General features: G+C 53.5%; 6 protein-coding genes and 1 non-coding gene across 20 annotated transcripts; 2 read left to right on the top strand and 5 right to left on the bottom strand.

Annotated features, from left to right (window-relative positions):
• Positions 1–9358: 9358 nt before the first annotated feature.
• Positions 9359–23887, bottom strand: AGTRAP (angiotensin II receptor associated protein). Of its 2 annotated transcripts, none has more exons than XM_059913161.1 (5): positions 23742–23887; positions 16027–16061; positions 13638–13743; positions 12533–12779; positions 9359–11094 (listed from the first exon to the last, which is right to left on the bottom strand). In XM_059913161.1, exons 1-5 carry the CDS (start codon positions 23766–23768, stop codon positions 10991–10993), a joined length of 519 nt encoding a protein of 172 aa, XP_059769144.1. In that variant the 5' UTR covers positions 23769–23887; the 3' UTR covers positions 9359–10990. The 2 variants fall into 2 exon arrangements, with proteins under 2 accessions (XP_059769144.1, XP_059769154.1); XM_059913171.1 differs by having other exon boundaries at positions 12605–12779.
• A 14770-nt stretch (positions 23888–38657) lies between these two features.
• On the bottom strand, positions 38658–50087 carry DRAXIN (dorsal inhibitory axon guidance protein). Its single transcript, XM_059894966.1, has 7 exons — positions 49637–50087; positions 47051–47241; positions 46796–46798; positions 45567–45678; positions 45059–45148; positions 43442–43531; positions 38658–38770 (listed from the first exon to the last, which is right to left on the bottom strand). Exons 1-7 carry the CDS (start codon positions 50085–50087, stop codon positions 38658–38660), a joined length of 1050 nt encoding a protein of 349 aa, XP_059750949.1.
• Positions 50088–66030: 15943 nt separating this feature from the next.
• LOC132354602 (U6 spliceosomal RNA) lies at positions 66031–66134 on the bottom strand. The gene has a single exon (XR_009499344.1). It is a non-coding gene; the product is annotated as a U6 spliceosomal RNA (small nuclear RNA).
• A 3649-nt stretch (positions 66135–69783) lies between these two features.
• MAD2L2 (mitotic arrest deficient 2 like 2) lies at positions 69784–75583 on the top strand. 4 transcript variants are annotated; one of them, XM_059913147.1, is made up of 9 exons: positions 69784–69955; positions 70324–70375; positions 70470–70588; positions 72028–72099; positions 72692–72792; positions 73927–74021; positions 74346–74419; positions 74918–75010; positions 75251–75583. In XM_059913147.1, exons 2-9 carry the CDS (start codon positions 70336–70338, stop codon positions 75290–75292), a joined length of 636 nt encoding a protein of 211 aa, XP_059769130.1. In that variant the 5' UTR covers positions 69784–69955; positions 70324–70335; the 3' UTR covers positions 75293–75583. The 4 variants fall into 4 exon arrangements, with proteins under 4 accessions (XP_059769130.1, XP_059769100.1, XP_059769119.1 ...); XM_059913117.1 differs by having other exon boundaries at positions 69796–69902; XM_059913127.1 differs by having other exon boundaries at positions 69877–69962.
• On the bottom strand, positions 73041–90917 carry FBXO6 (F-box protein 6). Of its 7 annotated transcripts, XM_059913083.1 has the most exons (9): positions 90575–90917; positions 89037–89171; positions 83348–83832; positions 80155–80450; positions 77966–78092; positions 77373–77468; positions 76352–76487; positions 75915–76109; positions 73041–74839 (listed from the first exon to the last, which is right to left on the bottom strand). In XM_059913083.1, exons 3-8 carry the CDS (start codon positions 83512–83514, stop codon positions 75936–75938), a joined length of 996 nt encoding a protein of 331 aa, XP_059769066.1. In that variant the 5' UTR covers positions 83515–83832; positions 89037–89171; positions 90575–90917; the 3' UTR covers positions 73041–74839; positions 75915–75935. The 7 variants fall into 7 exon arrangements, with proteins under 7 accessions (XP_059769066.1, XP_059769027.1, XP_059769056.1 ...); XM_059913044.1 differs by lacking the exon at positions 73041–74839 and having other exon boundaries at positions 75005–76109; positions 90575–90916; XM_059913073.1 differs by lacking the exon at positions 73041–74839 and having other exon boundaries at positions 75005–76109; positions 83348–83805; positions 90575–90916.
• A 1376-nt stretch (positions 90918–92293) lies between these two features.
• Positions 92294–98497, bottom strand: FBXO44 (F-box protein 44). 4 transcript variants are annotated; one of them, XM_059913021.1, is made up of 6 exons: positions 98268–98497; positions 96669–96940; positions 95002–95128; positions 94763–94858; positions 94519–94654; positions 92294–93439 (listed from the first exon to the last, which is right to left on the bottom strand). In XM_059913021.1, exons 2-6 carry the CDS (start codon positions 96931–96933, stop codon positions 93296–93298), a joined length of 768 nt encoding a protein of 255 aa, XP_059769004.1. In that variant the 5' UTR covers positions 96934–96940; positions 98268–98497; the 3' UTR covers positions 92294–93295. The 4 variants fall into 4 exon arrangements, with proteins under 4 accessions (XP_059769004.1, XP_059768985.1, XP_059768995.1 ...); XM_059913002.1 differs by lacking the exon at positions 98268–98497 and adding an exon at positions 98085–98185; XM_059913012.1 differs by lacking the exon at positions 98268–98497 and adding an exon at positions 97888–97971.
• Positions 98273–103984, top strand: FBXO2 (F-box protein 2). The gene is made up of 6 exons (XM_059912987.1): positions 98273–98557; positions 101582–101953; positions 102412–102541; positions 102613–102708; positions 103167–103305; positions 103556–103984. Exons 1-6 carry the CDS (start codon positions 98536–98538, stop codon positions 103688–103690), a joined length of 894 nt encoding a protein of 297 aa, XP_059768970.1. The 5' UTR covers positions 98273–98535; the 3' UTR covers positions 103691–103984.
• Positions 103985–122051: the final 18067 nt, after the last annotated feature.

The following is a 122051-nucleotide window of genomic DNA, read 5'->3' as shown; positions in this document are numbered from 1 at the left end:
CTCAAGCGGGCCTCCAAGGCTGCTGGAGAATCAGACTCTAGTCCCCTCCTCCCCACCCTCTTAGAAGCTATTTCACACTTTCTCTGCTGTCCTCAAGCCTCTGTCGCCTCTTCTCCTCTCACCCCCTGCAGCAGACCTTGTTCCTGCTTCACCCACCAAAGAGGGCCATCAGAAAAGAATAGCCACAAGTGTCCCCGCTCACCAGCTTCATGCCCATAGCCTCTCCCACCCCCTCCTCCATCCTGTGTGGTCCCACCCCCAGCCTGACCCTCCTCTGTGCTCTGGGGGCCATCCCGTCTCCCCTGCCCAAGGCCAGCACCCAGGGCCACCACTGGCCTCCAAGGTCCCATTCTGTGAATCAGCAAAAGCACCCTCGACCTCCACAGCTGACTCAGCCCCCCATGCCCACTGGGGCACAGAGCTGGGGGGCGGGACACAGGCTATGATGTGTCCGTGCCCTGTCCCTGCTCCCAAAGTCACTTCCCCCATCGTCAACACTTCCCCTTGCCTGACGGATTCATTCCCATCAGCACTTCAACAAGTGGTTATTTTTTTCCATCTTTAAAAACAAAAAGCAAGGGCTTCCCTGGTGGCGCAGTGGTTGGGAACCCGCCTGCCAATGCAGAGGACACAGGTTCCCTGTGGAGCAACTAAGCCCATGCACCACAACTACTGAGCCTGCGCTCTGGAGCCCATGAGCCAAGGCTACTGAGCCCGTGTGCCACGACTACTGAAGCCCATGCACCTAGAGCCCGTGCTCCGCAACAAGAGAGGCCACCGCAATGAGAAGACCGCGCACCATGGTGAAGAGTGGCCCCCGCTCGCCGCAACTAGTGAAAGCACAGCAATGAAGACTCAATGCAACCAAAAATAAATAATAAATAAATTAAAAAAAAAAAAGCAAAACACCAAAAAAACCCCACTCCTCTCTTGAGCCTCCAGGAAGGACTCAGGCCATTTCTCCCCTTCTCATCACCCCCAAATCCCAATTCCTCCCCTACCTCCATCTCTGCTGACCTCAGTGCAATTGGGCTCCCTTCACCCCAAAGCGCCTTTCCTCCAGGTGACCTCCGCAGTGCCAAGCCCCTGGCTAGTTCTCAGCCTTCGGCTTGTTGCAGGATCTTAGTTCCCCGACCAGGGATCGAACCCGGGCCCTCGGCAGTGAAAGCGCAGAGTCCTGACCACTGGACCGCTGGGGAAGTCCCAGCCCTCAGTATTCTTGAGGCAGCAGAGGCGGCAGGGCAGTGATCACTCAGCCTCCTCGGAGCCCCTGCCTCCCTGACTCCAGGCTGCCACCTCTCAGTATCCCTCCCTCCCCACTGCCTGCGCGCTCTTTCCAGCCTCTTCTGCTGGTTCCTGTTCTCCGCGCTCATCCCTGGGACCCCCACTTCCCTGATGCTCGCACCCCAGGTGACCTCAGCTTCGGATGGTTCTCACGCAGACTCCCATCCCGCTCTTCTCCCACAAGGGCGGCTCCTTCTGGACATCCTGACTCCTCGCTCCCTCCCATCACGTGCAGTCCACCAGCTAATTCCATCTGTTCCACCTTCCAAAGACACCCAGCATCTGCCCCGGCTCACCACCTCATCCTCACCTCCTTGGGTCAAGCCATCCCCTCCTCTTGCCTCTGAACTGGTCTCCCCTCTTCTGCCCTGTGCCCACATCCGACAGCCTCCTCCCAACAGAGGGCAGAGTGGCCCTGTGAACACTGAGATCAGGCTGTGTCCTGACTCACCTCAAACATCCCCAAAGACTCCCCAACCCACTCAATCCTCAACCAAGGCTTCGAAGCCCTCTCTCAGGGACCTTATTATTATGTACAAAGTGACGTCGGAGCACAGCCTTATCTCTTTGGTTATGCTTGTCTATGGCTGCACACATGTACCCTCTGGCCTTTAAGAAAGTTGGCTGACCCCTGCTCTATGCTATCTGCTCCCCACCCTTACCTTACCCACCCTCCCCCTCTACTCCCTCCCCTCGCCCTCTCTGCTCTGAACACACTAGCTTCCTCACTGTGCTTCCCAAATGCTGTGCATGGTCCCACCTCAGGGCCTTTGCACTTGCTGTCCCCTCCGCCCAGAACCCTCTCTCCATCTCTCCCTCATTCCTTCCAATCCTGCTCAAACTTCACAGGGAGCCCTTCCCTGACCACTCTGCCCACACCCACCCTCACCATGCCCGCCTCTTTTTACCCTGCATGATTTTTCTCCATGACTTATCACCACCTGACAGACTGCAGAAATTAGTGTTTGCTGTTCTCTCTGCAGTGGACTATGTATGAGCCACTGTCTCTTTTCTTCCCTGCTGTATTCACAGCACATAGAATAAAGAGTATGTGGCACACAGTAGGGGCTTACACATTGTGTTAAAGGAGTGACTGGATCGCGCTAAGCATCATGCAGCCTTTAGGAGGCGTCCTGTCATTTAACCTGCACCGCAGCCCTAAGAAGTAGGCTCCTTGTTTTAGAGATGAGTTTAAAGAGACTACCTGCCCAGCCCAAGGCCTTATAGCCGGTTAGCAGTGGCAGAGGGCTACCCCGGGAGCTATCTCCGCAGCGCATGCTCCTAACCAGGACCGCCCCGAACCCCACCTCTTTCCAAAGGAGATTTGAGACAGCTCAATCCGCAGTCTCCCTTCCTACCCCTAATTCCCTTCATCCCACGCCTGGGCTCATCGGCCCATCTATCTGCTCCTCAACTCCCACCCCGTCTGCCCCCCGCCACTCCACCCTCATCCTTGTCCAGTTAAGGTGATGAGTCTCTCTTCTCTTCCCACCAGGACTCAGTTTTCTGCCCTCCTGGACCTGCTCTCCCGCGCCTCTATCTTCCTCTGGTCCACCTTTACCCAGTCGAATTTGAACCTGGAGGGGATCTCAGGCAGGACGGCTAACGATCCAGGCAGGTGGAGGCGGGGGACGGGGGGCGGGGACATCAAAGATGGCGCCTGCCCAGTGCGGGGCTGCCGCATGGAGGGTGCCCCCTGCGCCTCCACGCGAGCTGAGAACTTGGCAGCGGGGGGTCTGTGCGCATGCGCGCTTGGGGATGCGGGTGGCCGGGGTAGGGGGTGACGCTCCCGGTCCTCGGGTTCTGGCCCCACGCGGTGTGCCCGGAGGCAAGGCAGGTGGCCTCGTGCAAACTTCTCCACGTGCAAGACAGAACTCTGCCCGCCTTCGGCCCCCTCCGAAACGGGCTGGACTCCGCCCTACCCCCTCCCCTCCGCGCTGTGTCCTTGGCGCAATCATACTTTTCTCCGGGCATTTTCTACCTGCCAAACCTCTTTGCCCATGCTGTTCCCCACCCAGACCTGCCCTGCTCTTTCCTTTACGTTTTCTCTTTTCTAAACAGGGAGAGCACTGGGCCTGGAGTCAGAAGACCTGTGATCAACATCAGTTCCCTTGCCGTGTGGCCTCGGGCAAGTCCCTAAATTCTCTGAACCACAGGCTCCGCCTCTGTAAAAGGGGAGTGGTGACACCTACTGTACTGTCTCATGGGTTTGATGGGAGAATCAAACGTTTAATAAATAAATGCCAAAGAGCCTTTAAACTCTAAAGCAATTCTTGAAGGAGGGGATGATTATTACTTCCTCTTAAGTCCTCTTTTATGTCTAGTAGTACTTTCTGCCTTAGAGTCCAGTCGATCTGATATTAATTTAGCTCTACCAGCTCTATTTCGGTCATTTGCCTGGCTTAACTTTTTCATTGATTTACTTTCAGCCTTCCTGTGTCTGTATATTTTAGGTGTGTCTCTTAAAACACAAAGTGGCTGGAATTTTTTAAAAAGTCATTTACAAATGTATGATTATGATATATTTATATAACCATCTTATTTTTATGCTTGCTAATGGTCAAACTTCATGTTTTTTTTCTCCTTTCTTGCCTTTTTTTAGAATTGACCAAGGTTTTCTTTTTCATTTTTTCCCCACCATTGTTTTGGAAATTACACATTTTATTTCTCTTCTTTCAGTAGGCATCCAAGACATTTTAATATGTATATTTAATTTAACAAAGTGTAAAGTTAATCCGGTATTTACCTTCCTTCCAGACAAAAATGGACTTTGTAACACTGTGTCTGGTCAGCTCCTCCTGACATAGATTATTATTGTCTTGAACACTAAACCACATGTTTACTATTTCCTTCATGCGTGTCAGATCTTCCTTAAGGAAAAATTTCCTTCTTCCAAAAAAAGGTTCCTATACGTTTCGGTAGGGAAGGTCTGTTGGTGATCATCCCCATTGGCGTTCCTCTGAACATGTATTTCATCCTGAAAGATAACTCATTAGTACACAATTTAGATTGACAGTCATTTTTTTTCACCAAAGATACCATTCCTCTGTCTTCTGACTCCTATTGTTTTGTTGAGACATCAGCTGCCAGTATAATTGAGTGAAGGAAAAAATGTTGCCTGCCATACCAGTAAACAAAGGATGCTGCAGCCATCAAGCCACTACATTACAGCTGCCCCCAAAGGTGCGCCCTGAGGAGGCTCAGGATGAGAAAGCACATGATATTGGCCCCAGATAGCTGAGGTGCATATCAAAGGAATGATCTAAAGGAGCCCAGACTTTTGCATCTTCCCATACATAGAAAAGCGCTAAATTCATTAACCTGAGATGTCTGCTTTTCTTTAATTTTTGGTAATCTTTTGATGTTCCCAGTACCTGGTCTTTGTTGCAAAAACTCCTTTATATCCTGGTTCCCCGCTCACCTCGTCGAAGCAGTCCCTCAGAGCTATCTGAGAGGCTGTGTCCTGAGTTTTAGTTCTCAGTTTTGTCTGTCAAATAAAACATAATTCTCAACTTTTAGGTTGTGCTTTTTTTCAGTTGACAATTTTCATTCCGTTTAGGACAATAACTTTTCGTCTAACTGCTTTTGGGATCTTAGTGTTTGTCTTTGGTGTTCTGCTGTTTTCATTCATCTATTCATTCCATGACTTTTATAAAGCACTTACTGGGTGCCAGCACTGTTCTAGGTGCTGAAGATACATCAGTGAGTGAACAAAGTTCCATTATGATGACTGTAAATGTGGGTTTCCTCTTACGTATTCTGTCTGGAGATTGTTTGACTCCCTGGATCTGGGGCTTGGTGTCTTTCCGTTTTGGAAATTCTCCACCGTTATTTCTTTGGATGTTGCCTCTCTCCCACTCTCTCCCTCAGAAACTCTGACTATATTTATATAGGACCTTCTGACTCTATCCTTTGTTTCTTCTCTTATTTTCTGTCTGTTTTTGCTGAATTCTGAGTAATTCCTTCACATCTATCTTCAAGGCTACCGATTCTCTCCTCTGGTGGATCTCTTCTATGAATTAACCTATCCATTGACTTTCTAACTTCAGTCACTGTGTTTTTCATTTGTAGAAGTTCTATTTATTTCCTTTGAAACTCTACCTGGCATCCCAGCCTCCACACTGTCACACTCTGCCTCTAAAATCAAGAAGATTCCATGTGCCCTGTCCAGGTCTCCTCTTCCGGGGCTGTGTCCCCAGCTGCAGAATAAGGAGGATCTAGGGGACCAGTTTTCATATTGTGCTCCAGGGACCCTACCTTAGAGTGGCGGTGGTGATGGGGTGAGGGTGGTGTGCTCTGTCAGACTAGCTCTGTTTCGTATACTGGGTAAGATGTCTTTTGAACAAAGTGTTTGAAATAAAACAGACTTTTCAAATCGCTGGGCTGGGGAGCTCTAAGCTCCCTTCAAGTTCAAATCTGTGATTCTGAGTTTAGATCTCTGATATAATGTTTTATAATAATCTGTTGACCTCTGTCTCCTGACAATTTTTGCAATCTTTTGAAAACTCGTAGGACGCATTCAATAAAGGTTTATAGAATTAATAATAAACGAATAGATAAATGGATGGTCAGACATGCTACCCCCAAATACGGCACCTTAGCATATTGAATATTTTAAGCTGAAGGAGTTTCTTAAAAATTATTAATTAATTACTTTTGGCTGCCGTGGGTCTTCGCTGCTGCACACACACGCGCTTTCTCTAGTTGTGGCGAGTGGGGGCTACTCTTCATTGCGGTGTGCGGGCTTCTCACTGCGGTGGCTTCTCTTGTTGTGGAGCACAGGCTCTAGGTGTGCGGGCTTCAGTAGTTGTGGCATACAAGCTTAGTTGCTCCGCGGCATGTGGGATCTTCCCGGACCAGGGCTCGAACCCATGTCCCCTGCATTGGCAGGCGGATTCTTAACCACTGCACCACCAGGGAAGTCCCTGAAGGAGTTTTTGAGAAAACAGCAGAAGCAGGAATGTCCCTCTGACCTTCCCCCACCGCCCTGCCCTTCTTCCCTGAAACAGATCATAAAACTCCCATGTGCAAGGAACTCCCCCTGTATCGAGGAAAGAAGACATTCTTATCACCAGAGACAGGGAATTTCTGGCCAAAAAGTCTGTAAAAACAGACCTTGTTAAACCCTTATCTTCCTAGTTACTTCTTTACCATTTACAACCCCAAGCCCAAACACCTTTGTCTTGTCAACTCTTCACAAATTTCTTGTTTTTCTTTGTCTAAAAGCTTCCTGCTCTGGTCACTTCTTTGGGTCTCCATTCTCTTGTATACATAAAAATTCAAAAACTTTGTATGTTTTTCTCCTGTTAATCTCTGTCAGTTTAGGGACTTCCCTGGTGGTCCAGTAGTTAGGACTCTGCACTTTCACTGCCAAGAGCGTGGGTTCGATCCCCGGTCAGGGAACTAAGATCCTGAAAGCGCAGCCAAAAAAAAAAAAAAAAAAAAATCTGTCTGTTTAATTTTCAGACCCAGCCAGGGACCCTAGGAGGGTTGAGAAAAACTTTTTCCTCCCTACGTTGGTCATCCCTCCCTCTGAATAATTAACACAGGCAATGAGATGTACCATTTATCTAACTGAGGCTCAGTGAAGTTAAGAGACCATCCAGTCTCTTACACCGCCAGCCAGAGGCTGCATTTAGGATTAAAATCAAGACTCGCTGGCTCCAGAGCTGGTTTGGAGAGTTGGAATTTCCAGGCTGATTTGGAGACTGTGAGGACATGCCTGGCGGGCCCCTGCTCTGGTCCAGTTTTGGCCAACGGGAAAAGACACTGACCTTCCCGGGGCAATTCCTCTGGCTCCTCCATCTGGAAGGCTCAGTTTTGTGAAGACAAGGGATACAAGATTTGCAGACAAGATAAGTGACTTTAGCCCTGGCCAGCAGGAGACCAGAGACAAGAGGAATCTGCTTCCTGTGGTTGACAGTTTCTAGAATGTGAGAAAACCCTATAGACTAAAATATGGACTCTTTCCAAATCCCTTTAGAAACTGGGCTTTTAAAGAGAACGCGGGGGAATTCCCTGGTGGTCCAGTGGTTACGACTCGGCGCTTTCACTGCTGTGGGCCCTGGTTTGATCCCTGTGGGGAACTAAGATCCTGCAAGCCACACGGTGCGGCCAAAAAAATAAATAAATAAAAAGAACACGGTAATGAGAATGTCTGGCTGGAAAGCCCCGTTACCTCAAGTGCGGCCCACTGGAGACTTGAGTTCCTGGCCTTGCTCATGCTGAAAACTCAGCTTCTGTGCACCGGGGCCAAGTCAAATCTCGGAGACAGTTTTGGGTGAAGTAGAAAAGAATAGCTTTATTGCTCTGCCAGGCAAAGGGGGCCACACGCATCATTGCCCCAAACCTGACCTCCCTGTCTCCTCTTGGCGAGTGGCAGCTCCAGTTGCTCGAGCCCCAAAACTTGCAATCTTCATCTCCTCTTTTTCTCCTACATCCAGTCCGTGAGTGAAGCTTGCTGCTCTGCCTTCAAAACAGATCCAAGAGCTGCCATGTTGGGAGAGGTAATCTCCGTCACGTGGCCTTTCCACCCCGCTTGGCCTGGGACACTTCCTCACCAAGAGACAAAGAGCCCACACAGCCTTGCCGAGCTTGGCGCCTGGTGTGGGAGCATCTTTCCCAGTTTCAGGCCCAGTGTGTGCTCCTTTGTTCTGCTTAAGCCTGTGTGTCATATGGCACCCGGCCAACCCCACTGCTCTATCTGTCCTCTTCGGGGAGGGAATGGGGTCCTTCCACTGCGCCATGAGAGGGCCGAGCACAGGCAAACTGCCCGTCAGCTGCCGGGAGAGACCCGCTGGCCCCCGGAAGGCCGACGCCACTACTGAAGCCGATCTTGCTGTCTCTTCTCAGCCTGAGTCCAGCGCCATCCATCAGTGCTTGAGCGTCTGTTTTCCTTGGCGCCTCCAATACCAAGCTGCCGTGGGCACAAGTGCCTGGAGGACTCCCCTGGATTGATAACCAGTGCCACCTCCACCTCTCCATCTAACACTGTCCTTTTAGAATGTAAGTCAGACCACGTCCGACTCTGCCCAAAGCCCTCCAGCGGCTCCCATCTCACACTCAACCAAAGTCCTTGAAATGACCTTCTGACCCCTCTGGCCCCTGCTGCCTCCCTGACCTCATTCCTTCTTCCCATCCTCGGCTGCAGCCACTCTGGCCTCCTGACCGTGCCCCCAGACTGGGCAGGCACATGCCTGCTCAGGCCTTCCTCCGAGCTGTGCCCTGCCTAAAACCTCCCGAGCAAAACGGAATCTCCCAGGTACTGGGGGCTTTTTCCCCTCACTGGGGTATCCCCAGCATCTAGAACACTGCCCAGCTCCCATCGACTCTTGACTGCTTGTTGAATGAATGTTAGACACTCTCCCTTATGAGACCTGCTGTGTGGAAAGGGGCAACCACCCTGGTGGCCCTCACTGTTCCCACGTGCCTCTGATGGCCTCTCCTCGCAGGACGGCCCTTGGCTTCCTGGGGCCACCTTGCCTGCATGGTCAGGGAGCCAGAGCAGCCTGAAAGTTTAAGTCACTGTCCCCCAACCCTGGAGTAGCTTTGGCAGATGACCAAGAAAGCCCAGCTCCCCTGTTTTGCACCACGTCACACGCTTCCTTTCAGGGTCTGCTCCTGGGGAGCTCCACCTCAGACAGGGGCCTTCCTCTGCCCTCTCCCCAAGGATCCGCTCAACTTGGGGGTCTGGGACTATAAGGAACTGGGGTCTCTGAATATACTCCCCCTCTGCTTGACACAGCCTCTCCTATCTGTACCCCCCACCCCGCCTCTTCCTTCCTTGAGAAATCTGACACGCTCAGGATCCAGATGCAGGAGCGTATACGCTGCAAGCCTCCCATGTGCCAGGAACTGGTATAAGCAAGAGAACTGGAACTTGATGCCAGCCTCCTCTCCCCTACCCAAGGCCACAACCATGCGCCTGACATGGGTCCTTCTAGTTGATGCTTTTACATCTTACCGCATATACGCCACGAACAATACAGGGTATTGCTGAGAGGTTTTAAAATTCACACTAACGCTCTCATATCACATGTGCCATTCTGCAACCAATGTTCGGGGGGAACCAACATTGATAGAAATAGACCTGGTTTATTCATTTGAACTGCTGAACAGTATTCCTTAGAATGAACGGACCACGGCTTATCTGTCCGCCCCCGTCTGACTATGAGGCAGTTCCCGGTTTTCCACAGCTGCAGCCACCCAGCATCCCTTGTTCCCAGAGCACAAGTCCCTTCCCTGGAGGCCCCATGTTCCTTCTTTCAGGGCTCTCGCCTCCTGACAGAGGACTCCTAATGCCTATTCCCGCCGAGAGCAGGACCTGAGTTCACCCCTGTAGCCCCAGGCCCCTGCAGAGCATGTGGCAGGCACTCAGCTTCTTTGGATGGACGGATACAGAAGAATGGGGGGAGGGGGCTGTGCACCAGGCCTTGACCTCTTTGTGCCGGGGACGAGCCAGGATGGCCTGAAAGAGCCCAGGTACCTGGGGTCCAGTGGTCAATGCCATACCAGTGGGAGTGGGGTAGGGCCCTGGCCATGGGATCCTTGGAGCTTCTGGACAGGTGTCCCCATCTGCTCTGAGGCCAAGACACAGGGTCTGCCAGGAGCAGACCGCCCCTGGCCCACTGACCCAACATCATCATGGGCTCCAGGAACAGCCCCGCTGCCAACCTCGCTGTCACGCAGGGAGCCCTCCCGAGGGCCAGGCACCGTACATTTCAGCTGCGTCATCACGCTCTGGGCAGGCATTAGCCCTCCTCCAGCAGACACGGAGGCCTGAGGGCCACACAGTCAGGGGCAGGGCGGGATTCAAACCAATACCTGAGGCATCTGAATTCGGAGAAACGGACACCCATTTGCTGCACTGAACAGTGCCGTCCTCTGCTGGGGCCTCGGCTGGGCCGGAGCCGAGCACAGAGCAGGCCCAGCTGGTCGTGAGCCCCTGCTTCCTCCTGCCACAAGAGAATGGGCACCTAAGGCCTGGTGCCCTGGGGATTCGCCAGAGTCTTCCCAGGAATGGCAAGTCCAGGCTCCAGCCCTGATGGGAGATTAAACGTGGCTCAAAACACACTCAGCTACAGGATTCCCTGAACTTTAATGCCATGGCTCTGAGAAGGGCAGCTGGAGGCCGTGGTGGATCTCTGAGGCTGCAGACACCACCAGCCTCCAGTGCTGGGGTCCTGGGCCCCAAGTGACTAGGCAGTGAGAAGCCGGGGGTCCTCACCCCTGCACTCCTGGGGCTGAGCGTGACCATAAGCGCTCAGAGCTCCTGCGGGAGGGTTTGGCCAACTTCCGGAGAGGCGTGGGGTAGAGGCATCATTGGCTCTTAAGAGGCCTGACCCCGCCAGGCTCAGGCACGGCTCGGCCCGGGGCCTGCACGGAGCAGCTAAGGGTGGAGGTGACAAAAGCGACCACAGTTCCCAGCCTGGCACCAGTGGGACACCTGGAAGGGAGGAGAGGCCTCGAGGAGTTTGGGACAGGTGTGCACAGGGGCTCCTGGCCTCTCAGGGCACTTGATTCAGGGAACCCCTGAGATGGGGAACCGGAGGACACATCCCACATTAGTTCTGAGAAAGGTGGGGGGATGGGAGCGCCCCTAGGATGACATCCAAGGCACCAAGAAGGTGATGCAGCCTCCTCCCACCCCTCCCCGCCGTTCCTCAAACTGGCCCCTAGGCTGGGGCCAGCTGCAGCAGGGCTGGCTTCAGTATCTTTGGGGGACGTGAGCCCTGCTCTCCAGGTCGGCAGGCACTTCTGGAGAGTCAATCGTCTGGTAGGCACTGTGCTCCTGTGAAGGTCCAAGGAAAGCTAGGGGGCGGGGGAGATGGAGGGAAAGAAAAAGTGAAGGGTGAGCACTTAGGACATTCCACAAGGCCAAACCAACATCCCCCTATCCCTCGACCAGAAAGGCCAGAGCTGGGCATCCCAACACCCAGGACAGTGACAGTGGCAGCAGCCCCAGGCACCAAGCCTTTAGCATATATTATTCAATCCTCCTGTAACCCTACAGAGCAGGTTTTTTATTGTCCCCACTTTACAGATGAGGAAACTGAGGGTCAAAGAGATAAACTGACTCGCCTGAGATTATAAAGCTTGAAGCAGAGGACACCAGGATTCAAACCTAAGCAGCACGAGCCCAAAGACGGGGCTCTTAGCCATTAGGCCTCAGTGGTTCTCTGAGCAGCACATGCTCAGGAATCTGGCCAAGGGACGCCCAGCCCTGGGCCCACGGGCTCCCCTCCGGCTCCTCTCCCAGACAGAGCGGACACAGTGTGACTGTGTCCAGAAGGCCCCAGAGCTGGCACAGTGGCAGAGCCCAGAGGGTGCAAGGCAGGCTGTAGGGCTCTCAGTGCCACACCCCTCACTCCCCTCTGCACTCTGCACACCTGTCCTGTGCTCCTGAACAGGCCCCAAGGGCCCTGGGCCTCAGTTTCTTCATCTGTCTAATGGAGGAACGCCACTGGCTCCTCTCCGCCCCCGGGCAGGCCTGGGCAGTGCTGAGGTTGCCCAGGGTGGGCGGCCCCTGGCCATTCCTGCCCTTAGCCCAGCTGCTCTCCCAGCCGGTCAAGGGCCACTCTGGGCCTCTCTTCTCAGAAGTGAAAGGCGGAGGACCACACCTCTCCCCACTTCTCTCAGAGAGAGAGAAAGGAGGTGAGAATGTGCGTCAGAGAGGGCAGGGGAAGGGCCACCACGAGAAGGGGTACAGCTCAGAGAGGCCGTGGGAGCGGGCAGCGGGTCTGGGCTGAGGGAAAGCGCCTGCAGTTCAGGGCTGGCTTTGGCCGGGGCCCCCACGGCCTAGGCCAGCACCACCCCTCCCTTGGCCACCCAGACCCCGTATGTGGCAGGAGAGGGGGGTTCCAGCGATGGGGCTGGAGGGAGCTGAGAGGGGAAGCTGGCCCTGCAGGTGCCTACAAGCCTCGGGCCACAGACTGCCCAGAGCTGCCTGGGGCACTGGATCACACCCCAAGCTGCACCCACGTCTGAGCTGAGAGGGGGACCTGGCACCGTAGCCTGGTGCCAGGGAAAGGTCATACCAGGTGGGGACGGCCGGGAGAACCCCTGGGCCCCTGCAGCAGAGACCAGAAACTTGCACACGGTCCAGCCTAGCTCCCAGAGCCCACGCCAAGCCCCACCCTGCACCTCGAGCCCTTCTCTCAGGGGGCAAGGTTGGCTCCCTGGGGCCGGAGCTAGGGGGTGGACAAGGCGGAGACCGGGGAGAGGTGGGGAGATGGCAGCGTGCCAGCACCTGGGCCAGCGAGAGGGGAGTTGGGGAGCCGGCCGGAGGCGCTGGCCTCGCCAACGTGGAGCAGGAGCTCACCCCCGCGCTCCCGGTACATGTGGTAGACGAAGAAGCAGGAGACCGGCTTGAGGAGCGCGCTGACGATGGCCATGCCAGCGCTGAAGCGCTCTGTGTCCGAGAGGCTGGCCCTTGGGTAGAAGATGCTGATGTGGATGATGTCCAGGAAGATGGTGACCACCAAGCCACCCAGAAACTGCAAGACAGGCCGGGCGCAGGGCCCAGGGGTGACCACGTGTCCTCCGGGTTTACGAGCCCGCTGCCCCCCTGTCCCACCCCCTCACTCTCCCACCATATACACCAGACCGGAAGCTCCATTCGTGCCCTACTCTGTCCTTGGGGTTTGCTGGAGAACAGATCGAGCCAGCAGGCAGGACTCTGTGGATGAGATGCCCGACTGGGGGCTGTGAGGCCGCGAGCAGGGGTGCGGGGCCACAGCACCTTCCCCCACCTCCTCTCATCCTGAGGCCACGACGAGGTACAAGACTTGGGTCCAGAGCCTCTGAGATGGAAGGTCCCTCAGAATTCACTTGCTCCATCTTCACCACCAAAGAAATCCCTTCTCAGCCATCCCAAGAGGCCGGTGCTGGTGCTTACAGCCATCTGGGCCTGAGCGGGTGTCGGGAAGCTCCCCTGTGGGACAGTTCAGCCAGACCGTGTCCACTCCGACCTCACAAGGTGGTGGAGTTCCCTCTTCACAGGCCTCCCGGCCACATCTCTCCCTATTAGGAGGGCCCTAGAGGTGGGTTACTGGCGCGTGCCCCGCTGCCCTCGGGGAAGGGCCAGTCTGGGACACTGGTGGGAGCCCACCCCACGCCCCTCCTGGGGAGAAAATGAGCAGACTCCAGGCTCTCGGAGCCAGGCAGGCAGAGAAGCAGGCCAGACTAGTGAAGGTGCACATGGGCTGCTAGCCTGGGTGGGCTTACTTAGCAGGCTCTAGAAAGTGGGAAATGGGGAAAAAAGAAGGGAGAGGCGATTGGACGAGCGAAGGGGAAGACGGAGCCGGGCCCACGATCACCCTTAAGCCAGTTCTCCCACCACTCCCCCGGCTCACCATACTTATGGCGTCGATGGAGTCCCTCTGCGCGACGGCCCACACGCCCAAGGCCAGGATGGTGAAGTTAGACCACGCGTAGCCGCCCGGGAACACGATGCAGCCCCTGTGGGAGAAGGAGGCACCTGAGTCAAGTCAGGAGGTGGCCGCCCCACAGGTGCCCACCCCTCCCACAGGTCACCTCCTAAGGCTCTCAGGTCTCAGGGCCCCTACAAGCAGAGGCCACATTCTATGGCCTTGTTCCTTCCCACCCCCCGTGCTCCAGAAATGTCAGCACATCCCATCGCTCTGCCTCCCAAACGGATCCAGAATCTGGCCACGTCCCTCCAGGTCCAAACCACCATCCTCTCCTACTAGCCTCTCCCCGCTGGTCTCCGTACTTCCACTCCTGCCCCCTCCTGGCCATTCATAAATAGCAACCAGTTAGGTAAGTCAGGGGACGTCACTCCTCTGCTAAAAGTTCTCCAACAGTTCTCTTGGAATAAAATTCAGACTCTTGACCATGGCCTATGGGGCCCTGTGGGATCTGGTGACACAGCCCAGCCTATACCTCCCATTCATTGCCTTGCTGTCCCCTCTACCCTGAACACTTGGTCCCTTTTTGTCATTTTAGCCTCACCTCAACTGTTAACTCCGAGACTCCTTCTCTGACTGCCCCATTTCAAGTACCACCTCACCACTTTCTAACACAATGCCCACCCTCTTTGATTTTGTAGGGTATTGCTACTAACTGAACTGTTTACTTGTTTGTCAACTCAAAGAAAATAATAGTTAACCCAGAGCCCTTACTAGTATCTGGCACAGTTATAAGTGCTTTAAATTCGCTCATTTATGTGCATTTGTCTTAACAACCCCAGTAAGGAGGCACTATTGCTATCCTCATTTTACAGATGAGGAGACAGAGGCACAGAGAGGTCAAGTAACTTGCTGAAGGTCACACAGCTGCTAAGTGGCAGAGCTGGGATTTAAACCCAGGCAGTCTGGCTCAAGAGGCTGTGCTCTTATCCACCGTATTCACTCAGCTTGGATGGCCCCAGCACGCAGTGGGGTGTTTCATAAATTTAAATGGCATTCCCTGAAGTGTACCATACAGAAAACATGTGCAAAGCACTTAAGTGTAGGGCACAACGAGGCTTACTCAGAATACGTAATCTCATTTTTTGGTTTTGAGAAAGCAGGCCTCACCAACTCAAAATCTTGGGGAGCGTGACTGAGAAATCTGGATTTTGACTCTGCTCCTCGAGGTCATTAACCATGATTATCACTGTTCCCATTATTCACACCCGTTAACGTGTGCACTGCACTTCCACAACTGCAAAACGCACACGTGAGCTCAATGGTCTCCAGTCTTGGTTTGGCAGAGAAATCTCCCCAGAAACTCAACAGCTAAAGCAGACGGTAATGACGAAAATCAATCCTGAGGTCCTCAGGCCTCCCTTGTGCAGGCCTGGGCAGTGTCTGGTGAGCAGAGCATTGCCACGCTTCTCCCTCACAGCTCCTGAGTGGCGTGCTTCCTTGTACCCATTTTACAGATGGAAACCAAGGTCCCGAGAAGTGGAGTCACTTGGTCAAGGTGACCTGGCTGGAATATAGCAGAGCCAGGACCTGAACAGGGTCAGTCTGAATCCTGAGTCTGCCGTCTCTGGGCAGGGGGTGTGAAGTGAGAGTGAAGGTCCACCCCTAAGCAAGTGACCTCACCCCTGTGTCATGCGCCTACTTGCTGAGCCGCTGAGCTAACCCCAGAAGGCGCCCAGCCTGGCAGCTGGCCTCTGGACACCCTCAATAAAGGTTAGCAGTTTTACAGTTTCAGAAGTTACGCTTTCACCTTCCGATGACCTTACAGGACAAGTGGGAGGGTCAGTAATGCTTTCACTTTATAGGTGAGAAAATGACTTAGGGGGTTTAAGTGACTCACCCAAGGTCACAGACACACAGAGCTCTACCTGACATCCACCCCAGCACAGTATAAGAGACCGGCCCCCAGGCTTCAGCACCTCAGACCCCCCAGATGCGAAGGCCTCGGGGAAGAACCAGAGGGGTGACAAGCCCAAGGGACTCGGGCAGTGTCTGGAGGAAGGTTGAGCGGTTGGTACTGCCCTGGGCTGTTGCCTCCCTGAGGATGAGGGCTCGAAGCTCCTAGGGCAGTGATGGCAAAGGCCTCTGGGTACTGCCTGCCCCTCTGACATCCTTGGAACGTGGGGAGCTTGCTGATGACGCTCTTGACAAAGGTGCTATTTAGTCTCGGAACGGGCTGGGAGACGTGGACAAGGTCCGTGAGACGCATGGCTGCAGACCCAGGACACACATGGACAAGACCCCAAGGAGACACGCGGACCCAGATCCTGGGAGACAGGTGGACACAGAACAGGACACGGAGAGAGTCACTCACCAGATTGTCAGCAGCCAGTGAAGCAGGAGGATCGCCTGTGGCACACAAAAAACAGGGAGTGGGTGGAGAAGAGATCTGTGAATGTGACCACCGTGGTGGCAGGGGGCTGGGCAAGAAAGCTTTTGGAGCCAGAAAACACCGGAAGCCCCCGCCTAGCACCTATGAGGGCTTCAGCAATGTCTGTTGAAACGAAATACCACCCACAGTGATAGAAGAGAAGGTAGAGAAGGAGGAAGGGCACAAGCCAGGCGATGCTGCCACGTCACCCCTCCCCACTCCCTCGGGGCAGCTGACACCTACAGCCCTTCCTGCTTCCAAAGGCTGGAGGCTCCTTTGGGGAACCTGGGAATCTGCTCTGGAATCAGAGGAGCCTCAGTGGGAAATGGGGGTTGGGGGGAGCTCAAATGAGGCTGATTTCTTAGGACACTGGGGCTGGGGTGCCGTGTGGGGACGGGGGGATGCCGGGTGCGTCCAGGGAATGGGAGAGCAGCCCGGTGGCAGAAGACCAGAGGGGAGAGGTGGGCCTTGAGGGCCTTGGCAAGGAGCACGGATTTCATCCCAAGTGCACTGAGGGATGTCACCAGAAGCTTTTCTGCAGGAAGGTAACACGCTATGATTTGTTAAGAAAAGAAATCCCCCTGGCTTTTTTCTAGAGTTCTGCGCTATCCCACCCTTTTTATTGCCCCATATGTCCTTCAAAGACAGCCCTCTTTACTGGAACTGGTCTCTACTCCTGGTAATCAAAAGGGCCCTGATTGCAAAGCAAGTAAAGAAGGAAGGAACAGATGCTACGGGGAGGACAGGGCAGCTGCCAGCTAGAGCTTCCAAAGAAGCAGGGAACTCGGAGCCGGTGCTAAAGGGGACGCAGGGACCAGCCAGGCAAAGGAGAGGGAGAGCGGGGTGTTCCAGAGTGGACACCAGAAGCACAGGCAGGGACGCAGGACCCAGAACCCCGAGGAGGGAGAGGGCTGGGCCAGGGGTGGCGCTGAGGCTGCGGGAGGCCAGGAGCCCCAAGTCGGGAGCCTCAGTGGGGCCTGGTGGTCGACGGGGGCCCTTGAGGGGGTTTGCTCCCGGCACGGAGGGGTCAAGTTGGGAGGGGGAAGCCAAGAGCCTGGGGCAGGGACGGCATGCTGGGCCCAGAGAGCAAGGGCGGACGGAAGGACTGCAGTGGTTTCTGGTCTGGTGCAAGGGCGTAAGGAGAGGGAGCCGCCTGCAACAAGGGACTCTGGCTGCATTTCTAGAAGAGTTACTATTTTATGGCACACCTGTGATGTGCCAGGCCCTGGGCCCAGCGCCCCACATGACCTTCTCTGGGCCTCACAACAGCCTCTGGAGCAGATACTAGAATCGTTCCCATTTTACAGTCAAGAAAACTAGGCTCAGAGGTAAATTAAGTTGATCACGATTGCACTGATGGCAAAACTCAAATTAAATTGTAAGTCTGACTCCAGAACCAGGGCTCCTCGCCTTCATGCTGGATGCACGGCCTTCAGCAGAGAGGAGCTATTTGGGCTTGAGACAGACGTAGACGTTTTCCACACGGGGGGCAGGTGACATCCGGGGAAGACGCCCGGGATACCCCACCTTCACCCCCAGTGCTCAGTGAAGTGAACAAAGCTCAGAGTATGGTCCACAGCCCCCAAAGAATCCCTCCTCCGGCTACAGAGGACTAGAACAATTCTGTAAGGACGATTGCACCTGACTTTACACAGGTCTTGAGACTCCGAAAAAGTTGGGTCTACATGACAGAAGGCTAGCTCTGGAAGGAATCTTTGCCATCACCTTCCCTCGTTTATTACCGAGTGCCTCCCACACATCAGGCAGAATTCTGAGATTTTTGTGCATAGGAATGCATTTCATCCTTACAATCCTCTGAGGTACAATTTCCCCCATTTTACAGTTGAGAAAACTGAGGCTCAGAGGTAAGTAACTTGCCCCAGGTTGCACAGCAGAGCCACGTTTCAAACCTGACTTAGCCAGGTGTTGTCCGACCCAGGGCCTGGGCAGATGTGCCCTCCCGTTACAAAGATGGGGAAACTGAGGCAGAGGAGGCCTAGCCTTCTGAGGGTTTCTTTTCCCAGGGGCTGAAGAGGAGGGATCACACAGCGCTAAGTTTCTGAAACATGTACAGTTTAAGCCGGCATCGCTGGCACCTGCTTGGCCTCCACCCCGGGGATTCAAAGGCGAGCTAGGCAGGTGCAGCACTGGGCCGCCCTCCCAGACCTGACACCTGGGGTGGGCGGGACACTGTGCACCAGACAATCACCTTAGGAGTGTGGATTCCCAATGAGACAGCCTGCCGTGAAGGAAGTTACAGCAAAGGAAAAGGAACCTCATTCTGCAGCAAGGGAGAGGTGCTTAGGAGGCTTCTCTGAGGGATGAAGGGGGTGAGCCAGGGTTAACCAGGGGCAGAGGGGAAAGAAGAGCATTTCAAGCAGAAGGGACAGCACCTGCAAAGGCTGTGTGGCAGAAGGGAGCATGGAACATTCTGGAAACGGAAAGGAAGCCAATGTGGCTGGAGTGGAAGAGGAGAGTGGAGAGGAGGGACCGGAAGCTGGGGGAGGGGCAGGGCCAGGCCTGGAGGGTGTGGGGCGAAATTCTGATCTTTATCTTAAGAGCAAAACACTGTCCCCCTCTGTCTAACAGGAAACCCTGCCCACAGAGGGGAAGGACCTGCCAGAGGCCATGACACGTGGCCAGCCACGGTGGTCCTGGTGTCGGGTTTTTAACTAAGACAAGACACCAAGGAAGGAGCCACAGGGGAGGCAGCTCACATCACTACTCCCAAAAATCAACACCAAATCCATCCCTCCCTTGACTTCTATTTCAGAAATGGTCTTCATTTCCAAGTGCTCTGGTTCCCACCTCTAGACTGTGCACACTGCAGGTCTTTAATAAAGGGGTGCTCTTGGCCTGCAGAGCCCAGCTTTATCATGGTAAGAGGAAAGGCTGAGACCCAGGGAAGCCTGTGGGGAAATCATTCTGTTTAACCTGCGGGATGAAGTTTTTCCTGGAGCCAGAAAAGCTTGTAATATGGAGTGAGCACCTGCTAAGGTCCAAAACTAGGCCCTCTCTTTTGGGCAGAACAGAGTATAATCTGGAAAGCCTGCAGATCTTTAGCAGACACACATCCCCTCGGTGTGACATCACTTTTGTTTTCTAAAATATTTAGGAAACGTAGCATTAGTGGATCACTTCTCTTCAGCCCTGGGAAAAGAAACCCACAAAGACTAAGCCTCCTCTGCCTCAGTTTCCCCACCTTTGTAATGGGAGGGCACATCCACCCAGGCCCAGAGGGGTCTAATGTGCAGGAAAGCTCCAACACGAAACCCAGCCAAGATTCTAAAAAAGAGTGGATATGTGTATATGTATAACTGATTCACTTTGCTGTACACCTGAAACTAACACAACACTGTAAATCAACTATATGCCAATAAAAATAAAGAAAAGAAAAAGAAACCCAGCCAAACTGGCTCTGCCCTTCCTGACAGCCCTCATCTCAGCACAAAAGAACTGTCTGCTGGCTCTGGGGGAGGTTTCTGGTAACCAAGGGGATACTGGGGATTCCCAGGTACTGCCACAGAGAATGAGGGAGGGAGGGGCCTGAGAATGTGCCTGGGCAGCCTGACCGTTCCGACTGGGCAAGAGGAAACAGAGACTTGAGCTCCTGGACTCCTCCTATAGACTCGGCCCGGGGGGGGGGGGGGGCTGCCCCGCCCTTTCCCAGCCAGTGTCCGATGTGTCAGAAGACTGGGGGATGGGGAGGGCCAATGGGCCAAGGCAGCAGGGGGTCGTAGGATGCGGGACTGGGGGCAGGAGACCTGGGTTCTGGTCCAGGGGCCACGTCCCCCTGTGTCTGAGCCCCGGGTTCCTACCCTGTGAAATGGAGGCAGCACCCATCACCCACGTGTCCCGTGGGGGTGCCTCAACCGCAGAGACAGGCATCTGACGGTCATTGGATGTACCTGTTTACTAACCGGAAGCGCTGTGTGCAACAGGCATCCAGAAACAGCGTCAACAACATCAACCCCTGCTACTGATGAAGACCTGCCTGTCATGTGTCTACACTACCCTGAACACTCGGCCCATGTCATCCTTGCAACGGTCTGGCGTAGAGTTTTAATCCTGCTTTACTTATGATGAAACTGAGGCTAAGAGAGATTAAGTAAATTGGCCCAAATGGTAATGCTTATAAACAAGAGAGCCCAGATGCAAATCTCAGAATCGGTCTATCTGGTCTGAGTTTTCCTGCTAATAAAAATGTGATGCTACACCACCTCCTGGACCACTAGATCCTCCTCTTATCACCCTAGAAGGTAGGGCCTAATTTTATGCTCTTTTTATGGTGAGGAAACTGATACTCAGAGAGGTTTAGAAATCTGCTCCAGGTCACACAGCTAGTAAGCAGCAAAGTCTGGCTTTGGACAGAAGTCTGTCTGGCCCCAAAGCCTGTGCTCTATCCACTGTGCTACAGGGTCAGGATCTGGAAGAGCAAGGGAAGGGTGGATGGAAATGAGGAGGTTTGACCTTGAGAAGGGAAGGCTAAGCGGGAAACCGAAGGGTCCTGCGGACCAGGAGTTAGACCCTTCGTTTGCCACTAGAGGGCCCACAGGGGTGGGGGTGGGACTTCCCAGATGGGTGGTAGACAGACCTGAGGTCACCATACACTTTTGGGTTTTTTCAGCTTGCAGGATTGAACCTGTGCCCTGGGCAGTGAAAGCGCTGAGTCCTAACCGCTGGACCGCCAGGGAATTCCCAGGAAAAATATATTCTCTATATTAATCTGTATGGAGGGAATTCCCTGGCGGCCCAGTGGTTAGGACTCTGCACTTTCACTGCCGAGGGCGCAGGTTCAATCCCTGGTCAGGGAACTAAGATCCCACAAACCGCACGGCACGGCCAAAAAAACCCAAAACCAAACAAAAACAAAAACACCCAGAATATATTTTCCTGGTCCTGTGCAAACACTCGGTGGTCTGTTGCATGAGGCAGCAAGATCCCCGAGGACCCCTGAGGGCTGAGGCTAGGGGACAGCACTCAGGGCTGCTGGAGAGCAGAGGCAGAGGTGGGCAGTGGTTAATGGTGTGGGCACTGCAGCCAAGTATGTGGATTGGACCCCAGCTCCGTGACTTAGAGCTCTGTGACCCTGGGCCAGTCACCTGAGCTCTCAGAACTGCTGCTTGCTCTTCTGTAAAGTGGGACGATAATGCTTCACGGGGGTGTTGCGTGGCTACAGAGAGGTGGAGGGATGTGCGAAACATTCAGTGCAATGCCTGCCAGGTACTCAGCCCCCGAGACGTGGCCATCCGCATTACTATTATACAGTCAGCTTCCAGAGTTCTTAACCCTCATGCTACACTACCCCCTGCACCCTCCTCCTCATGCTACACCACCCCCTGCACCTTGGGCCTTTCTCCCAAGACATCACGAACCCAAGCCCAGTGCCTCTGAAGCTTGTCACAGTGACATTCCTCCAGCTCAGGACTTGCCTCACGGGTGGGGCTGGGTTAGCGACTGCCCAGAGGGCCTGGGCAGTTGCTTCTGCTCACCTGGCACCACTGCCCACTCCAGCTGGGCTGGGCACAAGCAGGCACTGAGCCAATGCCCAAGGAATGTGTGAAATGAGGGAGGGGGTAGTGCAGGGCCACAGGGGTGCATTTCCCCAGCTCCCAAGGGGCTCTGGTCTCAGAACACCCCACTCAGACGGCGGTGAACAAGGATCAACAGCTCTCTCCACAGGGTGGCCAGGTTTAACAACAAAAACACAGAGCACCCAGTTAGTTTTTAATTTCAGATAATGAATAATTTGCTAGAATGTCCCAAACATTGCCTGGGATATACTTATACTAAAAAATTATTCATTGTTGATCTGAAATTCAAATTCAACTGGATGTCCTGTATGTTACCTAGCAACCTTAGCTGCTCAGGCCCTCCCAGCACTTAGCTGTCTCTGACTGGTATCAGCTAAGACCCTTGGAGATATGATGTTTTATTTCCCAAGTCAAGGGAAGGACCAGACATTTCATTCCGGGCACCCAAAGCCAGCACAGCTCACATCTGGGGTCGTGTGTGGCCTGTCCCACCCATGAAGTTGCTCAAAAAAAAAGCCCCAAACAGACTAAGCCCTCCCCGTGGACAGAAAATGTCAAGGCAGAAGTCAGTCCTAACTAATTGGTGGCCAGGAAAGGACACAGCTTTGAAGTCTGACCCTGATTGGTTCAAATCCTGCCTCTGCCACTAAATCTCTGTGGGACCTCGGCAAGTTACTTACCTGGTCTGAGCTGAAGTTTGCTCATCTGTAAAAATCTCAGAAGGTTGATGTGATTAAATAAATAACCTGGCACACCACAGATGGCCCCAAAATGCGGGCTCTCTCCCCTCTCAATTCCTGCGGCTCTGTCCCTCATTTCATTCCTTCTTAGCAATTATTTTAGGCAAATCTCTAATTAGAGAAAAGGCGGTCAACATTAACCCCACATGGGCTGGAACAGAGTGAGTATTGACACCAACAAACCTCAGTTGCCCTCATGTAAATTTCTTCCCAGCTAAACCTTCAATCCAAGTCCATACCCTTGTTCCAGCCATCTCTCCCCCTAGCCGTTGACTGAAAGTTACGGGGAGGTTTGCTGAAGCAAGTATTAAGGAAAGTATCAAGGGACGTCTTCCCATGTGAAGTCACAGCACAGACGATGTCTAATAATCCAAATATGGATAATGTATCGTTCTGTAGTCATCTATCTCTGAGATTCCTTCAGTACCAGACACCACGGGTGCTAAATTCTTTGTCATGCGTGAGTAAAAGGGCATTCTTGGATACAGTCTCAAAGGAAACTGCACTGAGACCCAAAATGGCAGGTTTGGGCCAAGGTTCATACCTTCCTGACCAAAGCTAAAGGCTTCAGCCTCTCAGTGGCAAACAGAGCCAAGAAGCACTGTGCTGGTGGGGCGGGGAGGAAAAAAAAGAACAGCCGCTGGCATCCTGACAGCTGAGGACACGGCTCAGGAAATGAAGACACCCCAGGAAGCTCCAGTGTTTCCCTAAATGCGCAAAGTTGGCGTTTTCTGCTTTTAAGTAACTTCTATTGGTGTCTGTGTTGCTTACGAAATAAAGACGTTGAATTTATAAACTTGGAAAAACCACTCGTCCGGGATCACAGCTTGATCTGCCAACAAAGGAGGCTACCAGGTTGGTGTTGGGGGTGCAGGTGAAAGGTTTAGCCCCTCTCTCGGTGGAGGGGAGGTGTGCCGCCTCTAAGTCCCCCCTCGGGCTCTCGGTGGGCCCCTCCCCGCCCCCCCCCGCCCCCCCCCCCCCGCGCCTTCCTCTTTCTCCAGGGGAATTCTGCGCGCGCAGGCCAAGGCGAGCCTCTGGGGCCCGGCGCTCCCAGCTGGACCGGTCTGACTCCGGGAAGAGGGGCCCCCGGGGGCCCCTTCCCTCCCTTTCCTCCTCCAGTTTCCTCTCGGTCTTTCCTGCTGGCCTTCGGTATCCCTCTCCTTGCTATGGTCTATCCACCCACCTCCTTCTCACCTGGGCTCTGTACGTTCTCTTTCTCCCTACCACCCCTCTTTCCCCAAACTCTCGGTCCTCTCACCTCTAAATTCCTACTTTAAAAGCGCAAACGCCCAACACGCTCGGAGAGACCCGCCCCGCGCCCGCCCGCCAGCCCGCCAGCCCGCCAGCGGCTGGGCCACCCCCGCCCCGCCCCTCCTATCGCCACCTTCAGGTTCACGGCGGGCAGCTCCATCACGACCAAGCCGGAGGGAATCTGCGCGACAACCGCGGGGGCTCCTGGTCTACGAACTCGGGAAACAAACTTGCCCGGCTCCGCCCCGCCCGCGGCCCTGGCTCCAACCCCCCCGCCGGGGAGGGGGAGAGGGGCACGTGAGTTGGGTCACGTGACTGTTGCCCGGTTGCTAGGCGACGGCGTCCGGCTGCTCACGCCTTAGTCCCGCCACTGCCCAGGTAGTTCCCGGCACGGCTGGAGAACATCCAGATTTGCGTCGCAAAGGGCACAATATATCGCCGAGTTGAAGTACCTGCAGGTGGGCTGATGGGACCACCTGCAGCCAGGAGAGCTTGGGGGAACGTCCAGGTACAAACTGCAGATGCGGCAACAGCTGGTGTCTCATCCCAGAGGGCACCCTCTCTCCTCCCTCCTTTTCCAGTGAAAGTGGAGACAGTTACGGACCTCAGACGATCCTTGTGAGGATAAATGAACTAATTCATGTTGAAGGAAAAATGATTCCGACACTTGCTAAAATGGTAAGGAAAACTTATTCAAGACTATTGGGGCAGGGGTAACACAATAGGGGAGGGAGAGATCAAGCCCAACTCGGAGTACCCCAAGGACAAGTAGGGGTTTATAGGCAAGCAGCAGAGTGAAGGGTCAGTGGATGGCAAAAGTATGACTAAGAGGAAACATCAAGGATAGGGTGATTCTTGCTAGCCTGACCTAACAGGATTCTTGCTATCAAGGGTCAGAGGGATTGTTGCTAAACTGACTTAGCAGGATTCTTGCTGAAACTGGGCTATGCAGGATGCAGAAGGCTGGGCTGAGGCCTAGTCAAGAAGAGGACTCAGAGGAGCCTAACTACAGTTTGGTTAAAGATACAGTCTTTGTCCGGGCTTCCCTGGTGGTCCAGTAGGTAAGACTCTGTGCTCCCGGTGCAGGGGGCTGGGGTTTGATCCCATGTCAGGGAACTAGATCCCGCAGGCATGCCGCAACTAAGAAGTACTCATGCAACTAAGAAGTACTCATGCCGCATCTAAAAAAAGATCCCACGTGCCTCAACTAAGACCCGGTGCAAACAGAATAATAAATAACTAAATAAATATTAAAAAAAAAAAAAGGTAGAGTCTTTGTCAACGTAAAGTGCCCAGAACAAATGCCTGGCACTTAGTAAATGGGCAATATACATAAAACATTGTTATTATCAATACACAAGGGGCCTATGGTTGGAGCCTTCTTGAGTTAACATACTTAAAGCTTCAGAAAAATCCACCTGGAAGACCAGCAGAAAACCTATAGTCACACTTGTCTCCAGAAGGAAGAAGACACGAGAAGATTCTATCAAGACACTGTCTGCCCCCCAGCTGTGAATGGAAGGGATGGAGGAAAGAAAGGGCTCTCCCACCTGGCATCTCTCTTAAAGATGGTTGCCCTCCAGAGAGCCCCTCCATCCTCCTCCCCAACCCATCCTCCACCCATAACCAGAGAACACTTTCATTTGGATAACTCCGGCTTTCATTTGGAGGGTCCCCTTGAGTCTGTCTGAGTGTTTATTCTCATTTCCAGGAGGGGAGAGACCACGTGGAAACTTGAAAAACTGCCTGGGTGGGTCCTGAGATCATATCAAGACACATACTCTCTTCAGATACAAAGAAGGACTTTTCTAGGTGGGTGTGGGAACTTTTGCAGGGCTGCAGGGTCCGCTGGCCTAATTTAATGCCCCTTTTGGAGACACAGCCATCCAGCCGGGGGGCAGAACAGCACAACGTCTGCCAGAGTAACCGAGAGCTGGTAAGCTTTAGAGACCAGACAAATGGCTACACTGGGTAGGATTGTTTGGGATTCAGAGCCCAGGGGACGAGCTGGACCAGAGTAACAAGAGTTTGAGTCCTATCTTTGTCCACTTACTGGTTCAACTTGAGCAAGTCACTTTGCCTCTCTATGCTTCCGTTTTCTGATCTGTAAAATGAGGATAATAATAGTATCTTCCTCAACGGGTTGTTAGGATTTGTTAATACACAAAAAAATGTTTAGAACATTGCCTGGCAGACAGTAAGCACTCAGTCAGGATTTGCTACTATTTTGTTATTCATTATTAGTTAATTATCATTAATTATTGTTACTGGCATAGTATCTAGAAAAGAGGAATTCCTCAATAACTGGTGGGTATTACAACATTATTATCATATTATTTCCTTCTAAGAGATGTTCCCCATCCACCCCAGATCCTAGAGGTGTTTAATCCAAGCCTGCAGGTGTGTAATAAAACCGTGATCACCTTGTAAGGAGAAAATGCAAAACAACTCCTGGGATTAGAGCTGACATTTATTAAGTACTATTTTGTGGCAGACAGTGTGAAAAGTGCTCATAATAAATGTTCACAATAACTGCTGTGGTGTAGGTGCCATTCTCATCCTGATTTACAGTAAGATGACTGAGGCTAAGACGAGTTAAGACACTTGCCCAAAGGCACATCACTAGTTGGTATTAAACTGGGCTGGGGACCAAGGAGGTCTGGTTCCACGACTGTGACATTCAGCCACTCAGCTCCACAGCCCACGTCACAGGAAAATACAGCCCAGGCTGAGATGCAAAGGATGGAACAAGGCAAGGAGGGGAAGACAGATTGGAGCCAGATGAAGCACAAGGCTGGGCCTGTGGAATGTCCCTGCAGCTCACACAGTGACACTGCATTCACCCCGACCAGCTGGGGCCAGAGGCACTAGGGGATGGGGGTGGGGCAGGGTGGGGCGGGGCAGAGTGGGAGCAGACTCAGCAGGGGTGGGGAGGGAGCCCACAGGGACAAAGGAAAGCGAAACTGTTCTTTTTTTAACATCTTTGTTCCAGTATAATTGCTTTACAGTGGTGTGTTAGTTTCTGCTTTATAACAAAGTGAATCAGTTATACATATGTTCCCATATCTCTTCCCTCTTGTGTCTCCCTCCCTCCCACCCTCCCTATCCCACCCCTCTAGGTGGTCACAAAGCACCGAGCTGATCTCCCTGTGCTCTGCGGCTGCTTCCCACTAGCTATCTATTTTACGTTTGGAAGTGTATATATGTCAATGCCACTCTCTCACTTTGTCCCAGCTTACCCTTCCCCCTCCCCATATCCTCAAGTCCATTCTCTAGTAGATCTGTGTCTTTATTCCCATCTTGCCACTAGGTTCTTCATGACCTTTTTTTTTTTTCCTTAGATTCCATATATATGTGTTAGCATATGGTATTTGTTTTCTCTTTCTGACTTACTTCACTCTGTATGACAGACTCTAGGTCCATCCACCTCACTACAAATAACTCAATTTCGTTTCTTTTTATGGCTGAGTAATATTCCATTGTATATATGTGCCACATCTTCTTTATCCATTCATCTGTTGATGGACACTTAGGTTGCTTCCATGTCCTGGCTATTGTAAATAGAGCTGCAATGAACATTTTGGTACATGACTCTTTTTGAATTATGGTTTTCTCAGGGTATATGCCCAGTAGTGGGATTGCTGGGTCGTATGGTAGTTCTATTTTTAGTGCAAAACTGTTCTTAAAGCCAGAGTTCCTGCCATGATCTATCCTGACTGTGGAAAGACAAGGGGACCCCCCACAAGGCACACTCCACAAGGCTTTGGGGTCATATTTTTAGGGAGTACACTTCTGGAAGTCAAATTTAAATTTTTCATGTCTCTCACCAATCCTGTCTGTCTCAGCCGAGTTTTATCTTCGTACCTTCAACAAAGAAAATGACATCACACAACAATGTGAATGTACTTGACATTACTGAACTGTACACTTTAAAATGGTTAGGATGGTAAATTTTATGTTATGTATTTTTTTTTACCGTAATTGCAAACAAAACAAAACCAAAAAACCAAAAAGCTGACATGCAGAATAGATTCGTTCATTTATTCATTCAGTCATTAAGGGAATAGTTATTGAACACCAACTTGGGTGAATATCTAGGAATGGAATGGCTGGACCACACGGCCCGTGTATACTTAAATTTTTAAGAAATCGCCAAACTGTTTTCCAAGACGGTGGTGCCGTCCTATTTTTTCTTCGTAGCACTTATCAATACGTGAAGGTATTGCCCTATCAATTTAATTGTCATCTTGTTTACTGTCTGTCCCCCCATCTAGACTGCAAGCCCTAGGAGGGGCTTGCAACCTTGACACTTGCCTGGTGCATAGCAGGTGCTCAGGGAATACACCAGCTGAACCAGTATGTGTGCACCACTTCCTCCCATCACGGGCACCAGGGAAGACCTGCCACCCAGCTCTCCGCTTGTCCTCAGGGTGCCACTAACAGTCCGGGTTCTGCCCTGGAAGCCACTCAGTCAATGTTGCTGGTTATGCAAATGGCCGATGAAGCAACCACTGCCGTTTCTTCCCCAGAGTTGCTTGTGTCCTTCAGATAAAGATATCATTTGGATCCCTGCCCTGCCTCGCCTCCTCCTAGCAGAGTGATCTTAAAGCTCAGGGTGATGGTGGGGATCGTGTGAGATAGTTTACACAGCACGCCTGGCACAGCTCCTGGCACTTTGTAAATGCTCAGTAAGCAAATAGCTGCCCTGCTGCAATGAAAAAACCACAGCATCTTTCAGCGTCTCTCAGGATCTCCTGACCCCTGATAAATACCTGCTGAATTGAAACAGCAGAGAAAGGCCCCTTGGATGGGGAGAAGACGCCCATAGCCCTTTCCTATGAGCAAAGCCTGGGAGATGGACCTCAGTGTTTCAGCATGCTGCCGCCTTCCCAACCTTGACCCCCCCAGCGCTGCCACTCTGTATCTACGTGACCTTGGGTTAGTTGCTTAATCTCTCTGAATTTTTTTCTGCATCTAGAAAATGGGGACAGTGCTAATCAGTCCCCAGGCAGTGTGAGGCACAAAGGAGGCACTGAATATGAAAAGGCTTTGAAATGATTTCCAGCTGTCCTTTGGTCCGCAATGTACTAGACACCCAACAATTCTGATGTGATCTGGCCACTTCCTTCCCTGAGTGGGTACATCAAACTGGAAGAAACAGAGCAGAGAAAATAACCAAAACACTGTCTGAAAGTCACAGGCACCTGTGAGAGAGCAGGCCCTCCACAGGAAGCTCATCAGAGAAGGGCCTAGAAAGCAGAGCCGTGGACCCTGGGTGCCACCAGGATTCGTGCTGGATCCGGATTCGATCTGGAAACCTTTCCCCCAGTGCTTCTTCTCGGCTTGACCAAAACACGCTGGCTCTGTGTTTCTTGGCCTAAGGTCTGGCAGGGTCGGGGAAAGCCCTGGTGTTGTTGGTCAGGGTTGTTCCTTGTATCTGAGGATGTGATCTTTTCTCTTTCTGAGCAAAGACAGCAGGAAAGGAGGAGCAGAAGTGAAGGAACCGAGCGGAACCCTGTAGGGTTAGAGTCGGGGCATCTCTCTTAGGCTCCCAGATCCGGCGGCCCATTCTCTGGTTGATGCCTAAATTCTGAAAGTATCGAAGATCATTATGACTTGTCAGTAAGATCGTCCGTGTCCACACATCATTCACTCAGAGCCGGGCAAGGGATGTGATCCTAGGGAAACACATGCCCGGGGGCATTAGGGTGGGCGATTCTGCTCCTTCCCTCTTCCTGGGTTTTCTGGAGGAGCTTGGACATGGCTGGGAGGTGTGAGAGCCCCCTCTCCAGAGAGGCATTTGTTTGTGTGACTGGTCAGAGGGGGGGTTGCTGATTCTGAAATATTTGTCCCGATGGCACAGAATTGGAACTTACGGCAGCATCCACCGCTAACTTTTATAGGCCACAGTCAGGCTCCTTAAATACTCCTCCTTGAGCCTTAAAACGCAGCCAGTAATTCCTAATGTTCCTATTGCTTCGCCGCCCTCATCAGGGTCCTATGAAAATCACTGCTGGGTGAGCCCCATCCTGGGACGGCCTCACCGAGCACTTAGTGATATTATCCGGTCCCTCCAGAGGCCGGTGTGCTCAAGTCAGGCGTCAGAGAACCCATCAGAATGCCCTGTGGACCCCTTGGTGAGCGTGGAAAAGGCAGAAAGGAAATTGCCTGTGCCCTGCCGTGTCCCAGGAAACAGTGGTCGTGTTAGACACCAGCCAGAAAGAAAGCGATATAAGTGGATGTTGCCCAGGACAAAGCCAGCCCCCGCCCCCCCGCTGCACTCTAATTCTCTGTCCTGTGGCATTTTCTTCATCCATACTCCTGCAATCCTCTTTATTTTTATTGAAGTATAGTTGATTTACAATGTGTTAATTTCTGCTGTACAGCAAAGTGACTCAATTATATGTTCAATCATATATATATATATATATATATATATATACATTCTTTTTCATATTCTTTTCTATTATGGTTTATCACAGAATATTGAGTATAGTTCCCTGTGCTCTGCAGTAGGAACTTGTTGTTCATCCATCCTGTATATAGTGATTTGCATCTGCGAATCCCAAACTCCCAATCCAGCAGTCCTCTTTATGTCACCATGTGTATGCATGTGTATGTGTGTGTGTGTGTGTGTGTGTGTGTGTGCGCGCAAGCACGAGTGAGCTCACAGGCTGTCACTAAATGTGTGTTGACTGCCTCTCGCCTCCCCCTGCCTGTGCCGGTTCTGTCCCTCTGTCCCGGTTCTGTCCCTCTGTCCCGGTTCTGTCCGGAGTTCAGGCTGCTGCCTCCTCTCCTCTGTCAGGCCTCCCATCTCTCCACGTGGGTAGGTTGGAATTCCAAAGGAGGCATCTGAGGGCTCCGGCCGCGCCTTAATGACCGCTCAGAAACCCAGACAAGGCCAGTTATGGCTGCTGAGGCCTGCGGCCCCCAAGATGCCTGTCTGCAGTGGGGTTTATCTTGGTGTTTGCTTTCACCCACTGCCCGCCGCTGGCTCACTGCCGATGGCCTTCAGTCTCTGCCGCAGGCTCCGTGAGGTCTCAGCCCACTCGCTGGGGGTCAGGAAGGCGCAGGAGGAGAGATAAGAGAAGAATGAGGACACAGTGGTGGGGCTGGGCAGGGTGCCTCCAGGGTTCCACCAGTTGGAAAGCCCCTGGGAGGAATCCTGAACCCTTTCCTCTCTGAGGAGTCCCCCAGGAGGCGGCCTGAAGGTGAGTGCGTGACCTTCGGCTCAGGCAGCCCAGGGCTGGGACCTGCCGGCACAGCTCCTGCCCACCCCCCACAAATGGCCCTGACAGCAGCCTTGATGGTCCTGGGTGAGCTGCACTGTCCTGTGACAGGCGGAGTGGTGTGGTTGGGGGCGGGGGTGAGGATCGGTGACCCACTCCCAGTAGGTGCTCAGTGAACTGGTGGCCTTTGAGAGGAACGTGGGGTTGGTGGACATAATCAGGTTTTAGACTCAGAGAGACTCAGGTAGGGTCCCCGGCACTGCCACTAAGTAACTATGTCACTTTGGACAAGTGGCCTTTGTTTCTTAGTGCCTTAGTTTTCCTCCTCTGCAAAACGGGCTCTAACAATTTCCGGCTACACCAGAGGATGGGTGCCCCATGCAGGGGACTCAGCTCAATAAACAGAGGTCGGGGTTTTGTTTGGATGAATGCATTTCCTCTCTAACCCTGGATTTCACTCTGTGCTGGGCGCTGACACAAGGTCAAGGCTGGGAACACAGCGGGACAGTTCGGGACCACAATGTGCAGAACTGACTAACCTGCCCTGCTGCACTGACCAATCACCAGTGTGGAAGGAGCCCGGGTGTCCTGAGGCTGGTCCAGCGGCACAAACAGGTGGGATTCAGGATAAACCATTGTGAGGGGTGTGATGAAGGGAAGGGGCACCTCTGTTAGCCGCTTGCTTACATGGGTCCACTCACACCACCCTACCCCACCCTGTGCATCCTGACCAGAACTTCACGTCCAGACACTCCTCCGGGCACACCAAAGCACCCATGCCCACATACGTGACAGATGGTGGCCGCTGCTGCCACCTGATGCTAAAGCTGGCAAACAGACTGTGGAAGCCCAGCGCTTCGTGACACACCACAGACGATGCTACCACACACCCAGGTGTTGTGATCCAGATCTGGAGCTGGGGAGCCCAGCTCCAGGAGCCTTCCTGTGATGGTGAGTTTTCTGTGTCAACTTGGCCAGGCTGTCGTACCCAGGGATTTAATCACACACTGATCTAGGTGCTGCTGTGAAGGCATTTTGCAGATGTGGTCAACATCGACAAGCGGTTGACTTCAAGTAAAGGAGATAGACCTGCCAGAATGTGGGTGGGCCTCACCCAATCAGGTGAAGGCCTTCAGAGCAAAAACTGCGGTCTTGGGGAACAAGAAATGTGGCCTCAAGTGTGCAACATCAACCTCTGCCTGAGCTTCTGGCCTGCTGGCTGGCCCTACAGATTTCAGACTTGCTGGCCCCTACAATAGCATGAGCCAATTCCTTAAAATATATCTCAATATAAATACATATATAAAAAGAGATAAATACATAGACACTTAAAGATACATAAGTATATTGGGACTTCCCTGGTGGCACAGTGGTTAAGGATCCACCTGCCAATGCAGGGGACACGGGTTCGAGCCCTGGTCCAGGAAGATCCCACATGCCGCGGAGCAACTAAGTCCGTGCACGACAACTACTGAGCCTGCACTCTAGAGCCCGCAAGCCACAACTACTGAGCCCGCGTGCCACAACTACTGAAGCCCGTGCGCCTAGAGTCCGTGCTCCGCAACAAGAGAAGCCACCGCAATGAGAAGCCCGCGCACCGCAACGAAGAGTAGCTCCCGCTCGCCACAACTAGAGAAAGCCTGCGCGCAGCAACGAAGACCCAGTGCAGCCAAAAATAAATAAATTAAAAAAAAAAAGATACATAAATATAAATATTCTATTGGTTCTGTTTCTCTGGAGAACTCTGAGACACCCCCAATCCAGCCACCTGATCCCCTGAGGGGCAGCACCCATGCTGCCAGGAAAAGCATCGAAGTGACTGTGGCCTCGGGTTCAACAGGTCTTGACCTTTCACTTCAGACTGCTCTCACTCTGATTAGCAGAAATGGGTTTGAGTTCACATCCCATGACAGAAGGGGTTTTTAGAAGCCCAGCATGCTTTCTGCAACCACTGACCCCGGGGTCAGCAGTATAGACTAGGGGTTGGCAAACTACAGACCAATAGCAGATCCAGGCCGCTGCCCTTTGGTGTAAATAAAGTTTTGTTGGAACACAACCGTGCTCATTCATTTGTGCTCATCTATTTCCGTGTGTCTATGGGGGCTTTTGCACTACAACGGCCGAGTTGAGCAATTGGGACAGAGAGGGTGTGACTTGCAATGCCTATATGAAGGGGGACTTTCTGGGCTTGATTCCTGAGACCCTTCCCCACTGGGAGGTTTGCCGGCTCCCTGGGGCCTAAGCAGGGAGGAAAGTGAGTTCTCAGGAAGGTTTGGTGCAGTAGTTCTCAGACCTGGGGGATGAGGGTGGGGTGGTTATCAAACATGCAGATTCCCAAGCCCACCCCTAGAGATTCTGAGTCAGAGGCCCGGGTAGGCTCAGAAACCTGGGTCTGCTCCCCAGAGGATCCTGATGCTGGTACCCCAGGCCCGTGTTATAGGAAACCCTGGATTAGGGAGGTTTCCCTGTCCAGGCTGTAGGAGCCAGTCCCTCAGTGGTGCCTGGGCAGGGAGATCCCCACAGGAACACTAGGCCTTTAAGGGCTTCCCACACCTGTGGTTACCCTGGCCCCCAGGAGAGTCTGGACCCTACCTTGGCTTTAGGATGCAGAGCTGCTGAGAGCCATGACATAGCCTTGCTCTGATCAGATAGGCTTAGGGGGGTCTGGTCTGCAGAGCTGGGTGGTGCTGGCTGGAGCTGCTGGCTGGAGATAAGGGACGTCTTCCCTGGTGCTAAGCCAGGCTGCCCCGTCGCCAGTTCACACGCTTTCTTCCCAAGACGGCATCTGAGGCTGCCCAGGCCTGGCCTCAGGCGGTGGTGCTTTGTTCTTCCGCATTCTGCCCAAGCTGGCCTCTGCTTGTCTCTGCACTCTGCCTGGAGTGAGCCTGCCAGCCTTGTATGCGGCCAGCCTTGTAATCTCTTTGGGACCTTAGCTGCCCCAACTCTAAAATGGGAGATAAAAATATGAAACTCTCACCCAAGAGGTCCGGTTAAAGGACCATGATGCAGTCCAGGTGAGGGCAGAGACCCTGTCTGCCTGTTTACTGCTTAGCCCTGAGCAAATGCTCAATCCAAGGTGCGGAGTGAATGAGTAAGTAGCTGGAGAGATACCGGGTTCAGAGTCCCCTGCAAACACCCTGACAGTGCTCACTGCCTGCACATCTCTGGAGGGGCAGAGAGAGACAACACGGCAGCTTATTGACCATCACCTCTTTATTTACAGCTCAGAAGAGCACATGCAACACGTCATCACAGGACTACAAGGGCGTAGCACCTCCCCCCTCCCCTGCTGCCCCAGCCCCTTAAAGAGGAACGACAGCCCCCGCCCAGGGAAGTTCCCAAGAGTCAGAAAACCCAACGACTGAGGCCCCAGGCCCAGGTGCTTCAATTCATTTCCTCTAAAAATCTTTATTGTGCACAAGCACGGCCTGGAGAACCTGTGGTTCAGCAGGTCCCGGTGGGACCGGGATCCCACATTTCTGCCAAGTTCCCAGGTCTTCGTTCCTTTTCCCACAAGAATGTGGAATGACACTGACATTGACAGTGGGGAATTGTAATAGAGAAGAACCTTTTGTAGCCACTGAAGGGATGTTGCCTATAAGCTCCAATTGTACACAGTGGCCCATCTCTGGGAACCCTGCTTCCCAGATAATGAGCATTAAGCTAACATACCTTTGTTTAGCTCACAAGAAGCACTCTGACCAGGCCCACCTGTGAAGGACTGCAGGGAGGAAGAAATGAACACATCCCTTCTGGGGGCCGATGGGAACCAGGAAGTGTTTGACTTTACTCGCTCCCCTTTTAGTACAAAAGGAGCCTGAATTCTAACTCTGGCAAGATGGTTCTTTGGGGCACGCGCTCACCATCTTCTCGGTTTGCTGGCTTCCCAATTAAAGTCATTAGTCCTTGCCCCAGCAACAGCAATAACAACATAAAAGGACGGAGGGACCAGAGAGCCTCTTGCATCCAGAAGAAGCCGCTTATCCTCCATCAGACCACCCGTCCTGACTCAGGATTCAGAAAATACACTCCCTGCAATGGAAGCCCCTGGTTCTTCAGACTGGCAAATCCTGTCACCCCTCCCCAGCACACACCCTCTTGTCTCCCATAGGAGTGAAGGTCATCTTGAAGGTCAAGGTGCACCTTTCAACCCCATGAAAGCCCCAGTGAGTAGCCTAAATGGTTTGCTCTTCCGGCCCCTTCCCGCTGTCTCTTCCAGCACGTATTTTTTTCCTTGCAGTTCTGTTGTTTTATAAGCATGTTCCTTGCAGGTTGCATATATGTTCGCTGTCTCTCCAGCTGCAAAGTGGATCCCCTTCCAGGGAGCTGATGCCCACCATCTTGACATCAGATTTTATTGGATGTGTTGAATATGGCTTGAAGTAAACATCCACTTGCAGCTTCTCAGTGGTGGAAGGGATCGTGGCTTTGGGAGGTGACTTGTGGCTCCGTGACTCCACAAGGGGCGGGTAAAGCTGTCCCGTTCCCATGTGGTGTGGCTTTCATGTCCTCTGACCCTTCACTCATTCCCAGCAGGCTCAGGAGCCCCTCTTGGCATCGCCGGACAAATCTCAGAAAGGCAGCCCCATGGGAACGGTGGGTATCTCTGGGGAGTGGCTGGAAGACTCCCGCAGGAAGAATGCAGGGGTCACAGGTGACCGTCCCTGCAGCTATTGGTTTCCACTTGGCCTCCTGCTCGGCTCTTCCCGGCCCCGGGGTGGGGTGGGTACTTTTAGAAAATCCTGATCTTGTTATTATTGCAAAGCCACTGACACCTGCAGCTCTGCCTCAGTGGCCAGAATCTGTACATGCTGCCTCGGGCTGAGTCCAGAGCAGTTTTCCAAACCTCTTTGACCCAGAACGCCATCCCCTCTCTCCTAATGGAGCATCCTACGGCCCCCGTGTTCCAGGGGACACGCCTTGGGAAAGGAGCCTAAATGGTGATCTCTGAGTACGTGACGGATTGTTATCTCAAAAAACAGAACACCTACTAAAATCATCCTAAAAATAAATTAGCTAACACTGAGGGCTTATTATGTGCCAGGCACTGTTCTAAGCATGTTACCAGGATTTTGTGTTTACATCTCACACCACCCCTATGAAGGAAGATTTATTATCCCTATTTTACAGATAAAGAAATCAAGGCACAGAGATATTAACTAAGTTTCCTAAGGTCACCGAGGTGGTGAGCGGTGTAGTAGGCCGTTTGTCGGCAGCTGTACCCGCGCAGTCAGCAGGGCGAGGGAAGGGTCTCGGGCCCAGTGTACATCAGAGTCACCTGGACGCTTTGCAAACACACGAAGCCCAGAGACAACCCAGACCAATTAAACCAGCATCTTCGCAGGTGGGCTCGGGCATCGGTACCTTTGAAAGTTCCCCAGACTGTTCTAATGTGCAGCCAAGGTTGAGACCAGCAGATAAGAGCAGGGATCTGCAAACTGTGGCCCGGGGGCCAAATCCAACCCACGGCCTGTTTTTGTGTAGTCTGCAAGTTAAGAGAGGTTTTTACATTTTAAAATGCATTTTAGAAAATCAAAAGAGGAATAATGGGTCTGTGACAAATAAAAATTATATGAAATTCTGTGTCCATAAACCATTTCATTGGAACACAGCCTATAATATTTATCTGGCCCTTTACAGTAACAGTTTGTTGAACCCTGGATTAGAGGAAATTGGCTTATGTCCCAGCAAAAGAAATTTAAGATAGACCAAGGAAGAACTTCCTGGTAGAGAGGTTTGTTAAACACACAGGGGGCTTTGGGATCCCTGACTCTGGAGTTATGAGGATTCCACCCACCCTGTCTTTGCAAATGCAAAATGGAAGTAGCTAGGGCAAAGAGATAGGCCTTGACTTTCTAGCTATGGAACTCCCTTGGTAGTCAGTGGTAGTTCTGTGGGGCCTTTCAGCTTTGTCCTGATCTTCTGTGTTTTCCATCGTTGATGGCCCAGGGCTAGCCTAACCGCTGCCCTCCAGACAAAAGCAATTCTGGGTTCCCTGCCTGCAGCCACCCCTGCTAGGGTTCTATCACGATCTCGAATCTGCCACTCCATGTGAGGCACACAGTGTGGGCCTTGTCTGGTCTCAAACAGACAAAACTGCCAGTGGATTCGATTTCCAAATAGCCGGCTTTGATCTCTTGCAGTCCCCCTTCTCCCCAAGATTCCCATGCCCGTCGAACTTGAATAGGGAGAAAAGAGCCAGTGTATTTGGTTTCTCCTAGATCTGTCTGCTTTCCTTGGTGCCGGACCCTTGACCCCGACTGATTTTCCCAATGGAGTAAACAGCCCTGGCATCCCGTGGGCGTGGTCCCCCCGGCTGGGGTCCAGGCCAGCAAGGACTCTGGATGGAGAAGGCTTGCAACCTTCTTTGCCCTGGACCTGAGGGTTGGCCAGGAGTGAGATGCCAGGTGGGGGGATTTAAGTGGCTCTCCTGAGGTGGCCACTAGAGTCACATCTGCTCAGAGAGGTGTTTGGGGTGGGCATTGTGAGTCTGGCCTGTGGGGGGCTGTTAGGAGACGTGCCCCAACTCCTCAGTGGGCTCTGCTGCAGAAGTGTAGGTGGGGGGGTCCTGGGATGGTCTCTGGGGGGACTGGGAACCACTTAGACGTATGCAAAGTGGGTGCACACGAGCAATGTGTGTATTTTTTGAGTCCATGCTTGCATTAGATTCTCAAAGGACATGAACTACAAAAGCCAAAGAACCCCCCTGGGGTGGCAGCTTTCAGGCAACTCCAAAGTGCATGTCCCAGGACGGGGTGAGCGGGGCCATAGAAATAAGAAACAGCTTTACCGTTTACCCCAAACACTTCATGTCTCAGAATACCAGCTCCCAGAGGGCAGGGGTCAATCTGCCCAAATCTTGCCTTATAAGCAAGCAGGTGCTTAATGCACATTTTCTTTTGTTTTTTAAATGATATACCTTTGTCCAGGGAAAGAAGAGAATAGTCGGTTATTCCAGCCTTCACCACAGTGAAAGGAACTACCAGGGAATACGTCTCTCTCACTGAAAGCCGTGGAGAACCTGAAATGCGGCCTTAGTTGTGGAAGAGCAAAGACATGGGCCTTGGAGCTGGTCGGACCCAGGTTCAGATGCCAGCTTCACCCTGACTCTCCAGGACCTGGTGCTTTCAGTGGGGTCTTGGGTCCAGCAGCATCGGCATGCCCTGAAACTTGTTAGAAATGCAGAATCGACTGAATTGGAATCTGCATTTTAACCAGATCCCTGGGGATTCTTACACAGGTGAAGGTTTGAGGAGCATTGATCTGGGACCCTGGACAAGTCATAAAACCTTGCCTCAGTTTCCTCCCCTGTAAAATGGTGATTATGCCTACTTTAAAGGGCCATGTGATAAATGAGATAATGTATGCCCCTCATTTAGTACAGTGCCTGGTACATAGGAGGTGCTTCGTATTGGTCTCCCGCCCTTGGGTTCCCCTATCTCTCAGGGAGTTTCCATTCTTTTCCAGCTCGAAAACCTCTTCCTTTTTAAACTTGAAACCATTGCAGTGCTGTGGTCGGACGGTAGAGGGCGCTCTCGACATTACCATCGCGGAGAACGCGGACACCGGGATGCGCTGGCGGTGTGGGTCTCCCATTGGCCGGGTGGTGGCCGCAGGTGTGCTGCTGCTCGGCTCCTGGGCGGGGGCAGTTCGCCCAGGGCTCCCCTCCTGGGGCTGAGTGTCCTGGGTCTGATCCTGCAGCCTCAGTCATCTGACTCCCCATTTGCTCTGCCACCGCGAGTTATAAACAAACTGCCCGGCTTCTCCAAACCTCCCGCGCTCAGTCCCCTGGCCGGTGGGGAGGCGCCTCACGCGGCCCGCTAGACGTTGATGAAAGATCCCTGGTCTCCGTTGGCCGTTTCGGGCTCCACGCAGCGCCCCTTTCTCCGGGTGACCCTGCGGTTCCGGTGGAATTTGACGTAGCAGCGCAGTCCTGGGTGAAGAGAGGCAAGGGGGTCAGGGATGCGACCAGCCAGACCCCTCCGCGCCCTCTGGAACCCCCTGAATCCTCTCACCACCACCCCCTTCTTTTTTCTGTCCTACAACCAACCCATCCCCCGCAGAGCAGCCTGAATGGGCTTAAAAAAGCGAATGACAGAGGGAGAAGGGAAGAGTGAACAGATGGAGCACAGGGGATATTTAGGGCCACGAAACTATTCTGTGTGATACTATAATGGTGGGTACATGTCTGCGCATTTGTCAAAACCATAGAATGTGCAACACAAAGAGTGAACCCCTAATGTAAATTATGGACTTTAGTGAATAATCTATCACTATTGGTTCATCAGTTGTAAAAAGTGCACCACACTAAAGTAAGATAATAGGGGAAACTGTGTGTTTGGGGGGGCATATGAGAACTCTGTATTTTTTGCACAATCTTTCTGTAAACCTAAAACTGCTCTTAAAAAATAGTCCATTAGGGGCTTCCCTGGTGGCGCAGTGGTTGAGAATCTGCCTGCCAATGCAGGGGACATGGGTTCGAGCCGTGGTCTGGGAAGATACCTCATGCCGTGGAGCAATTGAGCCCGTGCGCCACAACTACTGAGCCTGCGCGTCTGGAGCCTGTGCTCCCCAACAAGAGAGGCCGCGATAGTGAGAGGCCCGCGCACCGCGATGAAGAGTGGCCCCCGCTTGCCACAACTAGAGAAAGCCCTCGCACAGAAACGAAGACCCAACACAGCCCTAAATAAATAAATAAATAAATAAAATTAAAAAAAAAAGAAGTCCATTAAAAACCTTTTTTTAAAGGGATGCAGATTCTGCCCTCCCCTATAAAACCTCCCATGGCTCCCCATTGTACTCAAAAGGAGATCCAAACTTCCTACCCTGGCTTATAAGACCCTCTGGGACCTGGACCTGCCTCCTGTCTGCTCTCTTCACCTCCCACTCCCCTCCTCACTCTCTAACTCCAGCCACACCCAGTTTTTTGCTTTTCCTCGTACACCCAGCCATTTTTGGCCCCAGGGCCTTTGCACTTGCTGTTCTCACAGCCAGAAATGCCTTCCTGAAGCTCTTGGCATAGCTGGCTCCTTCACAGCCTTCAGGTCTCAAAAGCACCCTCCCTGACCACCCTAATTAAAGTAGTCGTGGCCCTCCTGGCCCACCAGTGGGAGGGGTTCCTGGCTGTGGCTCTATCATAACCACATGTCAGGCATCCTCTGACATACATGGGTAGACATGTTTTTCATTTAAGGCCACAGAAGGCCACATCCTCCTGATTGGGGGTGGGAGGGTTAGGGGAAGAGATTGCTCAGTGTGGCCTGAGCAAATCCCTACGTTTCAGGTTAGGAGTGACCACAGGGAGAGAGGAGGACATCACCTGCTTAAGATCTGCTTATGTCACTGTCAAGAGAATAAAGGAATTACTGTGAAGTTTGTGCTTTGGGGTCTGCAGTTGACACCTGGATCACAGCTTTCAGACCTGTGGCCACGCAAAATACACTTAGGAGGGGGGCAGGGGATTATGAGCAGGAGTGGTTGGTAGCCACAGAAGCCCTTCTGGAACCCTCCAGAATCCAGGCTGGCCTAGACTGCTGGACTTCAGCCCTGGGACCTGAATTCAACATTTTGGGATTTCTCAGAAGTCCTCAGGACTCTCGGTCCTCAGAGGGTTCCTGACAAGCTCTTCCTGGACCATCTTTAATGAGCTGTCATTTCCACTCAATTTTTTTTTTTTCTGGAGCCTGAGTCTCCACGGAGGAAGCAAGAATTTTGGTGGGACCGACCAGGGTGGGAGAGACCACGGGAAACGAGCAGATGGGGCTTCGGCTGCACACATATCTTTTGGATACCTGAAAAGCTACCCCCTCCTACCTGAGGCCCTGGGGAGGAAGGAAGGAAGACTTCCTGGGCAGAGGGGCTGCCCACTGAGCATCTAGCTGGGCACCAGCCGGGCGTGTGAACTCAGTCGGGCCATGTCCCCCTCACCTGGGCAGGCTGGACCTGGAGGCCCTGGCGCTATTCCGGGCTTCCTGGATCAGAGCGCCCTCCGGGCCATTCTGCACCTCAGTCTCCGCCTCTGTGAAATGGGCCCCCAGCCCTGCACACGGGTAATGGAAGGCAGCTCCCCAGCATCTCCACCCCTGCCTGCCTCCATCCCCTCACCTCCCAGCTGGTCCTCTGTGTCTCCACTCCTGCCCCCAAGAGTCCTGCAGCCCGAGTGAGCTGTTACACTCATAAGTCAGACCAGGTCACTCCCCTGCTTAACACCTGCCGACACCTTCCCATTGTAACTCAAAGTCCTGCGTGATCCTCCCCGCCAGCTTCTCCTATTTCCCCTTCTGCCATCTTCCCCGTTGGCTACTGTGTGCCAGGCGCCCTCAAACATGCCAGCCTCATTCCTGCCCGAGGCCCTTGGCTTTGCTCTGCCGCTTGCCCGGGACTCTCTCTCCCTCCCCCCACCCCTCATTTTCAGGTGGCTGGTTCTGCAGTCGGCTCCTGTCCACCCTTTTCTAAAACACCTCCCAGACTCCTCATCAGGCCAGTCTGGATTATTTTCCTTACAGCCCCTATTCCTTTCTACAGACATCTTACCTACTTACTTGCTTATTGTTGCTCATCTCACTAGAATGGAATCCATGGGCGCAGAACTCGCTGGTTCTCTGTGCAGCTGAATCCCCAATGTCCTTATCAGAACCCAACACATAGTAGGCACTCAATAAATATTTCTTGACAGACTGGATGAATGAATAATTGGACCTAAGCAGCTTTATTGCTCTCACAGCAGATAATTTTTGAGGCTAATGTGAGAAAAAATTGGGCATGTATCTCAGAATGGTCAACAGAGGGACTGAGGCCAAATCCCTTCACTCAGGAAATGTGAGCCCTGGATGTGGGATGACACTGAGTAATTATTGTGCATTTTCGGTATTTTGTTTTTAAAAGAGTACTTATCTCTTAGATGTATATACTGAAATATTCACAGATGAAATATCTACACTTCCAAGAGTTGCTTCAAAATCCTATTGCAAAAAAAAAAAAAAAAAAAAAATCCTATTGCAGGGGGCTTCCCTGGTGGCGCAGTGGTTGAGAATCTGCCTGCCAATGCAGGGGACATGGGTTCGAGCCCTGTCCCGGGAAGATCCCACATGCCGCGGAGCAACTAGGCCCATGCGCCACAACTACTGAGCCTGTGCTCTAGAGCCCACAAGCCATAACTACTGAGCCCGTGTGCAACAACTACTGGATCCCGCACGCCTAGTGCCCGTGCTCCACAACAAGAGAAGCCACCGAAACAACAAAGAGTAGCCCCTGCTCGCCGCAACTAGAGAAAGCCCGTGCACAGCAACGAAGACCCAACGCAGCCAAAAATAAATAAATTAAAAAAAAAAAAAAACCCTATTGCAGGGACTTCCCTGGCAGTCCAGTGGTTAAGACGCTGCGCTCCCACTGCAGGGGGCGCAGGTTTGCTCCCTGGTCGGGGTAAGATACCGCATGCTGCGCAGCGTGGCCAAAAAAAAGATTAAAAAAATTCTAGGGCTTCCCTGGTGGCGCAGTGGTTGGGAGTCTGCCTGCCAATGTGGGGGACACGGGTTCGAGCCCTGGTCTGGGAAGATCCCACATGCCGCGGAGCGGCTGGGCCCGTGAGCCATAATTGCTGAGCCTGCGCATCTGGAGCTTGTGCTCCGCAACGGGAGAGGCCGCGATGGTGAGAGGCCCGCGCACCGCGATGAAGAGTGGCCCCCGCTTGCCGCAGCTAGAGAAAGCCCTCGCACAGAAACGAAGACCCAACACAGCCATAAATAAATAAATAAAAATTAAAAAAAAAATAAAAAATATATCTTAAAAAAAAAAAAAAATTCTATTGCAACGGGGGAAGCAGATGGGGGGGAGACAGCACAGATTGGCCATGAGTGAGAATTATTGAAGCTGAGTGACGGGAAATGGGGGTTCATTATACTATCCTGACGACTTTAATATATGTTTGAAATTTTTCAGAATACAAAATTTAAAATGTTCTCCCACTTTTCTAGCTATGTAGGTTTGGGCAAGTGACTTAACCTTTCTGTGTCTCAGTTTGCTCTTGGGTAAAATGGGGAGAACAATAGCTCCCTTCCTGGGATCGTTGGGAGGATTAAGGAGATAATGGGTAAAGGGCTTAGCACAGAGCTGGGTACACTTGGGCCCACCTGGGCAGGAGGGCACATACCGCTCCACGTGCGAGCTCGGAGGAGTTAAGGAGGGAGCCAGCCGGGCAAGTGCATCCTTCCCTGGGACAGTGCTGGGAAATCCACCCCCCACCCCTTGTTATCACACTTGGAATGTCTCCCCTGGGATAGAATTCCGGTGTGAAAGCACCAGGCTTCTCAGGTTTGATCTTATTTTAAAAGATATGCTCCTCTCTCCTCCCCTCTCCCGCCTCCAGATCATGGGAGATCATGCCAGCTTGTATTTCAAGAGGTGAGAAAAGCAAATTTGAGCAACGATGCCAGGAATCGAGACTAAATGAGTTCACAGATTGTGAAGGCACCGAGCAAAGCTGTTCCTGCTCGTGTCTTCAGCTCCCCAGGGATTCTCCCACCCCCTTCTCTGCCCACCCCGGCTTCGAGGAGAAAGGGAGGTGGCGAGGTCTCGGCACCGAGGGAGCCCCCGATGTCGGGCTCACCTTCCACACACATGCAGTCGTCAAAGCATTTGTTGTTCAGGCCTCGGTTGTGGGGCGTGCAGAGATGCTCCCGGAGGTCGCAGCAGGTCCCTGCCCACACAGCAAAAGCACACTCGGTCAGCCACGCCGAGCGGACCCTCCCTGCGCCCTGCACACGCTCCCACTGGACAGGAGATCGATCATCTCCATGGTGGGGCCGTCCCTGGCAGGATGGACCATCTGGCGCGCAAGGCTCCCAGCTGGAACCACCGACGAATGTCATGGCCGAGGCCCCTGGGGGCGGGCGGCAGAGACCCCAGACGCCCCAGATGGGCAATTGATTGATCATGGGAGGAGCGAGGGTGCTGTGGGATCCCCCCCCGGGTGGAACGGCTGGGGGCTGCCAGGTGTGAAGTCATCATGGAGCTGGGAGGGGCCTCAGTGATCACAGAGCCAACGACCTCTTTGGACAGATGGGGAAACAGAAGCCCCCGAGAGGCAGGACCTAGGCACGGCCTCGCCCACCATGGAGCCGAATCTCAGAGCCACTGTTCAGTTGGCCCAAACTTGAGCCTTTTCTTTCTGCTCAGGGTGAAAACAACGGTTTGGAAAGAAAACAGCTTTTCAGAGAGCTGGCGGTCTGGCTTATCTGATGCCAAATGGCTTGTTGGGTTGCTGTTTTGTAGAATATTCTGGTCACTGAATTAACGAGCATCGTGGAGGTATGCAACTCAGATCTCCCTCCGGAAGGCACTTGCCATCCATCGGCCAGGAGAGCAGTTAGCTGCCAGCCTCCAGCTGTTAACACCTGCAGGAGCCTCCTGAGCCAATGTCACACTGTTCCCGAGCAGAACAGCCCAGGCAGTGACTGGCTCAGCGGGGGTGCCAGGACCTGGCTATCTGCCCAGCAGGGGCCTCTTCTAACAGGGAATCTTTGCTCTGGAGCTCCCTGCTGGGCTCGCGGGCGATTGCATCACAGTCTCCTGTCCATTCCTCCTTCCTTCCACTTTTATTGTTCACGGGCCTTACCCTACCCCCGACCCCCAGAAACCTCGTGCCCTTCTAACTCCCCCTCGCTATTGGCTTCCCAGAAGTTCCGACTGACCCAATCAAGGGCCAGCAGTTTAGGCCATCAATCAAAACCCCAGGCTCTGTTTTCAGACTGTCATAATGGGCTCGGCTGCTGAACAGGTCAGGATGTCATCAAAGTATCCCAAGAAGCCCAGCAGTGTCATGATGGGACAAGGACAGAATTAAGCCCAAAAAGACATTAGGAGAGAGAAGTCGAGAGAAGGGTCCTCATGATTTAAGGCAGCGTGGGGCAGCGGTTCAGAACCAGGCAGACTCAGGTTTGAGCCACTTCCTAGCTGTGTGACCTTGGCTGAAACACTTAGCCTCTCTGAGTCTCAATTTCCTTGCCTGAAAATGGGGAATGACAGGGTCTCTTTCTCTGGGTTGCTGTGAGGATTAAATAGAACAAAGTATGACAGCAACTCTCAGTAAAGTGGTAGCCATGGTTGTTATTATTTACCATCCCTAAAGGGTCCTGCTCACGTGTCTGGGAACACCCGCCCCCATCCCCACGGAGGTTCCCCCAGCATCCGGCCTAGTGCCTTGAACACGATGCTGGTTCGGTACCTGGCAGGCAGTCCTGGTGATGGTCGCAGGGCTCCCCTTCAGCCGGTGATGTTTCATTCCCATCACTGGAGAGTTTGCCCCGGTGTTTCTCTGGGGAAAACAGGATCTGTGGTCAGAGGCTGAGGCTCAGCAGGGCGGAGAGATTAAGCACAGGACACCAGGGTGAGAGCGCTCACACCGCCACTCCCACAGTGTGGCTTGGATAAGACACAATACCTCTCTCTGCCTCAGTTTTCTCTTCTCTAAAATGGGATCAACAGCAGAACAGACCTAACTTTTTTTTTTTTTTTAAGGTTAAGTGAGTAGCTACGTGGAAAGCGTTTGCCGTCTGATGAGCACTTGAGAGCAGCAAGTCCATTTCAGGTGTCCGTTCCATTATAGACTCCAGGCCCCCCATCCCACCTTGGACATCTGTAGGTCAGGCTGGAGTCACCGAGGCCCCTACCCCAGTGGATGGTGGGAGAGGGGAGGGAGCCCAGCAAGGGGGTGGCGGGGTGGGTAGACATACCTTTCTTCTTCGTAGACGGCCAGACCTCAGGCTTTAAGTCTTCATAATCGGTCCAGTCAAACAAGGCCATGTCCAGTGTGGGCATCACCTCCCCGTCAGGCCTGGGATGAGCCTGCAGAGGGGGGTGGAGAGGAGGGAGCTTGACGATCCCAACAGGTGAAAGAAGAAACGTGGGGCCCCAGGACCAGAGAGCAAAGGAGGGGCTCCTCAGAGGCCAGCTGCTCCTGTGCTGGACAGCCTGCAATCGCAGCCCGGGGACATCGAGAGGGTCGCCCAGAGCAGCCACCGCCAGTGTGGGACGGTGCCTATAGGCAGCCGATGCAGTCGGGCAAGCGATCCACCAGGCCCTCTGGGGGAGGAGCGGGGAGGCAGCTGTGTCCGCTCAGGAGGAAGCCCAGCTGCTTGTTCCCCTGCCCCTTCTCTCCCCTGCAGACGTCATCAGCTCTCTGTGGCACTGTTGAGGCCACGGCCGTGGCTCAGTTCCACTCACAGCCCTGGCCAGCAGTCTTGGGGCTGGATCTGCACACAGTAGGATGTGGGTTCACAGTAGGATGTGAACCCACCTTCTAGGGCTGGGTTCTCAACAGATGGGCTTCAGGGGCCCTGCGACAGCATGGGTAACCATGGATTCGTCGGAAATGGCCCATAGTCTTATCAGAATCTCAGGGGGGTGCAAGATCCAAAAAAGAGAATAAGAAAGATCTACCGCTAAAAAAAAGGTTTATTCCTTCTACACATATATTTATTTTTGATCATTTTTAATGATTTTATTTTGAAACAAATTTCAAAGCCCCAGAAGAGGTGCAAGGATGCACCTCATGTTAATTGCAACAATAAATACCCTCCATCTAGACTCACCAATGGTTGGCGTATTTGCCACGTTTGCTGGCTTGCTCCCTCTCTGTATACCTTTTGGTTTTTGTTCTTGTTTTTTTTGTCTGTGCCACGCGGCATGTGGGATCTTAGTTCCCCGACCAGGCATCGAACCCGCGCCCTCTGCAGTGGAAGCACGGAGTCTTAACCACTGGACCGCCAGGAAAGTCCCTTCCATATATCCTTTTTAAAGGTCTGAAGCAGATGGGTCAAAGTGTTAACTAAAACTTGTTAATTCTGGATCATGGGGACATGGTTTTAAAGATTATTATTCTCTGTACTTTTCAGTATGTACAAAATTCTTCCCCGAAGGCCTTGCTCTTCTAGGTGCGGAGACCAGTGTGCTGAGCCGGCACTTGCTTCCTTGGCATTCCCTAGAGTGAGCCCCCAGGACCACTGCCTGGACAGTGGCAGCCCTCCCTGGCCAGTGGGCCCACTGGCCCGAGCTGGGCTGGATGGGCGTCAGGAGACCTGGCTTCCATCCAGCCCCGCTGGCCTGGACCAGCTCCTTCCCGCCACTGTGCCTCAGTCTCCCTAAATGTACTAAGAGGGGTTTGCACGACATCATCTCAAGGACCCTTCCATCTCTGAGGCCGACCCGGGCCCCTTACCTGGGGCCACAGGGATGTGACGGGCAGGATCAGGGACTCTTCTGTGGCAGGTGCTGCCTTAAAGGTGGTGAGGTAGAGTATGGTGGGGGCCAGGCTGGTGGAGGATTCCTCCATCGCGGCATCTGGGGCCTGGTCTTCTGAGAGCTCCACCTTCTTCATCAGGGAGCTGGGACCTCTGACCAAGGCTCGGCCTGAGACAAGGAGCAGGAAACACAGCAACTTTATCTGCTTGCCACCCACCACCCCGTATCGGCCCACAGCAAGACCCACATTTCCTGCTGCGAACAGGGGGCGGCAGGAACCATATGACAAGCTATTGGCTCAGCCGACATCGCTGCTGCCCACTCTCCTGCGGGGGTGGAAGCAGGCGTCTGGGGGCAGGACGAGGCAGAAAGTCTTGGATGAATTTGCAGTGTTGCTGGGGAGACGGCCCAGGATTCTTGCTCTAAAGCAATATTCCAGCAAGTTCAAGTCTGGGTTGGTTGGGTGCAGCCAGCAGTGTAAGTGCAATGAATGGAACTTAGTAGGATTAACCATGGAAGGCTTCCTGGAGGAGAGTAAGTTTGAGTAGGGGAGCAACGTGATGAGGCTGAGAGGCATTGCAGGGAGGCAGAGGCCTTTGAGAAGGCTGGGAGGTGAGAGCTCCCTACGTGGTGATAATGACCCTGTTTATTGAGTACATGCTGTGTGCTGGGACCATGTTGTACTCTGGGTCCTGCTTTACAAGCATTATTTCACCTAACCTTTGCAGGAGCTCTGGCAGGGAGGTACTCTTTCAGCCTCATCTACAGGGAAGGAAACTGAAGCACAGAGAAGTTAGGCAACTTGCCTGAGAGCACACAGCTAGTGAGTATCAAAGTCTGAATTCGAACCCAGGTCCATCTGATGCAAAACCAATACTTTTAACCACTGACGCTGCCTTCCAAGATATATGGGCATGGGGTAGGATGAGTGTGAGGGGGGAGAGTGTGCAGGGTTGGGGGGTGGTCGGGAACCAGGGGGCTTCGAGAAAAGCTAGAGGCCCCAGGCTCATCCTTGCCTCTTTTTCTCAGGCAAGATCCGACTTTAAGGTTGGTTGGGTCAGTTGGGGCCTCCCCACCATCCAGAGGTGAACCCCAGAGAGTAGGAAGGGGACTCGGGGGCCACTGAATCTGCTCTATTCATTTTACAGAAGGCAACTGAGGCCCCATCAGCCTGAGACCTTACAGCTGGTCAGCAGGCCTGGGCCTGGACTCCAGACCTCCACTCACCCACTCTCGTGGGAGCGCCCCGCTGGTCCACGGGAGCCGGGGCCGGAGCTGGGCCGGGCTGAGTCCACGCCCCGTGTATGCCTTCTTGCTTGCTGTCAAGGCCGCCACTGCCCCCACCCCACCTGACACGTGATCCCCAGGGGCGGGAGGCTGAGAGTCTAAGCTGGGCCCGCTCCCCCGTGTTCTGTCCACCTGGGGGGGGGAGTCTCAGCGGGCCTGGCAGGGAAGCAAGCCCCAGCTGTTTGCAGGAGAAGGTGGGGCTGAGGCTCCATCCCCCGCCTCCTGCAGAGCCCCCGCCCCCACCCATGCCTGCGGCACTCGGTCAGCCCCTAGAGGCAGTCACGTCACACGTAGAGACTTGGAAGCCGAGGTTGCCTGCCCGGGCTCTGGCCACGGGACACTGGGGAGGAGCCTGCTGGGTGGGGCTGCAGGGACATGTTTATTCCGGGGAGGCTGGGACCAGTGGGTTGTTCGGCTCACAGGGGATTTGGGAACGTGGAGGGAACTTAAAGGAAGGTCAGAAAGACGAGGAAGAAACCCCATCCAACGAACAGAGCAGAGGCAGGAGAAATAAGGACGCGACCGCTCTCCTTGGTCAGCCGTGTCCAGGTCGGAGGACACTGACTCAGCCCTGAGAGAAAGCTGAGAATTAACTAGTAACAACCCTGCCCATCGCCCCTGCCAAGTGCCAGGCGCCATTCTGGGTACTCCAGAGAGAAAGCCGTCTCTGAATCTACCCCGAGGGCAGAAGGGGCCATTACACTCACTTTGCGGAAACTGAGGCACAGAAAGATGACTTGCCAGTAAGTAGTGGAGCCAGAATCAGACCTGGGGCAGATCTGGCTTCAGAGTCTAAGCTCTCGGCCTCTGCTCTGTGCCTCGGAGTTGATGAAGTGATGTGCTTGGAGGGCACCGAACTGTCCCATCTCTACTCAGGACTTACAGTAGGATGGATTTAGGTCAGATACGAGGTAGAACTTCCTGATTTAGGAGGATGATCTATTGATAAGACTGAGCTCCTATGGCCACATGTCCTTCTCTTCCTCCCATGCTCCACGCCCAGGCCTTTCCCAGTGTCCATTTCTTACCAGATCTCTCTGACTTCAGTGAGACCCCTCCCTTCCTCTGGGGTGTCCACTACCTGCCCCCTTAGGGGCCTCTGGATGTCCTCCCAGGGACCTCACACCATTGACACCTCCGCCCCCCCTTTCCCCCCCTCCCCTGCCTCCCTGTCCTGTCCCTGAAGTCCGCTTGGCCATTTGGATCTGATCCCTCTCCCCCACTCCCCCTCCCCCTTTCATTGCAGGGCCCCACCCCCTCGCAGACCTCCAGCTACCTCTGTGCAGCTTCAACCTCTCCTTACGTCTCTTGTGCTCCCTGCCTCGTTTCTTCACCCTCTCTGACCCTGGAGACCGGCTCTGCTTCTCGGGGTAGGGCAGTGTCAGCCCCAGGAGCAGATCCTTGTCCTGCAGCAGGCCTGCAGGACTCTGCCCAGGCAGCAGCTCCTCTGCCCCTGGCAGCCTGGAGGCCTGCCTGGTGGTGGCAACCACAGCCCCATCCTGGGCCCGGCCAGGTGTGCCTGGGCCACGCTCCTTCTTGCCCAGGCCCTGCCGGCGGTGGTGGCTGGTCTGGGGCGTCCACAGTGCTGGGCCCGGGAGGTCGATGTGATTCTCCGGGAGGTTCCGAGCAGAGCTTCCGGGTCCCAAGGAGACTGCCAGGCTCAGCTCCAGGAGCAGGAGGAGGGCAAGGAACAGCATGGGGGCAACGTGGGTGGTGGGCCCAGCCATGGGCTTTTCCCTGCAAGAAAAGTAGGACTCTAAGGGGGCAGCCCTCCTCCCCCTCCACGTCCCCTCTCCCCAGTCCCCTCACTCACACTATTATAGCGTAGTGTTTCTCAACAGGGATGGAGGGGGACTTTGCCCCCTCACCCCTCCAGGAGGCGTTTGGCAACATCTGGAGACATTTTTGGTGGTCAAAATTAGGCAGCACCACTGACTTTACTGGTTGGAGGCCAGGGATGCCGCTAAACACCCTACAATGCACAGGACCCCCCATGACAGGGAATCACCGGCCCACAAAGACCCCAGTGCTGAAGCTGAGAATCCCTGGTTTCAATAGTTTAAGAAGCGCCCAGGTTCCAGATTAGTCTAGATTCCTCTTTCTGTACAAACCTCTGCCTTTGGCTAAGTTCCCTGGAATGAGCTGAGTCCCTCCAAGCTCAGAAATAGGCCGATAGTCCCAGAGACTTGACTCAAAGCCTAAATTCAAACAAATGGAATAATAGCATTTGAGCACGTGCTGTAAGTAAGAATAGTGTTCAGCGTTTGGTGTGAATTTCTATCACTTGGTCCTTTCACCGACTCTCTGAAGTAACGCCTATTATTTTCTGAAGTGGAAATAAAGGCTCAGAGAGGCTGTCACACGGAGTATGTGGCATTTATGCAACTGCTATGCCTGTGCTCTGATCTCCCACGTGCTGTCCCAGGACAGCCCAGGCCTCGCCTTTTCTTTTCCTCCAAGTTCCAGGCAGGTTCTGACATGGCAGGCACTGTCCCTGCTGGGGCTGGGGAGCTTTGGAGGCTGGACTCTGACCCTGCAGGGTGGGGTGAGCTACCTCTGACCTACACTGGGGACAGCCCATCCTTCTGCACCAGAAGTGGGGTCTCCTCAGGGGACCTCACTGCTCCCCCCTCTGTGCCAGAGGGAGAGTCGGAACCCCCGGATGCTCCAGAAGGACTTGGAGCTAAGGCTCAGGAGACTCGTGGCTGGGGGATGATGGGAGTGTCCCACCCCCTGGGGCCCCTCCCCCATAGCCCTCCCCCCTACACCAACCTCACTGCATCCAGCTGAGCTGGGCACCAGGTTAGCCAGGCTGATTGAATTTTTATGGCCTCCCTGGGCCCCCTGCATATTCCATTAGGTTCACAGAGGTGCTTACACAACCGTTTCCTTGTGATTTGTGGCCTTGTAATTGCCCAGGGCTGAGGAAAGCCTGGTGGCCTGGGGATGACTGCTGGCGTCTCTCCCTCCAGCCCCCTCAGTTCCTGCAGCCCCTGCACTGGCCATCCCACCCCAGGTTCACCGTTAGCCAACGCGGAGTGAGGGGCCCTTGAAGTGGTGGGGAGGACAGACTGACCCACTCTGGGAAGAGATATCCTGCTGTTCCTTCATCCCCCAGCTGGCGTGTAGTGGTCCCCTGGGAGGTGAGGGCCTCTACTGCCCTGGGCTCTGCCCCACCGGCCTCAGCCCCAGCCTTCCCATAACGAGGGCCCGGGAGGCCGGTGCTCAGGCCAGGCCTGCACTCCTGAGGCAGCCAGGTGGGAGAAGGAGGAGCCCTTTGAGAGGCCTGTCAGTCAAGCATTGTTCTGCTCCCGGGGACCCCTCCAACCCTATTTCCAGGCCTCAGGCAGATGCCAGGCTGCATTTACCAGACTCCACCCTCCTCTCCCTGTGGCTGAGAAAGGCTGAGTCTGTGTTGGATGCTGACCTGACCCAGCCCCGCCCTTCTGTCTGCGGGGACATCACATCGATAACCTGGGAGAAACCCACAGGGCACCATCAACAGGGAGCCTTTGGGACACTGGCCCGGTGAACAGAATCCCTCCACCTTGAGAGTAGCGAGGAGCAAGGCGGGACACCCAAAAAGTGCAGGCAAGGGACCAGATGAGGCTTGGCAGAGGGGTGAGGGGGGGACAGCCCCGCGGCGTGTATGGGCAGTGTGCTGTCCCTGTGGACACACATGAGGCCGATCAGTGACCCGGAGCCAGCCTCTGAGCTCCGTGACCAGCCTGGGCCCTAGTCCCAGAGGACAGATCCTCCCCTGCAGAGCCAGGAGCTGAAGCCCAGCCCTATCCCAACCCTACACCCTGGTGCATCACGACCCCACCCATACTTGCCATCTCTCCCAATGAAGTCCTCTTACCAAGCCCTTGCCGGTGGCCATGGGTCTGTTCATCATACCCAGGAACCCCAACTTCAGTGCCATCTTGGTTCCCTCCCACCCTTTGCACCCCACGAATCATGTACGCGGCCAGCCTGGGGCAGGGAGGGGGGATTTCAGCGTGCAGGCTGAAGCACCTGAGAGGCCATCCCTCTCCTGGGTGAATATCAGCACCATCCAGCCCCCGGACCCAGCCCATACTGCTGCCAAACTCCTCTGATCCTGACCCTCTCCTGCCCCAAACTGTCCATGGCTCCCTATCCCTTTCCCATTTAACCACAGATTCCTCACTTTGGCACTCAAGATCTTGTATAATGTGGCCCCAACCTAACTTTGCAGCCCTGACTTCTATTTCCTCCCTGTCACAGCCGATAGAGACTATGCCCTGGGCCTCGAGCACCTCCCAGCTTTCCTGTGTCTCTCTTCTCACTGAGGCTGTTCCCTCTGCCCGGAGCAGCCTCTCCTCTTCACCCCCATCTCTCTCTCTGTGGAAATCCTGCCCATCCTCTGGGACTCGTCCCAAATGTCCCTTCTGGCAGAAAACTCCCCCCTCGGGGCTCCCACCCAGCTCTGCCCGGCTCATTTCCTGCTGGGGCAATCAGCCTTGTTTAAAGTCCCTGACTAGGGACTTCCCTGGTGGTCCAGAGGTTAAGACTCCACACTCCCAATGCAGGGGGCCCGGGTTCGATCCCTGGTCGGGGAACTAGATCTCACGTGCCACAACTAAAAGATCCCGAATGCCGCAACTAAAGATCCCGCAAGCCGCAACTAAGACCCGGCGCAGCCAGATAAATAAATAAATATTAAAATAAATAAATAAAATAAAGTCCCTGAGAAGATCTGGGGAAGATCCCTTTCCCCTCTGTTCCTGTCAGATTTACAAGACCCTGCAAATAATAGGCACTGATAACTACGGATCGGAATGGAATCAAACTGACACCTGAGCAGAAGATCGTAAAAAATTCCCAGGGAGGGTGCATGTGTTTGTGTGTGTGTGCGACAGAGAGAGAGAGAGAGAGAGGAGAGAGCTGAGTGAGCGTTGGGGATCCTGGCACCTCTTTGCCCTGAAGACTGCACGGAGCCCTGTCCCCAAGCCCACAGCATTTGTACTTGAATCTTGGCACATTCCAGCAGCCAAGATGCCAGCCTGGCAAAGAGCCACTCAGGGAACGCGGGCTGCTAGAGAAGCCGCACCAAGGATCCACAGCGGTGCGGGCTCCAATCCACTCTGCCGGTCTGCAAGCCAGCTGGAGGCTGCCTCCCAGGGCACCAAGCAGCTGGGAGAAAAGGGGCAGCAGGTGCCCCACGTCGCCCACCCCCGTCAGCCCGGGATGGTTCTGCCCGAGGTTTGCGCATAAAGCCTGCTCCTTTGGGCCTGGGTCGCTTTCCCCCAGGACTGGGGACGCTCAACAGCTTTCAGTCGCCCGGGACAAGGGCAGTCGAGGGACTTGAGAACCATCCAGAACCCAGAGACAGCCGTCTCACAACAGAGATCTACTAGCGACTCCTTAAAAACTAAACTGAACAAGAGCAATCGTCATCCTAGGAGCTGCCACTCCCTGAGCGGCTGGAAAGCCCAGGCTCTTACAAGCTTACTTCATCCGTTTCTTATTGCATCCTCTCAATTGCCCTGCACAGGGCAGGTTGTTCTCCATTATTTTTAAAATGAGGAAACCCAGGCTCTGGGAGGGTAAGCCACAAACACAAGGTGACACCACTGGTGAGTGACAAAGCCCCACCTCAAGGCCTGGGTTCTCTCTGCACCCCGTCGCCCGTCCACTGAGCTTTGTAGGGCGTCTCCTGCCTCCCCTGGGTAATCTCTTGCCATTGCTGTGAGTGCAGCCAGGGCCCCGGAGAGGGGTACCAGGCAGCTGGGAAGAGGAAACTGACAAAGGAGGGGAAAGGGGCTTGTCTCGTGCCCTTATCCTGTCCCCATACTGTGCAGAGTTGAACTGCCAGCGTGGTCTCCATCCAGAAGCCTGCAGGGAGGCGGTGTTACATGCAAATGAAGGCAGTTGATGGAGCCCGGAGCTCGCTTTGATTCCTGAGCCCCCTCCCCCATCCCCATAACAGCCTTGCATTTGGGGGCCGGGCGACTAGGGGAGCTCCTGCCCACCTGCCTGGCAGACAACAGTGAGGCCTGAATTCCTCCTTTACTGATCAGCTCAGCCGATGCCTGATGGGTTGGACGGGAGAAGGGGGCGGGTGGGGGGGGTGGGAGGCGGGAGCAGGGCTGGCTGAAGGGGGTCCGATGGGAATCCCAGGCCAGGAATATCCGTGATGCTCTGATGGAGCCTAGGGATTATGACGCTCAGTCCAGGCTGTGAGCCAGACAACCACCCACCAGGAGAACTTGGCCGTCAACCCCCCTCCCTGACGCTGCGCCTCCTTCTCGCGTGTGAAAGTGACACATTTGAGCCACCATATTTGGTAGAGATGCTTCAGGGGTTCTCTAAGCATGTGATTCTAACCTCACTTTTAAAAAATATTTGTTAAACTATTTTGAAAACTGTAGGTAAAAACAACAGACACTCTCAAATGCGTCCTCTACACACTTTTAGCTCGGGCACAACCCCACAATAACTTGGCCTTCTCCCGGGTCACTGAAGAGTGTTCCAGGGATGCAGGGTGAGCAGTTTAAAAGAACTGTTGCCATTTGCAGCTACTTATTGACATGCTCCAGGATTTCCTGGACACCAACGACCAAAGCCTGTTAGAGGCTAGGTCTCATATCGACAAATGCAACTGACATCCATAGCCTGCTTTTATACCATTGAAGACAGCTTCTTTTTTCTCCTTGATTTACTGTAAAATAGGCAATATTGTACAGTGGGGGCATAACAGTGGTCACACAGCATCTCCATGGAGGAGAGGCTGAAGAGAGTCTGACGGCATGTAGGGCTTGAAACTGTATCTGCACGAAATGGAGAAAATTTTGGTTTGGGGAAGAGATTATTGGTGGTGTTGGTGAGGTGCTACACCGCTCATAAAATGCTGCCTTTATTGATTTTATATGTTGGGATTATGGATAAGATTTCATGGGAAATGATTTGTACTGCGCAAAAAATAATGGGGGGGGGCACGTAGGGGAAGAAGACCACTGGATCACTGGGTTAGATTAGATGGTCTCGAGGGCTCGGTCTGCCAAGGGAGCCTAGGAATTAGTGATCCACAGTGACAAGACTCCTCCATCTGTCTGTCTATCCAACTGACAGCCCCCTGTGGGGAGGGATGGCACATCATATCCTCCAGGTTCTGGAGTGAGCCCCCAGGGACCAGGGACAGGTATTGTGAAGTAGCATGAATTCAGAGGACATATTTGTGAATGTTCAAAGACAAAACGTGGGAATTCCCTGGCGGTCCAGTAGTTAGGACTCTGCACCTTCACTGCCGAGGGCGCAGGTTCAATCCCTTGTCGGGGAACTAAGATTCCGCAAGCAGCTTGGCCAAAAAAAAAAAAAGACAAAACACAACCATGTGTGACGATAACAAGCCCATTCCTGGGCCAGCCCTCCCTCTCATTCGCTTTTGGAGGAGCTCTGCCTTGCTCTGGTCACCTCTCTAACCGTGACTGACCCCCAGCACACAGATGAAACCCTAACCCACCGAGCCGCTGGGATGGGCATCCTGAGACCAGTACAGCGGTCTCTGGGATGACTGGGACACTTCTATCTTTCAAGGACTCTTCAGAAAGGGGTGCACAGTGCTGGGGGTCAGGGATCTGAACAGGAAGGGGCCCTGATTCCTGCCACTCCTCTGGCCACAGCTCAGGTCTTGAAAGGACCCTCCACATGGAAACATCCTAACCCTCTTTAGCTCATAAGAAACTGGAAGGTAGCTGCCTTCTGCTAAACCTGGACCAGAAGGGACCTCTACCCTTGAGAGGCCAAGAAACGTCTCCAAGGGGATCTTGCTCCCTTAAGAGAACCCAGCCTTCCTCTGGGGCAATCTGGGAGCCAGTATTCTTAGCCACAGGTGATGAGCTCTCCTGGCTTAAGGGGGAAGTGGGTCTGGAGTTTTGTGGCCTGCTGGGCATCTCTGGGGACCCTGACACTAAGGGCTGAATTCTGTCCTTCACAGTAGCTGCCTCAGGCCAGACTGGGCTCTGTGTGGGTGCCCCCTTATCACAGAACTCTTGCCACATTCCCTGCCATGTTTCCAATAACACAAACAGCCTTCGGTGCTGCTGTCTGCCCAGGCCCCAGCTTATCACCCAAACACCCTCCACTTTGTGGTCAGAAGAACAAATCGGACACTAGCTTTCCTGCTTAAAACTCTTCAGTGGACATTTCTGCAACACATACAGCAGACAAGAGATTAACTCCTTAATATATAAAGAACTCTCACTCCACTCTCATCCCTGGGAGCCCTGGGGGCAGTGTTTGTATGCCCAGAACCCCAAGTCCGTAGTGCTTAGGACAGATTTTGTGAGATGCAGGAATTATCTCTGATTTTGTTTCCATACTGCCGTGAAGATTTTAGGAATGCTCTAACTTGGAATTATCTGCCTGACTCTTCCCTCTGGCACCTCCTCATGACTTGACTGGACACTTCCTGGAATGGCTGGAATCGGACAATGGAGGTGGCCATCCCCAGGTACCCCCTTCTGCTCTTAGACCAGTGGGGCCACCTGGTAGTCAGCTCCACAAACCTGGAACTCCAGTTGGGGTCTTAGAGCATCTAAGACAGCAGGTTCCTGTCTTCTTTAGGGGGAGTGGATTCCCCCAGGGCTGGAAAATGAGTAGTTGTAATTGTTCAATCAAAATAGTTATGTCCCATATTTCAAAAAGAGTCATGTACCACAATGTTCATTGCAGCTCTGTTTACAATAGCCAGGACATGGAAGCAACCTAAGTGTCCATCGACAGACGAATGGATAAAGAAGATGTGGCACATATATACAATGGAATATTACTCAGCCATAAAAAGAAACGAAATTGAGTTATTTGTAGTGAGGTGGATGGACCTAGAGACTGTCATACAGAGTGAAGTAAGTCAGAAAGAGAAAAACAAATACCGTTATGCTAACACATATATATGGAATCTAAAAAAAAAAAAAAAGGTTCTGAAGAACCTAGGGGCAGGACAGGAATAAAGACGCAGACATAGAGAATGGGCTTGAGGACACGGGGAGGGGGAAGGGTAAGCTGGGACGAAGTGAGAGAGTGGCATGGACATATATACACTACCAAATGTAAAATAGATAGCTAGTGGGAAGCAGCCGCATAGCACAGGGAGATCAGCTCGGTGCTTTGTGACCACCTAGAGGGGTGGGATAGGGAGGGCGGGAGGGAGACACAAGAGGGAGGAGATATGGGGATGTATGCACATGTATAGCTGATTCACTTTGTTATACAGCAGAAACTAACACACCATTGTAAAGCAATTATATTCCAATAAAGATGTTAAAAAAAAACAAAAAAACCAAAACCAGTTATGTCCTCAATGAGAGTGGGGGAGGGGAGGGGGATCCTAAATTCTTGGGCTGTGCTCTTCCCAAGTCAATCTGGGACTAGATTCTGTCTCCCTAGCCCCTCCCACGATCCTCCCACCATCACACCTCATCATGAGTCATGATTTCCCTGTCTGTGAAATGGGATTATTAGCCTGTCATGAGATTTTGACTATTTAGGAAATGAGGACTTCTGTGTGATTGGGGAAGGAGAGGTTTCCAGGTATGGAAGGAACTCAGGCTGTGTAGGTGGGATGGAAGGCAGCAAAGATGAGCTCCCTGGAAGGGGGGAGGGGAGATAAGAGTTGAAACATCTGCCCTGGGGGGTACTCATTGGTGGATTGGCCTTGACAGTCCTGAGCTAGTCCCTACCCATCTCCCCTGCCCCCCTGAGGTTCTATGGCCCCCAAAGTGCCTCCTGTCCAATAGGAAGGGGCCTCTCAGCCCCCCTAGGCCTCAGAACAGCCAGAGCCCCACCTACCCCTCCACATGCCTTTGCGCCAACCTGGCCTCACACAGAGAACTCTGCCTCTTGACCCGTGGAGCACCAGGGTGGAGACTGCCAGGGACAGTGAACCAGACAGTCACCACTTGCTGAGCTCCTCTGGGTGCAGGACCTGGGTGCCATGCAAGGGAAACTGCTCTGGTCTGAAGACCTTGTCCCTGCTTCTGGAGATTGCCAGTCTGATTGGGGACAATAGCCCTGGCCCTGGGGAGCTCCCACTGTAACAGGGAAGATCTAGGTCTTGCCTTGGCGGACTCTTAGACTGATGAGACACGGCTCCTGTCCTCAGGGAGCTCTCAGTCTGAGCAAGAAAAGCAGCCCCTGCCCCAGGAAGCCTCCAGTGTAACAGGGGAGATCCTGTTGCTGCCCTTAGGGATTTCCCAATCTGATAGGGGAGACACAGCTCTGGCCTTGGAAGTTCCCAGAACATGGGGAAAACATACACTTTGCTGGAGGGAGCTTCTATTCTGTGGGCAAAGACACAGTCCTTGCCCTCCAGGTGTCCCCGCTCTGACCCGGCAGGGAGGCCACAGGCCTAATGAAAGATTGAGGCACAGATGTAACTATTACTGATTCAAACACAAAAATGTCAGCCCAAACCCATTAAGCTGAGCCATGGGAGAGCCCCCCTGACCAGAGTGGAAAGAGCTGTGTGACCTTGGGCAAGTCATTTGACCTCTCTGAGCCTCGGTTTCCTCTCCTGTAAAATGCTGGAGGTTGCGAGAATGAGGGGAGGCAAAGGTATACAGAGTGAGTGGTACCCAGTAAGGGTGCAACAAACAGTAGCTGTTGTTATTATGAGGAGGGGAAAGAGTGGGAGTGGGGCTTGGGGGTGGGTTCCTGGAAGTGTTTGTGCATCTGTGCCTGCGTGTGCAGGGGGCAGGCACAGGTGGCCACGTCCTCAGTCCTCGGTGGGGTGATCGATGGCTTCGGTGGGGCAGGTCAGCACAAGCCCAGGCCAGCCTGGAGGGGACCATTGTCTTGGCAAATGAGGTTTGGCTTTCCCGCAGGGGCAGCACCATCTGCTTTTATTATTTGCAACAGCAGCCTCGGGAATTCCCACCCTCCTAAGGCCTCACACCTCGAAAAAACTGATGTAGGGGTGTTGTTTTGGGGGGAGGGAGTGGAGTCCTACCTCCTGCTACATTACAGGTACTCGCCACCCCTCCTCCTCTCCTAAGCCATCCTCCTGGCCCCCTATTCCCCAAATTTCATTATCTTGGTTCCCAGACAATTTGGTTGCACCCATCACTTAATCATCAAGTGACAAAATGCCCACTGTCAGTTCTGGCAGAGGTCAGTGTGGAGTAGAAAGACACCTGGAGTCAGACAAGCCTGGGTGTGAATCCTGGCTCCAGCATTTAATAGCTGTGTGACCCTGGACAAGTCAATTAACCTCTCTGGGCTTCAATCCCACATCTGAAAAATGAATGTTTGTTTGGGTGTCATTTATAGGGCATCAACTACTCTAGGCTTAGAGCTTTATAAGTATTATCTAGTTTATAATTCAGCCCATTGAAGTGGACAATACTTTTCAGGTAATAACAATAGTAACGATGGTTCAACACTGGGACAAAGATTTGAAGGATTTGCTCAAGGTTACACAGTAGAGAGAGTGGTAGGGCTGGGATTTGAACCTGTGGCCACCTGACTCCAAAGGCAGACTCTTTGACCACGCCTCATGCTAACTCAGTAACTAATACTAGTGCTGATACTGTGACTTTCAGGGATGACACACGGTGGGGGCCTGAACCCAGCGCCTGGCACAGAGGGGGCCCCTAAAAACGTGAGGTCTGCAATTACTTTATCCCAGCTGCTCTGGATTCTAGCACTGGTATCCCTACACTCACTCAGGGTTGTGTCCCAGATGGTCAGTGCCAGGCCATGGTGTTGTGGTGTGCGAGGCTGCCAAAGCTGGGAACCGGTGTGAGGGTGGTGGCAGGGCCTCTAATGGCAGGGTCCTTCCTGGGAAAGGCTGTGTCCCATTGGCTACAGTGGCCCACTGAGAGGAAGGGCTGGGGTAGGACAAGCAGAGGGCCTGGACCAGGAAGAGAGGCGGATGGCACCTGAATGGGCCAGTGGAGGGATGTTAGTATGACTCCTCCCCACCCCGGGAGCTCCTGTTCTTCCCAGGCTGTGGAGTCAGGGAGGCCAGGATGCAAAACCCCTGCTCTGCCACATTTCTGGCTGAGGCAAGTGAAGGTCCAGGTCACAGAGCTGCTAAGCTAGTCTGCTGAACTTGGGCAGTCGCTTCCCTGTCTAGCCGATTTCCTCTGTTCGCATCAGGCACAGAAATCATCCTCATCTTTTGGAGGCGTGCAGAGCCCCCAGTACCACAGGGACTTTCCAGGAGGCTTGCTCCCGCTCCACAACCTCACCAGTCTGCCCTAGGGCAAACTCTGCCCCTGGCCTGGCCAGCAGGACCCACTGGAACCCACGGATAACCTGTGGCTTGCAATTTTCAGTTCATTCCTATCTCCTTGGCCAAGGATTCCATATATTAGAACAAATATGGACAGAGCACCTGCTGTGTCTCAGGCACTGGGGCCCCAAGTGGAACAAGACCCAGCCCCGCCCAGGGAAGTGCAGACCGCGGGAGAGACAGGGGGGCAAGGGAGAGCAGGAGGGCTCCCCACAGGAGGGGCCATCTGACCTTGGCCTGCAAAGGGAGACATTTTAGATAGAGGGAAGAGCCCTAGCAAAAGCTCGGAGGCAGTCAGGGCGTGGAGATGATCGGCCCTCCGTCATGGCTGAAACCCAAGATGCCGACGGGGGTGTGATGGGAGGCAGGCAGCATAGTTAATTTAGTGGAAACAGGGAGCTTTTGAGAGATTTAGGGATGCGGAGCGGGGTGAATTGAACGGTGGGAAGAGAGGCAGAGAAAGTGGCAGGAAGGATTGTGAGCAGGAGTCCGGATGGTGTGTGTGTGTGTGTGTGTGTCTGTGGGTGTTTCCAGTCCCATTCTTGCCTCTCTAAAGAGAAAGGCACTAGTTGCTAGCTCTGGCTGTGGCTGAAAAAAAAGCTCAGCTAGGGGAACCCAGAACTTTCCAGCCGGAAGAAGATGTCCCTCTTCCGAAGTTGCCCTCATTATGGCCCTAAGCCCACATCACTGCCGGACTCCTGGGGTGGTGTGTCACCTGTCACGATGACATAGACGATGGTCAGAGGGTTTGGGTGATTACACAACAGGTGCAGGGTCCAAAAGACAATCCCCCCCAGAGGAAAGGAAATGGCTCGTGAGCGAGAGCCATTAGAAAAGAAATGGGTGCAAGACAGAGATTCAGAATTGGGAACGAGTCACATGGATGCCTCCTGATCAATGACCAGCTGTTGGCAACATCGACACAGCCACATTGATCTCATTTTGATAGCAGACACCCTTTTCCTTGTGATGTTTAAGCTCTGATTTTAGGACAAGCAGAGAGGAGGAGGGAGAGAAAGAGAGAAGAGTGCCTGCAACAGTGTGTAGGGGGAGGTGACCATGATACGGGAGGGGCCACAGTCAGGTTTCTCTGCAGTGTCTCTAAGCCTGAATTTTTGATCCATTTCCCCCTTCCTGTGGACCCCCTATTCCCACCCCACCCACGGACTGGGACTGTAGAATCCCTCGTGGCCACCGAGTGTGTGCCTCGCTGGCATCCAATATGTTTTTTTCCCTGCTTTCACATATATCCCCATCGGTAGGTGCTATTATCCCCGTTTTATGAAGGGGACCCTGAGGCTCACAGAAGTGCGTCCCTTTGTCCAAGATCACTCCCTCAGCCTCCGTCTGCCTGGCCCCAGAGGGATGGTACTGAACCAGCACTGGGACACTTCCTGCATGCCACCAGGCTGGGAGGTGGGCAACATGGAAGAGTGCTCCACGCAAGAGAGACCAGACAGAGGCGAGGGCAGAGGGAGCACCCGGTGGAGTAAGGCAAGACTTGGCGGGAAACCCAAGAGGTCTCACGACTCAAACCTTGGCTCCGGGCTCCCGAAGGCGCCTGAGACCCCGGCGCGCGGCTGGAGAAAAGCCAGCAGTGGAGAGGGAGGGAGCCCGAGCCGGGGCCAGAAGAGCGAGGCCAGCGCTGTCGGGGTTGCTAGCGCGAGGAACTGGGCAGTGCTGGCGGGTGGGGGGGGGGGCGGCGCAGCCAGAACCCCCCTCTACCTGCAACACACCTCAGCCCCGTAGGCAGCCTCGAAAGAAGCAGAGGGCACTCCTGCCAGCTCTGTCCGGAGCTTAGGGAATCTTCCAAGCTTCTTCAAACGATGTCAGACTGGGGTCCCCAGCCTGAGAGACCACCCGGAGACTCAGAGACAGAGAGACAAAGAGAGACCGGGTCCCAGAGGGAGAAGGCTAGTGCCGAGGAGGAGAGTGGGCGAGAGCCGCGTCCGGAAGAGGGCGGCAAGGGCGCACGCTAGGCAGTGTCAGAACGTGGAAAAGTGAGTGTCCGGCGGAAGGCGGGCGGCTGAGGGGCCCAGGAGCAGAGCCAGGAGCCGAGGGGAGACGCGGCGAGGAGCGGAGGCGGCGGACCCACTGACCGACGGGTCCGAGGACCGGGAGGGCAGGGAGGAAAGCAGCATCCTCACCTCCAGCCTCAGTCCGCGGCGCGCCCCGCCCCTGAGCGCTCCAGGTAGCCCACCTTTGTCCCGGCGCGCAGCCAGGTGAGGCGGGGGGGCGGAGCCAGGGGCGGGCCAAGGCCAAGCCTTACCTGTCCAACCGGCGGGGCAGGGGCCGAGGGGCGCGGGGCCGAGCGCCTGCGGGAGCCGAGCGCGGCGGAAGGCCGAGCCGCGAAGCCGGGACCGCGCGGAGAGGTGCGCGGGCGGCAGGAGGATGTGCCGAGGCTGAGCTGGGCTGGAGGGAAGGGGGAGGGGGCGGGCGTGAGGGGAGGGGGCGGGAGCACGCGGAGGGGACGGGGGAGGGGCGGCGGCGAGCGGGCTCCACTGCCCCCAGCCGAGGGGCAGCCCCGGGCCGGGGCCCGCGCGCTCGCAGCCGGCGCGCCCTCGCCAGCTGCGCTCGGCGTTCCGGGCCCCCTCCCCAGAGGCCTAGCCGCCGCCGCCGCGAAGGCGCGGGGCAGACAAAGAAGGTAGACAAAGGCGGGCGCAGCCGGGCGGCCGTGCAGGCACCGGGAGAGGCGGGCCCACTCCTCCCGGTGCGGAAGAGCCGCCTCGGCGCGGCCCGGGGCGCGTGGGACGGGCGGGGCGCGGGCAGCGGTGGCGCATCTGGAGCGGCCCGGCAGGGAGCGGGCGACAAAGGGCCGCGGCAGGAGGTCCCTGGCGGACCCCAACAATGGATCGGAGCTGAGCGCTCAGCTGAGGCCGCGTCTGGCAGCGCAGAGGCCGGCGGTTCCCCAAAAGGATTATTCCGCCTAGGCTGTCAAATGGGACGGAAGAAATGCCCTGTGCGAGGGAGGAGGAACGGGCCACCGCGGGGCCTCAGTAGCCTCCGAAAGTGCGCAGAGTGGGGGGCGAGGTTCTGGGAGGGGTCGCTCTTCGACTTGGGGGTCCAGGGGGGTCTTCAAAGCGCTACCAGGTGAGACTTGGGAGCACTGACGGCTGCGCTAGTGTCCCCTCCCCACTCACACACCCTGGGAGGGAAGGGAAAAAGACAATACCCCTACCCAACACACACACACACACACACACACACACACACACACACACGCGGTCCGCCTCTAGCCACGCCCCGTCCAAAGTAGGTCTGATGCTCCCCAACCCGGCCCAGGCAGGACAAAGCCAGCGCTAGGGGTGGCTCATCCATCACCGAGCAGGGTGCCGCGTCCTGCCGACCCTGGGAGTCCCGGAATGCTGTGTTATGGGTCTCGCGGCCCCCATAACTCACCGCGGGGTCAGGGGGGCCGCAGGCGCTGCAAAGATCAAAGAGCGGTGGGGCGGGATCGCGTTCGCGGGAAGCAGCAGTCTTGCCTGGAGCCCAGAGCTGGCCCAGCGGCTTCCATTTCGACTGTTTTCTTCTTTCTCCAGTGTGGCAAATTATGCCTCAGAGTTTTAAGAGCTCCGCTCTGTAGTCAGGTTAGATGCCTGGGCTCCTCTTCTGCTGTCATTCATTCCCCATATGCTTGGGCAAGGGGCCTAACCTCTCTGAGCTCACCGTTATCCGTAACTCTCAGGGTTCAAGGATTAAGTGCAGTGGCCTGTGTAAGGAGATAATGTTCCTAAGGTCCTGACCCCCACAGGATATGCTCTAGAAAAATTATCTGCTATTGTTATTGTAATATTATCAGCCTGATGGGCAGGCACCAGGATGGATTGGGTTGCGAGCAGAGCAGAGACATGATCTGACTTTTAGGTTTTAACAAATTCACTCTGATTCCCAAAGTTGAGAATAGACTGCATTTGGCAAGGACGAAAGCAGGGAGACCAGCTAGGAACAGTGGCAGAGAAGAGGTGACGGTGGCTTAGGCCTGGGAGGGGGACGGTGGGTATGATTCTCTCTGTCAAGGATGAAGCTGTGGCCCAGCATTTACTGAACCAGAAGCAGGTTATTGGATCCTCTGGTTCAAATGCTGTTGCGATGGCTATTCGCCAGTGGGGCGATCTTTTGCCATGCTGGGACTCTGTTCTCTGGGTCCTCCCAGAGCGATGCTGCAGGAAAAGGTGGATGTTAGGAGAGGTCTGGACTCCTATCCCATCTAGGTTATGGTGACTTTGGGTCTCAGTTTCCCCATGTTTGAATGGCCACAGTGGAAACAACTCAAATATCCATCACCTGATGAGTGGATAAACAAAATGTGGTATATTCATACAGCAGAATATTATTTAGCCACAAAAAGAATGAAGTACCAGTACATGCCGCAATTTTGGTGAACCTTGAAAACAGTATGCTACGTGAAACAAACCAGACGTAAAAGGCCACATATTGTATGATTTACATGAAATGTTCAGAATAGGCAAGTCCATAGAGACAGAAAGTAGACTAGTGGTTGGTTGCCAGGGGTGGCAGAAGGCGAGATTGGGGAAGTGGCTGCCAATGTATGCGCGGGTTTTTCTTTCTGGGGTGATGGAAATGTTCTGGAATTAGATAGTGGTGATTGACGCACAACTTTGTGACTCTATTAAAAACCACTGAATTGCATGCTTTCAAAGGATGAACTTTATGGTTTGTGAATTATATCTCAATAAAGCAGTTATTTTTAAAAAGTGGCAGTTGAGTTGGATCAAGGGTTCTTACCCTGTGGTTGAGGATGACTTCAGAGGTCCCGGCAACCCCTAAAACTGTGGAAAACATTTAGTGTCTCTGTGCATTTCTGTGGATAAAAGTTCAAAGTTTAAGAAGAGATGACCTGTAAGGTCCCCCTGACCAACAAGGTGTCAGTGACACTGTGGAGTCAGCAGAACTTCAGGGAGGGAATGGCATGGGGGCTTTGCCCTGGTTGAACTATTGGAAGCTGCCCAGTGTTACTGGCCTAAGGTCAGGGCTCTGACCTGGGTCTGAGATCAGCAGTGGACCCCAGGATCTGGGGCAGCTGGGCAGGTCAGGCCTCACACCAGAAGACTAGATGAGCGGAGAGAGGAGCTATCTTCAGCCGCAGCCACTTGTCTTTAGGCATCTCGGGCCATGAGGATGCATGCCCACCTTAAGGGCATCTTGGGGGCTGCCTGCTGCCTTGGGAAATGGAAATGGCAAGAGGGGCACAGCTACGGATGTTTTGGATGGGGTTTTGAAAGGCATGATGGCTGGTTCAGAGTGTTTGCTCTAGGGGCTTAGATAGTGTGTGTGTCAATCTTTTTTTAGCATTTTTATTGGAGTATAGTTGATTTACAATGTTGTGTTAGTTTCAGGTGTACAGCAAGGTGAATCAATTATACATACACATATATCCACTCTTTTTTTAGAAAAACGTGGAACGCTTCACAAATTTGCGTGTCATCCTTGCACAGGGGCCACACTAATCTCTGTATCATTCCAATTTTTGTATATGTGCTGCCAAAGCTAGCAAGTGTGTGTGTCAATCTTAATATCATTGTCATAACAGCCAGTAATTAGGCATTTATGTGCCAGGCATTGTGCACTTTATATTTTCACAAACATTATCTCACTTACTTCTTACTCAACTCTATGGAATTGGTGCTACCATGATCCCATTTTACAGATGAGGAAACTGAGAATCGGAAAGGGAAGGCCTCACAACTGGTTAAGGGGCAGTGGTGGGGAGAGAAGCAGCAGTCCAGTGGGTGTGAGGGGCACGTAGTGAGCATTCCGCAGCTCTTGCTTCATTTGTGAAAGCAGCTGTTCTTTGCACACCACCACCTAGAGCCCAAGCACTGAAATCAGAGGTCTTTGCTCCTCATCCAGACTAAATTAGGATTCATGTCAGGCAAGTGGCAATGAGTCACTGCCCACCATCATTTCATTCCTTCATTCTTTCATTCGCTCATTGGACACACATTCATTCAGAACCTGGATTTGGCCAGGCACTGGTGAGGTGCTGGACTAAGAGAATGAATGAGGCTGGGCCTCTGCTCAGGGGGCATCCCAGCTGGCTGGGTTCCTGAATATCGTGGTATCAGTGGGATTGTCACCAGGCTATACGTGCTGACTCTGTGGCTCCTCCCACCTCCCTGTGTTTGGTGTCCTGGGAACCTTAGGCAGGGATGGGATGGATAATATGTCCTGTGATCGGGATGGTGAGAATGGGAGGGACTCTGGAAGCATCTTAGGGGTCTGGACACTTCATTGCTTGTTATTACACCCCATTCACTCATTGTGTGCTGTTCAGTGAACCCCAGGAATCTTCCTTCACCCATGCAGTCTTTGCAAAACTTTCTTGCATCTCACCTGCTCTTAGTTTCAATTTAAATGTCTCTAGGGAGTGCTTTGCTCTCCGTTCCCATTGCAGACCCTCAGGAACCTGCTTCAGTTGGCAAATAAGCTCTCTCTCCTCCTAAACATCCATCCTTCCCTCCCAGATGCCCTCCTACACATTGTCGTTATGGTGAAAAATATGCAAATACCTTTGAAAAACAGTCTCCCAGCAAGTGGGTATTCAAAAATGTAATAAATTAACCCCATGATGTAATCTGGGTCCCGTGACCATCCACCATGCTGATGCGATTAAGATATGAAAAACCAGATGCCGAATGGATGGAAGTAACAGCTGACTTTTCACAGAGCTCCCCCATGGCCCCATGCTGATTCGGCCCCCTACCCCTGCCCCATCCCCAGCTTCTTGGCCCCCATGGAACCCGAGGCCATCAGAGGTTTAGGGAACATCTGTCCAGCCTGTTCATTTCACAAATGAGATCGAGGCCTTTTGGGGGCTGAGGTCGATCAGTTTGATCCCTCCTCATCTGTCTCCTAGCCCCCCTTCCTCTGTTTATGACTGGCTCCGAATCCAAAGCCCCAAACTTAGGCATTTTTATCCAGGTTACAGTTGACAGGGTGGGTACCCCAATGTCAAACAAAGCTGTTGGGACCTCAGTGTTCTCACTGGAAAAATGAGAGTTTTGGGGTGTATGTCCACCAAGGTTTCTCTGAAGTTCTTTAGCTCTGTATGGCAGGAGACCTCTGGGTGGCTTGCACTGTATCGTCTCAGGGCGGGGTGGGGGGGGTGTCTGGGGCTTAGGACCCATGAAGGAATGCCTGGCATGAGCCCCCAGGTCACTCACACTGTGCCTCGGAGGCCACCCCACAGGAGTAGCTGGGCTCTGAGTTTCTCCACCCTAGACCCCAATCCTAAGGGACCCTTTACAAGGAATTGCCCCCTTAAGACTGCCACTTTCTGTTACCAGTGAAAATGCTGCTTGAGCGGGCTCCAGGGACGGGCAAAGAGGGACCCTCAAATCTCCCCAGTTTCCAAAGCATCCTCAGTGATTAAATCTCAGGGGGCCAGGGGACACCTGTCTACAAGCAAGTGAGCTGCTCAGCTCTTTCCATATGGAAATGGTCCTCTTCTATATGACATGGGCAGGGTCCCCAGGTCTTGGAAAGGATTGCTGTGCCCACAAGGTGCTGCCAGGTGCATCCATTTCTGAAATAAATCATCCATTCCATTGGGTTAAGCATTGCAATTTTATGAAATGCAGACTTTCCCTGGAAAAGCCCAAACCACTGTGGTTGCAATTCCCACACTTTCTTGGGCATCAGGGCCCCTGGGAGCTTGTTAAAGGGCTAGTGCCCTGCTGTGCACCCCAACTGATCTGGTAGGTCCGGGAAGCCCAGGTTCCAGCTGTTTAATGGGCTCCCTGGGGATCCTGATGCAGATTTCCTAGGACTGCTTTTGAGAAATGCTCTGCTGGCATTCTTGGCTTAATGGGCTAGGTTAGTTATTCTCTCCCCTGCCCCCACCCCATCAGAAGTGTGTAAATGCAGGTTTGAAAGCATCTGGGGTGAAGGGGGTGCAGGTCTCCAATACTAAGCAGTAAACGGTAAACATTCCTAGCTATATCTGTGTACCAGCAGATGGGCATGACTCCTAACAAGCTTTTGTGTCCCTGGAGGTCAGAGACAAGATCCCCGGACTTCTGGCCCTGATTTGTTGCCATAACTCCTCAGCCACTTCTCTGACCTTAGTTTTTCCATCTGTAAAATAAAGGGGCTGAAAATAAGGTGAAGCCCTGGAGTTAGAGTAGAAGTCAGAACTGGGTTTGTATTCCAACTGTGTGATTTTGGCAAATTAGGGAACATCTCTGAGCCTGTTTTACCATCTATAAAGTGGGACTGTAAAATGAAGGCTTAGCTCCTAGGGTTAATGAGAGAATTAAAGAAATCAGTGCTTGAAACATAATAAGTGCTCAATGCATGTTAGTAATTATTTTAATATTAATATTATTATTTCCCAGGGTCCTCTCAGCCCTTCCAGAGTCCATGCCTCTGGGGGACTTCCGAGCTACAAAGTGTAGTGGCAGAAGACAACTATGCCCACCGCCTCCCCCAATAGCTGGGTAACTCGGGCAGGTTACTTCACCCCTCTGAACGTCACTTGGCTCATATGTAAAACGGGGATAATCATGGCAACTGTCGCGTGGAATTGTTTTGAGGATTTAGTGAGCTGATCCACGAACACACTTAGCCCAGTCCCTGGCACATGGCTGGACCTCTATAAATGTCAGCTATTGTTATGATGCACGGCCCGGGGAGTTTTACCTTCTTGGGAGGTAAAGACTGGCTGCATTTAGGCTCCGGGTGGGGGTGGGGACGGGGACGTCCCCGGTGCTCGCCGGCCCTCCCCTGTCCCCGCCCCGGAGCCGGCGGATTCGCTTTCGGTTGGGCAGCTGAGGTTCCGGGGATGGTGACTGCGGAGCTAGCGGTAGATGTCGCTGTCCATAGTGCCCAGCTGTGACCTCCAGCTGGCTCTCACCAGCAACACGTACGCTCCCTCTTCCCGCCCCTCCTAAAGCGAGAGAAATGCACGGTGGGGGGGAAATACGTTGCGATCCGATGTGGAGACCAAAGCTGTCTTTTTTCGCGCCCACCTAAAATTGAAAGGAAGAGGCGTGGTGCAGTATCGGCCCTGGGATCACACCGGCGCCCAGGCAGGGCCCCGCCCCTCCCAAGCCCCGCCCCTCTGGCCGTCTCTCCCTCCTGCACCCGTGGTTGGCTGCGCGGGGGGTGGGCGTGGCTGGAAGTCGGCGCTAGGACCCGCCGGATCGCCGCGGACGTCATGGAGCGGCGCCTGGGCCTCTGGTTGAGCGCGAGGCGCGAGTGATCGGTCGGTGGTTTCCCTCGCGGGGGCCTGGCCCCGAGTCCGGAATCGAGGCCGGAGCCGGTACCGGGGAAGAGGAGAAGGGCGGGATTCCCTCAGGGGAAGAATCCAGGCTGGTAGGAGGTGAAGTCTTATTCCAGCCTAGTTTCGCTTTCCGCATCTCCGGCTTCACGCTACCGGCTGCGCATCCAGCTGTTCCCTCTGCCGCGGTGCCCTTTATGCGGGCACAACTCTGGCCTTATCTACTCCCAGGAGACTGCAGGGCGAGGCGGCCAGTGCACAGAGTCTGATCGCGGCGCAGCTGATGCCTCCGAGCTCTGACGCCAGCGTGGGGGGTCCTTCCCAGATGCTCCGGTTCTGTGTGAAGGGAGGGGCGGTCCTGCCCAGATTCCCCCCAGACGGAGGGGAGGGGCAGTGGAGGTGGGCGGGCCCTGCGGCTGTAGGGGCCTTAGGAACTAGCTCCCGCTCCTGCCCCACCCCCTAGGTATCGGGAAGGATGACCACGCTCACGCGACAGGACCTCAACTTTGGTCAAGGTAGAGAGGCTGGACCTGCGGACCCTGGCGGGGGGCGAGGGAGGGCCTGCGCTGGCGGACTTCCCCGAGCGCACCGGGTTCTGCCCCCTCGCAGTGGTGGCCGACGTGCTCTGCGAGTTCCTGGAGGTGGCGGTGCACCTGATCCTCTACGTGCGTGAGGTTTACCCGGTGGGCATCTTCCAGAAGCGTAAGAAGTACAACGTGCCTGTCCAGGTGAGCCCCACATCCAGACTGGGTGCACTGGGTCACCCGCGTATCACAGAGTGGGTAGAGAGGAGATTTTTAACTTTCTTCCTTCTTCAGGCTCAGCCCTCTCAGTCCCCAGCGGCCTGGCCTTGCCTTCTAGTTCCCGGCAGCTGCTGATAGCCCGACAACCTCCCACCCCTCACCGCAGTGGCGTTTCCTTCTGCCCCCTCTGAACTGGGAGTTCCCCTTGCTAGAAGTTAGGGACCAGGTCCTCCGGTTAGAGCCCCCCAGCCCCCCATCTTTCTATTTTAAAGGTCTCCTGAAGCTGGTGAATAGTTGGTTTGGGGAGGGGATTCCTATAAACCTCAGGCACCTTCCCTCTCCCCTCATTTACCCTAATTGTAACGGGTTGCTTTAGGTTAAAAGGCAGACAAAGCAGTAAATATATGCTACTCTATCCCCAGCCTCTAGAAGTGCCTGTCCCTTAGAAAGCACTCAGTAAATATTAGAATAAATGACCGAATACTGGAAGGTGGTGGAAGCTTAAAGATATACAAGGGGGAAAAAAACCCCAAAAAACTAACAAACAAAAAGATATACAAGGAAAAGGAAAAAAAGAATCAGCACTTACTGAGCACCCACCATGTACTAGGTACTTATCTCACTTAATCCTCACTTTTTAAAAATGAGATCTTCCACAGATGAAGTAACTAAAGCACAGAGAAGTTAAGCCTGAGGCCACACAACTCCTTAGTTCCAGATTTTTTAAAATAAATTTATTTATTTATTTATTTATGGCTGCATTGGGTCTTCGCTGCTGCGCATGGGCTTTCTCTAGTTGCGGCGAGCGGGGGCTGCTCTTCGTTGCGGTGCGCAGGCTTCTCATTGCGGTGGCTTCCCTTGTTATGGAGCACCGGCTCTGAAGGCGCGCGGGATTCAGTAGTTGTGGCTTGCGGGCTCTAGAGCGCAGGCTCAGTAGTTGTGGCGCACGGGCTTAGTTGCTCCGCGGCATGTGGGATCTTCCCAGATCAGGGCTCTCCCCTGCATTGGCAGGCGGATTCTTAACCACTGCGCCACCAGGGAAGTCCGTTCCAGATTCTTAATGCTCGAAAATGGATTAAATTTCTGGATCCCGTCTCTGGAAAAATGCCTGTATGCTCAAACACTCACAATTTAAAGACTTCTCAGACTCTGGAGGAGCTCAGTGACCCCGCATTAGGAACTCCTAATGCTACATTAAATGCTAATGTTGAGACTGAATTCTTAGGATCTTCTAACTTCTCTCCCTCTGTGGATAATTCAGTTCTTAGCCTCGTGATGGGAAGTCTGTCTCTTGGGTGGGGAGCCCTAGGGAACTGCTGCGCCTCTCTCCGAAGGCAGACAGGCCCTTGGGCTGCTGGAGGGGGTCTCCGATGGTTCCCCCATCAGTGCTGCAGCCTCACCAGCCATCATGGGGTTGTGTGCAGATGTCCTGTCACCCGGAGCTGAACCAGTATATCCAGGACACGTTGCACTGCATCAAGCCGCTTCTGGAGAAGGTGAGGGCACCAGGCCCCTAGCCCACCCCACCCCCAGTGCTCCTCCATGCTCCAGGATGGGGTGATGCTGGGACCATGCCGGGTCCCCATGACTCTTAACATCCAGAAGCCTGTTCCCTGCACTCTGGAGACCACCCCTGCCCAGGGACAGGCCCCAGGGCATCTGGGCACGTTCAGGGCGTGCTGGGCCAGGGAGCCCTGGTTAGTGGAGTTGGCTGACTGGGGCCTGCCCAGAGGGTTTTGGGTCCTTCTCACCTGTTCTTTTCTCCCCCTCTGCCCCCAAGTTCTGTCTGAGCTTGGCCCCTCAGGGCTTCCTTATTCTACCTTGTTCTGCTCCCTGTGACACCCTGGTACCCGAGGGGCCCAGGCATCCTCTCCTCTCCGCGGGTACCACTCATGTCTGGGGGTGCCTACTTCAACTTCTCAAACCTCTTTCTGGGCTCTCAGGGACTCTGGGCCTAGAAGCTGAGCAGGGCTGTGAGTGTGCCTTTCCCATTCTTCCCTGGGCAGGGAGCAGGGGGCAGGGGCTGGGGGATGGGGTAAGGGGGAGGCAGGTGTCCAGTTCTGGAATAGGGGGTTCCTGTCCTTGCAGAATGATGTGGAGAAAGTGGTGGTAGTCATCTTGGACAAAGAGCACCGCCCAGTGGAGAAATTCGTCTTTGAAATCACCCAGCCTCCGCTGCTGTCCATCAGGTGCGCTGCCTCGCTCCCCATCCACATGCTTGCTGGTGTGAGGTCCCTAGTAATACCGCCACCCTCACCCCTTTAAGGCAGCCCCTGAATGCCTTGCTAAAGGCCTGAGAGGAGACATGGCAAGGTGTGCTGACCTAACGAGGCCTGTTAGTGTCTGAGTCACAGCCGGCCGCCCAGTGGTCTCTGTGGACATCACACAGGTTACACGGAGACCCTCCAGTATCACACTTGGAAAATCACAGCGTTGGTGAATGGCTAGTCCCAACCTCATTTCATTTTATTTTATTTAAAAAAATTTTTTTAAATTAATTAATTAATTTATTTTTGGCTGTGTTGGGTCTTCGTTTCTGTGCGAGGGCTTTCTCTAGTTGCGGCAAGTGGGGGCCACTCATCATTGCGGTGCGCGGGCCTCTCACTGTCGCGGCCTCTCTTGTCGCGGAGCACAGGCTCCAGACGCGCAGGCTCAGTAACTGTGGCTCACGGGCCTAGTTGCTCCGCGGCATGTGGGATCTTCCCAGACCAGGGCTCAAACCCGTGTCCCCTGCATTGGCAGGCAGATTCTCAACCACTGCGCCACCAGGGAAGCCCCCAACCTCATTTTATAGATGGAGAAACCAGGGTCCCGAGAGATGATCTTGACCTGGTCACCCAGAGCCAGGACACAGACCCAGTTTCCTGACTTCCCAGTCAAGCATCCATCCAGTCCCTAGTCAACTAGAAGTTGACCTTGGATGGGTGTGTTGGGCTGGTCAGCTGCCAGCTTCGTGTGGTGAGGTCAGGGCACTAGAATCTGTCCCCACTTGCTATGTGGCCTCGGGCAAGCCCTGTCCCTTCCCGGCTTGGTGTCCCGGTTCTCAGACTGGGCTGCACATTAGAACCACCTACTGGGGTTCCCTGTGCCCCTTCTCCCCCGCATTCTGACTTTAATTAGCCTGGGATGGGACTCGGCTTTGGTTTTAAACTCCCCAGATGATGTCAACTGTGTAGAGACAGGCAGCCAGGGCCTCAGAAGTCAATACACTCAGAAGCACTAGGGGGACACTGCACCCCCAGGGCTGCTTCCGGGCTTGCTTGCCTGCTGGTGGGAGGGGGACACCCATGTGCTGGGAGACCCTCCTCTTCTCTGCTTCCCAGCTCAGACTCCCTGCTATCTCACGTGGAGCAGCTGCTCCGAGCCTTCATCCTGAAGATCAGTGTATGTGATGCCGTCCTGGACCACAACCCGCCAGGTGTGCTCACTCCCACCCCCTCTTCCCTGGGCTTTTCCATGGCTACCTGTGTTGGTCTGTGTCCTCAGGTCCCTACTTGGCTGCACCAAGCCTCCTCTCTTCCTCCCTGCCTTTTAGAACCCTTCTGAAAGCCCACCTCCTCCAGGAAGCTTCCCTGATGGACTCCACCTGGGCTTTAGTCTCCCTGTTGACTGTGACTTGTCTGAGCACTGGGTTTACACTCTGCTTTGCGGGGCTGCTGAGCCAGCTAGGGAGGTGGGAAGAGGCTGTGCCACGCGGCAGCCATGGGGTGGCCCTGGCTTGACCAAACTCTGGCCTCTTTAGGCTGTACCTTCACAGTCTTAGTGCACACGAGAGAAGCTGCCACTCGCAACATGGAGAAGATCCAGGTCATCAAGGTGAGATGAGACTGGTGTGGGAGGGTGGGCAGGGAGACCGCTGGGAGGCTCTGAAAACCAGAGTTCCATGAGAGCGAGGGCGTTGCCTATGGCAGGGCATTCATTACACGTCTTACGGCAGCGCCTGGCATCGGTAGGCTCTCACTGTGCGCTAGCTCTGTGGCCACCCGCTTGTCATCGCCCCACCTGGGCACCTGGTGCTGAGAGCAGGGAGAGCCACCAGCTCACTGGGGGTTCTCAAGGGAGGGGATCCTTGATCCAGTTTCAGAACTGGTGTTTGGGGCTTGTTAAATCACTGGGGCTCCCGGCCCAGCTCAGATCTACAGACTCAGCCTCTCTCCGGTGGGGGAACCTGGGAATCTGCACGGCCAGCGATTCCCTGGTGATTCTGATGCTCCCCGAAGTCTGAGGATGCCAGCTCTGGAAAGGGAGAGGGTAGCAAAGTGAGGGCTCGCCATGGACCAGCCCCCTGCCACCCTTCCCTTGTCCCCTCCCTAGGACTTCCCCTGGATCCTGGCAGACGAGCAGGACGTCCACATGCACGACCCCCGACTGATACCCCTGAAAACCATGACATCAGACATCTTAAAGGTAAGCTGCTTGGGGCCCGAGTGTGCTTTATTTAGGGTGTGCTGAGGCCTGTCAGGCGGCTTGTGGATCAAGGCTCGGGGGAGATGACCAGGGCGTGCCTGGCTTTAGGCTCCCAACTCCCTCTTTCCCTTAACCCCTGGCTGGGGCCACATAGCCCACCCTTGTCAGAGACCCCATGGGTTCTCCAGAGTAGCTGCCCTGGCTGTCCACCTGACCATGGTGTTCGTTCCTGTCCATTAGATGCAGCTCTACGTGGAAGAGCGAGCTCATAAAAGCAGCTGAGGGTGTGCCTGCCCACCGTGGATGCCACAACTGTCGGACTGTGGGGGCCCAGCCTAGGGCAGTGCTGCAGGGCCCCCCTGATTCCAAGTGCTCTTATTGCCTCTGTGTATGGACCACCCACCCTCCAGCCCGGGGCTGCTCAGGCCTGGTTGCCTTCATGGAGGAAGCCTCCCCAGGAGGGCAGGGAAGGGTGCTGGGACCTCAGTTTCTCAGCCTCCTGGGATTCAGCTGGCCAACGCTGCCTCAAATACCGTGCTGTGAGTTGTTTCAATAAAGAGCCCCCAGGGCTGAGCTGGGCTGTCACTACCTGGAGGGGAGGGAGGCTGCTTCTCTACCAAAGCGCCGAGGACCTTGTACCCCGACCCCTAGACCCGACCCCAGGCTGGTTTTACTGAAAACATTACAACAAAATGTCAGAGCTACGTGACAGTAAGTTCACAGACTGGTGGGTTTGCCCCAGGTTGGAACTGGGGCAGGGGGCCTCCCTGCCCCCTACAGGCTCATGCCTTGCCTGGAGGGGACCTTTGGCACTCGGCTGGCCCAGAGGACGGATGAATGGCTGCCAGGGGACAGACTGTCAGGAGGGCCTGTGGAGGTGGAGGGGGGAGGGCAGGTGGGTCACCTCCTCTGGCCCCTGCATGGTCTAGGGCTGAGCCACGGAGGGGGCCGGGTTCCTGGTCATCCTGTGGCTGACGACGATGCTGCTGTTGGTGACGCGGGGACCATACCAGCCTGCCCAGAACTGGGTGTCCTTGCCCCCGTGCTGGAAGAGGATGTGGCGGACACCTGGAGGGTAATCCGAGAAGGTGTGGGAGACCTGGGGGGGGCGGAGGGGAAAGGAAGTGACCACCAGGACTGAAGAGGGGACGAGACAGGACGACCACTGAGCTGGAGAGGGGACGGCTGGAGTCAGGTCCTGCAGGGGAGAGCCTCCCGGCCAGAAGGCAGGCGCTCCAGACAGAGGACTGGTGCATGCTGGGCCCTGGGGTTGCCCCGCATTTCCTGCCATCCTGGCCTTGGGAGAAGTGGATGGCGAGGGGCAAGCAGGTGAGGCCTCACCTCTGTCCACCTGGCATCGTTCCACTGGTGGACGGTCATGGGCGTGGGCTCGAAGGAGGCCAGGACGAGGTAGTCGGCCGAGGCCAGCTGTACTCGGATGTGGTAGGTGCAGCCACAGTCTGCTCTGGCGGCGAACCTGGGGGAGCGGAGGGCTTGGGACTGTGCACCCCAATACAGAGGTGGCCCTGGAGGCCACCACCTCTGGAGGCGGGCAGGTAGCAGGCTCACACATTGGAGCCCCGAGTTTCATTTCCCTGCTCTGCCCATGAGGCCCAGCTGGCTTCAGTGCTCCCTGTGCCCCACTGTGCCCCTGGGGTAAGCAGTCTATCTGTGCTGGGCCTCAATAATCCCATCTGAGAAAAGGGGCAACCCTTCTGGGTGTTCCAGTGAAGATGTCACCATAAAAAGCAAAAGGCTCTCTACAGAGATAAAGTCCGGGGCTGTCGGATCTGTGACGCCGCCTGTACATTACAATGGAGGTTCGGGAGGGGTGGCCTGTGTGATGGGGGCTGCACAGGGTGCACCCTCTGGTCAGCCCTACTGCAGCCCTGCACACCTCTCAAGCCCCAACCCCCCACCCTCAGAGTAGTGGCCCTGGGGCCTGACTGGCACTAGGGTCCTGCTTCTGCCCTGGGCCAGGCCAGACAAAGTTCTGGGCACAGAGTAGGAGCTTGGGATAGAGTCGTGGGATGAACAGTGAAAGGGGCAGGGGAGGCAGACAGGCGTGTGAGTATCTGCGAGGTCCAGGGAGGCTGGGTCCTGGTGTCTCTCGCTCCAGCGCCTGTTAGTGACAACTCATCTGTAGGCCTCAGTCTCCCCGTCTGTAAACTGGGGTTAACATCTGCTGATGCAGGGTTGGGGCGGGGGGCAGTGTTGAATAAGTGTTGGGCCTGTCGGTAGGGAAGGGGGCAGCCCTTGCCCCAGGACTCCGCTGGGCTCAGTGGGCACTCCCTAGAGGGGTTCTCAGGAAGAGTGGAGGGAGGGATGCAGAGTGTGGGACTCGGGCGTGGGCCCCACTCACCAGTCCTTAACCTCGATGTCCGGCCGGAACTTGTCCAGTAGCTCCTCCCAGTAGCCCTCGGCTTTGAGGTCTATCAGCTGGGACTTGAGACACATCCTGCGGAGCAGAAGGGGAGGCGTGCGTTCCCAGGCGTGGCCCGGACCCGGGGAGGTGGTTCAGGGGCTGCAGGACGGCCACTGCCGGCGCGGACTCTGGCTCCTGCCTCCTTGCAGGCCCGCGGGGAACGTGCAGGGAGTTTGACCCACTCGTGCCTGGGTGGCGTTCATCCCAGTCCCTAGGCCCAGTGTCCCGGGCACCCAAGGAGGGCGCCTCCGTGAACTCAGGCCCCTAGACTGGGGACAACCTGTATCACCCCTGACTTACCCCAACCACCTAACGGGCTCCCAGCCTCCTCAAACTGCTCGCCTCCCCCACTGCCTATTAACCCAGCCACTGAGTTGCCTCCTGCTCCAGGAAGCAGTAGATGCTGAGCTGGCTTTGGAACCCCCTTTCTGGAGCTTCACACACAGGCCCCTCACTTAGGCCTGGGATTTGGCAAAAGGTTGTCCGGTCCCTCTTCCCTCCACACAGCTTCTCAGTTCAGTTCGTCTTACTCATAGGACGTGGCAAAGTACTTCTTGACTTTGGGGTCAGGGAAGTCTGTGCCATGCGCCCCGGGGAGGCTCTCCACCTTCCACTGGTCCCCTCCGTTGGAGTCGATTTTCCAGGATCTCATACCCTCTAGGAAAAACAGAAGCTGCAGTAAGACCCTCTGGGTGAATGTTCAGCCTGGCCCTCTCCACCTGGTCCTGGGAGGGAGCGGGTAAGGCTCAGATCTCAAGGCATGCACCCCACGGCACCTTGGAGCCGCCCTACAAAGCCCCCCTCCCCACGTTCCCACCTGTGCCCACCACACCAATTCTGATCTGGGCCCTCTGCCTCCCCCTTTGTCCCTGAGCGGCTCAACTCCTAACGTGAAGCTGGAAAAAAAGAAAAAAGGAGTATGACCAGAAATTCTAAATGAACCTTTCCTCACTTCCATGTTGCCCAGGGGCTCTGGAAATACCCAAGTTTCAGTTCTCGAACCATTAAATTATGAAGGGCCTGTGTGGGTAAATTCTGTTCTTAATGGCTAATGTGTTTGTCCCAACTCAGACCACTTACTAGACGACTGGCATTCCCCTGACGTCGACGTCCAGGAGGTTAACTATGTAACTGAGATCTGAGGGGGTTTGCTGGTGGGTCGTGGGAGCCTACTGTGCCCACTCGGACCCTCTCTGCCCAGGGCAGGAGGGAGGACTGGGGGGCTGGGCATCCTCTGGGTTGGTGGCGTGTAGTTACCCCGTATCAGTGGAAGGGTCCCCACCAGGTTGCCTTGGCAGGTTTGTAGGCGTAAGGCTGTCCCTCCCATCTCCCCCTTCAGACTGAGCTGAGAGGACCTCAGGGAACAGTGGTTCTCTACCCAGGCTTTCCAGAACAATCATCAGGAGAGCTTTTCCAAATTATTCCTTTGCTCCCTCTACTAGGAGCCCACATCTATTCCCCAGGTGCCCCGGGAGCCCCCCAGTAGAGAACCAGAAGAGAAATTCAGAAATCCAGAGCGGGCCAGTGCCCAGGGCAGGCCCAGGGGGAGAGCTGAGCAAGGCTGGGTGGCCAGCTCTGCAAGGCTGTGTGAGCTGAGCTGGTGGCCCGGCCCGGCTGGGCAGCTTCTGAGCAGAATTTGGGGCAGGCCAGGAGACCAAGTGTCTGGGGCACTGTCTATGGGGCCTCTAAGGGGCCTAAGGGCCTTCAGCAGTCAGGACTGGACCCCAGAAGCTGGGCAGTTCTAGATCTTTGAGCAAGACACTCATCTTGGGGACCTCATGCTCCCCATCTATAAAATGGAGCCAAACCCTTCTTATTTGGCTAACTCTCGGAATCTTCACGAGGATAAAGAGAGGAAGGGATTCTAAGTGAACAAACTATGCCTCTTAATCAACTGCTGCTATACCCAAACAGGAGCCAAACCCTTCTTATTTGGCTAACTAAAAAATGGAGCCAAACCCTTCTTATTTGGCTAACTCTCGGAATCTTCACGAGGATAAAGAGAGGAAGGGATTCTAAGTGAAAAAACTATGCCTCTTAATCAACTGCTGCTATACCCAAACAGGAAGCACGATGCCCGGTACTAAATGAAGATGCTAAATGAAGAAAAAAAAAAAAGACTGGCAAATATATAAGAGAACATAAGCAAAATAGGAGCCTCAAACCATGTGATCGTAGCTACCTCTCAAATTCCTCATTTTCTTCCTCTGTATCATGGGGTGACGGGAGGATAAGGACATTTCTAAGACCTCAGACTAGTGCCTGGCACACAGGAAGCCCTCCCTCAACGTTAGGCAGCAGAGACTGAACTAAAGGGGAGGGGGTCTGCAGTGTGTTTATTCATTCAACAAACGTTTCCTGAGCACATGCTATGTGGACACAGGGTGCAGGGTGGCAAGATCTGTCAGGCCCCAGGAACTTGAAATTTGTGGCAGAGAAAAAAAAAGATTCAGTTATTATAGGTTATGACCAGTGCTATGAAGGAAGGAAATGGGGCGATGTGACAGACGTGGGGAGCACTGTTTTCAGATGGGGGATCAGGGCACATCTCTGAACTGAGACCTGGAGAATGAGGAGAGCGACCAAGGGAGCATGACAGGTGTTGTGGGGGCGGTGGTGGTGATGAGAGAACATTCCAGGTAGTGTGGGAACAGCAAGTACAAAGGCCCTGAGGTTCAGGAAAGGGACTGAACCAGCCCAGCAGCAGGGCCCGGCCCACCTTCGGCACACGGGTTGCGCAGTAGGTTCCTGCGGAGGCTGCACAGAAAGTAGAAGACCTTCCAGTCAGCCACGGACTGGTCCCAGTCCTCAGTGGCGTAGCCCTCATGCAGGCATTTGCGCTTCCAGAGGGACACAAGGTCGATGAGGTCGCGCCAGAGGCTGCAGACAGGGCGGCAGTTCAGCAGCAGCTGGCGGGCGGGCAGGTGCGTGAACACCTCCAGCAGGATGCTCTCGGGCAGCTGGTTGATGCTGACCAGGGCCATGGCCGTGGTGGGGTGAGATGCACGCACAGGCCTGTGGGGAGCAACAGTGGTCATGAGCTCTGACCAAGGAGGTGGACCCCTTAGATCCCCAGGGACCTGGGCCAGGGAACATTGGAGCCCCTTTCCAGTACATGGTAGACCCTCAAAATACAGAGTGGCCACATGTTATGCACATTTGAAAGAGTGCAATAAAAATATTGATAAAGTCTTCAGGGACTAATTTTTTAAGAGGCCCCATCCCCCATTAAAAAATTAATTGCTTAATTTTCAGTTGGTGGGCCTGGAGAACCGTAAGATTTTGCCAAGGCCATTCTGTTGTCTGTAAGCTCTGCAAAGGCTTTCAGTGATGTTATTTTAATACTATGAATTCGTTAGAACATAAAATCTTGGGACTCCCCGGTGGCAAAGTGGTTAAGAATCCGCCTGACAATCCGGGGGACACGGGTTTGATCCCTGGTCCAGGAAGATCCCACGTGCCGTGGGGCAACTAAGCCCGTGCGCCGCAACCACTGAGCCTGCGCGCCACAACTACTGAAGCCTGCACGCCTACAGCCCGATATCCACAACAAGAGAAGCCACCGCAATGAGAAGCCCACACACCACAAGGAAAAGTAGCCCCCGCTCGCTGCAACTAGAGAAAGTCCACACACAGCAACAAAGACCCAATGCAGCCAAAAATAAAAATATAATAATAAAAAAAGGTGTGAGGGAAAGAATATGTATATAAAAAAAAAAAAGAACGTAAAATCTTTATTACTTCCACAGACTAGCTCACAACTTAAGTGATGGGCTGAGAAACAAACTTTCTCTCCCCAAATTGCCCACTTTAGCTGTGATAAAACATCCCAATGAGGAGGCTCCCCCCCCCCCAACAGTTCTGGGTTGGGCATCAGGCCACTCTGAAATGCCCAGAAACGGAAAAGCACGTTGAAGGTGAAGAAGCAAGATTGCTTGGGTTTGAATCCTGGCCTGGAGTGACTAGCTGGGAAGGTAGTCCCCCCCAAAAAAGGTGGTAACTGTCCCGACCTCAGAAGGGCTGGGAGGACCGAGTTAGTACAAGTAAAGCATTTAGCACGGGGCTGGCTGAGAAGTGCTCCACGGCGTCATTAACCACACTCTTGGCCTTAGAGCAAAACGACTCTCCAGTAGTTGCAGAGGTACCGGCCCCCAAGAACACATTCCTCCCTCTACATCCGAATTGCACAGGGTTTTGGGAAAATTACAGTGCCACCACCTTGGCCTGAATCTTGCCTGGGGGGGATCCTGGTTAACCAGCTAAGGGGATTCTCTCAGGTGGGTGGGAGTGGGCCTGTAGCCACTGTCACTCAAGATGGCTGGAGTAGATGGGCCTTATCTGCTTATGGGTGGGGAAGGGAATATTCTCCTGGGACATGTAGGGACACTGGGGAGACTTTTCATTTTTCATTGCGACTTGGCCAAAGAAGCAGTTGTTAACTTAAAACGATAAAACAGCCAGATATTTTACCAGCAAAACAGATTTATTTGGGAGCAGCAAAGAATTGCAATTTGGGACATGCAACTGGTGAACCACTTGCAAGTCCCGTTAAGCAAAGCAGAGGGAATTCTTTTATAGAAGAGACGGGGAAGTTGGGAGGGACTGTTATAAACAAAAAGTCTCTGGAGGAAACTGGGAGTTCCAAATATAGTGACTTTTCAATGGCTGAGTTGTGACAGTCTACCATTAGCTAAGCTGTTGCCAGGAAAGGAGAAAATCTTTCTTCCTCCTGCTGGCACTAGTAGTGTTACTTCCTGCCAGAAGATCTGTGTTGATTCTTCCTGTATTGGCTGTCAAGTACTCCCCCTTCTGGCCTCCCAACTCCATTTTAGTGAGGTTTCCCTTCATTAATTTTTACATTTCCCCCTTTTGATCAAGATCTTTTTCCAAAAGCATCACTGATAAAGAGTCAGGGTTTTTGTCTGTTTTTTTTTTAATTAATTAATTAATTTATTTATTTTTGGCTGTGTTGGGTCTTCGTTTCTGTGCAAGGGTTTTCTCTAGTTGCGGTAAGCGGGGGCCACTCTTCATCGCGGTGCGCGGACCTCTCACTATTGCAGCCTCTCTTGTTGCGGAGCACAGGCTCCAGACGCGCAGGCTCAGTAGTTGTGGCTCACGGGCCTAGGTGCTCCATGGCATGTGGGATCTTCCCAGACCAGGGCTCGAACCCGTGTCCCCTGCATTGGCAGGCAGATTCTCAACCACTGCGCCACCAGGGAAGCCCCTGTCTGTTTTTTTAATCAGCATTCAGTGGCCTTTTGTCCCTTGATGCCAGGAAGGATCTTTTCTGGGTGTCCTGTCCCATGTCAGAGGGAAAGTGCACAGATTGGAAACCTACTGTGGTCACATTTGAGTAACAAGGAGGGGTAGGAGGGAGATCTCTCAGGAATTTCCCATCCAAAAGTCTGTATCTTAGAATAGTGAATACAGCAAGGGCACACTCAAAACTGAAGGAATTAAACAAGAATTTTGTAAAGAAGATGTGGTACATATATACAATGGAATATTACTCAGCCATAAAAAGGAACGAAATTGGGTCATTTGTAGAGACGTGGATGGACCTAGAGACTCATACACAGTGAAGTAAGTCAGAAAGAGACAAACAAATATCGTATATTAACACACATATGTGGAATCTAGAAAAATAGTACAGATGAACCGGTTTGCAAGGCAGAGATAGTGACACAGATGTAGAGAACAAACGTATGGACACCAAGGGGGGAAAGCAGGGGGTGGTGGTTGTGGTGGTGGGATGAATTGGGAGATTGGGATTGACATATATAAACTAGTATGTATAAAATAGATAACTAATAAGAACCTCCGTATAAAAAAAAATGAAATTAAAAAAAAAAAAGAATTTTGGAATGACACAGTGTAGGAATAAACATGAAGTAATTAAACAGTATTGTTACCTCAAAAGAAACTGTTTGGAATCAGATGTTTTATCAATGATACAGACTGTAGGCTGAAAATTCAAGAAACTGAATTTGGATAAGAATCCAGAGTCAGTTTTATAGTCCAGATGAAAGAAAGACACTTCTGTGAATTCTAAATCTTCTAACAGGCCTTGTCTAGACATCTTGGGCAAGCTGTCTCATCAGATGTCATCTGCTTCAAATCCAGGAAATCTTTACCTTCAGGTCACCAGATGGTGTGCAGGTCCAGTTAGGGTCTGGTGCTTTCTTAGATGTGTCACATGAATCCAAGAGTCTGTTCTCTGAAGTTTGGAGGCACAAGGGTAGGTTAGCAGTACCTGATGGGGCCTTTCCAGTGAGGTTGAAGAGAGTCCTTCTCGAGGTTTCTTTTCCAGTACATGAAATCTCCAGGTTGAAAGGTGTGATGCTTAAGGTCTTCATCTCCCAAGAGCGCACTATGAAGAAGATTGCTCTACCAAGCACTGTTATTTTTAATAGAAGCAATTAGGCCTTTACAATATTGAAATATATCTCCTTTCATCATCTGTGGGTCAAAAGTGGGTAGGGCAAGGAACATTGGGTGTCCTGTGACTACCTCAAAGGGTGAGAGTTTGAGTTCTGAAAGGGGTGCATCTGAGATTTAGAAGAACCAATGGCAATGCTTTTTGGGGGGAGGGTCTCTATGAATTTTGCCCACTAGGTCTTAATAGTGCCATTAGTACGTTCCACTAACTCTGAGGATTGAGGATAGTAAGTACAGTGAAAATGTTGTAAAACCAGTTAAAGAGCACAAACTCGTCGAAGCACCTGACCAGTAAAATGGGTTCCTTGATCACTGTGAAGTTCAAGAGGGGTTCCCCAGGTAGGGATAATCTTTTCTATCAAAATTGTAGCCACAGAAGAAGCAGTGGCCTGTCTGCAAGGGAGGGCTTCAATCCAATGAGAAAACATACAGACCATGTAATAAAATATATTTATATCGATGAGATGGGGACAGCTATGTGAAATCCATCTACCAAACTTTTTTTTTAATTGGAATATAGTTGATTTACAATGTTGTGTTAGTATCAGGTGTGCAGCAAAGTGAATCAATTATACATATATGTATATCCACTCTTTTTTAGATTCTTTCCCATACAGGTCATTACAGAGTATTGAGTGGAGTTCCCTGTGCTATACAATAGGTCCTTATTAGTTATCTATTTTATACAGAGTAGTGTGTATATGTCAATCACAATCTACTGATTTATCCCCCCCCCCCCCTTTCCCCTCTATATCTACCAAACTTTGAATGGCCCATTAGGCAATTCAAAGTGTCTGGGAGGAGTGCAAACAGGTTTCCCTGGATTGTATTTTGGACAGGTGGGACAAGAAGGTAGGTACTTTTTGTGGCCTTATTAGTATTTCCCCACCAACATTCATTCATGAATGCTATCATTTTGTCACTGGACCAAGAGTTCAATGCACGTACAGCGGTGAGGTGTGGGAATCAGAATTTCTGGTAGGACCAGTTTGTTATTTGGCCCAAACCAGAGTTTTCTCTTTCTACTGAACCAGCAGTTCCTAGACCCCCAGTACTGTTTTTCCTTTTCTGGGGCATTGGGCATTTCTAGATTGTTATCTTGGGGGGCATCCTTTTGGATCATACCGGAGGTTTGGTCATGGGTTCCTTCGAGAGCAGCATTTTGGGCAGAAATATCAGCAAGTTGGTTTCTTTCATCCTATAGGGACTCAAGCTTGGAATGCCCAGGGATCTTAATAATAGTCAAGGCAGCTGGCAAGAGTATAGCGTCTAATTGATTTTGGATATAAGAGCCATTTTTAATCTTTTCTCCATTAGAGGTAGGGAAACCTTGTTTCCATGTTATTCCAAAGTCATGGGTTGCTCCAAAGGAATACTGACTATCAGTATAAATGTTTGTAGTTTTGCCCTTAGCTAAAGTACAAACCTCAGTGAGGGCATATAATTCAGCCTGTTGCGTAATTAAGCCATAGGTAAAGGCGTTGCTTCAACAATATCAAAAGGAGTTGCAATGGCATACTCAGCACAATATTTACCACTTTCTCCCTTTAAATAAGAACCATCAGTAAACCATGAAAAATCTGCATTGGTTAGAGGAGTCTCCTCTAAATTATTACACGGAGTCAAAGGGTGACCAGTAAGGGTCAGGCAGTGGTGAGGGGTTTCGTCAGTGAAGGAGGGGAGAAAAGTAGCAGGGTTGAGGTTAGTACAATGTGAAAGAGCTATGTGAGGAACAGTTAGCAAAAGGATTTCATAAGAGGTGAGGCAACTGACTGAAAAATGTTGAGTGGATGAGAATTTAGGAGGGCTTCCACTGCATGGGATACAAAGATGGTTAAAGGGGATCCCATGATTGTCTCTTTGGTGGCCTTAACCAGAAGGGCAGTAGCAGGAATGGCTTTGAAGCAAGGGGGATATACCTGTGCCACAGGGTCCAGCTGTTGGCTACAATGCCCTACAGGTCGTTGATGGTCCCCCTGTTTTTGGGCTCCGAGGACATTCCGTGCCTTCTCACATACAAAGAGGGAAAAGGGAAGCTGGTAATTAGGATGCCCAAGGGCAGGTAGTCTCATTAAGCTTTTCTTTAAGTCTTCAAAAGCTGTGTCATCTTGATCTCCCCAATTAATGGGGTCAGATTTGCTGGTTTTCAATAAGGCATGTAGGGGCTGAGCCAGAAGAGAGAAAATTGGGATCCAATTTCAACAGTAGCCAGATAGCCCAAGAAAACCTTAGGAGCTTAGTTTTTGATTCTGGGCAGTTCAGGATGTCATGGAGTCTATCTAGATCCAGTAGTCCCTGTTCTGAAATCATGTGCTCTAAATACTGAACCTGAGTTTGAGCAAAGTGCCATTTTTCTTTGGAGACTTTATGTCCCTTTAAGGCCAGAAATTTTCGCGGGTGGATGCTGTCTTCCTGTGAGGAGGTTTGAGAAGGACAGCATAGGCGCAAATCATCTATATAATGTAACAAAGTAGAACCTGCAGAAAACTTTACTTCATCCAGATCAGCTTTCAAGATTTGTGAAAAGTAAGAAGGACTTTCTGTGAAACCCTGGGTCACTACTATATGAGTCTATCGTCGTCCGTCCCAGGTGAAGGCAAAAAGATATTGGCTAGCCTTATCAACTAGAATAAGTTGAAAAATACACTGCATAGATCAGTCACAGTGAAAAACTTGCTTCAAGTGGGAATGGATGTCAGTAGCATGCAGTGGTTAGGAACAACTGCGTGTTGAGAAATAACAATGTTTATTGCTCAGCGGTCCTGGATAAACCTCCATCCTCAGCCCTTGGGTTTTCTCACAGGTATAACAGGTGTATTACAGGGACTAATGCAAGGGATAATGAGGCCCTGAGCCTTGAAATCTTCCATCATGGGTTTTCTATATGAAGGGCTTCTTTACTTATAGGGTATTGATTACTTCTGAAGAGAGTTTAGAGGGATCGATTTGAATCTTAATGGGAGGTACACTGTGAATTTTGCCAATATCAGTTGGAGATTTTTGCCTGTAAGGAGGTTGGTAGCTGATTCAATAGGGACAAATGATCAGTGTTTCAAGAATCAGCCCCAGCAGTGCCGGAAACAGAACAAATAAAAGATGTCAAAGGGTCTTTTAATTTACCTGGTTGGCTATTGTGATGGCTACTGTCAAATTCTAGAATTATTTCCCCCTTTTGGGAGAAAGAAATTGGGCATAATACTCTTCCAAGAAGTCTAGGCCTAATAAATGAATGGAGGCAGAGGAGCTAAGGAGAGAAAGTGTGTATCTCTCAAAGGGCCTAAACAAAAGGGAGAAGGTTCAGAGACAGGAACCTGCTGAGGATTATTAGAAATCCCCACTCTCGGAACTGTATTAGGGGTCTGCAGTGGGGCTGAGCACCGAGAGTGCGGCTCTGCTGTCAGTAAGGGCAGAGAGAGAGATTCCTTCCCAATCTGGAGAGTTGTTTCTTCGAGCTGATTAACAGGGAGGATTGGGAAGAGCCCCTGTAGTTCCTCAGAGCCCCGTCATTGGGCATTAGGAGGACACTGGAAAGGCTGAGAGGGCTGAAAACTCCTGAAATGCTTAAATTTGTAACAGTCTTTTTTCTGATGCTCTGGCTTTTTGCAATAGCAGAAATTAGAAGGTTTTTGGTTTTGTTTAGGGACCTTCATTTGCTGGAGTTGAAGATTAAGAATTTTAGTGGTCTTTCTTTTTGGTGACTCACCTAGGGTGCAAGTGAGCTGATTTGCCAAATGAATCTAGAGTGGACACAGTTTCCCATTCCATCCTGGTTCTTTTAAATAAAAGAAAAAGATTCCGGTTCAGCCCATTAATAAACATGGAGGTGACAGTTACCCTAGTGGACTCAACATCTGAAGGAAGACCAGAGCTTTCTTTAAAAATAACCTGAAGTCGATTAGAATAGCCATGAACAGGTTCATCAGATTTTTGTATGCAAGGCTGACCTTTGTTCTGATCAACAGGCTTAGGAAAGGCTACTGTAATTGCTCAGTGGAGGTTTTCAATGAGTGTTCTAGCCTCTTGCCAAACGTTAGAGCATTGCTCTTCTAAATCCACTCCAGAATGTTCCCATGGGCTAGTTTCATCCAGTGTTTGCTTGACTCTCACCAACAAGCACGTGGACTAACTGATATAAATCTGAGAAACCAGACTGGTAGGTTTGAACAAATATTAAAATCTTCAGCAAACCTATGGGGGTCCTCAGTTACTTTAGGAAACTCTTGAACTATGGCTCACAATTTGGCTTAGTCCAGGGAACATAATAAGTAATTTGGGGTTTATTTCAATCCTCAGAAGACTAAGTTTAAGGAGCAGGTTCTGATAGGTTCAGAGGAGGGAGCAGGGAGAGTCAGCAGAGCTGTAGGGAAAAAGGTAAGTTCAGCGAGAGAATTAGACTGGAGAGGTGCAGAAGGAAAGGAAGATGGTGACTGGGATGGGCTTGAGCACAAGACGACTGCCAGCATCCAGAGACAGAGAAGACGGGGTAGGGGAAAAAGAGACCTCAGAAGCCATTTTGTCTTTCTTTAATATTTTATTTGCCTCAGTTACTTTAAAAATTGTATATTGCAAAGCGGCAATTTTAGACTCCTGATACGTTTTGGAAGCCTTAAAATACCAATCAAAATTGGTGTCCAATTCAGTTTTGACAACTGCAGATCTATGGCTAACACAATTTTAAGAAAGGAAGTTTGGGGAGTTCAGAAGTTCCCCATGCTGGTCACTGATGTTCTAAATTACGTGTTTCAGTTGGTCCATTTAGTTAAAAATGTATATAAGGAGAGACAGCAGTTTTTAAACATAAAATTGTCCAGGGTCCCTGAAAAAGGGGGGGGGGGCACCCTCAAAACATTTAGATAACTTGGATCCCATTTTTCAGGGTTTTTTCTCTAGAGCAAAAGAATCATTCTTAAACAGCCCACAAGCCAAATACCAGCACAGTTTCAATAGGAACAGCCTGGTTCCAAAAGTAGTCGGACTGAAAGCTAGCACAGTTCCAGCTGGAACAGCGTGATTACAAGAGTGAGGCCAAAGTGCCAACCAAGTACTCACAGACAAACAAGGCCTTAACAAAAAAGGACGAAGCCTTCAAAGAGATCCCAAATAAAACCTGGAGAGCTTCAAAACGCAAAAAGAGCGCAGCTCAGATCCAGGAGAAAAACTTACCCTCAAACTGCAAAGTTGCTGAGAAAGCAGTTGAGTTCTGTGGGATCTGTGGGTACCAGCACCTGTTTGCTCACCAGCCTCGGAGTTGTTGGGGGTCTTCTCTGGATCTCAGTGAAACCTCCGTGTAATGTTAACCTAAAACAATAAAAAAGCCGCTTAGTTTACTAGCAAAACAGGTTTATTTGGGAGCAGCAAATAACTCCAAGGCAGAATATGCAACTATGGCGAACCACTTTCAAGTCCTGTTAAGCAAAGGAGAAGAGACTCTTTTACAGAGGAGAAGGGCAAGTTGGGTGGGGCTGTTATAAACAAAAAGCCCATTGGAAGACACGGGGAGTTGGAAGTATAACGGCTGTTCATTGGTTGAGTTGTGACAGTCTCTCATTGGCTGAGCTGTTGCCAGGCAAGGAGAAAATCATTTTTTCCTCCTGCTGGCAGTAGTAGTCTCACTTCCTGCCAGGTATGCCAAGTATGCCTCTTGATGTTGGGACTGTACTGACTGTCAAGTGTTCCTCTTCCTCATTTCCTGACTCCATGTTAGTGGGTTTCCCCTTTTTAATTTTCACACAGCTCACAGTCTTCTCAAAGCTTTCATCCCTTTAAAAAAATGAGGGTGGACACACACTCTGGCACCTGCCCAGGGAGAAGTATTTTTCCATTATCAGAGAACAACAAAAAAAAAAAAAACCAGATAAATAAGATACTGGTAGCTTGTGCAAAATGCTATGATGGAAAAATACTCCATGCGGCCAGGTCTTCCCATTTTTCAGGAGGAATTTTAAACATTTTTTAAAAACATGAAATCTGTCAAATTTTAAATGTTGGCAACTTCTAAAAGCATTGTCTAGGCCAAATAAAAGTCCCTGGGCTCCAAGTTAGAGGCGTCTTAGGTACAAACACCTCCTCGGCCTATCGTCCAAAGTCTGGTCTTTCGCTCTGGTCGCATGTCATCACTGGACTCCATCCCCAAAGCCTGAATGCTGAAGGGTGGAGGGGGTGAAGGTCATCCTGGGGCATTTGGGGGTGGAAACGTCCACATTAGCCCTAAGAAGCCACCTCGCATCGATTGGGCTTCCCACGTACCAGGCCCAGAGCCACGCGCTGGCCTTTTCTCCATAGACCCTCCCTACAACCACTCGAGACACTGTTACTAAGCCCATTTCCGAAAACGGATACTGCGGCTTGGGGAAGTTAGGCCCCCGTCCCAGGCCCTGCGGGCGTGACGGTGCCCAGAGTTCCTAGACTGTCCCCTGGCCGGGGCGCTGCACACGAGGTTAAGCCGGAGTGGCCGCGGACGCCGGGGACACTCCGGGACGGCCAAGCCGGGAAGCGAAGCAGTCCGCGCCGAGCTATCAGACCCTAGAGACTGGCCCCGCCCCGCGCCCCGCCCCGCCCGGAAGCGGCTCCCCCCGGCGCCCCTCCCGCGGCTGCCGGCTTCCCGGCCGGCCGAAGACAGCGTTCTCGGGCTCGGTTAACATCCCGACGACCCCCCCAGCGCCAAACATCCAAGCCCCCTCCCGCACCTGTCGCCCCCCTACCCGTCCCTTGCCTGGGCCGAGATCTGGGCGCGGGGCGGAGCGCTCGGCGCGACCTGAGCTCGGTGTCAGCCTGGAGCTTACGGCCTCGGCGGCGCCGTCAGCTCTCGCCCCGCCCGGCGCCTGCGTCACGCGCCGCGCTCTGGCCGCCTCCCTCGCGGCCCCAGCCTGCTGCTCCAGCGACTTCGCCCCGCCCCACGCCGGGGCCACTTTCCCAGACGCGAGCAAAGAAATCTGGTGTCCTCAGGCTCGGGGCGGCGTCAGGGGGGCTCCAGACCTCGTTTCCTGAACCTCAGTCTTTCCTTCCAGGCGGTGGGCGGCTCAGCAGTGGGAACCCAATTTCTCTCTGCTGCCACCTCCCTCCGGTAGGCCGGAGCCTCCTTCTGACCTAGCCCTTCCCCTCTGGGGGCCACTCCTTAGACCTCTATTCCGGTTCCCTGGACGCAGGGAGGGAGGTGGGCCCGCTTCCTGCCCTGGACCGGTGGGCCCCCGCCTGGAGGGTGACTGCTGAAACTCTGGCCTTGAGCCTGGTTCGTACCGTCCCTAGGACTTACTCAGAGGTAAAAACCGCTCTGCGTTTTTGCTGGGATTAAGTTCATTAATTCCTTTCTTCATTTCACAAATAATTATCAAGCACCTACTTCAGGCAACCACAAAGGATCGTGCAAGGTGTGCACTGCCCAAGGGTGCCTGATCCAGGCCGGGTTGTTAACTCAGGGCTGCATATTCTCCGAGGAAGAGTGTCTTTTGCTAACTTGCCATACAGTTAGTGGGTGGTGGTCCTGAGACAGGCTGGGACCTGGGACCCTTTGCTGCAGTGCTTGCACCTGGACAAACAATCTCTTTGAGCTGACAAGCTATAAAGAAACTGTAAGGGACTAAAAATAACTGTGTGCATGTGCAGTTGGGGCAAACTATGGACAACAAGATACAAAAAGACCAAAAACCCAACTGCCACTTCTGAAGAGCCCAAAAACAGAGCATGGGGAGCAAAAGCAGGGTACTGCGCATGCCCCCTGCACACACCACCACCAAAGGGGTGGGCAGACCACCTAAGCCACCCTTCCTGCCTGGCCCCTGGACACACCCCTACCCTCACCCCATAAAAGGAACCAACTCCCCCAGAGTGAGCGAGGGATCCAGCAAGGGAAACTGTTGCTTGATTTCACTCCCTCCTGCTGTAGCAGGGGTCCCAGGAAAGCCTTATCTGAAACTCTTGTCTGGCCTCATCAATTTCTATTGATTAAGGAGGCCAAGAACCCTGGTCGGTAACAGTCCTTGCCCTGGTTGAGGCCCTAATCTAGCTCACTGATGAGTCAGATAATGCAATTTAACAGTACTTATTGAGCACCTACTGTGTGCCAGGCACCATTATAAATTCTTTGGCTTTGTCTATTGTCAGTAAAGCTCTGGGCAGTGAAAAAAACAACAGTAAGTAGTGCCTGGGATGGCAAGAGTTGCCCAAGATATCTGCACACTCCACCCCCAGCCTGCGGCCAGGTCTCCAGAGGAAGCTGGCAGTTCTGGAGGGCTGCTGGGTGCGAGATGTCTGCAGCTTGTCCAGGGGTCTGTCCCAGGACCCTCATTCTTCGAAGTCTGGCTCCTGAAATGTTAACCCCTCTCTGTACCTTGGACAGAGCCATATAAGTTGCAGCTTCTACAGGCAAGGGGCAAGACCTCCCATGAAGTTTGCCTTTTCCCCCAGAAAGCACAGGGCACACGTTGGGCTGGGAAAACCTTTTATTTGGCCACATGCAGCAGGGGTAGGAGAACTGCTCTCTTTCCAGCAGGAAGCAGAGGCAGGAATGTGGTCCGACAGGGTGGGGAGGTCCTGGGAATGGCAGTTCCGAGGGTAGGGTGGGCGCTTGGAATGCTCTCCAAGCCACAGAGTGCCTGGCCTAGGCATGGAGGTGGACAGGTGGTCCTTGAAACCCCCCCCATCCCACTCATCCAGGGCTCACACATCCCAGCTCTCAGGGCCCAGTCCTGCCCCCCACCTGCCCTGGGTTGCCGTGTGCAGGATTCCAGGGGGGTCTTTGGGAGAGCCCTGCCCTCACTTAATACACATGTGGCTTCTGGGGCTTCACTGACAAGTGAACAGAGTCCAGACTTGGCCGGGACCCCACGCCACCCTGGGCCTGCCTATCTCAGACCAGGCCTGAGCCTCTGGACCAAAGCCACCTCGCTAAGCAGGCGGACAGAGTGAGAAAGCCTGGGAGTGGCAGAGAATGGGGCAGAGGATGGGCCGGCAGAGCCGTCCTTCCACTCCCACACCTGTCTGAGCTACATCATCGCCCAGCATCTGTATTATGCAGGGCAGCCACAGGCTTGCCAGATGTCCTGACTGTCCCAGGTCTGAGGGCCCTCAAAGAAGACAGTGAGAAATGACCCAACAAGGGAAGGTAGACACATAGATCTAGGTCACCAACAGAGCTTGGAGACCCTCCCTCAGAGGCATCTGGGGGAGGAGCCTGGGGGAACACCATGCACCCCCCCAACCTCAGGGGCCCCATCATTCAGGTTGAGACCCCCGGGCGGAGAGCTAGCTACCCATAACATATGAAGGCTGTACAAATGAAGAGGCTCCATGAAGAGGCAACTGGGGGGCGCAAGGATGAACTAGGAAGTCTGGGAGAGCCTGGCCTCTACCTTCCCTTCCCAAGCCCAGCCCATCTCTGCCAGCAGGTTATCAGTTGGGATTAGGTGGCTGGGGGCTCGGGGGCGTCATGGCAGTGGGGGCCCGATGGTGATGCTGCTGTTGGTGACCCTCGGGCCGTACCAGCCGGCCCAGTAGTGAGTGTCCACGCCGCCGTGCTGAAACCAGATGTAGCGGACGCCGGGTGGATAGTTGGAGAACGTGTGGGAGACCTGGGGGGCAGGGGCAGGTGGAGGGAAGGAGAGCGGTCAGGGGAGTTGACCCTGAGGGGGGTACTGCCTGAGGGGGTGAGGGGGCCAGGATGGGCTGAGGTCTCAGTGCTCGACCCAGAGTCAGCAGAACGGAATTCTAGTCCTCACTCTGATGTGAGGCAGACCACCTCCCCTGTCTATGCCTCCTCAGTTTCCTCATCTGTAAAATGGAGCAAAATCCTGCTGGGTCCACTCCATGGGATTATCTAAGTGCAGCTCAAATGAACTGAAGGAAATTTTGCAAGCTGCCAAAGGATGTCCAATACTGTCATCACTGAGCATGTGTGGCTATTTAAGTTAAAATTAATTAAAGTTGAATAAAATTAAAAATTCAGTTCCTAGTCGTACTATGAACTGGCTCTTAAGTTTTCAGTTGTCACATGTGGCTCTTGGCTACCAAACCGGACAGGGCAGACAGCCATTTCTTTCTTTCTCTCTGTCTCTCGCTTTTTTTTTTTTTTTTTTTTTGGCTGTGCTACACTGCTTGCGGGATCTTAGTTCTCTGACCAGGGACTGAACCTGGGGCCATGGCAGTGAAAGCGCCGAGTCCAGACCAGGGAAGTCCTAGACAGACCATTTCTATCACTGCAGAAAGTTCTACTGGAGAGCACTGGTCTAGATCAGGAGTTGGCAAACTATGGTCTAGGGGCCCACTGCCAGTTTTTGTAAATAAAGTTTTATTGGAACACAGTCATGCCCATTTGCTAAAGCTGCTTTCACAACACAATGGCAGAGTTGATGAGCTGAGTAGTTGTGATACAGTAAAACCTGCAAAGCTTAAACTATTTGTATCTGGCCTTTTAAGAAAAAGTTCACTGAACCCTAACCTAGATAATAGTAATAACTGATATTAGTAATTAATAATAGTCAATCTTTTCGAACATGGCTTTACCAGCATCATCTCACTGATAATCTTTCAGAGCTCAGAGCAGCCAAAGCCCAGGTAAGAAGCAGCAGAACTGGGATCTCAACTTGGGCCTGTCTGACTGCAGTCTCAGCCTTGGACAATGTGCCCCCTGTCCCCTTCCCGGCTCACACACCTCCCTCCACTTGGCATCGCTCTTCTGCTGGACGGTTGCTGCGTCTGGCTGGAAGGTCCCCAGAGGTGCATGTGCTGACGACAGGAGCTGAACACACAGCTGGTACTTGGACCCGCAGTCTGGCCTGGCTGCGAACCTGCAGGCAGAGGAAGGGCCCATCAGGGCCTTGGAGATGGGGGGCAGGGTGGGGGTGGGGCACCTGAGTGGCAGGGCCCCCCCCCAAACCCTCGCCCCAAGCACTCACCAGTCCTTCACCTCGATGTCTGGCCGCGTGGTGTCCATCAGCTCCTCCCAATACCCTTCAGCCTTGAGGTCCACCACCTGGGACTTGAGACAGGTGCTGGGGGTGGGTGGAGGGGTGGGAGGGGCTGGGGCTCGCCACTAGGGCACTGGGGGGCTAGCACTGCCCCCTCCCAGAGCAGGAGAGACCCCAAGGTGCAGTGACTTGGGCTTCCCCCCACCCCGAGACCCCTTGGATCTTACTAATAAGAAGTCACGAAGTATTTCTTGACCTGGTCATTGGGGAATTCCTTCCTCTGGTCTCCAGAGAGATCCTCCACCTTCCACTCATCGCCTCCATTCACGTCCAGGCTCCAGAACTCAAACCCCTCTGGTGGGAAAGCAGAGTTCATATCAAAGGGAAGCCCCTCAGTGGCCACCTCCCAAGTGCCCCTTGCTCCTGGCACCTCTCCCTGGATTTCAGCAGCTGCCCTCAAGCCCCGTGCTGGGGAACCCTGCACATCAACAGCGCCTGCCTTGTATTAGGTGCTGCCTGTGTGCCAGGCACCATGGTAACTGATTTCTACTGGGAACCCTGATGATGGGAACAACCAGACTACTTCTGTGATGGAATGCTCCGGCGCTAGTCAGACAGATCTGGGTCTAGTCCCAGCTCTACCAATACTGGGCTCTGTGACCTTAGGCAAGCTGCTTTCTCTCTCTGAGCCTTGGTTTTGTCCTCTGTAAACTGGGGTCAAGAACAGGGGCTAGCAAACTTTTTCCGTAAAGAGTCAGAATACTTTAGGTTTTGTGGGCTACATATTGACTCTATCACATAGTGTCTTTTTTGTTTGTTTGTTTGTTTGTTTTTTAAAGTATCCGCAACATTTTTTTAAGTACATATTTTTTTAAAAATTAATTAATTTATTTATTTATTTTTGGCTGTGTTGGGTCTTCGCTTCTGTGTGAGGGCTTTCTCTAGTTGTGGCAAGTGGGGGCCACTCTTCATCGCGGTGCGCGGGCCTCTCACTATCGCGGCCTCGCTTGTTGCGGAGCACAGGCTCCAGACGCGCAGGCTCAGTAGTTGTGGCTCACGGGCCCAGTTGCTCTGCGGCATGTGGGATCTTCCCAGACCAGGGCTCGAACCTGTGTCCCCTGCATTGGCAGGTGGATTCTCAACCACTGCGCCACCAGGGAAGCCCCTTTTGTTTGTTTTTTAAGTAACCCTTTAAAACCATGAAAACTATTCTTAGCTCCTAGGCCAGATTTGGCTTATGGACCATAGTTTGTCAACATGCTAGTCAAGAACATGGCTGTTGGGGAGTCAAGTAAGGCAGGCATCTGAAAGCTCTGGACAGCTTGGGATTGTTTTACTATCATTTTGCTCCAGAATTTGGCCACATAATGGAGATTGAGGTTCTCAACCCATCAAAGTGTCTACTTAATCATTTACAACACAGCAAGGGAAAAGAGGGGGCTCTGGAAGACCGCAGAAGTCTTGTTTTACCTTTTGTTGGAATGTGCTGGGAAGAAGACTGGATCTCTCATTCTCTCATAAGCAAAGCCCCCTTTGTCTTCTGGGCAGTCCTAGTAGGCCTAGTCCTGGAGTCTGGGAGCCAGGACAAGCAAATATGACTCTGACTTCCTGGTCTTGTGTCTTGGGCACAATTCATTCCAACTGGCCAACATTCCCTCTCCTAGGAAAGGTCACTGGGGAAATAACCTTCAGAGTGGAATAATGCCACTCTTGGCCTCAGTTTGCCCATCTGAAAAATGGGTGCCTAACAGTACCTATCTCTTAGGATTATTGTGAGAAAGGAATTAAACCCCCAAAGTGCCTGGCTGGCTCATAGTAAGTGCCTAATGAATGTTAGCTGGTATCACGACAGTGTGTGTGTTTGGGGGCACGTCATACCCAGTCTGCACCCCACCTTCGGCGCACGGGTTATGCAGGAGGTTCTTGTGGAGGCTGCGGAGGAAGTAGAAGACCTTCCAGTCAGCCACGGGCTGGTCCCAGTCTTCGGTAATGAAGCCCTCACGCAGGCATTTGCGCTTCCAGAGGGTCACGAGGTCGATGAGGTCTCGCCAGAGGCTGCAGACCAGGCGGCAACGCAGCAGCAGCTGGCGGGCGGGCACGTGCGTGAACAACTCCAGCAGGATGTTCTCGGGCAGCTCGTTGATGTTCCCCACCGCCATGGCTCTCCTGTCGTTGTTGAAAAGCTACACTACAGACCTGATCCTCTCCCCAGGACCCAGTATTCGCAGCACCCTGTGGTGGTGGAGGTTCCCTCCCAGCACTGCCATTGACTATCTCAGGAAAGTCACTGGGCCTCTCTGAGCCTCAGTTTCCTCCTCTGTAAAATGGGGCCAGGAACAGTACTTACCTCCTAGAGGGGGTACAAGGAGCTTGGGACACAGCAGAAGCTCAGTAAAAGGTGAGCTCTGATTTTTTTACCGGCACCTCACAATAGCCTCTAAGGGAGGCTAAGGAGGCAGAAGAGGTAGCAGGATCTGCCCAAGGTCACACAGACAGGAGCAGCAGGGAAAGGAGCCTGAGCCTTCTCTGAATCTAGAGCCAGCTTTTTTCAATAGGCCGGACGGTCTTTAGCATGGAAATAACAATTCGCAGCCCCGCAGCCTGTCTGGTACCTTCCGCATTCTCTCTCCCATCCTCAAAACGGAGGAGCGGAGATATGGGGGGTAGGGATAATTATCATTGTCTCCGACCGAGGTCCAAAGGGCTCTAGCCACTTTTTCGAGACCACGGAGGAAATGCTCTGGCTGGCTAGGACTGGAGAAGGGGTGGGCGATGGGGAGCGGGCTTTCCTAGACCCCCACCCCCATCTCCGTGGCTGGGCTCCAGCCCCGGGTGTCCCCGCGCGCCTTCGACTTCCCATCCCTCCTCGTGGCTTTCAAATGTTTCCCAAAGTCTAGGCTTGGACCCCTGCGCATCGATGGCGACCCTAGCTCGGGTTCCTGCTCGCGCCGCCTCTCGAGGCCGCGCCGCGCAACCCCGCCGCCTGGGCCTTGTCCGCGCAGGGCCTCCCTCGGCGCACTGCTGCTGGGCCCGGAACCGCCGAGCCCGCCCGCCCGGCCCCCGCACCCCGCGTCCCTGCCCCGGCGCTCCCCGCGCCCACTCCCGCCGGTCACCTGCCCTCTGCCACCGCTGTGCGATCCCGCTCCGCAGCAGGGGCTGAGCCAGCCTCTGCCTGCGGTCGCCTGTGGATGCGGCCCCGCCCCAGCCCGCCGAGCCCCGCCCCGGCCCCGCCTCCACGGCCCGCTCCGGTCCCCGGCCCGCGGGGAGCACCCGGCTTGGGGTGCGCCCCCCACGGATGTAGGAAAATTACCTGGGGCGGGGCGGTGTCGTGCCGGGAGGAGCCTCTGCCCACACCCTCCGCATGACCCAGACTCTCCCAGCCTCCTCGCCGCCTCCTCCCAGCAGCCACCCCAGGAGGGTGCTGGGAGACGACCCGAATCGGACTCCCACCCGCCCCCATTAAAAAAAAAAAAAAAAAGAAACGACTCCCGACCTTTCTTGGCCTCCTGGGTCCGCCAAGGAACCGGGAGCCTCAGGCCTCGGGCCGATCGCTCCGGACTGTGGGGCGTCCCGGCGCGGGGCCAAAGGCGGGGCGGGGGCGGAGGCAGGGGCCTTTAAGAGGCGCGGCCGGCCGGGACCCGACCCAGACGTGAGCAGCGCCTGGACTCGCCGCCGCCGCCGCCGCCGCTGCCGCCGCCGCGGGACTCGGACAGCCCGCAGCGCTCCGGGTCCTCCTCCTCTCGCGACCGCGCTCTGCAGCGATGGACGGAGACGGTGACCCAGGTAGCCGCCGCCGCCGGATCCACTCGCTCAGCCCTGGAGGGGTGACCGGGGCAGGCGGGCGAGTGCTACGGAGAGGGGGCATCAGAGAGCGAGGGGGCCCCCGAGACACAGAGCGACACACTTTCACCCAAGCAAAGCCCTTGAGACAGTCTCAAAGGAGCACAGTCCTCTGTCTGGTGTCTTGATCTGCCGGAGGCCTTGAGAGATGACAGGCAGAGAGGGAGGACTCCTGGGTCCCGCTTACCCGGGAAGTAGCCTATGAGTAATACCACGTTCCCGCCCCCTGAGGGTCTATTGGACCCGGGTCTGGGACCTATCAGGGATGGAAGAGGCCACAAGCCTTTTTATTCCATCAGCTTCTTCCATTTGCCAACTCTGGGCCGTGAGATGCCTGAATCCCCATGAATTTCTTGGGGTTACTGGCCTCTCCCCACCCCATCCCAGCCTTCCTCCTGGGATCCCTTGTCTGGAGGGGCTGTCCTTCATTTGGGTGGCTGGATGCCCAGTGGGGACCAGGCTGGTGGTGAGGGAGAGGTGGGACATCAGCTCTAGCCGATGCTCAGGGCCCTTTGAGACTGCCCAGTCATCTTGTCTGGCACCAAAGATCCCCCCCTCCCCATCTCTAGAACTCCCCGCTGGGCCTGTAGGGGTTGCCTGCTGAGTCAGGGTGGGAACAAGACCTCCCCCCCACCCCTTCCTCGCCAGGCCCATCTGAGAGTGGCCATTGCTTGGGGAGACAATGGGAAACAGATTGATGCTCACTCAGGTAGCCAAGCTCCCCACCCCTCCCTCCAGCCCTGAAAATCCTAGCTGCTTCCGCTCTTGCTCCCAATGCATGGCCCCCTTGCCACACCCTGTATAGGGCCCCAGAATGGGTTCCTGCTTCTTCCCAGGGCCCAGCTATTCCCTGGACTCAGGGGCCCAATCCAGGTGAGTGAATAAGCCTCGGAGGCAGCTTCCAGGGGCCAGATAACTTTCCGAAGGCAACAATGTGGGGAGTTGTGTGTGCTCAAGAGGGGGTGGGGGGGCCTGTAATCAGATCTGGGGCCTTGAGTGCCAGGCCTGGGGCCAGGAGAGGGGACTGGGCGAGGTGCACCTTTCGGGGGAGCATCAGGTGTCCACCAGGGCCAGGACAGGGCAGGGCAGGGGGAGGGGTGGAGAGGTGAGGGCACTGGGCCCAGCTCCCCAGAGAGCTGTGGGCAGCAAGACGGGCAGGTGACATGGCTTCAGGGCAGGCATTTTCCTCTCCGCCATCCCACAGTTCTGCGGTGTGACTTGGGAGAAGTCAGTGAGCCTCTCTGGGCCTCAGTTTCCTCCTTGCCAAAAAGGAAGTGTGAAGCCCCACATCATAAAGATGTGGCAAAAAAGAAAGAAAGAAAAAAAAAAGCTAACAATGAAGGGAACTGTGCTGAATAATAAGATTCACTAAATAAGATTTACTGAGGACTCACTGTGTGCTCTGGGCTCCGAAGACGTAAACCCTAATTCGGTTCTCAGGGGGCTAAGAGTGTGGGCGGTGGGGAAACGCTGCATATGAGGAGGTGAAGGGCTGGCCGCCCAGGTCCTGGCAACACCCAGCCTTGGGTCTAGGCCCTGCCCGTTCCTCCCCTGGTGCCTGGCCTCTTTCCACCACCACCTTGGCTTTCCAGGGCCCAGCACTTAGGACTCCCCTGCCCCCCCTGTCCTAGGTCTGAGAGCAGTGGCCTCCCCCATCACCCAGAGTGGCTCCATCACCTCCCCACTGTCTCTCCCTCCTCCAGAGACACTGGGCACTCAGTATCCACTTTTTCAAGGCTTCGATGGCCCAGCTGAGGCCAGCCAGGATCCAGGAGACAGTCCAGCCCACAGCTCCGGTATCAGTCCCTCTCCTCATAATTTGGAATGCCCTTGCCCCCTCCTCAGAGGAGCTGAACATCAGGACTGTCTGATTGGCCTGGGATTACCCCCATTTTATAGATGAGGAAGCTGAGGGCCAGGAATAGGAAAAGGAGTGAAGAAACCTTCCCTCCCAAGCACTTACTACATCTCCCTATTTGATACACATGTTCTCTTTTAACGAGCTTCCCTCCCCCATCCCCAAGCCCCTGTTCTCCCTTCCCTTCAGGCCTCAGATCCCCGTATCCCCTGCCTGAATACCAGCAGTGTGACCTTTGGCAGGTCACTCCCCGTCTCTGAACCTGAGCATTTTCACCTGTGAAATCAAAATCATAACCCTCAACTCAACGAATCATTTCCTCAAGGCTGTGGTGGTTGAAGGTGGCTCTGGAGCCAGACTGCCTGGGTTCAAATCCAGGCTCCAGCCACTCATTTGCTGCGTGATCCTGGGTGGTTTTACCTCTCTGTCCCTCAGTTTCCTCATCGACGGAACAGGGATGGTAATAGGGACAACCTAGAGGAGGTGCTGTGAGGATTTAAAGAGTAAAAATTAAAATGCTCAGAATGGTGCCTAACACTCGCTAAGTGCCCAGGAAACATTAGCCGCTGACAGGAATGCCAGGCACGGGGGATGAAGCAGCGAGTTTCCCAGACCCGGTTCCTGCCCTCATTCCCTCAGTCTAGTCCCCGGGAAAGGTGTTTATAAACCAACCATCAAACCCTCGGACGAAAGCTAGGAAGGACGGGACTCCCAGCGGTGCGGTGAGAGGATGCTGTAATAGGGGAAGTTGGGGAGGGCTCCCCTGAGGAGGTGACCGGAGCGGGGATCTTAGAGGGCCGTTGAGAGGGCTAAGGGGCTTCACTGTGTCAGGAATATCATCAGTTACTGCTGTCGGCTCAGGTATGGGGTTTACCGGCACTGCAGGGGAAACTGAGGCCTCTGAGGCCACTCTTCAGACTTGGAGCTGATCTGTGGCCCCGGGCTCCCGGGCCACCTCCACAGGGTCCCAGGCTCTGGTCACGCAAACTCCGGCCCCCGCTGAGGACTGTCCGAGCGTGGGTGGGGGCGGATGCCGTTCACATCGCGGTCGTGGGGCGCGGCGGGGGGCAGTCTGCGGGGAGTCTCAGCCGCACCCCGCCCACCCGCAGAGAGCGTGGGCCAGCCGGAGGAGGCCAGCCCGGAGGACCAGCAGGAGGAGGCTGGCGCGGAGGAGGCGAGCGGCGGGGAGGAGCGGCCCGAGGACGAGGGGGAGGAGGAGGCAGCGTACCTGGACGAGCTGCCCGAGCCGCTGCTGCTTCGTGTGCTGGCCGAGCTGCCCGCCGCCCAGCTGGTGCAGGCCTGCCGCCTGGTGTGCCTGCGCTGGAAGGAGCTGGTCGACGGCTCTCCCCTGTGGCTGCTCAAGTGCCAGCAAGAGGGTCTGGTACCCGAGGGCGGCCCCGAGGATGAGCGCGACCACTGGCAGCAGTTCTACTTCCTGAGCAAGAGGCGGCGCAACCTGCTGCACAACCCGTGCGGGGAAGGTGAGGGGTCGCGCCCTGTCACCCCGGCCTGGGGAGCTCAGCTTCCCCTTCCGTACAATGGGCAGTAACAAGGCCAGCCTGCTTTGAGGGGTGGATGAGATAAGGCGCTTGGCGCAGCGCCCAGCACAGAGTAGCCCCAGTACAGACTGTAGTATTATCCTCCTGTCCTGCTCCGGGGCGGGGGAAGTCGGGGAGGCGGGCGGGAGTTGTCTCTCTCCCAGATCCTTCCACCCCCAGGGAGCTGGGGCAAGACAGGCCCCGCGGAGGACCCTCCTGCGAGGGAGAGAGAATCTGGGGACAAACAGGAAGTGCTCACCATTCACCCCCACCATCATCTGCCCACCGCGACACCATTCAAGGACCACGTTCATCCTCTCCCCACGATAGGGGCAATAGCTAGCCCTGCCACACCCTCGCAGGGACTGGGTGACCAGCGTGGGGCTGTGCTGTTCCTACAGAGGACTTGGAGGGCTGGTGCGACGTGGAGCACGGTGGGGACGGCTGGAGGGTGGAGGAGCTGCCCGGAGACTGCGGGGTGGAATTCATCCACAATGAGAGTGTCAAGAAGTACTTCGCCTCCTCCTTCGAGTAAGGAGAAGGGGGATGGATGAGAAGGGGGGGAGGGGACCTCCACTCAGTCCTAACCCCCAGTCTCCCAGGTGGTGTCGCAAAGCGCAGGTCATTGACCTGCAGGCTGAGGGCTACTGGGAGGAGCTGCTGGACACCACTCAGCCGGCCATCATGGTGAAGGACTGGTGAGCGGCCGTGGGGGAAGGGGAGCGGGGTTGAGGGGCGACCTGGAACCGGCTACTCTGCTTCAGAGACCGCTGCCTCCCTACGCTAGAGGTTGCAGTCACGTGACCATGGGTTTTCAGGAGAAGGTGGAAATCCATCTCCCCTCCTGAGTTTTAAATGTTGGCAAGTTTTTTTGTTTTTGTTTTTGTTTTTTAATATCCATCTGCTGTCCCAACAAAAAGTGTCCCTGTGGGTTGGCGTTGGTCCCAACACTGGGTCTGGCCCACCAGGGCTTTAGTCCTCGGGTTTGGGCAAGTCACTTGGGCAAGTCACTTTCTCTCTCCGGCCTCGGTTTCCTTATCTGTAAAATGGGAACATTGGTATTACCGGTCAGCAGGGTTAACTCCTGTAGAGGGTTGGGCCCAGAGTACCCGCTCAGCAGGGCTGAAGCCTCCCCCCCGGCGCTCCCTCGGGGCAGGTACTCGGGCCGCAGAGACGCCGGCTGCCTGTACGAGCTCACGGTGAAGCTGCTGTCGGAGCACGAGGACGTGCTGGCCGAGTTCAACAGCGGGCAGGTGGCAGTGCCACAAGACAGCGACGACGGTGGCTGGATTGAGGTGAGTTTGGAGGCCCGGCGGCGGGGGGGCGGGGCCTGGGCGCGACGGGCGGGGCTCGTGAAAAACCCGCCCACGGCCCGTGTGGGCGGGGCAGGGCCGGACTGGCCGAGAGGCTTGGAGGAGGGACGCTGCGCTGAGAAATCCAGGGGGCTAGACGAGGGTCAGAGCGCCGGGGTGGGGTGGCTGGGGGAGGCCTCGGGGCTCCGAGCCTGACCCTCCCTCCCCCTTCGCCCTGACTCCCCACCCTCAGATCTCGCACACCTTCACCGACTATGGGCCGGGCGTCCGCTTCGTCCGCTTCGAGCACGGCGGACAGGACTGCGTCTACTGGAAGGGCTGGTTCGGGGCCCGGGTGACCAACAGCAGCGTGTGGGTGGAGCCCTGAGTGACCCATCCTCCAGCCTCCCCCGGCTACCTTGGAGGGGCAGAGGCGCGGGGGTAGATAGGGCTTAGTCGGTAGCATCCTGACCTTCCGCACCCGGCACACTCCTCTCCCGTCCCATGCTCGAAGACCAGCCCCCTCAGAGGGAAAGATGGGTTTTGTTGGTATATATTTGCATCTAGAAAATAAGATGGGTGAGGGCGTGGGCCTGCACTGGGCCCGCCGCTGAATCCCCTGCACCTAACACTGTGCCTGCCACGAAAATGGGCGCTCAATAAATATTATTTGTCGGAGGAAGGAATGAATGAACACAGGGATGAATGAACTCCCCTCCCTTTGCTTAGTCTCTGTCTCTTGAGGGCCCCTGGCCCAGCCTGGAAAAATACTTGGTGGGGTTCCAGCTGCTCTGGTTTCCAGGGGCCCTTGGGCGGGTGCAGAGCCAGCCAGGCCTGGTCCCGCCAGACAAAGGCTGGGATTGTGAGGCCAGGGAACGGGGAGCTGGGCCTGGCGCCTGACTGACACCCAAGCTGCCCAGAAGCCAGAACCGGGTGTGTGTGTGGGGCCCCCCTCCCGGCCTCTCTTGATCCCTCTCCCCGTTGTTTTTTTTTTTTTTTTTTTCCTGAAGACAGGGTGGTGGGTGGTGGCAGCATCTCATCTAGGGTACCAATTCTCCTGGGCCCAGGGATGGATGCCAGTGGCTTGAGGTGGAGGATGGGGGGGGGGTGACAGGCTGGGGGACACAGAAAGGATCAGCTTGGTGTCCCTCTTCAGTTCATGCCCACTTCATGCTGTCCTTGGCTTGGTATTGGATCGGACAAGAGTCATTAGCATCTGGTCTCATTGGTCGTTTTCCAGGCCCTGCTCAGAGGCTGGCCCCTGGTACTGGTTTGAGGGGAGGGGTGGAGGGAAGGCTGTGGTGCCAGGCTCTGGACCAGGAACTCCCTTTCTGGCCTCCCCAGCAGCTCTCAAACCCAGCCCCCTCCCCAGGACTCTCAGCTGCTGGTCTCGGGGGTGGGTGAGGGTCTGAAACATCTCTCCTCTCCTAAAGGATGACCAATAAAATCTCCATGCCCCTCCAGCTTTCCTTTGATTCTGAGCCCTGATGCCACCTGCTGGTCAGGTGGGCTTGCAGAGTTTAAGCTGGAACCTGCCTGCATTTGTTCATTGGTTCATTCATTCACTCATGATTCCTGAAGCCCCAACCAGGGGCCAGGCCCAGCACGGGGTCCTAAAGTTGCAGGGGTGAGTTAGACACTCCTTGTCCCAGGAAGAGTCACCAGCTTGGCCACATCGAGGATGGGGCATCCGGGGAAGGGATATATCCGGAGTCATGGCGGCCTCCAGTCTAATGGTGGAGGCAGAGTCCCTGCTCCGGGAGCATCCGCAGTCAGACAAGGGAAGACAAATCCCGGAGAACTCCCAGTCCGATGGGGGAGGCACAGCCCCTTGTTCCATGAGCACCTTTGGTCCTTTCTAGGGGTTTTCACAGTCCAGTGGGAGAGGCTTTCTCCACACCCACCCGAGTTGCCAATCAGACGGGAGAAGTGATGCTTTGCCCTGGGAGCCCAGTTTGATGAGGAGCCATGAAGCAAGCGGGTCACCCCCATGAGCTCCCAGGTTTACGTAAAGGAGTAATAGGCAAAGCAATGCTTTAGGGTGAGGAGGGATTAGGCTGAGCATGTTGGGAAACAGATGGGGGTGAGTCAGGAGAGGACCAGAGCCCACGCTTGGGCTGAAGGAGGAGGCTGGATGGAGAGGTGCAGTGGATGTGAGAGGCCGGGAGTCTGGGTCCAGGTGTCCAAAGGACTGGATGTCAGGGCGGGAATATGGGGGGCATGAAAGGTGCTGTAGGTGGGGGGAGCTCTCCCCAGGAGGCATTCAGGAAAGAGGCCCATAAGGAGTCTGGGGCTCTGGGCTGGAGATAGAGGAGTTGCAGTGTCTGTGGCTGGCAGCCAAAGCCAAGGGCACTGGTGAGAGCTGGGACCAAGTGTGGAGTGAGTCACGAGAAGGCCCAGGGAAACCTCAGCTCCTGGGGCCACGATGGGGGAGACACAGCAGCCAGGGAGGTGGGGGTCAAGTGAATAGGAGGATGCAAGCCCAGCAAGGCCACCTCCAGCCAACTGCCTGCTCTCAGAGGAAAGAGCCAGAAGGCCAGAGGCCAGATTCTCTCCCGAGGGCATGGGGCCCACAGAGGAGACCTGAGGGGCTTGGATAATGGGGTGGTGCCGTCTGTCCCTGCGTGTCTGTCACTGGAGGGACAGCTGGATACACTGGCGGTGTTTAGCTTGGGAAGACGAGACAGCTTCTTGTGGGTCATCCGAAGGCTGACGTTGGGGGAAGGGGGGGCCCGCAAGGCTCACTGTGCACCGGGTACGTCCTGTCACACCACCCCTGTAACCCAGTTGGATATAGGGAAGGGGGCAAGGGTATCGCTACCCCCTTCTACACGTGAGGAGACTGAGGACGAGAGACTTTCCTGGCATGTGACACCCAGAGTAACTGGAGAAGCACAAGTTCTGATCCAGGTGCATCTGGCTCCAACGAGCATGCTCCGAACCCTTCAGTTGTACTGTCCCTAGTCTAGAGGGCAGAGCCAGGCAGGCATGGAAACTTGACAGTTTATAGGAGGCAGCTCTCAGCTTCCCTCGAGGAAAAACCTACACGCTGTCCAGCAGGGGGCGCCTCAGGGCCCTGAGGAGTGTGGAAGCCAGAGATGGCAGAGAGGTTGGCCACACGGCTCAAAGGCACCAGAAAGTGATTAAGGAGAGAGAGGCCTGCATGGCCCCCAAGATCCTTTCTAATCAGCCGATGTTTTTGAGCACCTACTCTCTGCCAGGCAGGGATAAAACAGACGAGGCCTCTGTCCTCCTGGAATATACAGTCTAGATGGAGAAACATAAACACACACAGTTAAATAAATAGGATAATTACCAACATGATATAGCACTTAATAGACATGCCTGGCACTACTCCAAGACCTTTGTATATATATTGATTCATCATGATAACCTTATGAAGTGGGAACCATTATTATTTCCATTTTTACAGATGAGAGAACTGAAGCACAGAGAGATAAAGCAAGTTGTCTGAGGCCACACAGCTAGGTAGTGGTGGAACTGGAATTCTACCCATCCACTTAGGCACTTGACCTCTATAGTACAGTAAACAAAGTAGAGAGTGAGGGTGGGAGTGCTACTTTGATCAAGGTGATCAGGGAGGATCTCTCTGAGGACGTGACATTTGAATGATGATGAGAAACCAGATATCTGGCGGAAGAACACTGAAGGAACAGTAAGTGCAAAGGCCATGAGGTGGGAATGAACTTACTGACGGATCAGAAAGGCAGCCAGCATGGCTGGAGCTCAGTGAGCAAGTGGGGAAGTGGTTTGGCATGAGGTTGGAGATGTAGGCAGGCAATCCTGAGAGTTTCCTGAGCACCAACTTTGTGCTCTGTCTTATAAGATATAAACACTACAAGAAGCAGATGCGATATCAGTGTCCTTTAAGGAAAAACCTTTATCTAGCAGGAGCTGGGTTGGGGAGTTAGATATCAGAAGCTTACAGTTTAGTTGATGAAACCAAATTTCCCATGAGCAGCAGGATGAACGGGATGATAATGATGATGGTAGTGAGGACGACAGGCATTTGCTGAGGCCTTACTGGTGCCGATTCCTGTGCTAAGCACACAGCCTTATTTAATCTGTTCAATGGCCCTCTCTGGTAGATAGAGATGTTCCCATTTTATAAATGAAAGAGCTCAGACTTGGATGTTGGGTAACTTGCCCAGGGTCATATGATGAGTAAGTAGTTGAGCTGGTCCTAGCCACTTCTCTGTGGTACGGAGTCAAAAATGGGCACGTGCCAGAGGACAGAGCTAGGGCAGGAGGAATGGAAAGAGTTGGAAATGACAAGGACTGTGGGGCTCCAGGGCTTCTCTGCATATCATTGCCCCAGACAGAAGGAGGAGGTGCTGTGTCTGAGCTATTTTGGTTAAGGGATCAGGGAAGGTAAAATGATTTTTCTTTTATTGATTGATTTATTGCCGTGCGGCTTGCAGATATTTCCCCCACCAGGGACTGAACCCGGGCCACAGAAGTGAAAGCCCGGAATCCTAACCACTGGACCGCCAGGGAATTCCCGAATTTTCTTTTAGACTTCTTGGTGGAAATCTATTTAACCATTTTGAAATGGATAAAAGTCCCTCTTTCCCTTTCTGATCTGTTTACTTTGTAAATCTGGGTTTTTGTATACATGGTATACAGCTTATCTGGGGACTTAGAGGGAGGAGGGAGGGAAGGACCAGTTCCTCTAAGCACCACTAGGTGTCAGCATTGTCAAGGGAGTCCCCTGGTGGGGCTGGTTAGGCCCAGTTCTCTGCAGAGGAAGGGGCCTCAGAAGTCAGGATTTGAATCTAAATCCTGATTGCTTTCCATTGACTGGGGCTAGGTCTGGGTCCACAGAAGCTGAGCCCCCTGCCCTGCTTTGGGGCTGCTCTTATGCCAGGGGCTCCTGAGAAACATTTAGGAGGCTAAGTCTTCTGAGGCCTGAGTTCTCTAAGACTGGAAAGGGCTGGTGGTCTCCAGGGATCCAGCCTCAAACGGGTCTGGGGGCCTCCCCCCGCGAGTCTGTCCCCACCGCAGCAGAACTCTGGGCCTTCCTCGTGGCCCCGTGCCTGCAGTGAGCACAGAACACCCGGCAGATCCAATCCTGATCTCCTAGTGAGTAATGACTTTGCTATTTGTTTCCCCATAAATTAAACCTAATCTTGTGTTGACTCTGCTGAACAAGGAGAATAATGAAGATTAAGATGAGATGGTATTCATTCTCCTCCAACAAAAGCCAATTAATTGTCAGCAGGATTACCGCCCTAAACCAGGAGCCGCCACCACCAGCTCTGCAGATGGGGTGGGCAGTGCCGGGGGCATCTCCTAGTGCTTCAGCCAGGGTCCGTTGGTGATGCAGCGGGAAAGATTTCTGTTAGTTGTAAGGAAGAACTGCCTGGATTAGGGAGGGGGCTGGAGCCAAAGAAGCGGAGATGAAGAGCATGGACCCACCCATGCAGGTGATGTTTGTAAGACACAGAGGGAGGCTCCATGGGAATTCCTGAACCCCTACACAACCCAGGCATTTGCTCCCTGAGGTCCCAGTGCTCTCTGGTCACTCCCCCGTCTCCATCCCAGGCCGCCTGGCACCCTCCCCTACTTTTCCTCCCACAGGGGATCTCTCTGTGACCTATCTCAGCCTCGTGGGCTCCATTCTGGGGTCGCCTGTGAAAAATGAACCTGCATGCGGGGGTCTCCAGCCTCCTCCCCACCCTGCTTTCCTTCTTCCCTTCCTCTCCCAGGAATCAGGGAGGCTGCTTGTCCACGATTAAGAGCATGGATTTGGAGACAGAAACATTTGGATTTCACCTGACTTTGCCCCTAGTCCTTACCTGCAAAGTGGGACTTGCAACCACACCTGCCAACCTGCTTTGCTGCTCCAAGGAGCTAGGTTCCAGGCCCAGCTCCCAGGGCTGCCGAGGCTCTCTGCACAGGATGGGAGGCCGATGGGACGAGGCTGACTGCTGCGGCTGGGGCTGCTGTTATTGAGAAGCAGGAGGGAACAACTCCCTCTCCATCTCCTACACTGGCTACGTTATTGGCTCCCCCAGCAAAGCTCCATTTTGTCATCCCAATTTATAGACGAGGAAGCCAAGGCTCTGAGAGGTGGATCTCACGGTCAAGGTCACGAAGCTGTAAGCTGCAGAGCTAGCTGAGATGAAGCCTGGGTCCAAGGGCCCCCAACGCTCGTGTCCCTCCCCACCACCACGAGGCTTCAACGCACTTGAAAGGCGTTCGATACACACTTGCTGAATGACTGAAACACCCATCAAGTGCTGTTTCAGGTGCAGTAAGTCCCTGTTTCAGACTCTCCCACATCTCGGTAACTCCCAGAATTCTGCAAATGGATTGCATGTGCTTTGCAAAATTCTTCTCAGTAATTCTTGGCAACTCACCCATCTTACTACTACTATTAAGAAAAACCCACCCTTCCATCCAGATCTCAGAGCTTGCTTCATTTACTTGGATTGATAAGGATTTGTTATTTTTCTGAGTGTGGCAAAAGTATCCCCAAAGCCCTCATTTGATAGTCCATGATCTTTCACACCTACTGAGTGCTCACTAAGTGTGTTCAAAGCGCCGTTGGTGCATGGCTTTATTTAGTCCTCCGAGCACACCTGTGTACTATTTTTGTTCCTATTTGAGAGACTGTGACAGAATTGAGGTTCAGAGCAGCGCAGTCTCGCCCAAGGTCACACAGCTGGAATCCAGCTGCCATCTGTCTCACTCCAGAGCTGGAATTCTCTCCACACCAAGGGGCTTTCCCACGTGACTTTCACGGGGGATTTCAGTCCTGTAAGTGGTGGGATTGTTGGAGGGTTTGGGGCCTCTGGGTTTAGTGAACCAACGGGGTCCTTGTCCCTTGGGAGCTCACAGACTAAAGGAGGAGACACCTGGATTCCAAGTTCTGGCCATCCCTACCTGTGTGACCTTGGCCAATCACATAACCAGTCAGTGCTTTAGTTTCTTTGCATGTAAAATGGGGCCAATCATAGGGTTTCTACCATAGGGTTGTTATGAGGATCAAACAAATTAATATTTGGAAAGCACTTGGATCAGGGCCTGCACATAGCAAGTGCTATGACGAGTTTGTTAAATAAATAAAATGCACAAGTCTGGCAACTACCATCTAATAATAAAAGGGCTGTGAGGGGGAAGCCCACTGTATTTTGGGAGCCCAGAGGAGGGGTGGCTAACTTGGACCTTAATCAGGGGAGGCTTCCTGGAGGAAGCAGTGAGTAGACTCTTGATCTGAGGAGTAGTAGGAAGGTAAATTACTTTCTTAGCCAGCACTAAGCTTCATCTCCCATCAGCTGGAGCTGTGGTACTAACTGGTCTTTTCCCCGGGATTATTGTTGTAATTGATCAATGTGCTAAGCACCATAATGTCATCTAAATTCAAAGAGAAACCTCTGTCCTCAGGGACCCATGATTGAGGGGGGGTTGGGCAGAGAGGGAGAAGGGATCCTAGATGGGGTGGGCAGGTGCGGGGAAGTCTCTGGTCGTGTAGGGTGTAGCGAGGCTGAAAACCTGCACAAAGACAAAGATTTTGCTCCTGAAAAAAATAAAAAGGAAAAAAAGAAAGGAGAGGAGAAGCAGGCAGGGAAATGATTTTCTCTGCTGGCATTTCTCGGGGAATTAAATCTTGTTTTTCGTTACCACCGAGTGGAATAATCCAATATATTAAAGCAGAAGCCCCCCTCCTATTTATTGCTGTGACTTTGACCTAACAGTCTAAGGGCTGCATTTGGAATCAGATGGTCCTGGGGAAGGAGAAAGGGAGGGAGGCATCAGCCCCGTGGATCAATTACTCTCCTCTCCAACACCGGAAAAATGAATTATTCCCCGAAAACCAGGCTCATCATCCGATGAATTCTGCACTGCAGAGCTGCTGGAGTTATACGAAATTGAATTTGGTATTTGAGAGACATTTAAAACCAGGTGGATGTGTGTGGTGGGGAGTGCGTGACAGCTGTGGGAGGCCTCTATTTCCTGGCTGGGGGAGCCCCCTGTTTACAGACCTCTGGGGTGGGGGGCAAGAGGCAGCCATCCTGCCTGCCTGAGGGCCACCTGCGGTCTGCAGGGTTGAGACATTTTGTTCCCAGCCTGAGGCTCAGAGAGGTGAGGTTGCTTGTCTGGGACCACACAGTGAGCTGGTAACCATGGCAACCTGTTACCTTTTTGTCCCTTGTCCTGCTGAAAATGGCTTCAGAGACTCCCCCAGTCCCCTTCCTCCAGGAACCTCAGGGGGAACAAGTTCCAGTTGGGAGCTTTTCACTCTGGAGCACTGGTTCGGCCCATCCAGCTGTGTGACCTGGGGCAAGTAGCTTAACCTCTCTGGGCCTAGTTTCCTGATCCAAAAAATGAAGCGTGCTAAAATCCTTGAGCTGGTTGCTACTTTGTCAGCTATAAATCACAGAAATGCAACTCAAAGTGGTTTAATTAAAAAGCAGACCTGGGGGCTCACCTAACAGAAAAGCCCAGGATAGGTTTCTTTCAGGTAAAGCTGGATCCAGAGGCTCCAACAGTATATTCAGAACTTGGTTTTTCTCTTTGTCTCTCAGCTCTATGTGGCTTCATCCCAGGCAGGCTCACCCCAAAAGGGGCTGGGCACCTGCCAGGCCTATGTATTTCCCGCATTAAGTCCAGTGGGTTCACATGTCCACTTCTGAGCTAGTTACCATGGCGAGAGGGATGGCATCCTGATGGGAAAGGCCTGGAGTGGAGTCACCCATTGAGAACCACAGGGCTGAGAGGAGGGGGCAGACGCTGTGGGGCTCGAAGAAGGGGGACTGGGCGCTGGGATGAAAGTCTAACTTGGAGTCCCACCCTGAACAGCCTCGGGCAGGAACAAGTGGGTGTTTGGCTCAGTGTCTGGTGCAGGGCAAGCACTCAGCTGACCACGGCCCTGCTGACAGCGATTGCCTCCAATTTTCATTGAGGGGGACCCAGTGTCCTTTTGGGCAGGATGTGAGGGGCTCTGCAGGGACTCCCTCTGGCTTCCTCATGATCTTCAGCTCTGTCTGCTCCTCCAGCCCACCCCCAGGCCAGACCCCAGCCTTTAGTCCTCAGCCTGGCCAGGGGTCCCCAGGGAGCAGTGGGGGGGGTCCTTCCTTACCCCACACAGCTCGGGAGCTGCAGAGGCTGCACTTCCACTAATGATGTGGGGAAGAGAGGAAAAAACTAGCCTGAGATGGAGCTATTTTAGCTGAAAAACCCTCCCCGTGGATTTGAGCAGGTTTTTCAGGACTAATGAGCTGGGGCCAAGGGAGCTGCCGGGAGGGGGCCATGTCTGGTCCAGGCTGGGGTTCTGCAGGGGCTGGAGGCCTGACCGGGGAGAGGGAAGTGGGGGCCTGGGGAGGGGGCTGATGGGGGCTCTCACCCCACAGTAGCTCTGCCCACTCCCTGGTTAACCCTACCTGCCTCATGCCCCACCACAGTCTGATCCACCAATGGCCGAGACAATTTTGCCAAGCTTGATTATCTCTAGCCTGTGTTGTGAGAACACTGGGTATCTGTTTTATTTCCCCCCAATGTAAAGTCATGTTATAATATTGCAGCTGCCTTTTTATACTACAACCCCACCCCCAAGCTCATCCAGAGAGATCTACTCTGTCAACCAAACATCTGCCCTGGGGATCAAGAAAGGAGGAGGAGGAAGAGGATGGAGAGGAGGAGAGTCCTGTTTCACACCCACCTCAGTGTTGACTCCTTCTGTCTTAGGGGTTTGCACTCAGGTCACACCCCCCCACCCCAACTCCACAACTTTCCAGTTACAGATGAGGAAACTGAGGCCATGTTGGGGGAAGGGGATGGATGTGCTTCTCTTGAGGGTCAGCCTCCTGGGTCCTGCCACCTCGGTTCTGGGATCAGCTGTGTGCGCAGGTGCGGGGAGGGAGGTCAGCATCCCTGCCCTGTTTCCTTTGGGTGGAGAGGAAGGGCTGGGAGGAGGAGGAGGGCCTAGGCTGGGAAGGGAGTGTGGAAACAGTGGGAAGGCTCTGGAGTCAGGAAGGAAATGAGGTAGGAAGTGGGCAGAGCTGACAGAGACCTGGGTTCTAGGGGTCCTCAAGTGCCTGATTGGACTGCCTGGCTGCTGTCCACCAGGGACATGGGATCTCAGGAGCCAGAAGGAGAGGTGATGATAAACACAGAGCAATGGACTTGGAGTTGGGTTCTGAGAGACAGCAGAGCGCCAAGGTCCACAGCTCAGGCCTGGGTGCAGAGTGACCAGCTCCATCCCTTCTTGGCTGTGTGATGCTGAGCAAGGCTCCAGACCTCACTGAACTTGTTGCCTCATCTGTCAAATAGGAAGAAACTTTGGGCCAACTTGTTGGGCAGTCATGAGAATGAAATCGGATGCTGTATGTAAAGCACTCAGTGCAACTCTGGGCAGTTAGTACTCAAAAGAAATATTAGATTTTATTAGTATTTTCCCCTAATACATAAAAGGTACTCCAGGTCTCTGGAAGAGGGGTCAGGGTGAGAGGCTCATGGGGGTTTGGGGAAGGGGCAGCAGGCATGTGGGAGTTGGAAGCATCTGCAGGGCTTATGGACCTAAGGAGGGGTGGGGTACCTGAGGCAGAGCAGAGGCTGGGTCCAGGGCAATTCAGAAGTGCTCTGCCTCCAGGGTACCTTTCCAGAACCCCCTCAGTCCTCTCTGGCCACCACCATCTCACAGCTACCAGCCTGGAGCAGTGGGCATGGTTGGAAAAAGTACAGGCAGAACCTGAGTTCAAGTCTGTTTCTACCACTGGCAAGCTGGGTGGCCTTGGGCAAGTTACTTACCTCTCTGAATCTTGATAAAATTTTTTTCCTTAAATTGACATAATAATGCCTACTCCATAGAGTTAAGTGTATTCTGTGTCAGGCACCGGACACACCACAGGTGCTCAGTACCCCACGTATTGATGTGGTTTTGAGGTGCACAGGGAGGGGTTCAAATTCCCTACTGGATTCAGCATATAGTAGAGAGGTGCCCCCCTGTATATGGGGCCTTGCTGGTCACAGCTGCCCCTGAAGGCTTGGAGGACAGAGGGCAGAGGCTTCGGTTAGAAATGGTGGAAAGGACAGCAAGAGGGTAAGAGTTGGTGCATTGCCTGGAAAGATGGTGCTGCAGCCTTACCTAAGGCCAGATATGCCCAGTCTTGAAAGCACCGATTGCAGGTGTGCAGGGCTTAGGGGTGTGTGCGTGTGGGTATACACACCCATCTCCCTTCTTTGAGTCTGGCCTGAATCCCTATAGCTTCAGTCTCAGGCCCCCACATTTTTGCCCCGAGAGAGGGCATCTGGCCCCCCTGTCTTCTGCCAGCTCCCCTTCCCTTCTGAGTAAGGTGGCCTGGGGCATGAGAACAAGGAGAATGGGGCTTCCCACATCCAGAGTTCAAGTTCACATGCTGCTGCTTTCTCCCAGGGTGGCCTTGGGCAAGTTACTTCACCTCTCTGAACCTCAGCTTCATTCCCTGGGAAATGGGAGAATAGTCCTTGGCACATGGGCCTGCTGCCAGAGCCAAGGAGGTGAGTGGTTGAGAAAGTGCTTTGTGAGCTGTAACTGTTCTGCAAACAAATTCCTGCCAGAGCCAGAAAGTTTTCTCGCTTATAAAACCTTCCCTTGGAGATCCAGCCATGCCCAAAACACATAGCCTTGGGGACACTGTTTTAACCAGATTCTGGGCTGCAGCCTTATGATCCCCTCCTCCCCGCCCAATCTCTAATTCTTTGGGAGAACATTCACCTGCTCTGCTGGCCTGGTGTTGACTGGGGGATTAGACCTGACCTGATACACTGGGTAGATTTCTGGTTTTCTCTGGGCCTTTGTTAGCTGGACTGTAAAGTAGGGGTGATAATCTCTGTTTTATCCTTCCCTCAGCCCTAATTCCACCTGATCAGAAGTTGTTCTAGGGCGAGGGAACAGGCAGTGCATGCAAATACACAGTAATTGGCCACTTGGAGATTCTCCAAAGCCAGCTTCCCCCGATACTGGAACTGGCACACATTGTAGCCAGAGAAGGCAGCCTGTCTACACCCTGTCCGGAACCCAGAAGGAGAGCAGGGATCAACCTGGGACAACAAAAACCTCAGCTACAACGTGATGGAGCCCAGCAGCTGGACTTTTTCTTGGCTGAAGCTGAGGATTTTCTGTGTCAGTGGGGGCTGGAGGTCAGGGACCAGACATGTTTTTCCTTTGAGTGACTCTGCTCCCCAACCTGGATTTTAGCCACTTTGGGATACGGGGAGGCAGAACCTTAGGAGAAGATATGGACCTTTGCCACTCAGGTCACTTGCAGTAGCGACCTTGGGTGGGGGGAGATTCTCAGAGCAAGCCGGCCAGGCTGGAGGAAGGAGATAACTCACCTGGAACTGAAAGGAAGTGTTAGGTGTGGTTTAGCACCGTGGACAGCGCCTCACCACCATCTAGGCCTGGAGACCCAAGGAACTGACTTGGGAGAGCTCCAAGTTGACGGGTGACAGTCCAAGTAAGGGAAGGAGAGGGGGGAGGCACAAGGATTATTGGGCACTTACATCAGCCAGCACCAGTGCTGGACACTTTAATACCTAATTCCAGCTTGGTCTCATCTTTATTCTCATTTTACAGCTGAGAAAACTGAGACTCAGCAAAGTTAAGTAAGGTTGCTCCAGGTCACACCGTGAGCTAGTAGTAGAGCACAGACCTCAATCCAAGTCTGTATGGTTCCAGAATCTCTTACTGTTTCTTTGATCAGATGGGAGAGGCCACAAGCTTCTGCACACTTGTGGCAAGGATGTCGCCAAAGCCACTGGATTTGCAGCTGGGAGTCTGGGTCTGTGTGTGTATGTGTAGCTTTGTGCGTGTCTGTGGGAGTACATGAGAGTGAATTATTCAGTGGGGTGTAACTGTTTGCAGGAGGCTGCATGAGTCCCCATGGGAGCTAGAAGATGAGAGTTGTGTCATATTTCAGAGACACTCCCTCCTCCTGGGAAGGAGACCTAGAATTCACTGCTGGCCTTTTTTTTTTTAAAAGCACTTAAAGAACAGACCAGAACTGATAGCTAAATTAAACCAGCTGAGAGTGCCTGTTTAATTGAAAATGCCATCTGTAATTTAAATGTCAGAATCAGGATGGTTGTTATGGCCGCCTTGAAGACTGGGGCTCATTTCACAGTTTCAAAACAGACCAAGAAAAGCAGCAAATGGACCATGGCCTGTGGCGTCTTTGAGCGATTAATAACTTCCCTAGTCCCGCTGAGATCTGGCTCCCATGGGGGCCCCTACAGAGGGAAGTCTGGCTGAGAGCTGGGAGCTGGGGGCTGGGGGCTGGGAGCTGAGAGCTGGGGGCTTGGATTCTAGGACTCAGCCTCCTGCCTCGCCTCTTCTGCACCTCTGCTCCAGCCTCCACTCAAATGCAGGACAACATTTCCAAAGTGCAAGGCTCTTCTTGTGCCTCTTCAGGGTCTCCCTGGCACTTTGGGATGAAACCCCAACCTCTTAGCCTGGCATTCATGGCCTCTAGAAGGCAAGGCCCTGCCCACTTCTCCAGCTTTAGCTCCTGCCATTGCTTGCTGCAGACATTCTGAATGCCTCCAGGCCTTTGCACAAGCTGAGCCCTCTACCTGCAAAACTGTGGCTTCTCTTGTCTACCTGGTGAGCACCACTTAGCATGCATGACTCAGCCCTAGTGTCACCACCCCCAGGAAGCCTTCCCTGACTACACCATGCTTCCCCAAAGGACCAAGCCAGGCAAGGTTAAGGGCTTCCTTCCTGGTCTCCCATGACCCCTTTGCTCACCTCTGTAACTGGCTTACCACGGGGACTTCCCTGGCAGTCCAGTGGTTAGGACTCCATGCTTCCACTGCAGGGGGCATGGGTTCGATCCCTGGTCAGGGAACTAAGATCCCGCATTCCACGCGGCACGGTCAAAAAAAAAAAAAAGAAAAGAAAAGACTTACCACCGTGCTGTCTTTTCCCCATTCTCCTCGTACCATGAGCTCCTCAAGGACAGAGATGGTGCCTTGCTCATCTTGACACCTGGTGCCCTGCCCTGAGCAATCACAACAGCCAACATTATTCAGCTCCTACCATGTATCAAGCACTGTTATCAGTCCCATTTTAGAGATGGAAAAACTAAGGCAAGGAGAGTCATTTATTATAAGCCAGACAGCTACCAGTGGCAGAGCTGGGACTTGGATGGAGGCAGTCTGCTTCCAGAGGCCAAGATTTTAGCCACTATGCCATAGTGCCTCATGCCGGGCCCTCAGCTTGGAGCATGTTTGATCACGGGGTACATAAATTGCTTGTCAGGTGTGTTCCAGTCTACCTGGGGAGGACAAGCCATAATAAAATGATTAAGCATAAAGTGCAAAGGGAGTTAAGCCAGCCCTTGTGATAAGCTCAGGCCCTGGTGCTTCCTCCTTGCAGGAGGGGCCTACAGGAAGGGGTCCTTGGGCTAAGACTCCTATGGCTTCAAGGTGGGTGTCCTTGTCCCCTCTTCCACCCCTCCAAAGGCAACTCTCTGCCTGCCCATGCTCTGCCTATGACCCCCAGTTGCATTTAACGAAGCAGTAAGTGCAGTGTGACAACCAGAGTTGATGTCCCAGCCTTTTGCTCACAGCCAGAGAAACTTGGCAGGACATTTCACATCTCTGACCTCACTGTCTTCATCTTTGAAATGGGGTCATAACAGTACCTAACTCAGATTGTTGAGGATTAGATGAGAGCCTGGAGGTACAATGCTTCTCAAAGGCAGGTAGCAAAGGTCCAATGTATGATAGCCCTCCCTCCCTCCCTATCTTTTTTCCTTCCTTCCTTCCTTCCTTCCTTCGTTCCTTCCTCCCTCCCTCCCTCCCTCCCTCCCTCTCTTGCTCACTCTCTCAGTCCATGTCCAGGGGTAAAAGACCATGCCTGATCTGTGTCCCTGGGCCCCCAACTTCCAGCTTTGGGGGATTTTAAACTGCTTAGTGGAAAGAGAGTCTCCAAGATCACACTGTTGTTCTGTGACTGATGCTACCTCCGTCATGCTCTCAACATGACCGCAGTCTCCCGATCCCCTCCGGCCCCCACCCCACCTTCACGTTCTGTCTGCCCTCTGCCCTGCTCTACGCCCTGACCTCTTCTCTGGGGTTGTCATGCGACCATTTATTCCCTCAGCCAAGAGAAAAACAGAGAAACTCACTCCTAATTAGATGCGTTTCCATCTCCCCAGGTCTTCACTTCTTGCATGTTCTTGACTTGTCAGAGGAAATCGTATATCGACATTGGTATTGATTTGCATAATTCAGGTATAATTAGGAGAAAGACTTGCCAGAGTGGCAGGTAGCGGGGCTGGTGCTGCTGTATCCTGCTGACCCTGGGGAGAGTTTGGAACTGGGCCTTTAATCCTCACCAAGTTCATGGCTCCATGGGCACTGTACCCAGAACTTTACTTCCCCATGAAGTTTCAAGGCAACGGGAAAGCCCTCTGCCATCAAAGTAGCTCCTTACCTGGCCTAGTATCTGGAATCCTGACTGACCATGAAGGCGATCCCGTGGGGGCCTGCTTAGATGTAGAAAGACATGCTGCTGGCCAGGAGGTCAGTGGACACAGGGGCCAGTTTGCTTATGATGCCCGTCAGGAGGGGGGAAGAGGACTTCAGAGTGGTGTCATTTTGACAGCTGGAAGAAAGGAAGAAAAACTAAGCAGCGCTTAAGGCCAGAGACTAGAAATTAGTGCGACTCAGTGAATTATATTGCTGCCGTGATGAAATGTGGTGGTGCGTCCTTGAAAAGATAAGGAACATAACGAGGCAGAGAAATAGATGAAAAATGCACACCCATGCCTGTTCTATTCTGTAACCATTTCTTCACACCTTCATTTATTCATCTATTCGTTCAACATATATTTATTGAGGGGCTATTATGTACCAGGCAAATAGTAAAGAATTAGGTGTCAATGCTGGGAAAACAGATGTGATCTCTTACTACTGTACCTGGTGGATTGGGTTCCCACCCACTCCAGCCTAGAAGGGTGGATACTGGTATAGGATTTAGTGCTGGGGGGGGCAGGCTCTAGGAAGGACTAGTGCCCAGAAGACCATATGATGCTTCCTTTGAATTGTGCCTCTGTCTATTTCACCTGTGAGCTGGTTCTGTCCCAGGAAGGCAAGTGGCTGCACGGGGTTGGGGGGGGGGGTTGGGGGTACCTCCAATCCAGTGAGAACCTGGGAAGTGACAGCATGGGGGTGGGGTGGTATTCCCAGTCAGGTGAGCTTCATGGGAAGCAGGAAGATGGGCAGGGAGTTTCTCTCCATTCCCAACACCTGCCCCCACTCCTGCCCCAAAGTGACCCCTCCTCCTCCCACGCAGCACCTGCAGAGAAGTTATCACCAGAAGCCGCATCCAATTTCCCCAGGGAGCAATCTCCAGGCCACTGATTTACTCGCTGGCTGTCACCATGGGCACTGAATAATAAGGCCTCTTCCCACGGAAAGGATGTTAGAGGCTGCAATGGGAAGGGCTAGGGCAGTATGATATTTATTTCTGGGGCATTTGCTGCAAGAAATCAGAGGGCTGTCGCTAACCTCCTCTCACACGGCACCACAGGCCCATCCGCAGGCCCTAGAGTCCCGGGGGGTCTTGCCCGGTGATCCGTTCCAGAGCCCCATCCAGGATTCAGGCTGCCTGTTGTGCACATGCGTGGACTGAGAGAGGGAGGCGGCCACCATCCTCCACTTGGAGAGGACTCTGTGATTCATTCATTCACTCATTTGGCAAACATTTATTGAACATCTGTGTTTCCTGCTGTGCCCTGGACTGGGGGCTGGGCATACAGGGTGAACCAGCCAAGCTTTGTGCCTGTCCTGGGGACCCTAAGTAGTGCTATATATTTCCATCCCTCTGCTACCACGCGGTGAGCAAGACTCTGTACTGAGGCTGGCTGGGGTTGGGAATTGATCCTCCGTTCTCTTTCCTGCCCCCTCCCCTTCAAACCCACCCCACCTCATCTCTGCTCAGATGGGTAAACAAGATATTCAGTCCCTAAATGCTCCAGTAACGTTTCTCAGCTTTGTGCCAGGACTCCTCTGCTTTCCTTGGGTGGGAGAAGGAAACCCTTACGTTAATCAGCACCAACCTCTGTCAGGCCCTTCCCGATGGTGATGTTACCCACCTGATCTCATTTAATCTTCACTGTGCAGATGGGGAAACTTGCACAGCGCCACACCTAAAGCAGTGGTGTGCTGGGCAGACTCCAGCCGGCATCTCTTCTCAACCCAGCCTTCGGTGACGTCAGGTTGCTAGTTTGAAACTGCCCGGGGTGGGGGTACTTATAGCATGGAAGTTGGCAGATGCTGCAAATCAGGGTTTTTCCCCCTTGGAGAGCTGGTTGTTAAGCACACCACTGCACCTAAGCGCTTTGCCCAATACTGTCCTCTGCAGCAGCAGCGAAGGATGGGGGTCATATTGGAGCAGACAAGGATGGTCCTCCTGCTGGTAAGTGGCTGCTTCGTCCTGGGAGAACTGAGGAAGAGCAAAATGAGTTCCCATTGAGGAGAAAGGAGTTGTCAGCCTCTGGTCGCTTTGCAACATCACAGGTCGTTTTGGGAATCAGATGCGGTTCCCGCTACCTTTCCCTCCAACCCCCACCCCCACCCCCCGCCCCGGGTAATGATGGAGTTAAGACCTTGCGGCTAATTGAGGTCTGACTCAAGGTTAAGCACTCTGGTGCTTTTATTGGTGTGAGTGATAGCTTTTTGCAGGGCTCTGAGGACAAAGCAGGAATCTGGTGGGGGGAGTGCACTGAGGCCCCTCCTCAGAGATAAACACAGACACGTCGTCTAGAAGACCCTTTTTTTATGGCTGGGTTTTCCCCCTGCCTTTTATCTTTTTGATTGCATCTTAAATGGCCTCTCCTCAAGGAGACCCTGACCATCCTATCTACAGTACGTTTCTCTGCCCCCGACAATCTTCTCGTTTAGTTTATTTTCTGTTTACTTCTTTCTTTGTTTCTTTCACTAGAATGCAAGCTCTGTGAAGATGGGAAACCGAGGCAAGCGGTTTGGGATGCTTTTATTCGGCATTTCCTCACTGTGGCCTCCTGATTCCTGATCTGGGGCGGACATCACTCCCAGCTGTTTTCATAACTTAGCTTGGATCCGCATTAGGTCCCTGGGCTTGGTGGCAGAGCCCTGATTTTGCACCCCGGTTTTGGGGCTGACTAGCTGTGGGCTCATGGGGAAGGAACGGAAAGGACAGCCTGGAACAGAAGCTCTGGGAGCAAAGGAAGCCCACCGCCCTCTGGCTCCCCCCCCAGCACTCTGTGGCTTCATTCTCCCAGGTACAATTTTCCTAGACACTCTAAGGCCTTCCCTGCCTTAATCTTTTTCTTTTTTACTTTTGATATGATAAAAATAATGCGTTCCATTGGAGAAAATTTGGAAAATGCAGAATATTAAGACAAAGGAAAAGTCATCTTTTAGGTAAGGGAATTGTGTCAGCTTTACTCCCTTCCTTTCCTGAATTAGCCCCACCCACTTGAGCCCCAAACCCCACCTCCTCCAGCAGTTGTAAGTAATCTTAAAACTGCCTCTCTCTCTCTTTCTTTTTTAAAACATCTTTATTGGAGTATAATTGCTTTACAGTGGTGTGTTAGTTTCTGCTTTATAACAAAGTGAATCAGCTATACATATACATATGTCCCCATATCTCCTCCCTCTTGCGTCTCCCTCCCTCGCACCCTCCCTATCCCACCCCTCTAGGTGATCACAAAGCACCGAGCTGATCTCCCTGTGCTATGCGGCTGCTTCCCACTAAC

Source organism: Balaenoptera ricei, chromosome 1 (genome assembly GCF_028023285.1).
Source record: "Balaenoptera ricei isolate mBalRic1 chromosome 1, mBalRic1.hap2, whole genome shotgun sequence".
Taxonomy (NCBI): domain Eukaryota; kingdom Metazoa; phylum Chordata; class Mammalia; order Artiodactyla; family Balaenopteridae; genus Balaenoptera; species Balaenoptera ricei.
Note: the sequence above shows the minus strand (reverse complement) of the source record. Positions and strands in the feature narration are given on the sequence as shown.

Excerpts from the sequence above, each read along its gene's own strand:
- MAD2L2 (XM_059913147.1), top strand. The coding sequence starts at position 70,336 with ATGACCACGCTCACGCGACAGGACCTCAACTTTGGTCAAG. Across the intron at positions 70,376-70,469 it reads GGACCTCAACTTTGGTCAAG|TGGTGGCCGACGTGCTCTGC; the intron begins GTAGAGAGGCTG and ends GCCCCCTCGCAG. Across the intron at positions 74,022-74,345 it reads CCTGGACCACAACCCGCCAG|GCTGTACCTTCACAGTCTTA; the intron begins GTGTGCTCACTC and ends TGGCCTCTTTAG.
- DRAXIN (XM_059894966.1), bottom strand. The coding sequence starts at position 50,087 with ATGGCTGGGCCCACCACCCACGTTGCCCCCATGCTGTTCCTTGCCCTC. Across the intron at positions 45,149-45,566 it reads GCCGTCTACGAAGAAGAAAG|AGAAACACCGGGGCAAACTC; the intron begins GTATGTCTACCC and ends TGTTTTCCCCAG. Across the intron at positions 38,771-43,441 it reads CGACTGCATGTGTGTGGAAG|GACTGCGCTGCTACGTCAAA; the intron begins GTGAGCCCGACA and ends CTCTTCACCCAG.
- FBXO6 (XM_059913083.1), bottom strand. The coding sequence starts at position 83,514 with ATGTCTAGACAAGGCCTGTTAGAAGATTTAGAATTCACAGAAGTGTCT. Across the intron at positions 77,469-77,965 it reads TACTTTGCCACGTCCTATGA|GATGTGTCTCAAGTCCCAGC; the intron begins GTAAGACGAACT and ends TCTGCTCCGCAG. Across the intron at positions 76,488-77,372 it reads GACATCGAGGTTAAGGACTG|GTTCGCCGCCAGAGCAGACT; the intron begins GTGAGTGGGGCC and ends CCGCTCCCCCAG.
- FBXO44 (XM_059913002.1), bottom strand. The coding sequence starts at position 98,137 with ATGCGGAGGGTGTGGGCAGAGGCTCCTCCCGGCACGACACCGCCCCGC. Across the intron at positions 96,941-98,084 it reads ACGACACCGCCCCGCCCCAG|GAGAGCCATGGCGGTGGGGA; the intron begins GTAATTTTCCTA and ends CAACAACGACAG. Across the intron at positions 93,440-94,518 it reads GCGATGCCAAGTGGAGGGAG|GTCTCCCACACGTTCTCCAA; the intron begins GTGTGTGAGCCG and ends CCTGCCCCCCAG.
- FBXO2 (XM_059912987.1), top strand. The coding sequence starts at position 98,536 with ATGGACGGAGACGGTGACCCAG. Across the intron at positions 98,558-101,581 it reads GGACGGAGACGGTGACCCAG|AGAGCGTGGGCCAGCCGGAG; the intron begins GTAGCCGCCGCC and ends GCCCACCCGCAG. Across the intron at positions 103,306-103,555 it reads ACGACGGTGGCTGGATTGAG|ATCTCGCACACCTTCACCGA; the intron begins GTGAGTTTGGAG and ends CCCCACCCTCAG.
- AGTRAP (XM_059913161.1), bottom strand. The coding sequence starts at position 23,768 with ATGGAGCTGCCCGCCGTGAACCTGAAG. Across the intron at positions 13,744-16,026 it reads CACTGGCTGCTGACAATCTG|GGGCTGCATCGTGTTCCCGG; the intron begins GTGAGTGACTCT and ends CTTCTCCCACAG. Across the intron at positions 12,780-13,637 it reads CCATCGACGCCATAAGTATG|TTTCTGGGTGGCTTGGTGGT; the intron begins GTGAGCCGGGGG and ends CCTGTCTTGCAG.